A 144179-nucleotide genomic window follows, 5' to 3' on the forward strand; every position below is an offset into this window, starting at 1 on the left:
CTGCACTCCAGCCTGGGTGACAGAGTGAGATTCCATTTAAAAAAAAAAAAAAAGGACAAAGAAAAACTTATGGGTACAAGTACTAGAAAAAGTACTTCATCACCAAGGGATGTCTACCTCTCATTTAACCAGACATTACTATGTTTAACAAGTGGGCCACAGTTGAGGCCAAAATAAGTTGAGAGTATGGCTTGAATGGAACTCAAAATCATGCCCTCAACTTAAAAAGAACCTTCTCTTTTCTTTCCTTAATAATGGAGTCCCTGACTTTCGGATGGTCACAGGCTGCCCAAAATAAAGACTACATTTCCCAGTCTCCCTTGCAGCTGTGACCAGGTGCGACCCTGTGATTAAGTTCTCAGCAATGGTTGAAGAGTAGAAGCTATGCACAAAACTCCAGAATCATGCCCTTTAAGGGAATGAGCACATCCTCTGATATTTTCCACTCTATCTTTTCCACCTCCATCTGACAATGAAACCTGGAGCAGCCATCCAGTCTATGATGTTAAGAATCTGGGTACCTAATGCCATCCAGCCACCATGCTTACTTACCCTGGACATAGTCTGAACCTAGTTTAACTTTTACATGAGAAAGAAATTTAAGGTGCTTGGGTTACTTCATTTTGGCCTTTGTTACCACAGCCTGAACTGCATCACTGATATTATGACATAATAAGAAATATATATTTGGTCTCTGACCCTGCACACAACTTCTAAAACCCTTGGAATTTCTGGGGTGTTAAGAATGTTTTTTTGAGGCCAGGCATGGTGGCTCATGCCTGTAATCCAAACACTTTGGGAGGCTGAGGCGGGAGGACTGCTTGAGGTCAGGAGTTCGAGACCAGCCTGGCCAACGTGGCAAGACTTCATCTGTACAAAAAAATACAAAAATTAGCTGGGCATGGTAGTATGCACCTGTTGTTTTAGCTACTTGGGAGGCTGAGGCAAGAGGATTGCTTGAGCCCAGCAGATTGAGGATGCAATGAGCTATGATTGCACCACTGGATGAATTTAGCCTGGGCAACAGAGCAACACCCTCTCTCTCAACTCAAAAAAAAAGTGCCTTTTGTGTGCCAATGAGATGCCTGGTGGCTTAGATATCTTAGATCCCTTAGATAGCTTCAGGATGAGGGCTGGTCATCAGAAAGACTGAGCCATGATGAGAAGGCTGAACTTTCAGCCCTACCCCCAAAACTCGGGGAAGGAAAGGGGCTGAAGGTTGAGTTGATCACCCATGGCCAATACTGTAATCGGTCATGCCTACATAAAGAAGCCTCCCTAAAAACCCAAAAGAACAGGGTTCAGAGCTGAACTTGCAGAGGTTCTCAAAGGGTGGCACTTTAAGGGAAGGCATGAAGCTCCACGCCCCTTCCCACAGACCTCACCCTGTGCATCTCTTCCCTTTGGCTGCTCATCTGTATCCTTCACAATATCCTTTTTAATAAAGGACAAAAGAAAGAAAAGTGTTTCTCTGAGCTTTGTGAGCCACTCTAGCAGATTAATCAAACCTCCTTAGAGGGGGTCATGGGAACCCTGATGTATAGCCAGTCAGGCGGAAGCACAGGCCACAACCCGGGACTTGCTACTGGTATCTGAAGCTGGAGCGCGGTGGCAGGGTGGGGGAGTTGGGGCAGTCTTGTGGGACTGAGCCCGTAACCTGTGTTATCTGATGCTATCTCCAGGTAGATGTTGTCTGAATTGAGCCTCAGTGTTGTGGGACTTTTCCTTAGGTTAGCTAAAGACGGGGTCCTTGTCTCATGGCCGTGAAAGATTAGGCTCACAGACAATTTGAAGGGTGAGTAAGGCAGGGTTTTATTGGGTGAAAAGGGAAAAAAATGGCAACAGAGACCCTTCACAAAGCCAGAGTCCCTATGTGCTTCCTACCTCATGGTTTGAATCACAGGTACCACCCAGGAAAAGGAGGGCCCAGGCTCCTCCCCACTGCAAACAGCAGAAACTTCTGTGGCTCCACCCCAGTGCACTCCTCCCAGCACACAGGCTGACTGGAGTTTCTCTAGGGACACTTCCCACCTGGTTGTCTCACCAGCTGGTGTTCACTGGCGAATCAGCTGTTGGTGGGGAGAGGCTCCTGTGCATCCAGCATCAGACATGACTGTTGAGTGGTACATGAGAATACAGAGAAATAAGCAGTGCTTTTCTTTTCTTCAGAGCATCCTAGCTAATACACCACCATTTAGCCTATTGTCTTTTAGATACAAATTAAGGCAGAACCTCAATTTCCTCATCTATAAAATGGGATTAATTTACCTTATGCGATTGTTAGAAAAACTAGAAATTCATGTGCATTTCCTCGCTATTGCTATAGCTCATAACTGACCATTAATGGATATTATGTCCTGTTGTAACTTTTTTTTTTTTTTTTTTTTTTTTTTTATAGTCTTGCTCTGTCACCCAGGCTAGAGTGCAGTGGCGCAATCTTGGCTCACTGCAAGCTCCACCTCCTGGGTTCATGCCATTCTCCTGCCTCAGCCTCTGGAGTAGCTGGGACTACAGGCGCCCACCAGCACGCCCAGATAATTTCTTTGTATTTTTAGTAGAGACTGGGTTTCACCCTGTTAGCCCGGACAGTCTTGATCTCCTGACCTCGTGATCCACCCGCCATGGCCTCCCAAAGTGCTGGGATTACAGGCATGAGCCACCGTGCCCGGCCCTGTTGTAACTTTTTAAAATGGGTTCTTGGAGAGGAAAAAAAAAAAAAGGTTGCTTTAAAATATTCCACCTCCCCCATCAAAAAAAAAAAAAAAAAAAAATCTGTGGAGGGGAGAGATAAAATGAAAAAAGGAAAGTTGATAATAATGCAAGCTAAATGATGTGTATGTGGGGGTTAATTATACTGTTCTCTCTGAAATATTGAGTGTATTTGAAAATGCACATAATGAAAAAGTTAACATAAATGAACAAAATAAGATCTTTCCACAGAAGAAAAAAAAGGGCCCCTGGAAATAATCCAATGTGAATCTCTTTGGGAAAAATAAAGACATAGTTAAACCATTGAAAAATTGATTTCGGTCCCAAAGAGGGAGGGAAGGATGGAAAACACAGAAAAGCATTTTTAATTCTTCCATTAAAGAACAACACACAAGGCCAGGCACAGTGGTTCATGCCTGTAATCCCAGCACTTTGGGAGGCTGAGGCAGGAAGATCACTTGAGGTCAGGAGTTTGAGACCAGCCTGGCCAACATGGTGAAGCCCCGTGTCTACTAAAAATACAAAAATTAGCCGGGCATAGTGGTGCATACCTGTAATTCCAGCTACTCTGGAGGCTGAGGCAGAAGAATTGCTTGAACCCTGGAAGCAGAGGTTGCAGTGAGCCGAGGTCATGCCACTATACTTCAGCCTGGGCAATAGAACAATACTGTCTCAAAAACAAACAAAAACCATGCAGAGAAAGCCTCATTGCCACAGAGGACACATGGTCGCCATAGAGGACACATGGTTTCTGCAGCTATTGGGCACGCTTCTGGACTTCCGTAAAACTTCCGTAACTCCCCAGGTCGCTGCAGGGCTGGCCTGCAGGGTACTCCTAGAAAGAGTGGCTGCCTGGAAGAGGAGACTGCCCTGATGCCCTGCCGACTCTGAGTCAGCTCTGTGACTTTGGTCTTCTTGGCTCTGAACCCCTAACCCCCATCTGTGAGTGGGCTCTGCTGGTCCCCCACATCCCATGGATAAGCTCTGAAGCATTGAGTGACTGCCCAAACCTTGCTTGCCAGTGTTGAATTCCATAATTCTAACAAGCATGGTGATCTGGTCCCAGCCCGCCGTGTGCAGGAAACATCAACTAGGAAGTGAAAGCAGGTTGCTGCAGGCAAATGCATTGTTAGCAGCAAGAAGAACTTCTAGATAGGAAAAAAATGCCTAGCATGTGCAAGAGCCCTCAAAACACAGGTATCTGTGGCCATTTACAGGACAGAGGCAAACAACCCTGCATACTTCATTAACTCCTATTACTTTATTAGCCAGCACAGTAGAGTATTATTGTCTATTTTGGTACATCATGAGGTATGATTTATATTACATTCTGCATGCTTTAGAGAAAAAAAAACCACAAGATATATTTCTGAAATATTCCCATCCGAAGTGTTTCCAATAAAATAATCGAGTGCTTCAATATAAATTTCAGGAACATGGAAAATCAGCTTTGTGTTGTGTTCAGTTGCCAAGTTGACTGTCTATTCCTGTACCACTCCAGTGTCTTTATAATGAATTGCAGCAATGTGTAACTTCATGTGGATGATCTAAACAAGAGGTCGAAAGCTGAAATGCCTACAGGGGCCAAGCAGGGAATGTGAGGGAAGCTGGCTGGATAGGAACTGTGGCAAATGGGAGAACAAATGTCCCTCCTACAGCGAGCAGCTGCTATTCAGCTCAAAAGTCTATTGCCATGCAGAAAAGTAAGCTTAATGAAGCCAGATCCTCCTTTTTTCAAAACGCAAAGGCAGACAGTGAACTATCTGCAAAGGAAGTTAAGAAAAAACAATTCCATTTACAATGACATCAAAAATAAGATACTTGGAAATAAACTTAACCAAGGAGGCAAAAGTCTTGCATGATGAAAACTACAAAATATTGCTGAAAGAAATAATAGAAGGCATAAGGAAATGGAAAAGACATCCTGTGTTCATGGATTGGAAGACATAATATTGCCTAGGTCACTGCCTATCGAATGAAAAATTTTCCCTCTTTTATAATAAATAGTAGAGCCACTAATGTATCTCAGGTAATCACCTTCATCACATGATTCAGGTAAATTCTGATTAGCTCAAGTCAATCATGATGGTCTTATTCCCCTTGCCAGTGATGAATTTCGAAGTGAACATGTGACCCAGTTCTGGCCAATAAGATGCGAGGGAGTATTCTGCAAGGTTTTAGGAAAGGTTTCTTAGCTCTAAAAATGAGACGCACAGGGAGAAATGGCCTTATTTCATTTCTAGACATTGGTTCACATCAGGATAAGATGCTGGAGTTGCTGCAGTCATTTTCCAACCAAAAGGAAGCCATAGGGCTGACCAGAGAGAGAGGATGAATCTGAAGTCACTGACATAACCACCAGTGGATGCCTTTTGCCTCCAGATTTCCTGGTATGTGAGATAATCCACCCCCTTATGGCTTAAATCATTTTTTGTTACATTTTATCTACATGTAGCTTAAAAGATCATAAATGATACAGATGAAAAAAAGTAAAGGTCAAATAAAAGATGTTTGCAGTCAAATATGACCCAGAGGTAGGCAGTTTGCTACCCTCAGTGTTTCCCTAGTTACTTGGGAACACTATTTCTCACAGAAGTTCTCCCTGCATTATTCAGATCAACTGAGAGCTCCCACCCTCCTTGTTTCTGTAGTTTAGGCCTCAGGAAAGGTATATCGGACTATAGTGATTTCCTCAAAGATTTACTTGGTAACTCTGATGAACAAGGTCTATTATGTCTGCAGTGCCAGGATGCCTGTTTCTGAAGATGCTGCTGCCAGCCCTGTGGCTGACTTTATTTAGCAACTGTTGTCCTTATCCCAATATTTTGTTATTTGAAATCTGCTTTGTCTGATATTAACATAGCCATACCAGTTTTCTTTTTATTAGCATTAGCGTGGTATATCTTTTTCCATCCTGTTAGTTCAATCTGTATGCTTACATTTAAAGTAAGTTCCTTGTAGCCAGCATATAGCTGAGTCTTGCCTTTTTATGTAATCTAACAATCTCTGCCTTTATTTGCAGTAGCTACTTTCTAGTTCACTGTTTCAAAAAGAAAAAAAAACAAGGCAATTTTCTCCTTTACTCTCTGTACCTGGGAATTTATTTTCTTAACAATTTAAAAAGTTATTCCTTACATAAATTTACATGGTGATGGCAAAGGGTTTGGAAATCTGGTAGTGCTTGGCAGGGCATTTGGGATGTGGGATGCAGGACTTTGAGATTATGAGAACTTTTGAGTAAGCTCTTGCAGAAGATTAGCTAGTATACACAGGACTTGAACATCAATAAGGACCTTTGAATAAGGTCTTTTCTACTGAAAGGAGAAACATAAATTGGTGACAGATTGGTTCTAGTCACCAAGATTTCTCTTTCCTGGTCTCTGGCTAAGTCTTAGTCACCCTTACCCACCCACCCCCGCCCCTGCCCCTGTCCCCCACCCCCATATGCAAAGAATAAAACAATTTCAGAGCATCTGAGTTGGTAAGAACTTGGAGCAATTAGTTTCATCTTTTCTTTTACAGTGGAGGAAAAGCAAGTTAGAAAAGTGAAATAATATGCCTCAGGTCCTGCCCCTGGGTAGTGGTGGAGCTTGGACTAGAACTAAGTCCTGTCTGGATTTCCAGAATGACTGAAGAGTCTTATTGGTTTAATGTTAACCTTTGTATTGTAGTTTAAAAGATACAGTTTCTACTCTTCCTTCTTGTTTTTGATTTGTGGCCCCATTCAGAATATGAGAAAAAAACCCCAACAAAATAAGGAAGATCAGGTAAGAACAGAATGAAACACATAGACAGCAACACATATCAATTCACAAAGCAACTGGGACACATAGATAAGAACACAATGAAAGAGAATGAGACAAGATAAGATTCTCTGCTGGGGGAGGTGAAAGGGCTATCTGGAGTGTAGCGTTGTTAGCCCCATCTTGTGGCTTTTTTGGATATTGCCTCTAAGGTTAATTTTTGAACCACTAACCATAGCTGGAGATCCAACAACTTATTGGGTGAATAGATCTAGGATAATTGCTCTCAAACTTTTTTGCACCTGAGAATCACCTAGCGTGCATGTGAAAATGAAGATTCCTGGGCCTCACTTTCCACAACAAAGATGAGTAGATTAAAGTGGGCCGAGGAAACTGCTTTTAGAAAACTCCCCAGGTAATTGCAGAAGAACTATGAACCACAGTTAAGAAACACTGAAGGCATTCAGAATTAGTGGTATTCATCCCTTGTCATTGTGAGGAAAGGACTATTCTGAGGAAAAGTGTGGAAGGAAACTGTTAAGAACTTTAAAGGTCTGAGATTTTACCCTACTTGCAAGCTAATGTGTGGGCCAAGGGAAAACGTCTCCTCGCCCCTTGAAGTTTCATGGCAAATCACTGACAAAAAGGTTAAGAAGAGGAAAGGGATAGAAATTTATTTATTTATTTATTTTTGAGACAGGGTCTGGCTCTGTCACCCAGGCTGGAGTGCAGTGGCATGATCTCGACTCACTGCCACCTCCCGGATTCAAGCGATTCTCCTACCTCAGCCTCCAGAGTAGCTGGGACTGTTAATGGTGGAGGGTGTCCAGGTTCTTGGCATCTTGAACAAAGAATTGGAAAAAACACACAAACTAAGCAGGGAAGGCATGAAGGGTTTTATAGAAAATGAAAGTACACTGCACAGTGTGGGAGCCGGCCTGAGAATAGGGGCTCAAAGGCCCCATTACAGAACTTTCGGGAGTTTAAATACCCTCTAGAGGACTCCATTGGTTACTTGGGGTACGCCCTATGTAAATGGAGAGGGTATTTCCTGTTGCAGCTGAAGTGTGAATTGCCCTTATGTTCCCTGCCTCCAGACCCTATTTTCCTGCCTCAGACTATAGGTGTACACCACCACACCTGGCTTGTTGTATTTTTTGTAGAGATGGGGTTTTGCTACGTTACCCAGGCTGCTTTTGAACTTGTGAGCTCAAGGCCTGCTTCGACCTCCCAAAGTGCTGGGGTTACAGGTATAAGCCACCACCGGCACCTGGCCTGGTCTGATCATAGTTTTATGTGACATCGGAGCCTTCAGAATGAAGATCGAAAGATACAGGGGAAATGGCTCATTTTCATGCTTAGGTTCAACAAAGTATGAGTAGCTGTGTAGAAATATGATTGGACAAAAGAGTATGAGCTAATGTTAATAAACTGAGTGGGGAACCTAGGCCTGTCTGTCTAGATTTTTCTTGGCCTCTACGAACATGCATTTCTTCCTTCCGGGTATGTTACATGTAGTTAGACAGGCATGAGCAGGGCAGGAGAGGGCTCTGCCCGCCCCCAACCCCTCAAGCAAGAATGCCAGGTGATGGTTCTGCAGTTATCACACTGCCTTTCTAAAATGGATAATTTGGCAGCTGGACCAGAGACAGACAATTCCCTGATGGTCCACAGCTGTCACACTAAAGTGTTAATTGATATTAATGCAGGTGCCAGACATAGGCAATTCCCAAACATAAAAACACTTGAGATTGGTAATCAGCTTCCAATACAATTTCAGAAATTGGGTGAGTGAGCTTGGGCATGCACATTAAGAGACAAAATAGTGGAGTATGACTTTCAGGGGGCATTCCACTGGAAAAGGGGAGAAAACCTCAGATGGACATGTGTACAAATTCCAAAGCACACGGTGCATGCTCAGCTCCCAAGCCTAAGGAGGGCACTGTGCATTCGGGCAGCTCATGCTGAGGGAAGAATGAAGGGAGAGGGCAGCAAGACCCCAGAAGTGGGCCAGCATATGAAGTCCCAGGATCAGGGTTAAATGCCACACTTGTCCCTCAAGTTGCCTGCTTGGGTCTCTTCCAAGTGTACTTTCTTTCCTGTCCTAAAACTTTTTAATAAACTTCCACTCTTGCTCTGAAAGTTGCCTCAGTTTCTTTTTCTCCCTTATGCCCTGTATTAGTTCATTTTCACATTGCTATAAAGAACTGCCTTAGACTGACTGGGTAATTTATAAAGGAAAGAGGTTTAATTGACTCACAGTTCCGCATGACTGGGGAGGCCTCAGAAAACTTACAATCACGGTGGAAGGTGAAGGGGAAGCAAGACGCCTCCTTTGCAAGGCTATAGGAAGGAGAATGAACATAGCAGGAATTACCAAACACTTGGAAAGCCATCAGATCTCGTGAGAACTCACTCACTATTAGGAGAATGGCATGGGGAAAACCACCCCCATGATTCAATTACCTCCACCTGGTCTCTCCCTTGACATGTGGGAATTATGGGGATTACAATTCAAGATGAGAGTTGGGGTGGGGACACAGCTAAACCATATCATGCCCCTCAGTCTAATTCTTTCTTTTAAGGAGGCAAAAATTGAGGTTGCTGCAGACATACAGATTCACTGCTCGTAACTCAGACACCTTCTACTCCTAACAGGTATGGGGCAGGACCCTCTCTGGAATCGGGCTCTTATAGCCTACAATCAAACAAAGTAGGTCAGATAATTTCTTTATGGACAGTTTCCACAGAAAGGCAGAGAGAAAGTTAGACTAATATTTTAAGGTTTCAAGACTGGCTTTAGGAAAAAGGGGTTCTGGTTTCTATGACCTGCCTTGGGGAAAAAGAATTCTAGTTTCTATGGCTATCCTTGGGGACTGAGAGATAGGAGGGCAGGAGGGCAGAGAAAAACTTCTGCTTTTGAGGCCATCATTTTGGGTTATTCTTATTTGAGTTTCTACACTAACAAGTTTGCATGCCAAAATTTCATGAATACTGGTAAAAGATATGAGACTCCTGGATCAGAGACAAAGGACAATACTAACAGCAATAATAGTAGTTACAATATTGTCATCGGGCCAGTTTCTGAGCCCTAATTCTTGCAAGACTATGTGATGAAGGCCACAGTAGGTTGCATTGTAGGAGAGGGGCCCCAAGTTTAGGAAACTCAAATCTCTTATAATTGGGAATAAATCTGCCAGATCTTTGGAGAGCCAAGAATTCTGCCTTCCAGGGCTATTCAATGCAGAAACATCCTTGAAAAGATAGTTGGAAAAAGGCAGTTAGTGCCTCTGCTCTCTCAAGACATGCAGGAACATGACACATGTGAATTGTCTCCCAACAGAACAGGAATGAAAGTGCATCATGTGAAAAGTATTCTGCATCCGGAGGCCGTAAAGTGATCAAACTGAAGCAGGAATGAGGATTTGAAGGAATCATCCAGGCCTATTGTACCGGGCAAGAACTGAGCATGAACTCTAGTTATCTCAGCTAAACTTTGCAGAAGTCCTCAATTTCACTGTTTTAACGGGACTTGCCCATTAAAACAGTGCTTGTCATGAGCACTTTTCACATTTATTTCACTTGAATCCTCACATTTCATGGAAACATAGATAGTACAGCTATTGTACTCATGAGTAAATGGACTTTGAAACATGATCACTTGTTCACTTTTTCAACCACAGGACAAGAATCAGGTTTTCTCGGAGCTCTTCTGCCGCCTCCCCTCTCTTGTTTCTCCTTACCGCGGCAGGCTAGAAGAAGACTGGCTAAAATAAGTAAACGACTAATGCAAGAGTGGCATAGGTCCTCAAAAAGGCGCTGTAAACCTTAAGTGGTAATTGCACTCACGGTGCTTTAAGACCCAGCCACTACTTCGGAAGCAGGAAGTTGGGATCTCTGGTTTCTCCCAGCCGCGGGCCTGAGGTTCCCGGGGATTGGTTAAGGAACGGCCTCCTTTTCCCATTTCCAGCCGGAAGTAGGTTTCCAGTGACACGGAAGACCTACCGCGCCGCCTGGGAGACCCTTCCGTGCTACCCAGGCCAGGGACCCGCCCGGACCCGAGCAGGCGGGAACTGCGGGCACAAGGCCGATCCCGCTCTCCCAGGATTTCGTGGGCACACCGGAAGTGGGTGGGGCTCCTCCGGGCGCCTCGCCTTCCCCCCCCGCCCCGCACGATTGGCCAGTGTCGTTGTCTCTCAGCGTTCTAGGGGAAAGGACTGGGCGATTCCCAGCACTCGGGCTGCGGACGCTGGCAGCGAGAAGGGTGGGAGGGGCCGGAGCAAAAGTTCCGGGAGCCCTAGCCGGCTGCTCGTGCCATGGAGCGGAGCCCCGACGTGTCTCCCGGGCCTTCCCGCTCCTTCAAGGAGGAGTTGCTCTGCGCCGTCTGCTACGACCCCTTCCGCGACGCAGTGACTCTGCGCTGCGGCCACAACTTCTGCCGCGGGTGCGTGAGCCGCTGCTGGGAAGTGCAGGTGTCGCCCACCTGCCCGGTGTGCAAAGATCGCGCGTCGCCCGCCGACCTGCGCACCAACCACACCCTCAACAACCTTGTGGAGAAGCTGCTGCGCGAGGAGGCCGAGGGCGCGCGCTGGACCAGCTACCGCTTCTCGCGTGTCTGCCGCCTGCACCGCGGCCAGCTCAGCCTCTTCTGCCTGGAGGACAAGGAGCTGCTGTGCTGCTCCTGCCAGGCCGACCCCCGACACCAGGGGCACCGCGTGCAGCCGGTGAAGGACACTGCCCACGACTTTCGGGTAAGAGCAGCGGTTTGCACGAGGCGGCCGAGCCGGGACTGGAACCCGGAACCCCTTGGCTCTGCTGCTCCCGCTTGTCCTGCCTGCCAGAGCCCAGTGTGCCCGCGTCTCGCTCCCAGCTTGCAGGACCCCACCTCTCCGACCCAGGTTCCCTACAGGGCCTGGCTGCTTCTTCAAGGTCGGCCCAGGGGTCCGTGCTAGGAGAAGAGAATGCAAACAGAAAGTGAGAGCTGAGGTTACATGATGTTCCCAAGACATTTGCCTCTGAAGGGCCCGGGCCATGCATCCCTTGTGCCAGCCGGGTGTGGCCCAGGTCCCTTTAAGCGGCACGGAAGTGGGTGTAGCCCACGAGTCCTGTAGCTTGGCACACTCAGTTTAGAAGTGGAGGAGGACCCACAGACCTGGCCAGGGATGTGGAACCTTAAGATTTCCCCCAAACCAGTCACCTACTTGCCAAGCTGATCCCACGGTTTGTATTATCTGGGGGAGAGGCCACTGACCCTGGCTGGCTGACGACTTATTCTGGTTTGTAAGCCAGCATCTCCATACCTACAGTTCTAGTGGCTATACATAAACCCAGGAGCAACTTAAAGGACAAAACTAACATGGAGAATTCTTCGGTATAGGAAGGAAAAATGAACAGAAGATAAGGGTTAGCCTAAGTCAGCATTTTCCAAAACGTTTAATCTTAGCCCATAGGAAGCAGTGCATTTTCCTTTGTGACCCAGAACATATGTATCAGTTGAAACAAAAGTTTTCTGAACATGTCCATGGCACTCTGGCATTTTCTGTTACTTCACTTTTTTTTTTTTTTTTTTTTTTTTTGAGACCTCTGTCGCCCAGGCTAGAGTGCAGTGGCGTGCTCTCAGCTCACTGCAACCTCTGCCTCCCGGGGTCAAGCTATTCTGGTGCCTCAGCCCCCTGAGTAGCTGAGATTACAGGCATGTACCAACACTTTTTTTTTTTTTTTTTTTAAATTTCTAGTAGAGACAGGGTTTCACCATGTTGGCCAGGCTGGTCTGGAACTCCTGGCCTCAAGTGATCTGCCCACCTCTGCCTCCCAAACTACTGGGATTACAGGCGTGAGCCACTCCGCCTGGCCTCTGTTACTTTACTTTTAAAAAATTACCCAGCATGTGAAATATTGAATTTATTTCATCACCTGCTAATGCATGAGTCATAGCCCCAGTTGGGAGAACACTGGGTAGCTGGCCCGAAGCTGCATGGACTGGAGAGGAGGAGCTGCCCGAGTCCCCAGTGCCTGGTCTCTGGGCCCCTCTGCAGCCCTGCCTTTTTTTTTTTTTTTTTTTTTTTGCAATACCTGTTTAAATACAGAAGTCTGTTACTGCTCCATATGCATTTGACAAAGTGAAGGGGAATGTAAGGATGCTGTCAGTACGCATGTCTCAGTGAGTAATCCTTTTACTCCTGTCACCGTTTTTGCTTAACATGGGTCCATGTCAATGCTTTTCCTGTTTCCACTGGCGGAAGTAGCAGATCCTGATTTGGTACAGCTGGAATAAGTGCTGGCCAGCCTGGGGTCTGGGGCCCAGGTCAAGCAGGGATCATGGTTCAGGTCTTGACTGATCCCTATTTGGCTGGCCAAAGTGCTGATCAGGAGATGGGCGGGGGTCAAGGCTGAGAATATCCAGGCAGAGCCCCCAGGTTGGGGCCAAGCTAGGATTAAAGAGCAGAGAGCCATGCACCAGCAGATGCCTGCTACTGCAGGGTCCCAGGGATACTGCAGGAGGCAAGATAGACAATTTCCAGCCTCAAGGAGCTTCCAGCAGAGACCCAAGGGAAGAGAAGGTGTCAGCCAGGTGAAAGAGCATATTTCAGGTAGAGGCAGCAACATTTGGAAGTGGGAAAGCCTGACTTTCCAGGCACCGAGGGAATTTCAGGGTAGTTAGAATGAGGATGGAAGTGCAGGAGGATCCAGGAGGCCTGTGGCTCACCCTTGCTGTGAACAGCAGCTGGGGGTTTTAACAGAAGAACGATGGTGTCAAGTCAGTGGACACTCAGGATGATGTCAGGGGCTGAGTAGTCTAGTCCCAAATGGATCTGAGAAGAATGAGAGCCAAGCGTGGTCAGCCTGATGCAGGGTACAAATCACTCATTTACTAGACAAATGGGTACTGATGGCTGTTGGGTGCCGTGGCCTCTTCTTAGCTTCATGGAATTCTCATTTGAGCAGGGGGCATAGACAGTCAATAGACAAGATGTAGTTCTGTGTGATTCAATGTAGGTGGTTGTGGGGGAGCAGTATGGGAAGATTCCCCCCACCACTTGGTAAGAAGGGACTAGGTAAGAAGCTGTGTGCCTCGCTGAGGGAGTTTTCAGCTGTGTGCTGTGGGGAGCCCTGAAAGATTCTAAACGGGGGCGTTTGTGATGGGATGTATGCTTTAGAAAAAGATTACTTTGCCAAAATCATCCCAGCAGACACATTTCAGTGCTCACCCTGTGCTAGATGCTTTTCAGCGTTCACACGTCAACAAATTTAATGCTTACAAAAACTTATTTTCAGGTCCTGTGTTAGTTTTCTGTTACAGTCGTAATACACAGCCACAAATGTGGTGGTTTAGAATAGCACAAGTTTGTTCTCTTATGGTTCTGGAGGTCGGAAGTCCTAAAATCGAGGTGTCTACAGGGCTACAGTCCTTTTGGAAGCTCAGGGAGAATTTCTGTCCTTGCCTTCTCCAGCTTACACAGGCCCCCTTCCTCCAGCTCTGAAGTGTGTCTTTCCATTCTGCGTCTGTTGTCACTTTGCCGCCTTTGACCAGTTCTACTACCTCCCTCTCATAAGGACTCTGTGATGACATTGGGCCCACCGAGGTAATCCAGGATAACCTCCCCACAGCAAGATCCTTAATTTAATCATCCGCACAGTCCCTTTTGCCATACAAGGTAACATATTCACAGGTTCTGGGGATTAGAATGGGGACATCTGGGGGGAATAATTATTCAGCTTGCTACAGTTAGGTGCTATTATCCTCATTTTATAGACAATGATAGAATCATAGAGAGGATAAGAAACTTGTCCAGAGTCACAGAGCAAGTAGCTCTAAAGATCACCTGGAGCCTTGTTCAGTTCACACTGATCCTGGACATTGAGAGAGGTTTCTCTCATCTCAGACTTGTGTGGGCAGCTGACTGTGTGTCAGGGGTTTGAGTGGCTGTTGACCACTGTCAGGACGGCAGAAGGTACTGGTTGTGTGCCAGTACTGCATGTCCAGTACAGGGCAGGACAGTCCTAGACCTTGCCTTCGTGGGCATGGTTGTATCATCTCACTAATAATTACATAGTTTCAGCTCAATGTTCCTGTGAAAGACAGTACAGGATGTGGTGGGAGATTGTAAGGGGGAGGCTGCTTTTGTTTCGTGGAGCGTGGGAACGAGTCTCCAAGGAAGTGATTTCGCTGAGAGGAGCTGATTGAGGGGCGGCCAGGAGTGTGTATGTCGGGGGTTGGGGAGCGGGGTACAGCGTTGGAGTGTGCAGTGACCGAGAGATGTTTCACGTGGGGATGAGGGAGTGCAGGACAGATCCCGCAGGACACAGAGGGCCGTGCTAAGGAGCTGGGATTTTTGTCGTAGGTGCAGTGGCACATGATGGAAGGACTGATGAAATTTGAGAATCTGGCATCATGCTTGCAGCAGAGCTATAGCAAGGAACAGTGCTTAGAAGAACCTTCCGAAATCCTAGTGCGGTGTTTCTCAAACTTGAACAAGTACACATTCTTCTTAAAGGAAAAAATAGTCCAGCAGTGAGAGTTAAATTATCTTTTTACTTACATGCATACAAACGCAAACCTGGTATACATAGCACTTGCTCACGCCACATATAAGCAATAAAACCAAAGGAAGTGAACAGATTGAATACAAAACTAAAATCAATAACATTCCACTTAAAATACTAATTCTAAAGTTTTATTTTGCTGGAACAAAATCTCTACTCCTGGCCAAGATACTTCTGATTCTCCCATTACTCTGTTCCAAGTGACTATTTAATCCACCCAAATTTCTCTGAAGAGCTCTGGAGCTTTCTTCTTACGAGATTGGCCTTCATTTGGGTGTGGCACATTCTTTACCTGCTATGTGTATTTCTCTTCTTTCCTTATCAGGACAAGAAAGTTGTATGGCTTGATATCAAGTAAGCTGTTAAGAAAATACGAATGGTGGACGGGCATGGTGGCTCATGCCTGTAATCCCAGCACTTTGGGAGGCCGAGGCAGGTGGATCATGAGGTCATGGGGTTCGAGACCAGCCTGGCCAGTATGATGAAACCCCGTCTCTACTAAAAATGCAAAAATTAACCCAGCATGGTGGCGGGTGCCTGTAATCCCAGCTACTTGGGAGGCTGAGGCAGGAGAATTGCTTGAACCTGGGAGGTGGAGGTTGCAGTGAGCTGAGATCGTGCCACTGCTCTCCAACCTGGGCGAAAGAGCAAGACTCTTGTCTCGAAAAAAAGAAAATACAAATGCTGGTGCTGAAGTTGTGAACTGAAAGCATGTGTCAGCGCTGTTTATTCTGTGACTTGGAGTTGGATTGTCTTAGTATTGGTTTAGGTTACCATTAAACGAAAATATCCTCAGACACAGACTGTTCGTCATTCCATTGTGACGGTTTAGGTTACCATTAAACAAAAATATCCTCAGACACAGACTGTTCGTCATTCCATTGTGACGGAATGGTTACATCTTGTGAGGAAATGGTTACATCTCAGTAGTGAGAGGTGGATCAAGGCCACTGTGTTTCATGCCTGTAATCCCAGTGCTTGGGGAGCCTGAAGCAGGAGGATTGCTTGAGGCCAGGAGTTCAAGATCCTGTACCAAAGCAGAAGAAAATTAGCTGGGTGTGGTGGCACATACCTGTAGTCCCAGGTACTCGAGGGTTTGAGATGGGAGGATTGCTTGAGGCCAGGTATTCGAGGCTGCAGTGAGCTATGACTGGGCCACTGCATTCTAGCCTGGGCAACAGTGCAAGACCCTGTCTCATACATACATACATAAAGTTCTAAGGTCAGAACTCAGGATTCCTGCCTCTCAGTCCAGTGATCTCCAGCTTACATCTTCAACAGAAGCCCTGTGCTGAGCTGCCTTGTCCAGACCCTTGTCTTATCCAGACCTTGTCTTATCCATCTCACAGGACTGGCATGATGACCGCTCTTTGCCACAGCCTCTCCCTGTCCCAGCTCCAGCCCTCTCTCCCCTTCTGGGGTCAACATCTTAGAGTCCATCTGGCTGGATCTAACCCGAGAGTCCTCTCGATACCTCTTGAGCCACATTCCAAGTCTTCCCCCTTCCAATGCTTTTCCCCATTTCCTAACCACTCACCCCATCCTGATCGCCAGCTTTTAGGCAAGGACTTACCAGCTCTTCGGTTGCACCAGAGGACGTTGCTTGCTTGTCCAGGCCTGTGCCCAGTGGTATTGGGAGATGGGGACAGTGGGGGGTGTCTCACTAGACTCTGCACACTGAGGCTCCTGAGTGATGGCCTCCAGCAGTGGGCCCCATGGCAGACACCTGCTTCGGAACGAGGTCTGAACACATAGGGGAAAGACAGATCCGGGAGACTGAGTTGGAGTTGCATAAGAAAGGAATTTGGATGAGCTCAAGTTATCCTCCATGCATTTTTTGCTGTTCATTTAAGAAACGTGGACCATATCCAGCAGGAGAGTTAGGTTACCTAGCATGTAGGTGGCACTTAAAAGCTATGCCAAATGCACAGCATGTGCCAGCCACCCTCGTGTAAGCATCTTACAGGTATTGACTTGTGGAGTCCTCACAGCAGTCCTTTGAGTTTGGTAGTATTTTTTATCCCTCTTATCCAGATGAGGAAATGGAGGTGCAGAGAAGTGAAGGAACATGTTCAAGATCACCTGCTACTAGGTGGAGGTGCTGGGATTTGAACCTGGATGGCCAGGTGCCAGAACTCTTGGCTGCTGCATCAATCTGCGTGAAAACAAATGGTGAAATTTGAGAGACTGTAGAAACTTCTCTGCCTTCATTTTTAAGGTGAGGAGCCTGATAGCTGAAGAGAGAAGGAACTTTTACCAACTCACCAGCGGGTAGCGACAAAGACAAGGCTCCTAACCAGCCCTCCTAACCTTCAGTCCAGGAGGCACGGTGGTATAGCAGAAAAAACACAGGCATTCCATGTACTCATTGACTGGGCAGGTGGTTAACTGAACATCTACTTTATGCAGGGACTTGGATATGCAGGGGACAAAACAAAGTCCCTCACTTTGCAGAGCAAGCATTCCTTCTGCAGAAGCGTTACTGAGCACCACTGTGCGAGGTAGGGAGGACCGGGAGAGTAAGACCTGCCCTCAGGAAAGAGAAGCTATTACCCTGGATAGTGAGTGCGGAGACAGAGGTGTCCAGGGTGCTGTGAGCCCCTAGAATGGAACCAGAGCTGGCAAGATCAGGGGGCTTCCTGGAGGAAATGAGGGGTACTAGAGCCGAGTTTTCAAGGTGATGTTGGGTTAGTTGGAGGAAGCAGGTAGGAACCAGGCAGAGCAACAGGCAGAGCAACAGAGTCTCACAGGACAGAAAACCTGGCTCGGACCAGACAGAGCTGGTTTCAAATGCAACTCTAACACTTTGGTAAGTACTTGCAAAAGGGCTGTGAAGACCTTGTACAATGATACTCATTCTTTCCCTTGCCCCTACCTTCCTACTTCCAGCTATACCACAGAGCACCTGCCCTGTTAATGAAAACTGTGGGTAACATGTTAATGAAAATTGTGGGTAGCATATTAAAGTATTCAATATGCAATTGAAATTTGATGCTTAAGGAATCAATTTGTCATTTTTGGGAAATCATGTAGTCTATATGATCACATTCTGGATCCTTTAGTATGAATAAAAACCTATTTTGTGTGTGTTTATAACTAAATAATCTTTAACGTAAGCCAGGCGCGGTGGCTTACGCCTGTAACCCCAGCACTTTGGGAGGTCGAGGTGGGCGGATCACCCGAGGCCAAGAGTTCGAGACCAGCCTGGCCAACCTGGTGAAACCCTGTCTCTACTAAAAATACAAAAATTAGCTGGGCGTAGCCTGTAATCCCAGCTACTCGGGAGGCTGGGGCAAGAGAATTGCTTGAATCTGGGAGACAGAGGTTGCAGTGAGCTGAGATCGCGCCATTGCACTCTAGCCTGGGCAACAAGAGCGAGACTCCATCTCAAACCAAAAAAAAAAAAAAAAAACCTTCAATGTTATAACGTGATGCTAACATCAAGGCTTGTTTGCTCTCTTGAGCTTGGGGCTGGGGGATGTTTCAGATCTGTCTTGGGCCCCTGCTACTGCCCATTCATATGCTCCTTGGGCTACAGGCAGGTCCCTTGAGTGGTAGTTCTATTTGTAATCCAAGCATATTTAGGGTTAAAATTAATACCAAAAGCAAACAAAAGAATATTGTTTAGATGCATTCAAATTCACACTTCTTACATGTCATATTTCCTAGGTTAACTACTAGATGCACAGAAGGGGAAAAGTGGAGTAAAAAAATGTGTAGTAAATTTTAAAAAAGGAAAGGAAGAAAAAGAAAAATAGAATAAGCAAGACAAATAGCTCAGAACAAGGTGGCAGATTTAAATGCAAACATATCGGTAATTGTGTGTTAAATGCTCCAGTTAAATGAAAATGTTGATATGACTGGATAAGAAAACGAAACCTAATTCTGTGTTGCTTAATATAATTATCTCAGTGAAAAAACATTTGATAAAATTTACCATCTTTTTGTGATTAGAAAAGCAGGAAACTAGGAATTGAAGGAATTTTATTAGTTTGATTAAGGATATCTAGCAAAAAAACAGCGAATATCACATTTAATGGCAAAACATTGAAAGCTTTCTTATTGACATCAAGAAAAAGACAGGAATGCCCATTATGACCAACTCTATTCAGTTTTGTGCAGGATAGCCTTGTCAAGGAACTAAGGCAAGAATTATAAATAAAAGATGTAAGGTTTGGAAAGAAGGGAAGAAAAACTGGCGTGTAGATAATATGGGTTGCGTATTTTTGCACTGAGATTTCTATGTGTAGAAAATAAAGATTCTACAGTTAAATCATGAGTATTAATAAGTTTAGGCGAATGCTGAATCCAAAATCAAGATACAAAACCAGTTGTATTTCTATGTATCACTAGCAAATAGAAAATGAAACATAGATGGAGGTTCACACCTGTAATCCCGGCACTTTGGGAGGCTGAGGCCAGAGGATTGTTTGAGCCTAGGAGTTTGAGACCAGCTTGCACAACATAGCTCTGGCTCTACAAAAAATTAAAACAAATTAGCCAGGTGTGGTGGTGCATGCTTGTGGTCCCAGCTACTTGGGAGGCTGAGGTGGTGGGAGGATCACTTGAGCACAGGAGGCTGCAGTGAGCTATGATTGCACTACTGCACTGCAACCTGGGTGACAGAGGGAGACCCTGTTTTGGTTTTTGTGTTTTTTTAAATTTAAAAATACGTTTACAATAATATAAAAAATAAGATATCTAGGAAGAAATTAACAAAAAATATGCAAAACTCTGATAGGGAAAAATATACTTCATTGAGAGATATCAAAGAACATTAAGTAACTGGTGAGATATATTATGTTCGTGGATTAGTAGAGTCAGTATTTAAGCCTTTCAGTTTTCCCCGAATTGATCTATAGAGACAATACCGTACTAATCTAAATCTCAACACGATTATTTTTGTGTAACTTCACAAACAGATTCTAAAATTTATATGACCCTCCAAGAGCCAAAAATTGCCCAGACATTCTTGAAGAGAAACCCATCAGAAATCCTCTTTGTTACAGCTACAGAAATTAAGGCTATGTAATATTGGCACAAGGATAAACAGATGGGCCACAGAAACAGATGGAGAGAACCAAGTAACAGATGTATGTTTGATTTAAGACAGAGGTGGCTCTGCAGACCAGTGAGCAGAGATGGTCTTTTTAAATAACGGTGCTGAGACAATGAGCTACCTGGGCACACCATGTACAAAAATAAACTCCAGGTATCCACATCAGACCTAAATGTGAAAGGAAAGCTATAAAGCTTTGAGAAAATAATACAGAGCTATACAATAATAATACAAAGCCATAAAGCTTTGAGAAAATAATATGATTGCTTTTGTGATCTCAGTGTAGGGAGGTGTTTCTTAAAATTAGTGTACTAATAATCCTAAAGGAAAAGACTAATACATATGGCCATATTTCAATTAAGAAAGATAAATGATGAAGTAGAAAATACCCATTACACCTCTAACTAATCAAGGACATACATTGTGTGTATATAATAAATTCCCACACATCAGTTAGGAAAATGGCAGGCAACGTAATGGAAAAATGGGCAGTACTTTACTGAGTACTTAAAAATAAACATCGAAGTGGTCAATAAACATTTTCCATTAACATTGCTCTTGCTGTAAAAATTGGTACCACTGCTTTGGAAAACAATTTGGCATTACCTACTAAAGTTGAAGACACATCTGGTGGCCCAGCAGTTTTATCCCCAGGAATATATTACAGAGAAATGAGTTCACATGTGTCCCCAGGAGGGTTATTCCTCTGGGTCTAACTTGATCCTCTGTATAGTTGGACTCACAGTGCTTACCTTACAGGGAGAATTCAAATTAAATAATTGAATTAAATAGAATGTTTGTAAAGTGCATAATTTAGTGCCTTGTGTATAGTACATGCTTAACAGTAATAGTAATATAATTGTTGGTTAGTCTCATCAACTGACATCTCAGAGAAGGGCCATTTTAGGATTGGTCTTTTCTGAAGGAAACCAGAACTCTCTTAAGTGGTTGAAAAGTTTGAGAAGATCAAGGGAGTATTCCCTTTCCATCCTTATTGTCCCATGACTTCCTAAGGGCCAGGGTTGAAGGGCAGGGGCTGGGCTGTGTTGTTTTGGGGCCTGCACACCTCTGGGTAATGCATATGGGCAGCTGCTTCACTCCTGTCACTTACACTAATTTGGCAAATCACCAAATTGTCCTTTTGGACTCTTACATGATTTTGTGTCAAAAATCTCATTCTATAAAATAAAACATTGGAATGACATTTCAGTGGTTTCGTGGGGGCATTCATGCAAACTATAGATGATATACTATAGAAAACAATGTTTAAAAATCTTAAATATTCTCACTTAAGATGAGAAGATCGAAATGAGTTGAAAATAAAACAGAACTGCAGGAAATGAAATCAGTAACCATTTTGTTTTCTGTACTGTAAAACTTAAAGGAATGGGCTACTGAGTGGGACCAATGGGCCAGTTCTCTATTTCCTAGTAAATTGCCCCAAAACTTAGCACCTTAAAACAAACATTTATTATCTTTGAGTTTCTGTGGGTCAGGAATTGGGCTTGCCTTAGCTCTGGGTGCCTCTGCCTCAAAGTGTCTCATGAGGGGCTGCAGTCAGGGTACTGTGGGCTAATTCTAGCCAATGGGCTAGTTTTCTATTTCCTAGCAAATTGCCCCAAAACTTCATGCCTTAAAACAAACATTTATTATCTTTGAGTTTCTGTGGGTCAGGAATTGGGCCTGCCTTAGCTCTGGGTGCCTCTGCCTCAAGGCCTGTCATGAGGGGCTGTAGGTACAGAGCTGTGGTCTCATCTGAAGGCTCAGCTAGGGCAGGCTCCTCATTTACACTCACATGTGTAGCTGTTGGCAGGATTCAGATCTTCACTGGCTGTTGGCCTGAGAGCATGAGTCCCTCACTGGCTGTAGGTCAGAAGCTACTCTCAGTTTCTTGCCCCAACAGTCACTCCCAGGGCAGATGACCACATGGGCAGCTGGCTGCCATCCCAGTGAGCAAGCTAGAGAGAGCAAGGCAGGGTGTGCACAGCCTTTGTCACCTAACCTCTGAGGTGACTTAGTATCACTTGCCACATTCTTTTGGTCAGAAGCAAGTCACTAGCCCACAGGGGAGGGGGTTTCACAAGGGCATGAGTACCAGGAAGTGAGGGTCACTGGGGCCACTTTAGAGGCTGCCTGCCTGAATCTGCCCTTTGCCCACAAGGAGTCATGTCCCTCCCACATGCAAAATGTACTTGCCCTCTCCCAAGCTCCCCAAACATCTCATCCCTTTACAGCATCAGCCCGAAGTCCAGATTTGTCATCTAAATCAGGTCCAGATGGGAATAAGGTTTTGGGGGACACATCTGTATAATTTATGGCTGCATAACCAGTCACCCCTTGAAACACTCATCTCACAGGAGGGAGGAATCACTGGGTGCTCACTGGGTGTCTCAGCAGCTGCCTCCACAGCTGTCCAGGTTCACGTCCTGACTCTTCCACGTACTAGCTATGTGCCCTTGGGCTGGTCATTTCCCTTCTGTGCCTCACTTTCTCATCTGTAAATGGGGCCAGTAATATAACTTATCTACTAGAGAGGAGTAATGATTAAATGACATAAATTCTCAAGTAATTGGCATAGTCCTTGGCACAGAGTTAAGTGCTGAATATATGATAACCATTTATAATTGTTTGAATTATTTTTCTTAAGAAAAAACTTCAGACGCTTTCTGAGAATGTAGATCGAAAACGATAAAGAGGGAAAGAAAATGATAGGTCTCAGATACAAGAGGCAGGAATCCAACATAAAACACTGTTGTGGTTCTTCAGGTCGTCCAAGAACATCAGAAACAATCATTAAAGTTTAAGAAACAAAAACTACTAAACGAAAAATATTTGTGCTTGCTGATTAAAGTATTCCATGCGATCCAAGCAGTGTTAGAATGTCAGGATGCGGGAGGGGTATGGAGGGCCATGTTGAGGTAAGGCCTCATGGGAGGTAACTGAACCCCATGGGAAATGACCGGCTCCACCCCCATTGTCAGTCACCGCCCATTAGAGATTGCAGACCCGTTCAGTTTAGGAAATTGCAAAGGGAACCTGTGACCACACTGTCTGCAGTTGTCTGCACAGCTCAGGGATTCAGACCCAGCATGAACCAGCTTTTGGCCCTCATGGGACACTCTTCTAGCTGGTGCTGTGACCAACATGAGAGCAGATCACTTCTCAGCCCCATCTCCCAGTCCGTATCAGGCTGGACTAGAGGATATCTGAGGGCCCTTTATCCCATAGATGTCTGATTCAGGATCAGGACTGTACTTAACCATCTGTGCCCACAGCACTTGGCATGGCTGGGGTTCGGCAAATGCATTTGAGTTACACTTGTGTTGAAGTGGAGTCCCAGTTGTAAATGTGATGTGTCTGTCCTCCCTGCCCAACCTCCAGCCCTAACCTGTCTTCCTCTCATTCCCACATCAGGCCAAGTGCAGGAACATGGAGCATGCGCTGCGGGAGAAGGCCAAGGCCTTCTGGGCCATGCGGCGCTCCTATGAGGCCATCGCCAAGCACAATCAGGTGAGTGAACAATGGGGCTGGGTGGGGAGATTGGGTCCACTCAGGGCAGTTGGGGGAGGATTGAAGTTGCGTCAGCCCTGACTTTGTCTCACATAACCCACTGGGTAGAGGTGGGCTCCCTTACCTGTGATGGTCCTGTGCAGCCACGTCGTGGATGCTGACCGTGGCTTCTCTGCCTTGGCTCCTCTAAAGACCCAGGTGTGATCATGCCATCAGCCACAGGAGTGACTTAAAAAGCTACCAACACCATCTGCCCTGTGGCACATGCATTGTACCACCGCCACCTGTGCGTTCAGTGATGACCTGGGACTCATGTAATTTCTTGTTTTCTTTCAGTTCCCACATCCACTCCATCAGCAATCCTATTCCCCCATCTCTAAAGTACATTATTTCTGCCAAACTCTCTATGTTCTGGTCCAGGTCACCATCATCTCTCACTGGGCCTCCTGCCTGTGCCTCGTGCTTTCATTCTGTTGTATTCTGCTTTCCACGGACTGGGGTGATCGTTTAGTAAAACACACCAGCAGTGCCCCTCCTCTGCTTAAAACTGCCAGTGGCTTCCAGTCACCCTCGGTACCACCCAGATTCCTCACCATGGCCTCCGAGGCCGTTGCCTGACCCTGCCTATCCTCAACCTCATTTACTTCTCTGCCTCATCTTCTTTCTGTCCCTTAAGCAAACTAAGTCTTCACCCCAGAATGTGAGCCCAGCATCTTTGCCATTAAAATCTCAGATGTCCCCTTCAAGAAACTTTTCCTGATCACCCTCCTCTGTTACTCAATGGCATACTTACCTGGTTTATTTCCTTGATGACACTTCATTACCTGTAATTACCTTTGGTTTTCTATCTGCTTTTTATCCCTTCCCATCAGCATATAATGAAAACAGGGCACACTATTGCCAATTAACTAGAGGAGTTCTTGGCACACAATAGGTGACCAATAAAAATGTTTGTTGATTGAGTGAAGTGAGTAAGTGACCAATAACTTAATCAAATGAATGAATGGGCTTCCTCTGTGCCCACTCCGGTTGTTCTGCCTGGCACCCTCTCTTCCTCCAGGTCCCGTGTGGATTGGCAGGCTTGTTTCTGACTTTTGATCTTGGCTCTGGTCTTTGGCTTTCTGAGGTGGCTGCCTCTAGTAATTACCACTCTGTTAGACTCGTGTTAGCGACTGCTGAGCCATGCCTGGTCCGGTTTGCTGGGCACTGTCCTCAGGAGCCTGTGGTCCCCTCCACTATGTGTCCAAAGCTGAGGATTAGGCCCAGGAAAGGGCCTCATTAACATCTGGCTGTGGAGTTTACCCTGAGCCACAGAGCTGGTGGAACAGAGTGGAAGAAAGGACTGTGTGACACACTGGGCGCCAGGGCAGTAACCGCAAAGCAGACCTATTTCCAAACCTAAGCCCAGTTCCCCAGTGGATCCCTCAACCCCCTCCAAGCTAATCCCCTCCTCTAAAAAGAGGGCAATTCCCTCTTACTAGGATTAAAAAAAAAATTCAGATAAAATAATGCATATAAGTGCCCAACAGAGAGAAGTCGTTAACATTTCTGATGTCTAATAGACTGACAAACTGGTGGGAGAGAGTTTTCACTTTTTCAGTGGATTATTTTGTCATCCGATGTCAGAGCTATAAATACATGTTGAAATTCCAACTCCAAATAGCAATTACGAACCTACTGTTGCTGGAGTTTGTTGAGTTGTTTTTCCAGTAGTCATCGTGGAGTCATGTAGCTTCATCATTGTTCTCTTACTTGGTTTCCTTTTGTGGCTAAAGCTATATGACTGGCTTGCCTTGTCCAGGACTGGGTTGGGGATACTTGGGGAGTGTCTGTCTGTCCATGTGGCAGTACGGCCTGCCCACCCAGGGAGTGTAGGAGTCCTGAGCTTTTTGCTGAGGCTGAGGGTAATGAGGTCACGTGGGAAGCCCCTAGGATTCCAGCCTGATTAATACTTTGTCTGTTAAATTCAGTTTATCAAGTCGATGAGAAAAGTGAAAGTTCTGGTGTTTATTCCTTTACAGTGAGGCCGTCATTGCCCACGGTGAGTGGGCAGGAGTTGACCTTGCACTTGCTGGTTTTTCCTGCCATGCTCTATTCTTGATTTTTCTGTGTGATAAGAATTATCGAGGAGAGGGAAAGCGTTAAGATAAATAGCTAATGCATGCGGGGGTTAATACCTAGGTGATGGGTTGACAGGTGCAGCAGACCATCATGGTGCACATTTACCAATGTAGCAAACCTGCACATCCTGCACATGTATCCTGGAACTTAAATGTAAAAAAAAAAGAGAATCACCCTGGATTCTACTCTCTCCAGCGCAGACATCAGTCTTTTCAGTCTGATGGGTTAGCTGTGCTGTTTGTCCTCATTTGCATTTCTTTGATTATTGGTAAGTCTGTACACGTTTTCACAAGCATAACGGCCATTTATGCTTCTTCTGTGAACGCTAATTCACATTCTTTTTTTCCCTTGGAATATTTGTCTTTTCTCTCAGTGGATTTGTAAGAGTGCTTTGTACATTAAGAATAATAGCCATTAGTCATAAATGTTGCAAATATACTTCCTGTTTGTCATTTCTTTTTCAGTGGGTCATTTTCAATTTTTTTGGCCATTTTCACTTTTTCAGTGAATCCTTTTGTTACATTTTCAGAGCTATAAACATACAAACAGTCCCTGGCTTATGATTTTTTGACTTTACCATGGTGCACAGGCAATGTGCATTCAGTAGAAACTGTACTTTGAGTACTCATACAACCATTCGTTTTTCCCCTTCAGTACAGTATTCAATAAATTACATGAGACACTCAGTGCTTTGTTATGACGTAGGCTTTGTGTTGGATGATTCTGCCCAACTGTAGGCTAATGTGAGTGTCCTGGGCACGTTTAAGGTAGGCTAGACTAGGCCGGGTGCAGTGGCTCACACCTGTAATCCCAGCAGTTTGGGAGGCTGAGGCAGGCAGATCACGAGGTCAGGAGATCGAGACCATCCTGGCTAACATGGTGAAACCCCGTCTCTACTAAAAAGGTACAAAAAATTAGCCGGGCTTGGTGGCGGGCACCTGTAGTCCCAGCTACTTGGGAGACTGATGCAGGAGAATGGCGTGAATCCAGGAGGCGGAGCTTGCAATGAGCCGAGATCGTGCCACTGCACTCCAGTCTGGGCGACAGAGCAAGACTCTGTCTCATAAATAAATAAATAAATAAATAAATAAATAAGGTAGGCTAGGCTAACCTATGATGTTTTTAGTAGTTTAGGTGTATTCATTGCTTTGACTTAACCGTTTTTCAATTTATGATGGGCTTATTGGGATGTAACCCCATCATACGTTGAGGAACATCAATATTTAACTTTCAGTCCAAAGATGAGATTACTAACCTACCATTGCCACAGCACACATTTTGAATGGTTTTTCTAACAGTTGTCATGGAATTATATTTTTGTCTTTAACTTTATGAATAGTCTCTTGCCATACACACCTCTTATTTTTCTATGTATTCAGTTATCTCATTCTTTCTTCGAGGCTTCTCAGTTTTGTACTGCGCCAAGGAATGTCTTTCTTATTCCAAGCTGAGAAATATTTATTTGCTTTTTCTTTAATTACATTTATGGTTTCCTCTTCCCTTTGAAAAAACTTTTTGTGAGGACAGGCACGGTGGCTTACGCCTGTAATCCCAGCACTTTGGGAGGCCGAGGCGGGCGGATCACCTTAAGTCAGGAGTTTGAGACCAGCCTGACCAACATGGCGAAACCCCGTCTCTGCTGAAAAATACAAAACTTTGCCAGGCGTGGTGGCACACACCTGTAGTCCCAGCTACTTGGGAGGCTGAGGCAGGGAGAATTGCTTGAACCCAGGAGGCAGAGGTTGCAGTGAGTCAAGATCATACCACTGCACTCCAGCCTAGGTGAAAGAGCGAGACTCAGTCTCAAAAAAAAAAAAAAAAGAGGAAAAAAAAAAAAACCTTTTGTGGTTATGATTAGGAGTGTGTATATTATTTTAATGATTATTTTAAAATAAATACTTCCTACTGCTCCTTTGGTAAAGCCTCTGGATCAGACAAATTTTAAGTCCTAAGATTGGAAGGCAAATACTTTAGAAAAAATCATTACTATTTGCAGCCATTCATTTCTATGATTCAGGACTTCCTTGTTATGGTGCAACCTAAAGAAGGAACTGAACATTGTATGTAGATGAGATTATAGTACTACAGTTGCAATCTATAAGCTGTGATTTTATTTTTTAAAAAAACCCTATCAAAACAACCTATTATTAGGTTGTTGGACTTTCCCATTTGAAATCTGAACTTAGAAATGTGTGCTTATAAACTATTATGTTGATGCTTATAAACTATTATGTTGATATTTTATCTATAGGAGTTCTATACATGATTTCTTTGAACATAAAGTTCCTTTGCTAAAAATGGGAAAGTTGCTGGGCTATGGAGGTTCCCTCCGTATCTAACCCCTGACTCCCACCCACTCTCTGCCGTAGGTGGAGGCTGCATGGCTGGAAGGCCGGATCCGGCAGGAGTTTGATAAGCTTCGCGAGTTCTTGAGAGTGGAGGAGCAGGCCATTCTGGATGCCATGGCCGAAGAGACAAGGCAGAAGCAGCTTCTGGCCGACGAGAAGATGAAGCAGCTCACAGAGGAGACAGAGGTGCTGGCACATGAGATTGAGCGGCTGCAGATGGAGATGAAGGAGGACGACGTTTCTTTTCTCATGGTAAGGAGCTCAGCGTCTGGATTCAGTGACAGGACCAGATGTTCCGGCACCAGCTGGGAGCCACAGCCCACCAGCCCTGGCCAACCTCATCTTCCTGGAGCTTCCTGGGTACTGGCCTGGAAGAGCTCACAAGTGACCTGCTCTGCTTGTGTCATAAAGCTAAAAAGACTTACCAGGGCGGAGTTCCTTGAAACCCTCTTATTTCTTCCTCTCTCTTCGTTTTTTTTAGAGACAGGGTCTTGCTCTGTCACCCAGGCTGGAGTACAGTGGGTGATTATAGCTCAGTGTAAGCTCAAACTCATGGGCTCAAGTGATCCTCTCTCCTTAGCCTCCTGAGTAGCTGGGACTACAGGCACGAGCCACCATGCCCAGCTAAGTTTTTCATGTATTAACAGTCATCTGGGGGTGAGGGGGTCTCACTATGTTGCCCAAGCTGGTCTTGAATCCCTGGCCTCAAGTGATGCTTTCACCTTGGCCTCCCAGGTAGTTGGACTGCTGGCGCTCCACTGTGCCCAGCTCCTGTCTCTTCTTTCCTCCTTTCTCTTGCCCTCTCTCCTACTCTCATTTTTTTCCTGTCTCTACCTTTTTGTTTTGTTTTGTTTTGTTTTTTTGTTTTTGATACAGAGTCTCGCTCTGTCGCCCAGGCTGGAGTGCAGTGGCACCATCTCGGCTCACTGCAAGCTCCGCCTCCCGGGTTCCCACCATTCCCCTGCCTCAACCTCCGAGTAGCTGGGACTACAGGCACGCACCACCACACCCAGCTAATTTTTTTTTTTTTTTGTATTTTTAGTAGAGACTGGGTTTCACCATCACCGAGGATGGTCTCGATCTCCTGACCTCGTGATCCACCCGCCTCGGCCTCCCAAAGTGCTGGGATTACAGGCGTGAGCCACCGCGCCCGGCCTGTCTCTACCTTTTAATAAAATGAATTCTTTTAAAATCATTCAATTATTTAAATTTTTTATTTAAATATGATGCCTTGGCTTTCTGTCTTCTTAAGAAAAAGATGATTCTGTTCTCTCTTTTAAAGAACAGTATTATTCATTTTTTCTTCCTTTTATTGATATATTTCCTCTCCATGAGCCATCGGTCCTTACAAATTTCCCGCAGGGAAATTTCTGGGCTTGAAAGCTGGTCTGTAAACTGGCCAGGGTGGTGAGGTGTCTCCTGTCCCCGGAAAACAGCTGACTGCTGTGGAAGGGGTGTCGCTGTAGAGCGGAGTGGGAGGTGACAGGGACGGTTATCTGTTCAGGCAGTGTCACCTCCTGGGTGGGACCTTTAGGAGTTCTCCACCTCACTCAGAGCCTCGAACCATGAAGCCTTCTGTCTCTAAAATGTCCCTGATTATGAAATCATTCTGTGTTCAGAGCTGTCTCTAAAAAGAAAAATGAAGGAGAAAAAAAAAAGATAGAAAAACCATTTCGTGGGATCTAAAAGCTGTGTGTCTCGTGGATTCTGTTTAGGGAACTGGGAGTATTGTCTTGCCCAGTACCCAGAGTGCTTTCAGGGATGATTTTGGTTTGTGACTCCTTTTTATTTTTTATTAGCAACTTTATTGAGATATAATTTACATGCTAAACAATTCACCCATTTAAAATATACCACTCAGTGATTTTTAGTATATACAGAGTTGTGCAACCATCACGACAATTTTAGAACATTTCATGCCTCCAAAAGCAGCCCTGCTTTAGCTGTCACTCCCCAGTTCCTCCTCCCACATAAAAACTGTTACCTAAATTGAGTCTAACAGAGTGGTAATTACTAGAATTAGCAGCCCCTGGCAACCACTAATCTACATACTATCTATATAGATTTACCTATTCTAGACATTTCAAATGCATGGAATTATATAACATGTAACCTTTTGTGACTGCCTTCTTTCAGTCGGCATATTTTGAAACATCATTCGTGTTGTAGCATCTATCAGTACTTCATTCCTTTTTATGGCCGAATAATATTCCATGGCATAGATATACAATCATGCATTGCTTGGTGATGGGGATATGTTCTGAGAAATGTGTTATTAGGCAATTTTTTCATTATGCAAATGTCATGGAGTGTGCTTACATAAACCTACATGGTGTAGCCTACTACACACCTAGGTTATATGGAATAGCCTTTTGCTCCTAGGTTACAAACCTGTGTAGCATGTTGCTGTACTGAATACTATAGGCAACTAGAGCCCACTGTTAAGTATTTGTGTATCTAAACATAGAAAAAGTACAGTAAAAATATGGTGATGTAATCTCATGGGACCAGAGTCATATATGTGGTTCCTTGTTGACTGAAACATCGTTATGTCGCACATGGCTATATTACATTTTATTTATTGATTTATCAGTTGGTGGTTGCTGTGGTTTAAATATGTTCCCCAAAATTTATGTGTTGCAAATTTAATCCCCAATGCAACAGTGTTGGGAGGTGGAGCCTAATAAGAAGTGATTGGGTCCTGAAAGCCCTCATGAATGGGTTAATGTTGTTCCTGGCAGAGTGGGTTAGTTATTGAGAGAGTGGGCTTGTTATAAAAGTGAATTTGGGCCCCTCTTGCTTGCTTGCTCTTGGTCTTATGTGTGGTCTCTTGCCCTTCTTCCTTCTGCCATGGGATGACACAGCGTGAGGGCTCTCATCAGAAGCCAGTGCCTTGCTCTTGGACTTCCCAGCTTCAGAACCACGAGTGAAATAAACTATTGTTTATAAATTACCCAGTCTGTGGTATTTTGTTACAGCAGCACAAAATGAACTAAGACAGTGGTCATTTGGGTTGTTTCTATTTTGGCTATTATGAATAATATGGCTGTAAACATTCAGGTAGCAACTTTTATGTGGACATATTTTCATTTTTCTTGGAAATAACGTCTGGGAGTAGATTTGCTGGATCATATGGTAACTCTAGGTTTAACTATTGGAAGAACTGCCAGGCCATTATCCAGAGCAGCTGTATCATTTTATATTCCCGTCAGGAGTGTATGTGGATTCCAGTTTCTCCACATTTTTGCCAAAATTTGTTTTTTAAAAATTATAGCTATCCTTGTAGGTGTGAAGTGGTATCTCCTTGTGTATTGCATGTCATCATTTCCCTGATGGCTAATGACCTGGAACATCTTTTCACGGGCTTTTTGATCATTAGTACATCTTCCTTGGACAAATGTCTATTCAGATCCTTTGCCCATTTTTAACGTGGGTTGTCTTTTTATTGTTGAGTTGTAAGAGTTCTTTATATAGTCTAGATGCAAGTTCTTTATCGGTTTTAACTCTACAGGTAGGTCTTTGATGCATTTTGAGTTATTTTTTGTATATGGTATAGTAAGGGTTAGTCCAACTTCTTTTTTTTCTTTTTTGTTTTGCATGTCAACATACAGTTTTCCCAGTACCGTTTGTTGGAAAGACTATTTATTCCTCCATTAAATCATCTTGGCACTCTTGTAAATGATTGATGGTAAATATGAGGGTTTATTTCTGGACTTTCAATTCTATTCCATTGATCCCAATGCCTGTTTTTATATTAGCACCACATATCTTGATTACTGTTGATTTGTAGTAAGTCTTGAAATTGGGGATTATGAGTCTTCCAATGTTCTTCTTTTTCAAGATGGTTTTGGCTGTTCTGGGTCCCTCGAAATTTTGTGTGAATTTTAGGATCAGTTTTTTAGTTTCTGCAAAGAAGCCAGCTAGGATAACGGATTACACTGAGTCAGTAGATCAACTTAAGGAGTGTCTTAGTATGTTTTCTGTTGCTATGACAAAATATCACAGACTGGGTAAATTATAAAACAGTCCAAGTTTATTCAGCTCATTGTTCTGGGTGACGCCAGGAAGTCCAGGAACATGATGGCGCTGGCATTTGGTGTGGGCCATCTCATGGCAGAAGGAGGAAATGAGTGCAAGACACAGTAGTTGCTCATTGTTTTATAGCAACGCAGTTATAACTAAACCGCTTCACAGTAATGACAGTAATCCATTTGTGAGGGCTCTGCCCTCATGACCCAGTCACCTCTTTTTAGGCCCTACCTCCCAACACAGTTGCATTGGGGATTCAGTGTTCAACACATGAACTTTCGGATAATATGTCCAAATCATAGCAGAGATGTTATTGTTAACATCTTGACAATATTAAGACTTATGATCCATGGAATGCATGACTCCTTTTGAGGTCAGAAACGTATATATTTCCTCTATATCTGTGTCTCTGTGTTGTTATTTTTTTATTTTCATTTTTTTCAGAAACACAAGAGCCGAAAACGCCGGTAAGTTGCCAAAGCGGGTGGAGGGGAGGGCAGGAGTGGGCAGAAATACCAGGGGTGCAAACTCCAGTGGCCCCGGGGCAAGCAGGTAACAGCCAGCTGGGTGCACCAGCCCACATGAGCTACTGTGCCCTGGTTTTGAGAGGGAGTGGTGGACAATGGCCAGGTGGAGAGAGCCCTCTCACAGCATCCAGTTCCAGTTGGCTCTGGGGCAGTGTTGTTCTCCTGAGCGTGGAGGGTCCCCGCCTGCCGTGCAGGGAAGGAGAACACCGTCCTGTACATGGCTCGCGTTTCTCGGGGCCAGTCAATGTCAGGCTTGTTTCTTGGCCAGCCCCCTCCCTCTGAGAGCCTTAGGCCACAGTGGTTTGTGTTGATGGTTGTTGGGTTCACAGGGATGAATGAGGAAGAGCTGTGTCCCAGTCAGAGCTATCCAAAGATGGAAGAGAGTGCTTTTGGAGGGAGTGAGTTCCCTGTGCTCACTTCCCACTGGCAGTGTGCAAGCAAAGGCTGGAGGACACCTTGGGACCGTTGGACTAGAGCATCCTTAGGGTTCCTTCCAACTCAGACATCCCGTGAGCCGGATGTGTAAGTGTGATTTCTGCCTGCAAGGATGGCAGCCATGTTAGAGAACCTCCTGTTTGTATTTCTCCTGGGGCAGGGTGAGCCCTCGGACTGAATTCTGAAGGGAGGTAGCAGCCCTGTTGGCCTTGGCCCATCTCCCATCATAGCCCAGTCTAGTCTTGTCCTGGGGAAGGTGGCCAGGAAACTTGGGCCTGAGGGAAGGGAATGAGTCCTGTTGCTGGTTTCCAGTTGGCCCAGTTTGGCCCAGGATGCATGACTCTGGCCCTGCCTGCCATACCCCATTGTACTTTTCCAGACTCTTCTGCACCATGGAGCCAGAGCCAGTCCAGCCTGGCATGCTTATTGATGTCTGCAAGTACCTGGGCTCCCTGCAGTACCGCGTCTGGAAGAAGATGCTTGCATCTGTGGAATCTGGTGAGCGGGGGTGCAGGCAGGTGTCCCAAGCATGGGTGGAAGCCCTTTATGTTAGCAAAGAGGCACCAGGGCTGGTCTCTGCCCACCTCCCACCTCCTCTCAGAGGTCCCCTCCTCTCTCAGGTGATCCCCCTGCCAGGCCCTTGCAGGCGAGTTCCCGTACCCTGGTCTTCTCCACTCTGCCCAACACCTCCAACCCTCCTCGTAGAATGCCTTCTCTCAGGACCTTGACACTTGGTCCCTTCTTCAGAGAGGGAAACTGGCTTCCTTGTCTATTCAGAACTGTATTTTGTATGATAAAAGACCTCCTCCGTCCGGGATCGCCTCTCCCAAGGCGACTGCAGCCCACACGAGCCACAGTGTCCTGGTTTTACAGGGAGGAATATCACTGACTCAGGGAATGGGCCATGCTGTCCTAACATCCCTGGGTCGTGTGAATGTTGAGTCTCTGCCTGTATGAGTTCCTGTGGCTGCCATAACAAAGGACCCAAACTGGAGATTGAGAGAAGTCGATTCTCTCACAGTTCTGGAGGCTAGAAATCCAAAATCCAGATGTCGGCAGGGCCAGGCCCCTCTGAAGCCTGAAGAGGGGAGTCTTCATTGCCTCTTCCGTCTCCTGCTGCCTCCTGGCCATTCTTGGCCTTACTGGCTCCCCCTCAGCACTTTGATCCCCACCTCTGCCATCACACAGCATTTCCCCCTGTGTGTCTGTGTCTGTCTCCTCTTTATTATAAGGACACAGGTCATATTGGATTGGGGACCCTCCTCCAGTCTTACTAACACATGTTTAACCACCCCACTCCCAAATAAGGTCACACTCTGAGGTACCAGGGGTTGGGACTGCCACATATCTTCTGGGGGATACAGCCCAACCCCTGCCACTGCTCCAGCCCTGGGCCGCTCCTTGCATGGACTTGGGGCCAGGTGGGACACAGTGGTTGGTTTGTGGGGCTAGAGATATCCACGTGTGGCCTAAGGGACCTCAGGTTTGCTGATTCCCCATTTCTGCCCCTGCTCGCAGTACCCTTCAGCTTTGACCCCAACACCGCAGCCGGCTGGCTCTCCGTGTCTGACGACCTCACCAGCGTCACCAACCACGGCTACCGCGTGCAGGTGGAGAACCCGGAACGCTTCTCCTCGGCGCCCTGCCTGCTGGGCTCCCGTGTCTTCTCTCAGGGCTCGCACGCCTGGGAGGTGGCCCTGGGGGGGCTGCAGAGCTGGCGGGTGGGCGTGGTGCGTGCGCGCCAGGACTCGGGCGCTGAGGGCCACTCACACAGCTGCTACCACGACACACGCTCGGGCTTCTGGTACGTCTGCCGCACGCAGGGCGTGGAGGGGGACCACTGCGTGACCTCGGACCCAGCCACGTCGCCCCTGGTCCTGGCCATCCCACGCCGCCTGCGTGTGGAGCTGGAGTGCGAGGAGGGCGAGCTGTCTTTCTATGACGCTGAGCGCCACTGCCACCTGTACACCTTCCACGCGCGCTTTGGGGAGGTGCGCCCCTACTTCTACCTGGGGGGTGCACGGGGAGCTGGGCCTCCAGAGCCTTTGCGCATCTGCCCCCTGCACATCAGCATCAAGGAAGAACTGGACGGCTGAGCCGGCCCGGGGCTGCCCAGGTCTTGTGCCACGGCACTGTTTTCTTTCTGCCCTCTTCCTAATGCCCACATTGCTTGGGCACTGCTGTGCCCCCACCTCCTTGCCAGGCTCTTCTTCCTGTCCCGCCTGGTCCTTTTCCGTGACTCTAGGCTGCGCCTCTCTCCATGTTTAGTCCCTTCTCTGTCCACAGTCAGGAGCTATCTGGGTGGCACCTCACTGGCCAGGCTCTCCCGAGTCGTGGCACCTCCACAATGTGAATTTTCTGAATCCCCATTCCAGGATTTCTGGGAATAATGTTTACTTCTAGAATGGGCCTGTTGTAAGCCATCTCATCCAGGTGTGGTAAAGCCATTGGATGAGGCGGGGACTGCCATGGAAAGGAGAGTTTGTTACTTATGGTTCCAAGAGGAGGGGCCGCATAGGAAAGCCCCAGGGTGGGTCAGAGGGAGGAAGGAGGGAGGGGAACAGGTGGGCAGGAGACTTCCTCTGGTTTTCTCAGGAGGAAGTGGGCAAGGCAGAGTAAGCAGGGGAGACAGGTTTAGGGGTAGCTGACTTGAGTAATTTCAGTGGCTCTCAGCGTAGGGGCTGGTCTTTTTGTCTGATACCTGGCCCCAGGATAGTCAGGACAGGTGAATGTTGGCCTGGGGTGTGACAGCCCTGGGAGAGCCATGTGAAGGAGGCAGCTGGCGCCATCCCTCCGGATTAGTTGGTTTCCGTAGGAAAAGTGTGTGCTCAGCTGGATGCTTGCTATCTCCAGCGATTGGGGGATTGGCTAGCCTGGGAGGAGCAGTCTGTCCAGGTCAGCGAGGCCCCAGATATCAGAGCATCAAGAGTACAGGAAATACAGTTAATGCAGGGCCTCTGTATACCCCGTCCCCATCAGATCAGCTCTTATTGATCTGTTCTTGCACAGTTTCTTCTGAACCCAGGGTTCCAGAGCACTTAGTAGTCGCTGTGGAGGAAATTCCTCTGGTTAATTCTCATCAGCGTCTGCAGAAAGGAAGGAAAGAGGGCACCCTTTTCGGTTGGGAAGAAAGGAGAGGGGTGGCGCCGTGGACGTGGCCCTAAACGCTGTGGGAGAGGGAAGAGGAGACTGGGCCTCGCTGCCCTCTTCAGTCTGCTGACTTCAGCCTGGTCATGCTTGCTCTACCACTTGCGATTTCATCCTGAATTGCTTCCTCCACCGTGCCTGCAGACTTTTCCCTAGGCTTGTTTTTTCTCCCACATCTCTGAAGAGAGTTTTTAATCGTCAACTCACTATGTCCCAGGAAGTGGCATCATAAAAGGAAATATTTTTTTTCCTAGGAGCAGTGTTAAAATCTGGGTCACATTCCTGACCAAGGACTCAGCATCCCACTTTCTGCCCATCCCCTCCAGTTCACAAAAACTAACATTTTAAACAAATCATGACTCATGTCTATTAGTTGGTTATAAGTATATTGTGTACACTGGTTACATAAAACTTACAGCCACAAGGAGGGCCCAGGTAGGCAATGCCAGTGTGTGAAGGGGCTGGGTTGGGTGTGGTGAGGATGTTGGCAAACCAGCGCATGCACCTGGTTGGAAGATGCTCAGCCTCACAAAAACTCCAAGCCCTTTGGGAGCCAAAGTGTCTGAGAGTGTGACACTCCTCTAAAGTATTTATCACACCCATTAATATAATTTCTATATAATAAACTTGACCTGAAATTACTTCATTCGTTATATTAAAATTTTAAAAATGTTTTTTATTTTCACTCTAGATAGGGGAAGAGTTTTTTGTTTTTTTGTTTTTTAAACAGGATAACTTGAGCAGGCTAGGCCTCTTAAAAAATGTATTTGAGCTAAAACTCATTTTTCTTTTGGCATTTTCTTTTCAACGTTCTTATAAGCAAAGTTCATCCACGTTGTAGCATGTGTTCAACTTTATTTTTTCGTCGGCCAATATTCCATTGTATGGAATGATAGTACTACATTTTATGTATCATGCATCGATTGGTGGACATTTGGGTTGTTTCTACTTCTTGACTATTATACATAGTGCTGCTAGGAACACTTGTGTACAAGTTTTTGTGTGGACATATGTTTTCATTTCTCTTTGGTATCTGCCTGGGAGCAGATTTGCTGGATCATGTGGAAACTGTTTAACCCTTGAGGGACTCCCAAGCTGTTTTCCAGTGTGGCGACACAATTTTATATCCCGTCAACAGGGCATGAGGGTTCTGATTACTCCACATGCCTCAGTGCTTTTTATTATCCATCTTTAGCCGTCCTAGTAGGGGTGATGTGGCATCTCATTGTGATTTTGGTTTGCATTTCCCTGATGGCGAATGATATTGAGCATCTTTTCATGAGCTTATTGGCCATTTGCATATGTTCTTAGGACAACTATCTTTAGATCACTTGCTCCTTTTTTAATTGGGTTATTTGTCTTTTTATTATTGAGTTGTAAGAGTCCTTTTATAGCCTAGCACAAGTTCCTTTAACTGGTATATGATTATAAAATTTTTCTCTGTGAACTGTTTCATTTCCTTGATGATGTCCTTTGAAATACTAAAGCTTTTAATTTTGATGATGTCCAGTTTTTATTTTTTCTTTTGTTGTATATGTATCCTAGAAATCTCACTTTTGATACCGTCCTCAGGTCCATGTAAGTTCTGGGTTTTGGCTCAGGGATGGGGCAGTTGTTCTGTTGGCAGGAAGCCCTAGTCCACGAGTTCATTAATTCTTCCCTGAAGTCCCTCTCCTGCCCTCGCCTTCCACTCACCCCGTCACTCTCCTTCTCATTACTGTGTCCAGGCTCAAAGCAACAGCTCCATGGGAAGGTCCCCGTTCTCCAGTTTCTCCCACTTTTGCATCCATTCCACATGCACCATCGTTCATGTTCCCATCACCCGGAGGGACCCCACTTCCAACCCGCTGCAGTGCATTTCTCCAGGGCAGCTCTCAGGGCATGTTGTCATCGTGCTCTGCCTTTTTACCTGGAGTCTTCTCAGTCTCTTCACACACCGCTGCAGCCGGGCCAGGCTCCCTTGCCCTCGCCAGGGGCCCATTGTCACTGAAATGTCCTGACCTCAGTTGCTCTGGCTCTCCTGGTCATATTGACTCTGCCACTTACATGATATCTCCTGGGGCACGCTCTGCCTGCCTGAGCTTATTTCCTCATCTGTAGAAGTGGGGCCCCTCCCCACCTCCTGAATGTCTCAGCAGCGTGAGCACCTCAGAAACCGGAGTCTCAAGAGCATGCAAGAGCCTCAGTGACCTCCAGGCTCCCAGTCACGTCCATGTCAGCCACCTAGTATCAACTGGTCAGAATTGGGTGCACAGGGACCATTTCCTTTTTCGCTTCCTCTTGTGGGGGTTGAAATTTCTCTCAACAAAATTTGATTGCTCCATATCACAATAGTGGAAGTCTTTCATGACCCTTGTGATGAGTGATGGGAAAGTGACAGGAATTTTCCCAGCTCCAGAGTGACATTCGAGACCCCTCCCTGGCTGGCTCCTGCTACTGTGGTCACCACTGTTTACACAGACCCTGCCCAGCCTTCCTGGGTGCAGGGTCCCATTGTTCCTCCTGCCTACAGCGCCTGTCACCCTCCTTTTATTGTCCCTCAGTCCCCCTTCTCAGCTTGGCGGTGCCTTCCCAGACCTGCCTGGGGCTCCCTGCGCTGCCACTGCATGCTGTCCGTTTTGCTGGAAGAGCACCTCGCTGTCTTTTCTGCTTGGAGACCTGGGAGTGCAGGAAGCATGTCATCTTCCTCTTTCAGGCCCCAAATCTGTGAATGTTGCTGGACCATAATAAATGATTGTTGAGGCCAGGCGCGGTGGCTCATGCCTGTAATCCCAGCACTTTGGGAGGCCGAGATGGGTGGATCACCTGAGGTTGGGAGTTTGAGGCCAGCCTGACCAACATGGTGAAACTCCATCTTTAGTAAATACAAAGTTAGCCATGCGTGGTGGCGCATGCCTGTAATTCCAGCTACTTGGGAGGCTGAGGAAGGAGAATCGCTTGAACCCAGGAGGCAGAGGTTGCGGTGAGCTGAGATGGTGCCATTGCACTCCAGGAGCCGAGATTGTGCTATTGCACTCCAGCCTGGGCAACGAGTGAAACTCCGCCTCAAAAAAATAATAATAAAAATAAAAAATAAATAAATGATTGTAGAGTGCATGTATGGTTAGAGATGTGCACTGCGGGGCAGGAAAGCTGCCCTTGAAAGTGCCACAGACCAACTGGTGGCATTTTGGTAAGGAGAAACTGGCATGAAGCCACAGTCCAGATTCTGGATCCAGATGCAAGCCCTGTGATTTCTGGGCTGCCTGAATCTTCTGACCCTCTGCTCCCTCACATAGAATGAAGATGACAATATCTACCTCAGGCACTTGTGGGGATTCAATGAAGAAAATGATGGTAAAAATGTGAAGTATTGTGTTCTAAACTTAGGACAGGATTAATACACATTGGCTAGTTCTTCAGAAATGGGAGATTCTGAATATAGAATTGTGATTCCCAGTGATGACAAATCCCAAATAAAAGTGAGAGATTGAGAAGCAGAAGTTACCTGTGTTGGGAGTGCTCCGATTTCTTCAGATTTTTAACAAGAATGTTTGCATAAAACTCATGTTCATGAAAAACTTTCAGTAGCATGAGAAAATGGTTATGTTGTAAGAACCAAAAAAATAGGATTCAAAGCAGTAAGTACAGGCATGCAACCACTCACAACAAGCAGGAGCCTGTCTTTAATTTGTGTTGTTTGATTAGATAATCCGTTTACATGGCTGTGAGTTCCAAAGGTACAAAATGTACTAGAACAGTGTGTCTCCTTCTGCCCCAACACTCAGCAACCCCTCTGGTAGGCAACATATATTACCAGTTTTTTTCAATCTTCCCAGAGATGTTTTATGCATAGCACATATCCTGTTGATGGGTATATTCTGTTCACCCCAATACATTATAATTTAGAGCAGACAGCTCTAGCTGTCATCCCTGAGCATCCCAACCAAGAGGCAAAAACCCCAAAGATGTTATTAAAATCCTTTTCTCTCAAGGGGGCGGTTTGTACTGATGTTTTCATGCAGTCCGTTCAGTGGATGGATTTGACTTTTTGTTTGTGTTTAAATACTTCACCTTAAGGTTTTAAAAGAAAGAGAAAAAGCAAAGCAGAAACCTTAAACCTGAGACCTCAATACACATGTCACCCAGGCTGAAGTACAGTGGTGCGATCTCAGCTCAGTGCAACCTCCACCTCCCGGGTTCAAGCAATTCTCCTGCCTCAGCCTCCTGAGTAGCTGGGATGCATGCGCCACCACACCTGGCTAATTTTTGTATTTTTAGTAGAGATGGGGTTTCTCCAGGCTGGTCTCAAATCCCTGACCTCAGGTGATCTGTCCGCCTTGGCTTCCCAAAGTGGTGAGATTGCAGGCATGAGCCACTGTGCCCGGCCTCAATGTACATTTTTAAAATCTAAATTCACTAGAACCCTTACAAAGGTTTCTGGTGGTTAAGAGGCTGGGATACCAGATTGGACAACCTGGACCTAAACTCTGACTCAACCGCTGTGTGACCTTGGGGGAGTTACTTGACCTCTCTGTGCCTTAGTTTCATCGTGAGGAAAATGAAGACAGTAAGAGTTCCTACCTCATAGGGTGGATATGAGGTTAAATGAGCAAATGTGTGAAACACTTAGAAGAGGATCTGGCACAGTTGGGAGTTTACTGTTGTCTTACCTGGCTCTGCTATTTAAATAGCTGCAAGATTGATATAGCCATTGTATTTTTCTATAAACAGGGAAATTTGGACATTTGCATGTGTTTTCCAGGTCATTCCATTCTAGCATCCTGTGATTCATAATTTATGTCACTAGCAAAAGCCTATGTCTTGTGCACAGTAGGGATTGCTGACTCAGGGTGCTGCTGCTGGCCAATATTCCAGAACCTGGGATTGGGAGCAGAAACTTTGTCTCATGTTTTGACCCTAGGGTGGAAAAAAGACTAATGAGTCATAATGTTTTAGGCATAAGAAAGGTTATTCTGGAGAGGAGTGAGATCTTTAAAAAGGTTCATAAAATTAGTAATCGATTATGCACAATGAAGTCATGTTGTTATGTTCCAGAGATGACATATGTACTTGTATGTATGAGATTAAAGATGATGACAAATACTGACTCATGTCCACTGTGAAGGTGACCTTAACTTCCAGTAGCAGTGGAGCTATTTGGACAAAAATGATTGTTAGCGATGTGAGACGCTGGGATTAGCATCTCCCTTCCAGATTTCAAAAAGAAAATGCAGCTTCTTGCACTGGCCTGTGCCACTCACTCCTTCTCCCAGCCGTGACTGGAGGACCTGACAAATGCCTTCAGGAACTACTAAACAATAAGTACTGAAGTCTGATGGCCCAGGGCATGGGGAAGCTCCCCTTCTCTGGGGCGCTGTTTGTCCTTGTTTGTGGGTGTCACCTGGGTGGAATTCTTCTGCCAGGGAATAGGCTGAGGAAGATGGGAGATTCTGGTTTCTATGGATACTGGGCTAGCTGGGATTTGCATAACAGTTCAGAGAACAGACAGTCTGGGAACAATGTGGACCCAGGAGGAACATCAAGGCACATGGAAACGAGTTGGAGGGTCTGGGCAGCCGTGTTGCATACAGCCCCCTTCTAGGGACACGAATCTGTGTCTTCCCCTGCTCTCTGGATAGGCAGCAGTGTGGAGCCCCGAGGATGGAGGGAGGCTGTGTGTGAGCAGTGCCTCAACCAGGGTATGGCACATACTTGGGGCTCAACAAATATTGGTGCTTTTTACTCTCCACCCCCTCTTAAATTGGCTATGGGCATGCGAAACCTCCCTTGTTTACTTAACAAAGCATCTCATGTAGGCTCTGTTGTAATCCCTACTACCTGAGCACCGTGTGAGATAGGCTCCAAAAAGGGGTCAGAGGGCTTGTTCAAGATCATAGGACTAATCAGTGACAGAGCTGAACCTCAGACCCTAGTCTCCTGGTGTTACTGTCCCTAGATCTCAAAAACATCTGGGTTTGCAGCAGTAAATGTGGTATAATCCAGGCAGTTCAGTTGATGAGGGGCTGAACTAAGATAGAGGGTGTGGGGGTAAGGCAGGGGATGTGGCGAGAAGTGGGCGGTTAGAAATCCTGGTGGAGGTGGGATTACCAGGCAGACCATGTACAGACTGGACCGGGTGAAGAAAGGAGGCTGCGAGGTTTCTGTCCTGAACGACTGGTGCTGGTCACTGGGACGTGGTGAGGTCAGTGCAGCGTTTGGGGACATGGGATGGAAGCGCAGGGAAGGCCATTAGAGAGCTCTGGAGTCCAGGATCTGCACGGGAGGTACGGAGTCGTGCGGCACAGGCACATTTTAGATGGGGAGCTGAGGATTCAGGTTAAAGACCTATGAGGAGTGAATAGAGGCAGAACTGCAACCAAAGGAAGGAGGTGTAACAGATGCAAATATAAACACGTTGAACAGCAGTGCCGAAAGACCCCGAATTCAAGTACAATGGGGATGGAGAGTAACACATGGACTCGTTAAAGGCAGCATACAGCCTGCAGCCCCCAGCATGGCTTTGCCCAGTACCAGGGAAGACAGAAGCAAAGACGAAAACACCGACGACCAACAAAAAGTGATGGATGGCCAACCTACTGGCAGAAATTGGGGAGGATTTCCCTTAACTATGAAGCCCATGGAGCCTGAGTTCCAGCAGCCCCCCGGACACATCGAAAGGTGCTTTGTCCCTTCCTCCCTCTCTCCTGTCTACACCGAGGATCAGACGCCATTGAGGTTCCGATGTTGGACCTTTGGGGTCTAAAGAGGTGGTCTGGGTGCTGCAGAGTCGTGCTCCCGGGTTACTCCTTGCAGCATGCCCTTTTGCTCTCTGAGAGCCTGGTCTCGGCTGTAGGAAGTAAGGGAGGACTCCCACTGTGGGGCTCCAGGGACATCTGCAGCATGTGACGGGTGGTTACTGAGCTTGACATTTGTTGAGTGAATGCCTAAACAATTGAATCAACCCCCAGGGAGAAACCGAATTTGGGAAATGTGAAAGGGAAATAAATCTTGGAGCCCCCAAATCACCAAGCTAAAGGGCAAAGTCAAGCTGGGAACTGCTTAGGGCCAACCTGCCTCCCACTCCATTCAAAGTCACTGAGATAAATGCGTATCTCTGCTCACTGAGATAAATGCATATCTCATCGCCTTCTTTGGAGAGGCTAATCAGAAACTCAAAAGCATGCAGCCGTTTGTCTCTCATCTATCTGTGACCTGGAAGCCCCCTCCCTGCTTGAGTTGTCCCGCCTTTCCAGACAGAACCAATATACACCTTACATACATTGATTGATGTCTTACATCTCCCTAAAATGGATAAAACCAAGCTGTGATGTGACCAACTTGGGCACATGTCATCAGGACCTCTTGAGGTTGTGTCACAGGCGCACATCCTCAACCTTGGCAAAATAAACTTTTAAATTAACTGACACCTGTCTCAGCTTTTCGGGGTTCACAGAAACAAAAATTGAGGCTGTGAGATCTAGCCATTCTCCTGAGCATCGGGGCATTGTTTTAATTAAGGGAGTTTCCTGACATGTCCTAACTCTACTGTTCTCCAGCTGCTTTTTGAAGTGGCCAGGAATACTGTTTTCTTCTGTCCTTCATCCTACCGTCACCCACGTCCGTGTGAACAGACCACCAAACAGGCTTTGTGTGAGCAACAAGGTTGTTTATTTCACCTGGGTGCATGCGGGCTGAGTCCGAAAAGAGAGTCAGTGAAGGGAGACAGGGGTGGGGCCGTTTTATAAGATTTGGGTAGGTAAAGGAAAATTACAGTCAAAAGGGGGTTGTTCTCTGGCGGGCAGGGGTGGGGGTCACAAGGTGCTCAATGGGGGAGCTTTTGAGCCAGGATGGGCCAGGAGAAGGAATTTCACAAGGTAGTGTCGTCAGTTAAGGCAGGGACCGGCCATTTTCACTTCTTTTGTGATTCTTCACTTGCTTCGGGCCATCTGGGTGTATATGTACAGGTCACAGGGGATACGATGGCTTAGTTTGGGGTCAGTACCCATCCTAGCAACTGCAAGCTCCAGGAAGCAACTGGGCAGAGAGGAGGGGGTACTGGCAGCAACATGGTGCATCCTGGGAGGTGGAATTCCTATAGGACAGTGCGGCAGGGATAGGAAGCACCTTTTCCAGTGAGCATGTGGGTTTGTAGTTTCTTGTTCTGTGTTTTTGTCAGTCCTCATTTTCATAGTTTCAGGAGAGCTATAGGCATAGAAGATTTCGCCTTCAGACAGCAGAGCCACTCCACTTTGATGCTGAGAGAGGCTGGGAGGGTGCTGGCAGCTGGGTCACCCCAACCACTGTTCGTTGTACCCGTCTCTCCTGTGTGGGTTTTATGTGGAGCTGAGGGAATTTAGGATTTAGATTTCACCTCCTTGGTGTTGAGTCTATTAATTAAAAACAACAGGCTCGGCGCAGTGGCTCACGCCTGTAATGCCAACACCTTTGGAGGCCAGCGAGGGAGGATCACTTGAGCCCAGGCATTCCAGACCAACCTGGGCAACAAGCGAGACCCCATCTCTCCAAAAAATTTTTTTAAAAATTAGCTGGGCATGGTGGTGTGTGTCTGTAGTCCCAGCTACACGAGAAGCTGAGGTGGGAGGATCTCTTGAGTCCAGGAGTTCGAGGCTGCAATGAACTGTGATTACACCACTGGACTCCAGCCTGGGCGACAGAGTGAGACTCTGTCTCTTAACATAAATAAATAAAATAAAAACAACATGGGGACATGACAAAATACCACAGAACAAAGGGGAGGAATTATCCTGAAGATTCTCTGGAAGAAAATAATTTCTTTAAAAGGCCATCTGCAGTACCTGGAAGGAAGCTTTGGCATCCTTAATAAGGAGTCGTCTCTTTAAGCAGCAACGGACAGAGGAAGAGGACAGGAGGCTGAGTATGAGAAGGGAGTGAGTGAGATAGAGCAAAACTGCAAGGAAACTGAGACGATCACAGCGGACTTGAAACTCATAGAAGAGACAGTCAAGAACAGAGCTGTAACCAAGACAGAAAAGTGAAGTAAGCGACATGGAAGATAAATTTGAGAAACATTGCCAGAAGACAGGGAGAGGGGAAAAAGAGGAGGGAAGGGAAGGGGAGGAGAGGGAGGGCAGAGGAAGGATTAAAGTCTAACAAAAATTATAGGAAAAAAATAAGAACAAATTAAAACTGAAATGACTGGTAGAATTGAAGATTGGAAGTGCTTGTCACATTCCAAACAAATTCATGGCAAATACTTTCAATTATAGGATACAAAATAAATTATAATAACATCCAAGACTACAAAGCAAAACAACACAACACAACAAAAACCTAGCAATTACCAAGGAATAAAAATCAGTCTGCTTTGCCAAAAGACAAATGGGAAAATATGTACAGAATTTTGAGAAAGATTGTGAATCATCTGGAATTTTGTATCCAGACAGGTTGTGCAAAGGTAAAATAAATGACATTTTCAAAATGCAAGGATTCAGAAAATATGCCATAAGTGAACCCCACTTGGAATAATTTGATTGAATATGTGTTATATTGCAAATGTCAAAAGTTCTTGGAAGAGATGATATATAATGTTAAATAGAATTTGACAACAGTGATCATATTATATAACTCCAGATTATAGTAACCAAACCCAGAAAATTTGGAGGCAAGGGAAGTAAAGTTTCTTAAATCCCCATATGGAGGAAAAGAGGTGGGAAGGAACAGAATTCTTTTGTAAAGTATTGTTTTATTATGTATTTCTGATATTGAAACAAGTATATGTTGAAAGGTTGCTTTCAGGGACCACTGAAACTAGGAGACTTTTAAAACAGCGTGCATTTCTTCCAAAACATGAAAAAACAGAGAAGGAAAAAGATAGTCTATGCAGAAAGAATGACAACAAATGAAATAGTAATAAAAGAAAATGTCATCATTGCTATGCCGGCAGATACACATTATCTAAATATTCTTATTAAAAACTAAGATTCTCAAATTTTAAAAACCCTGTAATCGGCTTCTGATAAAAAATATCTCAAACTAAATGACCAACTGAATCACAGTACCAAGGAGTCTCGTTTCTAACAAAACAGATCCAAACAAAACAGGATGGTGATCATTTCAGGCAGGAATTCAAAGGAAAAGGGCAAAATGAGATATAAAGAGATTTTTTTTTTTTCCTGGAAAATAAAAAAGCCATCAAATACCTGAGGCAAGTTCTTTGATATACACTGAAAGTTTGGTGGTGTAATGATTACCTAGAAACTCAATAGAATCAACTGATAATAAAAGACTTGGTGAAGTGAATTCAAATGACATTAGTTTATAAATATGAACACTTGATATCAGCAATATTCAGGAAGAAAATATGCTGGAAATAAGACTCCATAATAGCAACCGAAATATAAAACTACCTTGAATTAAATTTTAAAACAGAACTATAAAACTTTACTGAAATCTAAAAAACTAATTAGAATAAGCAGTCATAACTCGAAATACCTAGAGGTCTGGTTTTAAATTAGACAAAGTGATTTTTATTTAATTTGGAATAAGCAAAAAAAGCAAAATATTTTTAGGAAAACAATAATTTCACTAAGATGTATCTTTTTTTTTTTTTTTTGAGATGGAGTCTCGCTCTGTCGCCAAGGCTGGAGCGCAGTGGCATGATCTCGGCTCACTGTAAGATTTATCTTAAGGAAATATTCAGATATTAGGACAAGAAAATCTGTACAAATGATCCGTCGTTCATCATGGAATTATTTAAAATAGAAAATAGTTGAACGTAATCTAAATATCCAACAGTAGGGGAAGAGTTCGGTGCATTATTCCATATGCTGGAATGCTACGAAGCCACTTAAAAAACAAAATTAAAAAAACAAGAATATTTAAAGACATGAGGAAATGCTTACTTGGCTAAAGCCAAACCCAAACTATAGTCAATGCGATGCCAAATTTGTAAATCTATCATATTTTAGATACTGTTAGCCATGGATATCTCTGGATGCTGTTTACACGTTTGTTGACCCCTATCCCCCCCTCCCACTCCTCCTCCTCCTCTGTTTTCTAGAATGAGAAGCGTGACATTTATAGTGAGAAAGGGTCGCGGTATGAAGACGCCAGTCGGTTAGGTTTGGTTTAGTACGTGCTTCTTGGTGCCCTGGACACAGGGTTTTGTTTTAAGAGCTGCGAGGCTATGAGGAAGCCTCCCCACAAGCGAAAGCGGGCGTAACCCCTGGGCTGGGTCCCAAGAGAGAGGAAGACAAAAATATGGGGACAAGGGAAGTCGCCGCCTTGACTCATTAGCAGGACGGAGTCACCTGCTGAGAAACAAGCGGCGAAGTTCCCCGGAGAGAAACCGGTGACGCCCTGGAAGAGAGGGGCTGGCGGAGGAACTAGAGTGGGAAGAGCCCTCGCTAGGCACAGCCTAGAAGGTCCGGGTATGCAGGGCGGGCGCCCACGGAGCCCAGCCGGCCGCGTACAGAACGGCAACTACTACTACTACCCAGTGGGTGCAGGAGGCTCATTAAGGCATCCGGGGCTTAAGAAACTTCGTCGGCAGGGGCGCTGCTATTGGCTCCCGCGACTGGCATGATGTCACTGTCATCCAATCTGAACTCAGTTGCTCCTCCCAGTCTAATGAGTTAATTAGGAGTTAATTAACTCTTCCTAAGCCATAGGGGCAACAAAAACAACCCTCCTCAACTCTTCGCTGTATTTTGCCAGATAGAGGAGTAAGAAGGTGGAAATGGAAATCAACTGAATAAGAGCAGACGGGCAGGTTTTATAGATAGAAGGTGTGTGTATACGTGCACATATATACATATATACACCTTAAATCTATATAAATATATATGGTGTATATAAATATATTTACATATATACCATACATAAATTTATATAAATATATATTTACATATGGCATATAAATTTATATATAATTTATATAAATATATTTAACTATATAAGTATAGTTAAATACACATACTATATAAACCATATATAAAATATACCATATACCATATGTACATTATAATATATACCATATATTTATACATAAAGTAATGTATGTTCACTCAGAAATATGTATAAGGAATCACCCAGAATTCCACCATCCAGAGTTAATACTATTAAACATTTTTATGCAGTTTCTTTTTATATGTTTAAACTCAAAAGCGTGAGATTTCTACAGAAATTAGATCACACTATATTTTTGTAGCCCTTTTATTCACTTACTGTTTTCTTTGCTATTTAATATCTTCAAATGTGTAGGATTTAGTGGCTGTAAACCTTTTCAACTAAATAGATATTCCATAAGTGTACCATTTTCCTTTATGGAAATCTATGGCATCAGTTTTACTGGCTCCAATGATTTGTACTGGGTATATCATAATTGACTTCTAAAATTTCCAGGACAAGTCTGCATACCGTGGCTCACACCTGTAATCCCAGCATTTTGGGAGACTGAGGCAGGTGGATCACTTGAGGGCAGGAGTTTGAGACCAGCCTGGCCAACATGGTGAAATTCCATCTCTACTAAAAATACAAAAATTAGCTGGGCATGGTGACACGTGCCTGTAATCCCAGCTCCTCGGGAGGCTGAGGCAGGAGAATCACTTGAACCTGGGAGGTGGAGGTTGCAGTGAGCTGAGATCATGCTACTGCACTCCAGCCAGGGTGACAAAGCAATACCCCATCTCAAAAAAAAAAAAAAAAAAAAAAAAAAAATCCCCAAGTCACCGTTATAAGCCGTACTGCAACTGACACACTTACACATTTGCATACACATTGTATTTTAGGAGTCCTGTTCAATTAGGATAAATTCCTAGAAAGAAAACTCCTGTGTCAAAGATGAAAATAAATGTTAGGCCCTTCTGTCCAAGATGGTAGACTGGACCCAGGTTTCCCTCCTCTTTCTGAGACACCATAACAAAGTTAGTAAAGTTACAAACCCACAACAACAAAGTCAATGGACCATGATGGGGAAGAAATTTGACAATGCCTTTTTCTGATTTTGGTCAATTTTCATAATCTCCCTAAGAAACAGAGACCCAACATGAAATAGGTCCTCAGCACTGTAGGCTCCTCCTCTACAGAATCCCGTGTAACCTCCCTCAGAGTCCATGAAGGTGGATCTTAAATTACAGTGGTCTGGGTCCTAACAGCTCATCTGGGGGATAGGTGTTCAAAACTTGAAATGCATTACCCAGGAGATAGTGAGTTTGCTTCTATATTACTGCGGAATAACTCCATCTACAGCTTTTGTCCCCAAGAGTACTCTTCCTTGTTTCCTTCTTCCTGGGATGTTTCCTACATTCTGGGCTCAGAACCCTGCTGGATGAATCCCCGATACCTGCACTGCCCATGGGTTTCTGTTGAAATGCTCCACCCAGTCCAAGGAAAAAAAGGAAGCAGACAGAGACAATGCACTGTCTTCCTTCTTTCTTCTCTTTGGACTTTTGAAGAGCTGTGGCGATCGTCCTTGAAAGGGGCCTTTGATAGGATCAGCCCCTTCATCTTACAGTCTGGGAGCATGAAACCCACTTCCTTTCTCCATCCCAGACAACACCTAGGACCTCAAGTTCTGCAGCCAAATCCTCAGGCCCAGGTTGGGATAGTCAAGGGCAGTCTGTTTCCTGTTTATTTATTTGTTTGTTTATGTTTTTTTCTTTTTTCATGACTTCCCAAATTTCACTGTGTTTGAGCCTCTGCCAGGCACTGAGATACATGCAGAGGATAAGAGGATAACAGGACATGGTCCTCGAACTTGAGAAGCTCATAGTCTAATGGGAGTAAAAGATATTGTGCAAGTGCGGGGACAACATTCGGTTCAAGAACTGAAAGGAACAGTGGAGTGGGGAGGGGAAGGCAGGGCTTCCTGTGAGGAGGAAGGCAGGATGAGTAGAAGAGAAGGAGCATGAGGTAACGTCTGCCCCATCTAGGCTGTACACTCCGTGAAGGCTGACACACAACCATGAATTTTACTTTCATAATATCAACCGACATAAAGTATTTACTCCTGGGTCCAGTGCAACATAGAGTCTTGCAGTCAGAAAACTCCAGTTCATCATTTGCCCCCACCATATAGCCATGTGACCTTGGCCAAATTAATTAACCTCCCTGAGGCTCAGCTTCCTCATGTGGAAACTGGTAATAGTCATTCCCACCAGACAGGTTTATTGTGGAAAATCTATGTCAAGAACTTAGCAGAGGACCTGGCCTGTGCAAGAATCGGTGTCTAACAGCTATTGTTGTTATTGTTTCAGGCTAAGATTCCAAGAAAACAGGATGCACCCCTACCACAGTCTAAAGTGAGGAGTGGGACCCCAAATCAGGGTATCCAAGGAAGGCTGACAGCCTGTTTTGCAAATCTCAGTGGACTTCCCTCTTCAGCCTATAAAAAGTTAGAAAATCAAAGGCAGAGCTGAGGTTAGAAGGTGGATTTCTTTTCTTTCCTTTTTTCTTTTTTTTTTTTCTTTCCTTTTTTTTTTTTTTTTTTGTTTTTGTTTTTGTTTTTTGAGATGGAGTCTCACTCTGTCTCCCAGGCGGGAGTACAATAGCGTGATCTTGACTCACTGCAACCTCCGCCTACGGCGTTCAAGCGATTCTCCTACCTCAGCCTCCCGAGTAGGTAGGATTACAGGTGTGCACCACCACACCCAGCTATTTTTTGTATTTGTAGTAGAGATGGGGTTTCACCACGTTGGCCAGGCTGGTCTCGAACTCCTGACCTCAGGTGATCCACCTGCTTCAGCCTCCCAAAGTGCTGGGATTATAGGCGTGAGCCACCGCGCCCAGCGAGGGTGTTGTTGGTATGCTGTGATCTCATCCTTCCTCCCAATCCCACCATTCCAATTCCTTCCCACCCCAAGTCCAAGCTTCCACAACCATGAAGAATGAAGGATGTGTCTTTCTCTTCCTCCAACATGAATGCACTACCGGAATACTTGCTATGTGACGCCTGGAGCTGGGAGGTCACAGTGGGCCACCATCTAACCATTGCTCAAGCAATTCAACAGAGAGTGTCCACGCTTGGCTGACTGCTCTGATGGCAGATGAAAGGGAGGCTGCTGCTTCAGGGACAGTCTGCTAGCTTTGTCAGAACAAAGGGCATGTGACAATGCCCTGAGGAGCAGATGTGGCTTGTGTGTAATCCCATCACTTTGGGAGGTTGAGGTGGGAGGATCACTTGAGCCCAGGAGTTCGAGGCTACAGTGAGCAATGGTCACACCACTGCACTCCAGCCTGCATGATAGTGCGAGACCCTGTCTCTAAAAAATATTTTTTTAAGTAAATAAAAATAAGAAATGGGTGGCAGGGGGAGGGAGGCTCTTTGAAGAACTCTCCAAAGTGCTACAAGGGGAAAAGTAAGCTCTAAACACCTACAAGGTGCAGAGAATGCCAAGGTCATCATCATGACCATCACAGCCTTGGACGACCTTTCTTTCCCTCACTCTCCTTCCTATTCCCTGTATCACATTCTGGCAGATGGGGCAAGAGGGGCAGAAAAGGAGCTGACGCCACCCACAAACATGCCCAGGCTGGAGGGGGGCCAGAGTGGTAACGTCAGAGTCAGAAGTTTCCATGGGATATATTGATCATTGAACTGAAGCTGCTTTGGGGACTGAAAAGATGATATTCCATTATCTGATTGAAACAAGAAGAATCAGGCAGGCCAGGCACAGTGGCTCACCCCTATAGTCCCAACATTCTGGGAGGCCGAGGCAGGGGGATTGCTTTAACCCAGAGTTGAAGACTAGCCTAGGCAACTAAGTAGGACCCTGTCTCTACAAAAAATACAAAAATTAGCTGGGTATAGTGGTGTGCACTTGTAGTCCCAGCTACTTGGGAGACTGAGGCAGGAGGCTTGCTTGAGCCCAGGAGGTCGAGGCTGCAATGAGCGTGATCCTGCCACTGTACTCCAGCCTGGGCGACAGAGCAAGAGACCCTGTCTCAAAAAAAAAAAAAAAAAATTGCTGTGCTTGCTTGAATTTGGTGTATGTATATCTGAAACTGGTTTTGAACCCATTGAGCAGAACGAGGCCGACCCTAAACTACAAAGGAAGAGGCATGAGAGTCACAGCAGTGTTTTGTTAGCAGTCACAGCAGACTGTATGCATTTCTTCCTATTCCACCCCTTTTTAAAACCTACTTTATGATTTTCCAAGTCCCTACTGTCCTTAAATCTAAATCCTAGGGGACTGGGGAGGGTGGACCAGTCCGGCCCCTTCCTCGTCAAGTGCTCCTGAGTGCGGCAGGGAGGGAATGTGCTGGGTGACTCCAGAGCTGATTCCAGATCCCTGCTTCCAGCACCTTCAGCACATAAAAGCATGCAGCAGATAGAACTGGACAGCTGAGGAAGAGGTCGCCCTCTTTCCTTCCCTCCCAGTCTCAGGCCCTTTTGACAACCCATGTTAAAAGACTCATTTGTGCACACCCTGCTCTGACATCTCTAGGGGTGTTCAGCCCCTGGGGATTCTGCAATGGGGAGAGGCAGCTGTAGTGCTAGAGGTCAGGATACTCATAAGGCAAATCGTTTTCCCATCCCCAGCTTGCCTAACCCAATTAAAATGTTCCACCACTGGCAATGAACTTAGGTTCAGGCATTTTTGTAATGAGCACAATATTACCATTTGCTTTTTAGTTGCTGACCCTGATGGAGCACACATGTGGGGTGTCTGCTGGGCTCTCCGTTACCCTCCCCCCAGAACAGGACCCCTACCCCATACAGATTTGCACAATGCAGGCCACCCCCTGGTCAAAATCCTTGGCACCAGACACACACACCTGACCTAAAGTGAGCCAGACGGATTCTCTTGCCTGGACATTCTGAAATCAGGATGGAGAGAGGGCTAGTCTGTCTCTCTGTCACCCCAAGAAATGTGGGCTGGCCACTGCTTGGAAGCAGAGAGGGGATCTGTCTTGGAGATGGAAGATGCAGATGCAGAATAAGGTGGGGGTGAGAGAAAGGAGAGGGAGGGAGAGAGAGAGAGAGAGAGAGAGAGAGAGAGCTGCTGCTGATTCCTGATTCCAGCCAGCTGTCCTTTTTGTGTTGGTTTCTTTGTGATATCTTTCTTGAATGAATTTCCTGTTTTTGCTTATGGTAATTTGGAGTAGATTCCTGTTAATTTGCAGCCAAATAAACTCTAAATAAGATGCAACCTGGTACTAGGAAATGAAGCTGCACATAACCACATAACTGACCTGTTTCAGGGCGCGGAGACAATAGGATCCCATCATTCTGCGATGGGGGAAGCTGGCTGCCTGTCAGTGATATACAAACAGAAACAGCTGGTGAAATCAGTGTTGCTGGTTTTTGGAACTTGGACAGTTTTTCTACTGAGACGGAGGCTTTAGGGGATTGTAAGGCCATGTTGAAGGATGTCAGGCCGTGCTGGTGACTGGGATTTCAGTAAAGTGCATGGGGTCAAGTCTGAGGCTGTTGGGCTTAAAGTGGATGGGGAAAACCAGGAAAACTAGTTCAGTTATGCAAACTCTGCTCCTGAAGTCCTTTCTGCTCATAGTATAGGATCTGAGACCACTTAGGGTCAATTCTCGAAGTTAATCACAGGACTCACAGAGCTGCAGCAGTAACACTCGGCAGCAACCTACATCGAGAACTAAATTTGGTGCACCAATTATGAAACAGTGAGGTTCTGGCACTTGGAATAAGGACATTCAGGAAAGGCCAGGGGAGCTGGGAAACCCTGAATCTTCCAAACTTCTTCCGATCCATTTTTCTGCACCCTCTTGCTGGACAAGATGGGGGGTGCCTCCCACTGTGAAGCACCCTTTGGAACCAGGTTTGGGATGATCTACAAGCTAACAAGGTGAAGGTGGGCTTTCTCAACTGCCCTTCGCACCCTAAGGCGAAATCCATGAAGCGGAGAACCCGGGCCCTCCGCCTTCCTTCTAAGAAACTGCAACCCCACAGGCAGGGCCCAGCTCGGCTGCTCAGCTTCGCAAGCTGTCTAGAAACAGCTTTCAACAAATGGAATCTCCCTAAATTAAATTGACGGGCTGCCAGTTAAGGTTTTATAGGTGCTGTGCTGCCAAAAAAAACCTCAAGCCCAGAGAACAGGGTCTTCAGATCAACACAAATCAGCCACACACAGGGCGCCTTCATCCCTCAGGCAAGCTGCAGGCCAAGGCTGAAGGCTGCCAGCTGCCTTCAGAAGGCATCACATGACCACAGTCAGTTTCTTGTCAGTCTCCTTCCGAGGTGGGCCCGGAGGACCCTGGACAAGGGCAGTATCCCTGTGGGCAGAGCCTATAGTGGTTTACTGGCTCACCAAGGAACTCTGTTGGGTGTCAGCTGGAGTCACCATGCAGGGGGCCACAAGCTTCATTGTGTGTCCCGTGGGAGGCAGTTCACACTTGACACTGTAACTGCCTGATGAGCTCTTCCTGCCCAATGCACAGACAAAAGCAATTCCTGGAGACCATGGTGTTTCATTGGCCTGAGGCCTGTCACGTCATGGGGGAGGCAGAGTTCTTACTCAAGTCAATCTTCCTGAGCATTTAGAGGCTAGGGTTTATCAAAGGCAGTTTGAAGGAAGGGGTGGAGGTAGTGAGGCAACGGGTGGTTGCTGCTGATTGGTTGGGGGCGCAATCATGGGGCATGGGAAGTGTTCCTCCTGCACACTGAGTTGCTTCCGGGTGGGGCCGCAGGAGCAGTTGGAGGGCCCAGGTGGGTCATCAGATGCGCAAAAAACCTGAAGAGATACCTCAAACAGCCCATCTTAGGTTCTCCAATAGTGATGTTAACTGTAGGAGAGACAGAGGATGTTGCATATTGTGTGACCTCCGAAATAATGGCTGGCAGTCGTTTCTGTCTGCACCTTAGCCAAATTCAGCCTCCTCCTAGCCTGGCGATCTCTCATTAACTTTACAATGGCTAAAGTTTTGGGGAAGGGCTGTTATTATTTCAACTTTATTATTTATTGATTATTATTTGAACTGTAAATTAAATCTCTCCTAAAGTTAGCTTGTCCTAAGCCCGGAAATAATTAAGGGCAGCTTGAAGGCCAAAGGCAAGATGGGTTTTGGCTAGATCCGATCTCTCCCACTGCCATAATTTTCTCACTGATAATAATTTTTGGAAAGGTGGTTTCAACACCAGTAGCCTGCCCAGGGGCTTCTGTCTTGAGGGTCCTTCCTTCTTTGTGTTTAAGTGGGAAAGCTTTATGGCTACTGGCCAGCCTTTCTCCCAGTGTTCTGTATCAGGTTATAGATGGTGGGCTTTTGTCATTTGCTTTATAGACCCATCCATCTGGGACTGATCTGGAGGAGAAAGGGGCGTTACCTGGGATCAGGACCTCACCTCTGTGTAGAAAGGAGGAAGTGACCATATTCCCGGAGGCAGTTACATCTGTACTGTGCGACCCCACTGCCATGGGAAGAGGCATGGACTCCAGGCTCAGGCAGGGTTAGTGGATTTTGTTTTTCTGAGAGCTTTGAACTGAATCTAAGAGAAGGCTAATGAGTTTCTCTGTGTGGCCCAACTACAACAAACGCAGTACCACCAAAAAGCACTGGCATCCTTCATGGCTGTGAGGCAGCCACATGCAGGAGCAGCACAGAAGGTGGTCTGCAAAGATGAATGACGCAGCTTTGCAGAGAGAGGAGATGCAGAGAAATACAGAAGGAGAGAGAGAGAAAGAGAGAGGGAGAAAGAGGGGGAAAGAGAAAGAAAGGGAGATAAAGAAAAAGGAAGAGAGAGAGGGAGAAAGAAAGAAAGGGAGAGAGAGAGAAAGGGAGAGAGAGAAAGAGGGAGAGAGAAAGAAGAAGATAGAGAAAGAGGGAGAGGAAGAAAGGGAGAGAGAAACAGGGAGAGAGAGAGAAAGAGGGAGACAGAAAGAGAGGGAGACAGAAGGAGAGAGAGAAAGAGAAAGAGCAAGAGAGAAGGAGAGAGAGAAAGAAAGGGAGAGAGAGAAACAGGGAAAGAGAAAGAAAGGGAGAGAGAGAAACAGGGAAAGAGAAAGAAAGGGAGAGAGAGAAAGAGGGAGAAAGGGTGAGAGAGAAAGAAAGGGAGGGAGAGAGAAAGAGTGAGAGAGAGAACAAAAGAGGGAGAGAGAGAGAAAGAAATGACTGACTCATGATTGCTTTCCTGACTCTTCTTTTTTGGAAGGAACCCTCTGTTTTGGGTTCCATAAATTATTCCCAACTCCCCTTTTCTCCCCTTTTCTTTTCTGGTAACTATTTATTTTGAAATAATTACAGATTCAGAAGAAGTTGCAAACATAGTATAGAGAGGTCCCACCTACCCTCTACTCAGTTCCTCCCATGGTTACATTTTACAAAACTGTGGTACAATGTCAAACCAAGAAATGGGTGCAATGTGTTTCTATAGTTCTACGTCATTTTATCCCATGTGTAGACTGGTGTAACTACCACCACAATCAAGACACACAACTGTTCCATCCCACAAAGATTTTCTTTTTGCTACCCCTTTTAGAGTCATCCTTCCTTCTTTCCACCACTCCTAGCTCCTGGCAACTACCAGTCTGTTCTCCACCTCTATAATCTTGTCCTTTTGTGAATATTCTACCAATGGAATCATACACTTTGTGACCTTTTGAGACTGGCTTTTTTTTTTTTTTTTCCTCAGTTTGATTCCCTTGAGATCCACTCAAGTTGCTGTGTGTATCAGTAGTTCATCCCTTTTTGTTACCAAATAGCATTCCATGGTATGGATAAACAACAGTTTGTTTATCCGTTCACCTATTGAGGGGCACGTTGGTTATTTCCAGTTTGGGGCTTTTATGAATAAAACTGTGATGAATATTTGTGTACAGATTTTTGTGTGAATATATTTTCATTTCTCTTGGAATCATGCCCAGGAGTGCAATTGCTTGGTGATCAGGCAAGTATATGTTTAGTTAAGAAACCCCCAAACAACTTTCCAGAATGGTTGTACCATTTTCCGTTGCCACCAGCAATGCATGAACTACCTAGTTTCTGTGCATTCTCACCAGCATTTGGTATTGTCACTATTTTTTTTTCTTTTAATGAATAGAGACAGGAGTCTCACTATGTTGCCCAGGCTGGTCTTGAACTCCTGAGATAAAATGTCTAGGCCTCCCAAAGTGCCGGGATGACAGGTGTGAACCACTATGCCTGGCCTACTGGTTTTTTTTTTTTTTTGGTTTTTTTTTTTTTTGAGACTGAGTCCTGTCTGTCTCTAAGGCTGGAGTGCAGTGGCACAATGTCGGCTCACTGCAACCTCTGCCTCCTGGCTTCAAGTGATTCTCCTGCCTCAGCCTCCCAATTAGCTGAGGTTACAGGCACGTGCCACTGCACCTGGTTAATTTTTGTATTTTTATTAGAGATGGGGTTTTGCCATGTTGGCCAGGCTGGTCTCCTACTCCTGACCTCAAGTGAGGCCTTATCATGGTCTTAAATTGCACTTGCCTTATGGTAGTAATGTTGAATATTTTGTCATGCATATGTTTGCTATCTATATATCCTCATTGGTGAAACATCTCTTCATATCTTTTGCCCCTTTTCTAATTGGATTGAATGGGTTTTGTTTGTTTTTGTTTCTCAAATTTTTTTGTTGTTGTTGAGATGGGGTCTCGCTATGTTGCCCAGGCTGGTCTTGAACTCCTGCGCTCAGCAGTCCTTCTGCTTTGGCCTCCCAAAGTGCTTGGATTATAGATGAGAGCCACCATGCCTAGTGAATATTTAAAATTTGTTTTACTGTTAGATTTTAATATAAATTATCTTTTTTTTTTTTTTTTTTTAAATAAACAGCCTTGGAATGTGCTTCTGTTACTTGCAAACCTAAGATTCATTTACAGTCTGCTCTTGTATTTAATGACATCATAATAATAGCTAACATTTACTGAGCCCATACTGTGTGCCAGGCACTGTTCTAAGTGATTTACAGGTTTTAGCTCACTTGATAAATATTGCTTTTATAAACATCATATGTTGTGGTTATAAATATTAACCGCCATTACAATTTAGTTAACAAATCTAACCATGGGCATAAACAAACAGCTCTAGCAATCCAGCTTTGCTTGGCTTCAAATCGGTTGAGTTGATTTGTGTTTTAATTGGTTGAAGGAAAATCTAAGCCACTAGTGTCTCCAGAGCATATGAGTCAGGAGAGCCACTCTTCAGGTGACATAACATAACAGAGTTCACATTTTTAAAATTAGACAGTGCAAACGTGTTTTTACTTGTTTCAAGTCAATAACTGATAATGTTCAACTCAACAAATTCTACAGAAGAAAATCCCACAAACTGCAATTTCCCATTGATAAATTCCCGTTGATGTTCTATAGTTTTTACAAACCACATCGGTGTGAGTGGAAGAGAGACGCATGTATGGATTAGATACTATGAATTCCCATGTGAGACTAGGTCCGCCTTTTCTGAGGGTTGGGAAGAAATCCCAGGCTCCATGAGGGTCTTCAGGGTGACTTCCCAGCTGGTCCTATGGTAGAACTACCTCCGAGAAGGGCAGGGGCCCCTTCCTTTGTGCCTGAGAGGCTGTGAGTGTGAGTTATTGTATGGTGAAGTCAAGTCACCGAGCAGTGGCTGCCCTGGGATTCCTGGGCAGAGCTATAGGAATCGGGTCCCCATGGTGCAGCCAGGCAATGCGTGGGGATTCAGGGAATGGCCGCACACACCCCATCCAAGTATTGGTGCTATAGTGCAACTTGGGCTGTGAGAGGTGGTGTCTGCAGAGGTGATGTTGCTGATCTGTGCGGTGTGGGACCTATGCTCCTTTGATTGAAGTCCAGCATTTGAGTAGATTGATCACAAGCAACAGGTCTAACCTGAAGTTGACTTGGCAGGTCCAGGGCCAGCCCACCTTTCTCAACGGCGCTCACAGGGGCCTTCCATATAGACGTGTGAGGAGCACAGCGCCCACCTTGCCTTCCCCTCCACCTGCTCCCTGATCGCCATCCCATCCTTCTGAGTCTCCTAGTTTTGACCTTGCTGATTTCTTTTCTGATTTTGGTCTCTCCTCACCCTTGGTTCTATGGACTTGATTCTTCGTACATTTTCTTACCATCACTGTGTTTCTTGTTTTAGCAACATATTGCTTTATGCCATCTCAGGGAAGTCCCAGGAACTCTCCCACCCAGTAGGTCTTTGGGGCCGCGGCTCTACCCTGCTTTCCTTACTCACTCTCTCACCAGTGTCTCCCGCATCCCATTCCCCAGAGTTCAAATCTAGGCCTCGCTACATGACAGGCAGGCTGTTTGAGGTTACTTTTCCCATCAGAGTCTTTTTTTTTTTTTTTTTTTTTTAAATAAATGGGGTGGGTAATCCCTTTCTCACAGGGCAGTTGTGAGATGTACTGAGTGTGTGTGGTGTGTGCGTGTGTGTGTAACCATCACAACCTAGTACCAAATGGAAACTATGTAATCCTAGAAATAAAGCAGCCCTCCCCATGACTCCTCTCCCCCACCTTGGTCTCTGCTGTTAGGCAGTGATGTCCCATCTCTTTCTCCCTCATCCCCCATTCCAGCCCCACCCTCCTTCACAGTTAGTGAGGGGGACTCAGACTGAACTTGCTCCTCCCCTAGCAGCAGAGGATCTCTGATTGGCTGCCGTCACCATGGCAACCCACTGCCTTCTCTCCCCATCCCTCACTTTCCAGAGCCAGCAGATTTGTGGAGTTCCAGACTTCTCAGGGCTGGGAGGGAAGATACTGGGGGAGGACAGAGAGGCCCCCTTCACAGCCAGGACAACCATGCATCTGGGGTTTGCTTGGACTCCAAATTCCAGCCTCGTATGCAGTGTGGCCTCTCCTGTCTCCACATGTTGAGGGAATGACTTTCTGATATCCTTAGTTGTCCTGATTCCCTCTGAAATGGCTCAGCTTGGTGGCTGAGGGTCCTGGGTTAGTGGCATGTGGCATGAATGATAAGTGTGTTGTTCAATGACACTCACTGAATGTCAAACAGCACAGTGTTCGTCCTGCCGTCCTTGCAGCCCTGCTGAGGGGATTACGCCATAGATTCAGCCCTGGTGTGCTTTGAAAACCTCAAAGGCTGTAAGGGCTCATTCCTCATGCTGGCCACCCCTTGGCCAGGAGCTGGCAGCCTAACTGGGGCCCTCCCCTCCTGATGTGAAGTGGGGGCTTGGAGATGTGTGTCTACATGAGGCCTCCTGGAGAATCACACGGGGTGCTGCGGTGAGATGCCAGCCTGCAGATCCTGGCAGTGGGGTGCAGGTCAGGGGTTCGTGCCAGAGCTTGAGAATCTACTTACTCCCCAGCACAGTCTGCAGGGTGAACACGTGACATCCATGCATTAACTATGATTTTCAAATGCTCATTGATGCTGTTGTAGTTTAAAAATAATAACTTCAAAGCATGGACTGAATTCAAGGCAACTTTTGTTATTATTCGTGTTCTCAGTCAATAGGGGCATGGTGGTAGAAGGTTAACAAACCCTCCTAAAATAGGGTGAGGTGCCAGGCGTGGTGGTTCATGCCTATAATCCCAGCACTTTGGGAGGCCAAGGCAGGTGGGATCCCAGAAGTTTGAGACCAGCCTGACCAACCTGGCGAAAACCTGATTCTACAAAAAATTAGCTGGGTGTGGTGGTGCATGCCTGTAGTCCCAGCTACTGGGGAGGCTGAGGTGGGAGTATCACTTGAGCCTGGGAGGCAGAGGTTGCAGTGAGCCATGATCACGTCCCTGCACTACAGCCTCAGTGACAAAGCAAGACTTGGTTAAAAAAACAAGGAGTGGGGGGAGCAAGGTGATGGAGTTCTCACACATGCCACAACATGGATGCTCCTTGAAGACATGCCAAGTGAATGAAGCCAGATACAAAAGGACAATACTGTTCGATTTCACTCATATGAGGTGCCTAGAATAGGCAAATTCATAGAGACAGAAAGCAGATTGGGGTTAGCTGGAAAGGGGAGTTATTGCTTACTGGTTACATATGAATATTGGAGAAGATGCAAAAGTTCTGGAGATGCAAAGCTGTGATGGCTACACAACAATGTGTGTGCACATGAGGCCAGTGAGCTGTACACTTTAAAACAGTGAAAATGGTGAGTGTTATGTTGTACATGTTTGGCCACAATAAAATTACCCTTCCCTGGCCAGGCGCGGTGGCTCATGCCTGCAATTCCAGCACTTTGGGAGGCTGAGGCGGGCAGATCATGAGGTCAGGAGTTCAAGACCAGCCTGACCAATATGGTGAAACCCTGTCTCTACTAAAAATACAAAAATTAGCCAGGCGTGGTAGTGGGCACCAGCTACGTGGGAGACTGAGGTAGGAGAATCGCTTGAACCCTGGAGGTGGAAGTTGCAGTGAGCCGAGATCGCACCATTGCACTCAGCCCTGGGTGACAGAGTGAGACTCTGTCTCAAAAAAAAAAAAAAAAAAAAAAAACCAACAAAAAAACCCCAAAAACATTACCCCTGCCCTCCAAGAAGAACACATGAGGCCAGGCTGGATGGTGGAATGTGGGGATGATGGACACATCTTGGGGCGCTTTAATCTTTAGAGGTGTTCTGGAGGAGAGGGTCTCGCTCCACAGCTGCCTGGCTCCTCTCCTGCCTCACCCTGCCCTCTCCAGCTCACTGGCTGAGGGCAGCAGCCCGTGAAGGTTATGTTAGTGGCCCCCCCATTCCCTGAGGGAACTACAGAAGCCACCATCACTGACCTGTCATCTCCGCTCAAGAGTTCACCATATGGAAATGTAAACTAGTACAACCACTATGGAAAACAGTGTGAAAAATTTTTAAAGAACTAAAAGTAAATCTACCATTTGATCCAGCAATCCCACTCCTGGATATCTACCCAGAGGAAAAGAAGTTATTGTACAAAAAAGATACTTGCACATGCATGCTTATGGCAGCACAATTTACAATTGCAAAAATATAGAACCAGCCCAAATGCCCACCAATTAACAAGTGGATAAAGGAAATGTTTTTTATATATATAAATATATATTATATTATGTATTTTATATATTATATATAAATATATATTATATTATATATTATATTTTTATATATTATATTATATATTATATGTATATATAATATAATATATATTTTATATATATATATACACACCATTCCATGGTGTGTATATATATACCATGGAATACTACTCAGTCATAAAAAGGAATGAAATAATGGCATTTGCAGCAATCTGGGTGGAATTGGAGACCATTATTCTAAGTGAAGTGACTCAGGAATGGAAAACCAGACATCACACGTTCTCATTCATAAGTGGGAGCTAAGATATGAGGGCGCAAAGGCATAAGAATGATACAATGGACACTTAGGAGACTTGGGGGAAAGAGTGGCAGGAGAGTGAGGGATAAAAGACTACACACTGGGGACAGTGTACACTGCTTGGGTGGTGGGTGCACCAAAATCTCAGAAATCACCACTAAAGAACTTATTCATGTAACCAAACACCACCTGTTTCCCAAAAACCTATTGAAGTTTTTAAAAAATCCACCATATTTAGGAATCACCAGTGTAATGACCAATCCACCTTCCTACCTGTGGCTCCCTCTGGAAGGCCCAGGAGGGCTGGATGGGAGGGGCAGTGAGGACCCACTAGTGTCAGCAGAGATGTGGCTGATACCTTTGCAAAGGTGGCCAGAGGGAAGCCTTACTCTCCAGAGACTCCAGTGCAGGGCCCTCATCAGCTCCCAATCCTAGGGTTTTTGCAGTCCCTGCAACCCCCCGCCTTCTGAGTCATCGTTCAAACCCACCAGCCCTTCTGACAGAGCTGGAAACAGGCACCAAGCCCTCCAGGAAGCTATTTTTAGGGTTCATCTGTTCTTTTTTATTTCTTCTCTGGATTCCATATTCTCTCACCCCCAGATTTAAAGGACCTAAAGATTCTGGAAATCATTCATTATCCCCTCAGCTCACAAGCTGTGGCTTCCCCCCAACCTTCCCTGTACCACTCCCTCTTTCTTTCTTCCTCTCTGCCCTCACCCCTCTGGTTCTCCAGCTCCACAGGCAGCAGAGAAAGCAGGCTCTTTGTCTGACATCATCTTCCACTCCCTGGCCTGCTAAGAGTTACTCACTCAGGCAATCCCTGCTCCACCAGAGGAGACTGTCCAATTGCCAAGCAACCCACTGCTGGCCAATCACAGAGCTTGGAGGTGATGTCATGGCGAGAGCGAGCAGTGGTGCTGATGTTGAGAGAAGCCCAGGGTACCACTAATTGAGGGAGTGAGGAAGAGAGCAGCTCGCTTCTAACTGGACTGCACGTAAGTAGAAATAAAATGCAACTAATTTGAGGCTTTTCAGGCAAAAGAAAAAACAAGACAGCAGCTACAGTGGGGAGAAGCGAGGGGCCTAGCACCTATTGTGTCACCTTTGGTTTTACTCAATCATTTAAACTTTGTCAGATCTTGGGGGAAAGGGGGTGAGGCAAAAAGAATGGCCCTCGGCCAAGGGGTGAGGGTAGGCTCCAGGTGCCACTTTTATTCCAGAGCTCAGGAGAGGCAGGATGGGTGGGAATTGTCAGATGCTATGGTGAGTTATTTCTGCATAAAAATGTTTTGTTGCTTAGAGAGAAAGGTTTTGTGCCAAGTCTGACTGCCCCTGCAGCTGGCTGTGACCTGAAGATCCGTTTCAAGTGGGAAGCTCTCCTGTGTTTTTACCTTTTCTTCCTCAGACACAGCTTTTCTTGTCTCCCATTCCCATTTTTATCACCCATCTTTTCCTTCAGCTCTATGCACGGGTTACTTATTTCTCTTGGTTCTCAGGATGCAATGAGATCATCACCTCCTCCTGGCCCCGCCCCACCCTGAGGTCAGCCTAATCCTACCTGGCCAGAGGTGGCTGGCTCCAAAGCTGAAAACTGCAGACACCCAGAACTGCCACGCCCTGGCCACTGACTGGGACCCTGGCCAGCGCCCCCCTCCTTATGCAGCCCACCACCCTCGCCAGGAGTTTAGGCATCATTAATTTCTCATCCTGGGACCCAGGGTTTTGATGTCCAGCGGCCAGCCTTCCCCACGTGGTGGTGCTGTCTTTGTTTTATTTCTCCCAGGAAGACACAATCAGGTGTGGTGGAGTCTTGTTGTCCTGAACATGGGCAGGTCTCCAGAATGCTCTGTGTGTGTGTGTGTGTGTGTGTGTGTGTGTGTGTGTGTGTGTATGGGGGTGGGAGGGAGAGGTTAGGAATGTTCATGCGCCCTTGTCTGAATACCCCAGGAAGGGATACCCCTGGTCTCAAGACCAAGAGAATACAAGGTGGGAATGGCCAGAGGTGGCCTGCTGAGGCTTGAGGGATGGGTGGGAGGTTGAGAGGGAATATGAGGGAATCTGTCTCAACCTGAGGCTGAGCCCCCCACCTCCCAGGGGGAGGAAACCTCTCCCACAGGCGGGTGCTAGGGGAATGAGATCATCCTTCAGATGAGGAAATAATCATAGTGCTGGAGCAGTGAGAAGGCAGAGGGGAAAAGGTCTGATCGGCAGCTCCACGGAAGGAAGCCACAGTTTCCCAGCAATGCTGCCCTAGTCTCCGGCTCACCCCAACCCTCCACTTTGCTGCTAGAAGCTGTACTTTCACCCCACTTGGAAACCACTGAGCACCTGTCAGCTGGTCCCAGCCCTCCTGGCATTCTCAGCTCCACCCAGGCCACTCCTGGAACAGCTCTGGAGTGAGCAGGATCTGAAAATGCTAGATGGATCTACCATAGAGCACGCTGCCCTGTAGGGAGTGAGTTCCCTAACACTGGAGGCATTCAAGCAGAAGTTGGATGGCCACCCACCAGGGAGGCTTTGGAGGAGGTTTTTGCATTATATTAGGGATTGGTCTAGGTTAGTGTTTTAACTGCAGGCTGAGACCCATTAGTACACTATGAAATCAATCTATGGATTGTAAATGGTTTTTTGTTTTAATAAAATGAAATAAGATAAAGTAAAAAATAATTAGAGCACATCTCACGTAATAGGATAAATAATGCTTCCTATGCTGTCTTCAGTTACATATCAGTTATGTGATATTTGTCTGTACAAATGTACATATATGTCTGTATCCATAATCATACATATGTGTATATGTCCGTATCATGACATATACATACTGGATCATAATATACAATGTAGCACTTTTTGTGAGTTTCAGTCAAAAAAGTTTGAGAAACATTAGGCTAAGTGACCTCTAATTACCTCTCCTAACCCTGAGACTACAAGCCTATGAAAAACTCCCAATAGATAGTCAACCTTTTTTTTTTTTTTAATTTTTAACTGTGGTAAATACACATAACATAAAATTTGCCATTCTAACTATTTTTAAGTGTAAATATCAGTAGTATTAAGGTTTACGTTGTTGTGCATCCAATCTTCAGAACTCTTTTCATCTTGCAAAACGGAAACTCCATACCCATTAAACACTAACTCCCCATTCTCCTATGCCCCAGGCCCTGGAAAATCCCATCCTACATTCTTTCTCTATAAATTTAACTCCTCTAGGTACCTCAGATAAGTGGAATCAGTACTTGTCTTTTTGTGATTGGCTTATTTCACTGAGCCTAATGTCCTCAAGGCTTATCCATGTTGTACACTGTGTGTCCCTATTCCCAGGCCAAAAATAAGTGCCTTTAAGTTGCAATTAAATACAAATACTGTTTTTTATGGGAAGCTGTCCTTCTTTAGTGAGTTACTTCATTCTAAAAGACCTATCAAAGATGGAGAAGTTTGGTCTCATATTGTCCATACTGGCCAGGTTGTCGACTGGAGGTGGAGGGACAGTGGAAGTGTCCTGCATTTTTGGTTGGATGGCTGCTTAATAGCTAGATTTCACTTTAGTTCAATCAAAGAAACACAAGGGCCAAGGGACTGTCTTCTTTCACTGGACTAGGCCATTTTAACCACATTTTTCCTGTAGGGGGATGTGGGCTGATTGATGACTTTTAAAATAGAGCAACAAAGATTGACAAATTGAGGTTCAGAGAATAGGGTACTTGAGCAGGGAAAAGGAACATGGGACAAAGAAATTAGGAACGTAAGAGAGAGATAAAGAAAGGAGGAGAATAGTGTCTATATTAAACCAACTGTGTAGAAGGAATGGAAAAATTCAGATCTTTTGTGCTCGTGCTTTTAAATAATAAGATATTTAATTATCAAGATCATAATCAAAGAAAGACTTAATTTTTCAAGAACCCCTACGATTATCTCCCCTGCTCCCTCTGATATCTTTATATTATTTCATACTTACCTGGAGATTCTCATTTGGAAACAGAATTCCCAGAGATTTTGAAGACACGGATGGGGAGAAATGAAACTGCTTTTGTGGGAGGAGGGATAGAAATTTTGGGGAATTATACAACATGTAAAGTGTAACTTTTGTAATGCCACTTAGGAAACCAATCAATTTTTTTAAGCTTGAGAAATAAACATGCATCATGTATAATTTGGTTTGCTTATTAAATTAGCATTTGCTGTATTTAGAGATGTGACAGCCTGGGAAAGGTTGCTTTTTCTGTTTTTCTTTAGGGATGGATGGATACCAAAAATTCTTCCCTGCCATTTGAAAATTGTTTTTTTTTTTTTTTTTTTTCAGAGTTTTACATCTCTAGTCCCTCTAGGAAGACAAATGAATACATGCACACTTGCCCCCTTCCCACCTACATATGCATGCACACACGAACCCCCACATCTGAACACTCCCACCCCATCCCTACACACACATATGAGTGCTCCCACCCCATCCCTACACACACATGTGAGTGCTCCCACTCCATCCCCTACACACACATTTGAGTGCTCCCACTCCATCCCCTACACACACACAGGCATACCTATCCCTCCCCACTGAAGCCCAAAGCTTGCTGGCCTTTCCATCAAGTAAAACTGAGAGCTGCGTGTCCACTCCCCTAGGGTCCTGCTGTCAGAGGCTGGTGGTGGGAGGCAGGAGAACAGAACAGATCAGAAAAGGTGGGAGCCTGGGGCTGGTTGGCCTGATTCATGGTGGGCTTTAGGCAACTCGAGAGTTTGGATAACAAACTGCAGAGTATGAATCCAGAGAAAGGAGCTGAGCTCAGATCCAGGATGAAAGACCCAGTAGGGGAGGATGAGCAGAGTGTCAGTGGACCATGTGGGTCTGTGCCTAGACAGCCAGACTAGAGAGAGAAAAGTTCACACTGAGTATGCAGAAAGAGTTGGATAGAGGGTAGCACCTTTCAGGAAGGCTCTGTCTGCCCACAACACAAACACAATTCAGCTATTGATCCTGGACAGGGTTGTCTAGCATTTGCACCTGCCATCAAACCAGATGCATAAGGACTTAAGAAACAAACCATGGGCTGGGCATGCTGGCTTACACCTGTAATCCCAACACTTTGTGAGGCTGAGGTGGGCGAATCACTTGAGGTCAGGAGTTCAAGACCAGCCTGGCCAATATGGTGAAATTTCATCTCTACTGCAAATGCAAAAATTAGCCGGGCATGCCGGTGGCGCATGCCTGTAATTCCAGCTCCTCGGGAGGCTGAGGCAGTAGAATCGCTTGAACCAGGGAGACAGAGGTTGCAGTGAGCTGAGATTGCACCACTGAACTCCACCCTGGGTGACAGAGGGAGACTCCATCTCAAAAACAAAAACAAAAACAAAACATGATCCCTTTCTGAAAAACAATTACTCCAACAAGTACTCTAGCTAATAAAAAAATTATCAAATGAAAGAAATAAAATAAAACAAAAAACCCTACATGGTGTCAATGATGGTCATAAGCAAAGAAAACACCAGAATTTAGAGCCATTGCCTAGTTAAAATTGGTATATTTATAAAGCTCAATGCAAATGTCAAACATCTTGAGGCTAGGGGATGTGTCTGTAAGATCATCACTGTATCCCTAGTGCTTTATATAGTGCACACAGTAGATCCTCAATCAATATTTGTTGGATGAATAATGTAAGAAAGAACTTAATAATGATAATCCAGAACTGAAAATCCAGATCTTTCTGACAAAACCAGGTTTGTACAGAGAGGTTTGTTGCTAAACCTTTCATCTCACACAAATAAAATCATTAGATACTCTTTCATTCTTAATGTAGTGAAATATAGACATAAAAGATTTTAACATAAAGCTAAAATTAAAAGTAATACATAAAATTTACAAAGCATTGGAGAATGAAAGAATAAAGAAAACAAGAGCAATATTGCAAAAGATAAGGAATTTCTGTCAGTGTAGTTGAATGTGGGCCAGAAGCTTGGCTCTGTTCTCTCTGGAACCTCAGGCAAGGCACTTCTTGGGCTCCCTGTCTCCTCCTCTGAAAAGAGGGAGGAATGGAAACTCCAGAGAGCTCCATGGCTCCTACTAACTCTGGGACTGCAGAATGGGCAGAGAGCTGGACCTCTGGGAATTTCTACAAGTTTCATTGCTTGTCCTCTGCTGATATGAAGATGAGTTAATTTAGTACACTTGATAGGTCAGGTGTGTGCATTTTAACAGGGACTCTCTGAGGCAATGCCTGAGCTGAAGGATAGATAGAATGGTGAGAATTTTAAGCATGGAATGCACCCATAGAAGGCAGGCTGATATGGGGTATTCGCTTGCCCTTCAATCACATGCCATCAGCAATCATCCATTGCACTTACATCTAGGATGGCCTTGGATATGAGGACATAGCATGGAGCTTTCTCAGAAATTGCATGGGCTTTGATATAAGAAGATTTCAATTCAAATCCCATTTTTACCACTTTCTACTCGTATGACTTTGGGCAAATCAAGTCACTTACCTAAATTGATGATCTATTAAGTGTGTATAGGATTTGGTGTGGGGAATAAAATGATAAAATGTATATGCCCTGGCCAGACACGGTGGCTCACGCCTGTCATCCTAGCACTTTGGGAGACTGAGGCCAGAGGATCACTTGAGCACAGGAGCTTGAGGCCAGCATGGGTAACACAGTGAGACCCCATCTCTATCTTTAAAACATTTTTAGTGTAGATTCCCTTACTTCTGTAAAAGCCCTGGTTCCTTGCTTATGTAAAAATAGTAGACAGAGGGGAAAACAACCTAGAAGAAATGCCAATAGCATAAAGTAGCAAGACAACAGGGATTTATTTTCTTTTTTTCTGTCACATAGAATTTCTAAAATATAATGTGAATATGTTTGTAGTTAAAGCATTACTTATAAGATGCACATATGCCTATAGATGTAATCATAAAGCATTATTCAATTGCATTGTTGTTATTGGGAGTAAGATTAAAAGGGCTTGCCCTATATATTGATGCCTTCATGTGCTTTTAACCCAGGACCTCACACGGCGCTTGGATCACATGCCTCGCACACTCTCCAGCAGCCCAGAATGGAAGTCTGTGCCCCTGAACTTATCTTCTGTCACACTAATTCTTCTGCATATACATATATACACACACATATATGTGTGTATATACATCTATACACATCTGAACACTCCCACTCCATCCCCGACACACACACGTGAGTGCTCCCACCCCATCCCTAACACACGTGAGTGCTCCCACTCCATCCCCTACACACACATTTGAGTGCTCCCACTCCATCCCCTACACACACATAGGCATACCTATCCCTCCCCACTGAAGCCCAAAGCTTGCTGGCCTTTCCATCAATTAAAACTGAGAGCTGCGTGTCCACTCCCCTAGGGTCCTGCTGTCAGAGGCTGGTGGTGGGAGGCAGGAGAACAGAACAGATCAGAAAAGGCGGGAGCCTGGGACTGGTTGGCCTGATTCATGATGGGCTTTAGGCAACTTGAGAGTTTGGATAACAAACTGCAGAATATGAATCCAGAGAAAGGAGCTGAGCGCAGATCTGGGGTGATCTGGGACTGCAGAATGAGCAGAGAGCTTGACCTCTGGGACACCCATCATCTCTTCCTCTTGATGCTCTTTGAAGCAAGAGCCTAAGAGGTGATTAAACAATGCCAATTTCCCCAGACCCAGTGAATCACACACTGTTCTGTTTTGCCCAGTTTCCCTCCGTATGTCTCACTGGTTCCTTCTTCGTCTGTGCTCTAATTCCCACTCCTTCTCCCTTTATGGCATGGTCCACATTATCGCGGCAGACCATGCTGAGGCCTGCAGAGCATCTGCAGAGCTTCCAAAGGCTCCAATGGCTCTAGATACCCACCCAGGGACCTGTTTTACTTTCCCACCAACAAAAACTCCTGTGGTTATTTTAGGATCTGGCAGAGGGCTTGGCACAGAATTAAATACTCAATAAATATTGTAGAAAGAATGAAAACCACATTCATGAAAAAATAATTTATCTCCTTTTGATTTTAAACCCAAAGAAGACACATGGCTGCCAATCAGAGCCTTTTAATCAGCATGAAATAACCAGGGGCACTGTTCTGAGCTGACATGATTCTATCCCAAAGCAAATAAAGTGGCATTTAGATAGCTTATGCAGCTAACTTCAGGTAAATATATAACCTCAACTGGATTTTGAAGAAGATTGGCAATAGGGCACAGACTTAAAGAACCACCTTCCTGTACTGCTTGTAGCTAGAGGACCTTAGTCAGAATTCATTGCCCCCACAACCATGAAGTATTCATCCTGATTCTTGGCCAGAGTTTCTAGATTTGTCTTCTGAAACCCTTTCCAGGTACAACTCTATTCAAGCCACTGGGACATGCACTATCTGCTTATCCCTCAAAAATAGACGACATCCTGCAAGCATTCTTGGGGTATTTCTTCCAGTGACCAATAAAATGCTTGTTTACTCTGTCCTATGGGCAGTCAGAGGCACTAAGAGGTCAGGCATACACCCAGCAGGTGGCCACGTGTCATCTGAGAGCTTGGTGCTTATCTGTCTGCCCCTGGACATCAGCTGAATTACCTGGACATCAGCTGAAAGCCTTGGAGTGTGGGTTGCAAGCAAGTGCCCTGCTGGGGCCTCCCTTCTGCATATCCACTTTCTTATTCAGAGCTGCTCTGGTGACCATGTGGGCTATCCCCTCTCATCCAGGATGGTATTTAGGGGCAGAGAAGGAACAAGTATAAAGGAGAAGGGCATTGACACTGGAATCCATCCCATCTCTGCCAGGAGTTCTCTGCGTGACCTCAGAATCTTTGGTCACCAGGAAGGAGGCTATTGGCATTTTGGAAGGGACAGTTGTTTATTGTGTGGAACTGATGTGTACAATGCAAGACATTTAGACTCCACAGCCCCTGCCCACTAAATGCCTGTAGCATCCTCAGTCTCATGACCGTTGAAAGGTCCCATGTAGTTTCTGGGAGTGAGACTGCACTGAATTGAGAACCACGGGCTTGTGATTGCCTTTTCTCTCCATCTCTGACATTCAAATGTTCTGAGTGAAATCGAGGACTCTGATCTCGTCATTTTAAGCACCTTTTTCTCCCCACTATCCCACTGTGAGATCCCTCCTCAGTCAACAGCCTACAACTTCACTCTTAGCCATGTCTGCCTCCAATCAAAACTTACTCATTCCGTGTTTCCTTATGGCTGGCTCTCTGCTTGGTGGGATTATCACCCACTAATTTATTTCTTAACAATTATGCTAATGGTTCAAGCCATCAACAAAAAGCTCTGGTTCCTTGCTTTTCTGTACAGACTCTTAGATGCTGGTGCTGGGGGAAATGTATGGATCAGTTTGTAAATGGAAAAATAGTGCTGGGTGAGATGTGAAAACTTCAGAGTGGAACTCAATCCAGCAGGTCCGACCCACACTTTGTACCCATACTGCTATTTGGCTGCCAGCCTTTCCCTCCTAAATTTTTCCCCAAACGAATGCTGCCAGATGAATATTTTTACACTAGAAGCAGAACCTAAAGAGACAGAGACAAGCTTTCCAGTGAAACACATGAGGACCTAAATCCCAGCTCTGCCCCTACCTACCTGTGTGATGGTGTAATTTACTTAACTGCTGAGATTCAATGTCCTCATTCTCAAAGAACCTAATAGAAAAATGAGATAACAGTTGTGCTTTTCCTGCCCAAGAATGGTAGTTGTTATTATTGCTATTATTATCAGCATCACTGTTCCCTTCTCCCCTCATTCAAAAGATATCGGTGGTTTCCTACTGGGTGGGAGATAAAGCACAAAGTCCTTCACTGGTCTGGAGGGCTTTGTGATCTTCCAGTTCCTATTCTAGCATTCTGTCCCACTGCACCCTGCATGCAGCCCAGTGGGCCTCCTGCGTTCCTGAGTAAACCGGGTCCACATCCCCGGCACACAGTCAGGTTCAGAGTCATTGCAAAGTGATAGGCACTGCAGAACCTCAATTGCATAGTAACCTCATCACAGCCTGGGATGAGGCCACACTCGAATCTTTGCCATCTGAAGATCTAGCAGAGGGCTTGGCACAGAATTTACTAAACAAATGAATACGTAAATAAATTGAGTCCTCTCTCTACCTGCTCTGCTGGATCAATCCCTGCCAGCACAGGGGCTCAGCCGCACAGGGAGACCTTGGCTCTTGACCAACCAGTCTGTGTCCATCAGACGTGCTTGAGAGTGAGCCCCAGGCAGGAGCTGGAGGGCCTGCCATCCTGAGCTCTAGCTCTCGTTCTGGATATTGACTGAATGACTGCCACATTGACCTTCCAGAGGGGGCTCCTTTGATCTTTGTTGCCGCTGGGTGCAGTGAATTTCCTGGCCTTCTTCAGGGGCAATCGAAGGGCTAGGATTGGCTTTCACCTAACAGAAAACACATAAGGAGCCTCTGAGGGGTGGGGATGGAGGTTTGCCTCTGCACTGGGTTTTGCCTTACATTGCTTTGCTGGCTGACATCTTGGCTAGAATCTCCCATCGAGGACTTGCATTCTTGGCCTCATGCCTCCTATGGCCTCTATTGTCTCTTCATTTTCATCATGCCCACCTGAATCCCTGGCACTCTGTGTGCTCTGACCTTGGGCATAACAACCTTACTGTCCTTCTTTGACAGTTACAGGAGAGGTTTGGTGGCCCTTGCTCCATTGTAGGCTGTATTTTGCTGTGGCATAGTAACACGACCGTGGCCATTTAACAAACCCCACAAGACAACCTAACATCACACAACCAGGCCAGGTGTTGGGGAGGCACATGTGACCGGCCCCACTGGGCACAGATGCTGCAGGTTATTAAGAATAAAGTTGGGTCTCCTGCCATGGCTGGTGCCCCCCAGTGGCAAAGACTCCTTGCATCTCTGTGCTCTCTGCTTCCCACCTTTTTATCTTCTGTGTCCTTTCTCAGAATGTCCCCCGGGCATATCTTTTGGGTCTTGAGTGCAAAAGAAATGATGTGACTGTTGGCATGAGGATTTGTAAGGGCCCCATGAACCCACAGGCACAAGTATATAGATCACTCTTTTTTTTTTTTTTGAGATGAAGTCTCGCTCTCTCTCCCGGGCTGGAGTTCAGTGGCGCAATCTTGGCTCACTGCAACCTTCGACTGCTAGGCTCAAGCAAGTGATTCTGCTGCCTCAGCTTCCCTAGTAGCTGAGACTACAGGCACGTGCCACCATGCCTGGCTAATTTTTGTATTTTTAATAGAGATGGGGTTTCACCATGTTGGTGAGGCTGGTCTCAAACTCCTGACCTCAAAGAGATTCACCCACCTCAGCCTCCCAAAGTGCTGGGACTACAGGCATGAGCCACCGCGCCCAGCCACACAGATCATCTTGAGGAACAAGTCAGCCCATGAATGAATGCTAGTACCTGAGGTGAAAAAAACCATGGGGTTGAGCCCTGGCTTAGGTACTTCCTGAGGGCATTAGTTTCCCGGGGCTACTGTATCACATTACCACTAACTGGGAGGCTGGAAGTTCAAAGCTGAGATGTCAATGGACTGAACTCTGTTGAAGACTCCAGGGGAGGATCTGTCCTTGCCTCTTGCAGGTTTTGGCGACCCCAAACATTCCTTGGCTTGTGGCTGCCTTGCTCCCATCTCTGCCTCTGTCTGCACATGGCCTTCTCTTTTCTCTCTGTCTCGCTTATAAGGACACTTGCCACTGGGTTTAAGGCTTTCTCAGGCAAGCAGGAATGATCTCTTCTTGAGATCCTTCATTAAGCCCTTTTTCCAAATAAGCTCATATTCACAGGTTGTGGGGGTTAGGATGAGGATGTGTGTATGTAGGGGACATTATTTAACCGACTGTACTGAATGGCCTTGAAAAGGCACGTAGCTTCTCTGAGCCTCAATTTCATTCTCTATAAAATGGGGATAGTAATTCCTACCTTATGAGGCTATTATGAAAATTGAAGTGAGTTTATCACATAGCAGCTGCTCGGTAAACACACATTTTTAACATGCAGTCCGTACCCTGTAACACTGAGAGGTCTCCATTGCAAATCCCTTGACCATGACCATGCATACCTCTGCCCACCTCTACAACATCTCTTGTTTCCTGCCCTGGTTGTCTTTCTCTGGCTTTCCGACCTTCTCTGTGTTCCTAAAACTCCTAGCCCATGTCCTTCCATGTAGAAAGCACTTACTACATATTTTAAAGTTAACTCATATCCCCAGGCCAGGCTGGCTTTCTGTGAGTCCTCAGGACCACAAGAGAAAGCGTTAGTGAGTATCTAGTTCTTCCACTGGTTACAGTGGAAGAGCTTACAAGTTGAGAGACCTGGAGACTAGACTCAGCTCTGTACCCTTAGAGCTGTGTGACCTCAGGCAAGCATCTTAACTTCTCTGAACCCCAGATTCTTCATCTGAAAGCAAAGCTGTGATGCCTGTCTTGTCAGCTTAAGCCAGCTTCATGCAAAGTTTCACTAGGATAATGTGGTGGGTATAGAGTGCTCCCTGAGCACAGGGTCCTATCATCATTTCTAGCTTGGGCTGGGGGCACATTCCATGACTCCAACTGCCTGCTCCTACTCAGTCTGCCTTCTTTCTCAGGCATCCCTCTCTACCTCCCCTCCACCTATCTGCGCTTCCACTTCTGATCCTTTCCCCAGGTAGAAGTCCAAGGCCACTGCCTCTCTGGCAAGGGCTTACTCACTGTGACTTGTCAGTCAGCCTGGCCATGAGCAGAGACTGTGGGATGGGGTGTCATGACCAGGGAAGTCGCATGCAGGCACCAGGCTTGCCTCTCTGTTCAGGGACTCACTGGTACCGTCAGGACCAGTTTAGTTCTGCAGAAAGAAGACCCATTGTGCTGCAATGACAGGGGCCTCTGGCTCCAAAGCACAGCAACGAGAACAAGGAGAACAAAGCACTTTAAGTCCAGCTGGACCTCGGTTCAAATGGGCACTCTAACTTGCTAGCTGCATCATCCCGAGCAGGCACATAAACCCTCCGAGCCTCAGTTTCCCCATCTGCACATGGAAACAACAGTCCTTACTTGCGGGGCCAGAGGTAATGGCTCTGAAGTGGGCGTGTGGCACCTGGTAGCAGCTCTGATGCAAAATACAGGGCAAAGAGACTAACATTTATTCAGCGCTTCCTGTCTGCTGGATGCTATGCATGGGCTTTTCTCATTTAATTTGTACAGCTCTGTGCACAGTTAAGATGGAGAAAAAGACTAGCGAGAGCTGGTAAGAGAGGTGATGTTTGTGTTTAACCGCACACTGGTCTAGCCCTAAAGCCAGAGTTGAGTTCACTGCCCCATTGCCGCCTCCTGCCAGTCCCCAGCCAGCACAGAAAGGCAAGGGGCTTTAAGTGGGTCTCAGAGTCTCTTTGGCTGGCGAGGATGCAGGCAGTGAGCTTGCTGGCTCTCGCCACCCTCCCCTGGCACAGTGACCACAGAGGGTGACCGAGGATCAAATGGTCCTGAGGATGGCCACTCACTGCTGGCCGTTCCTCACTCTCTTGGTAGTAGCCTTTGTGGGTTCCAATCACCTCCACTCTTCTGATCCTCCCAGATCTGCTCCTTCCCTGCCTCTCCTCTTTCGTCTCCTGCCCCGCCCCCTCCTCTTCCCACTTTCTGGTCTAGTGTCAACCAGCTCGACCTGATCCCATGGACACTGAGCGGTGTTCTCACCCTGACCCTTGGCCATGATGTTCCCTTGTAGAATGCCCTCCTACTAGCTCCTGTCTGATTCTAACTCATCCTCAAGGCACCGCTCAGGTGCTACCGACACCAGGGACCCCTCCCAGGCTTCTGGGGGTGTGGAGCCCTATCTCTGTGCCCCACAGCAATTCCTCATGCTGATTTCTGGCAGTGTGCTGGCCCCATAGTGACGACTGGACTCCTTAATGTTTTTCTTTCCTGTGTCCCGGATTGTCTTAAATAGGGTCAAACACAGCTTAGGTCAGTCATCTCAGGAAAGGGAAGGTGAGAGGTATCTGAAGAGGCCTGCTAACATCCTATGTCCAATTCCTTCTCATCCCATATCAGAATTGGCCCAAAGAGTTCTGGGGCATATGCAGGGAGAAGTTCAGGACACAGTTATTTTATGAATGCCTCCCAGCTGATTCTGCCAGAGGATTTGCCTCTCACTCTAACCCTTGAATTGCGCCAGGTTCTTGAGCTACGGAAGGAGACAGATGAGCACCCCGTGATCCATACGTTTTCGGGAAACTCATGCTTGCGTGTGCTGGGGGGCTTGAGATTGGAAAGCCAATTATGAAGTATCATTAGTGCATGGAATCTGAGCTTGTTTAGTGTCATGTGGGAGGGAGGTGGGGTGGGGGACCCCCAGGAAGAGTTGGTGGGGAGAGGGCCTGGAGGAAGAGCAAATGAGGTACCCCTGAGATTCCCTCCCCAGTGTATAAAGACCTTTCTTATGAGAATAACCTGTCTAATCCATCGATGGTAAAATCCTGTCCTCCCCTTTTCTCAGGTTGGCAACAGCGTCCTAAGCTGGTGACAGACCCACTCTGTGACTTTCAGCTAGATTCAGCCACCAGATCCCAGAAACATGACCCTTGCTGGTAGGTACAAAAACCATGTGTGATGGGGCATAGGTTATTCCCTCTGCCTTCACCCAACATGTACTCACAGAAGCAGGGAAGTACACAGCTGGCAGGAAGCACACGGGGTGGGGGGGGGCGGTGCAGGTAGTGATGGGAGGCATGGGAACATGCAGGCAGTGGCAGAAGGCACGCCACTGCTTGTCACCATAAGCGACAAGTTGAGCAAGTGGTGGGGGATGTGTCACAGCTAAGATTTTCTTCCTTTTGCTCATCTGTATATGTGGTGTTTTTTTTTAGACTTTATGATGCCTATATATTATTTTTGCAGTTACATGTATTTTCAAATTTGTAAAAGGAAGCCAGGTGTAGTGGCATATGCCTATAGTCCCTGATATCAGGAGTCTGAGGCATGAGGATCACTTGAGCCCAGGAGTTTGAGTCCAGCCTGGGCAACATATTGAGACTCTCATCTCAACAAAAAATTGTACAAGGAAATGAGGATGGGGGAACACCTGCGCTGTGCTAGGTAGGGGTCAGCTAAGGGCTGTAGTGGGAGCAGCCAGACACACGGGCCCCAGGGCAGTAGGGGGAGGGACTTTTAGGAGCCAGGGCAGCTCTGGCCCCTGACATCCCAAACACAGATAGACTAGAAGGTGGGGGGATATGTTCCAACTTTTGGGGACACCAGCGACCCCCAGGCTCTGTGCACTGTGTTGGAAAGGTCAGAGAAGGCTCACAGCCTGACCTCATGAGGGGCAGACTAGAGGGATGGTGGTGAGGACGGCCCCCTCCTATCTAGCTCCTTAACCCCGCAGGCCAGCGCTGCCAAGTGTTTGGAGTAGAATGGAGTGTGGGTCTCTTGTGTCCTGGAGAAAAAGAATCCGAATGTCCTGGAGCAGATGTTGGGGGATAGAGAGCTGAGGCACTGCTGCTTGGGACCTTTCCATGAGTGCATTTTGCTTTCTGGTCTGGAAGGGGAGGAGACATCCTGTGGAGAAGGATCTGATGCTCTGGAAGGCTCAGGTTTCGCTAGGAGACAGGAGTGGGTTCGAATCCCACACAGGGATCCTGAACAGCACGGCTCAGGACAAAAGGCCTGGATCCCCAGCCTCGGCATGGGTCTGCGTGGTTTGAGTGCCTTTGTGGAACCCTGGGCTGCTCAGAGCCCCAGACCCGCGGGGACGCTGGCTTCTGAGGCTAGGAGAGGCGTCATCCTCACCTGACTTGATGTTTCCGCAGCCTACAAAGAGAAGATGAAGGAGCTTCCGCTGGTTTCCTTGTTCTGCTCCTGCTTCCTGGCCGATCCCCTGAATAAGTCTTCCTACAAATATGAAGGTCAGTGAAGGCTCAGCCAGGAAAGTGAGGGGCGGGGGGCCCTGTGTCCTGTCCTCATGGATCCTGCACCCCGACCCCAGTTCAGTGAAACTCTCATCCCCAGACACAGTTTCCTTCCCAGTGCCGATGAAATCACAGCGGGTGAGCCTGAGGGTCTGAGCTGCAGTGGTGCAGCCTGGGCACTAGGGGGAGGCCACGAAGGTCTGCATCAGGCGCCCCCAGAGTGCACTGGATCTTGTCACCTCTGTGCATTCGTCCAGCAAATCGGGACTGGGGGGTATGCAAAGCTGAGCCAGACAGAGATTCTGCCTGTGGGGAACATCTAGACCAGAAGAGAAGATGAGACGATGTGAGTCAGTTTCCAGGTCAATAGGTCTCCTCTGGGAAGGGTAGAGAATGCTCTGGGAGAGTCCAGAGGTGGGAAGAGGAAGTTCTGTGACAGCCATGCTGTGTGGGGCCTGTAGTCCAGACAGCCCCAAGACACCAGCAAGGAGCACTGGGTGGCCACGTCCTCACCAGGGGTGCTCGGGGACCAGGTCACCTCCTAATGACCTGGTTAGAAGCAGGGATGGGTTTGGTTTGGTCTGGCACCGAGGAACAGGCATGCTCGGATGACCTGAGGTTGTTTTTTCTGTCTAGGCTGGTGTGGGAGACAGTGTAGGAGGAAGGATGAAAGCCAGCGGAAAGACAGTGCTGACTGGAGAGAAAGAAGAGCGCAGGGTAGGAGGGAGGCAGCGGAGGGGTTCCGCAGGCCGAGCGTCAGATGGGCAGTGGCCGGGGGTGGGCGGGGCTGAAATGCACCCCTGCCTGTCACCACAGATGATAAATTGAGCAGCTCAGCAGTCAGAGGAGGCTGGTGGGGGAAGCAAAGGCAAAAGCAGCCAGCGTCTTAGGAAATCACATTGCCTGGGGCCCCCTACTCTTGGGGGCTGAAGCCTCACTGTGGCTACAAACTCCTTCAGCCCCGTCAGAGGCCATCGCCCTTAGGTACTAGGGTGCAGGACTGAGCCAGACCCCAGTCTCCAGCTTGCTTGGGGCCCCAGCTCTCCCACTTCCGTGCGCATGCGCTGCGTGCTGGCTGGGTGCCTGTGCATTCTTCAGGACATGAGCAACCCCTTCTCTACCCTCTGTAGCAGACACGGTGGACCTGAATTGGTGCGTCATTTCCGACATGGAAGTCATCGAGCTGAACAAATGCACCTCGGGCCAGTCCTTCGAAGTCATCCTGAAGCCACCCTCCTTTGATGGGGTGCCCGAGTTCAACGCCTCCCTGCCCAGGAGGCGAGACCCATCCCTGGAAGAGATCCAGAAGAAACTAGAAGCGGCTGAGGAGCGAAGGAAGGTACATGCTGCCCTTTCCTTGTTTCCTCCCTCTCAGCATAAAGGGGAGGGAGGTGGAGAAGACAGGTGGTGGAACTGAGCTGGGGTAAGCTCATCACCAATCTGCAGTATTTAGGGAGCATCTCCCGAGTGCGCGGTGGAGAATGAGGCACCATTGAGGGAAACAAAGAACTAAACGCCCTTGACCTCTCGGCGCTCACAGTTTGGTTAGGGGGATAGGACATTGCACCACCTTCCTCCAAGAGGTGGCCCTATATGCATGGTGGCAAAAATAAGACTTTGACAAATAGTAAGGATTTAGGGAAAGGCTAGGGAATTAAGGAAAGAGCTTCTTCATTGGAGGAGGGAGAGTAGATCATGGTGTAGTGCATCTCCAGGCCCAGGATGCCTTCTGTGTCTTCTACGGATTCTCATGGCTTGATTCTGATGCCATATTCTACGTGTAACTTTTCTTCATCTTTCAATCAGAAAATAATCCCCTATCGTGAATTCCTTCAGTGCATCCTGTCTACACCCTAAGGCATATGTCTACACTAGTCTGGGTTTTAGTGATTTATATATGTTTTATCTCTATGAGACTTTTTTTACCCCAAGCTGTTAGACCAGTGCCTGGCACATAGTATAAGATCATTTAGGGTTTGCGAATGAATGAATGAAAGAAAGAATGAATGAATGAATGAATGATGGCAATGAGCAAAAGGGCCGTGAAGGTATTTAGGAAAAGGCTGGGGGAAAAAAAAATCAAAGAATATGGAAGGCTCTGAAAGTGGCGGGGAGAATTTAGGAAATGTCCTTGCTTCCTGCTAATGGGCTGGGGACCAGGCCCAGGGAGGCCAGTGTTCCGGGTGTGCAGCTTTTCAGCCATGACGGTGAAAACAAACCCCGGCGCACTCACTGTGAAGGGCCCCCTTCTGCCTTTATGCTTCCCCAGTACCAGGAAGCGGAGCTCCTGAAACACCTAGCAGAGAAACGGGAACATGAGAGAGAGGTGATCCAAAAAGCCATTGAGGAAAACAACAACTTCATCAAGATGGCTAAGGAAAAACTGGCCCAGAAGATGGAATCCAATAAGGAGAACCGGGAGGCCCACCTGGCTGCCATGTTGGAACGGCTGCAAGAGAAGGTGAGGGGTCCCTGGCTAGAGAGGAGGTTCCTGGGACACGCTGTTTTCCTTCTGCAGCAAGTACACAGGGACCTACTGATCATCTCAGGCAGGAAGCAGCCTCGGGCAAAAATTGGGATCTTTCTCTTAGGCAGGATCCTTAGAGAGTTCCGAAGGATGATCCGGGAAGTCAGAGGCAAGAAACAGGAACCAGACTTAAGGTTTCCTTGGGGGATATTCTGCACAGTTACACAATTAAAATCCTTCATTGCCTTAGGGAGAGTATATGTCTGATTCTCTAGAAGAAGCCTATCTAATACAAAGGAGTAGAGATAGACAAGCAGGTGTGCATTCCTAGCTTCATCCCTGAATGGACTAATTCAATGGAAGGAAAGATGCTTTCTTGAGCTCTCGGCTCTAAGTCATGGGTATGATGAGCTGAGATTCCCACTGAGCAGGAAACATGATTCTCTCTAAACCTCTTGACACAGACCCAGTGAGTCAAAGGTCCTTCCAATGTTGCCTTTTGTCAATAAATGGAACGGTGTCACCTAAATATGAGAAACGTGAGACCGGGGTTGGTTCTGTGTGTCAGCAGAATATCAGCCCGTTCTGCTGAGAACACGTTGGCCTCATTTCCTGAGTCTCAAGGCCGCCCCAGTTTCTCCTGCAGCTCCTGGGAGAGCTCCAGCTCTGTGTTTTATTTCCAGGAACCGCCTGCTGCGCGGTGACTCCCGGGACCTGATCGGTGGCCTCGTCCCATGGTGAGCAGCGTGGTCCCCGCTCCTTCCTGCCCATCCACTTAGAGTCTCAGTCCCTTGGCAACAGGTCCTAGAAGGATCTGGTTTCTTCACGAGGGGTCTGAATGTTGCATAGGCCCTGGAACTGGCCAGCACGAGGCAGCCCCTGTGCTCTGATGCACCAGTCTGCGAAACTTGGCAAGGCCTCCACCAAGTGCCACATGGGAGGGAGGTGATCTGGGTCGGCCCTCAGGCTTCCCCAGTTATGGAGGGATGACCTGGAGCAAACTCTTAACAAAAACCTGGGGTTGAGCTAAGATGGGCATGGCCCTGAGACCAGACCCAAAACAAATCTCTGAGGCTCCACCTGACCCAGGATATAGCACGTGAGAGACTCTGCAAAACACTTTCATTTCCTCTCGCCAGTATCCTCACAACAAGTCCCTGAGGCAAGCTGGACAGGTGTTATCCTTATTTTGCAGATGAGAAAAACATGTCAACAAAGGTCAAATGACTTGCCCAGGGTCACGAAACTAATAAGCAGTGAAGCTAGGACTAGCACTCAGCTCTTTGGCTCCAAGTCCAAGTGGTTCAGGGAGACCAGCCCATGATTGTCCTGCCAGCCTTTTGTCATCAAGAGATACTTTGGAGGCCAAGGAAAGGGAGTGCAGAACCTAGGGCTCTGCCCAGTGAGCTCACCCAAGAATGGAGGTAGATTCAGAGGCAGAGAGATCAGCAGATTCAGAGGCAGAGAGGTTGGAAAGGTCCATATTGTAGAGTGATAGCTGTGGAGGTAGGGTAGACTCAAGGAGGTGTGATGTCAGAGCAGACCTTTGAGGGAGCAGCATCCCTCTGGGACCTCGGCCCCCTTTCTCCCCTTTACCCACTGGTGGAGGCAGGAGGTTGGGTGAGAGTTGGGTGTATGTTTTCTGCCCTGTCCACCTGTGCACCAGGCCACAGACACCTTCAACAAAGCCTGCTATGCCAGTGTTTGTGTGGGTCACTTACCCCATGTACCAGACTCGCTTGGTATGAAATTTAAAAATACAGATACTTGGATCCTTCCCCAGAATACTAACCCTGGCTGTCTAGGGATGGTGCTTTCTGGGTCATGCTGATACGTACCAAAGTTTGGGAACCCCTGCCCTGTGCACACCACTCCTCACTCCTAGGCCACGGAAGGTTCTAGGGTGTCTGCAGGGACAGATTTGTAGTTTATAGTTTTTCCTGAAAACCTGGGCTGTCTCAGTGGGTCTACTTCAGGCTGATTCTGTCATCTGGATGTGATAGTGCCAGGCTCTGGGAGGAACAACATTTGTTGAGCGCTTGCCATCTGTAAGGGGCCATAGTAGAAACTGGGAAATACCAAGAAGAGAAAGATGTGGTCCCTGCCCACAGGAAAGTCACCGTCTAATAGAGAACCCAGCAATCTGCACAGTGAGCAGGTGAACACTAAACATCACAGAACTTGAGGGGTGAAAGAGCCTCCTGTCTGTGCCCTTCTCTTTAAAGATCAGAGAACTGAGGCCTGGTTGGAGAAGTGAGCCAGCCAAGATCCTCCTGCAGACGGGCCTTGGAAGGCAGATACCATCCTTTGGCTGCTCTACCCTGTGAAATAAAAGAAGGTTCTCTTAAGATAGGTGTAAGAAAGTCCACTGTTTGGAGTTGGGCAACATTTTCAAAATTCTTCTGTCGATTTGTACTTTAAGAGTCCACACCTGGGCATAGTGGCTTACACCTGTAATCCCAGCACTTTGGGAGACAGAGGTGGGAGGATCATTTGAGGCCAGGAGTGAGAGAACAGCCTGGGCAACGTAGCCAGATCCCATCTCTATTTTTGTTTAAATAATAACAAAGTAAAATCAAAGAGTCCTCATCTTTCACCAGGAGGGATAAGACAATTCTCGCAAAGGAGATGGATGAGAACTAGAAGCAGCAGGCAAGTGCATGTGACTTGTAGGAGATGCTTGCAGTGAGGCCTGTCTGTTCTGCCTGCTCCTCTGGCACAAACTACCCCCAGCAGCTCCTTATATTAAGTCAAGCTATACAATCTAATCCAAACCACAGAATGGCCAGGTGAGGGAGGGAGAGGCTGGGGGGGTGCCCAGGGTCACTGTAAGGTGGGCCCCTGCCGCAGTTTGACACCCACAGGCCCCTGAGCTCCCTGGGGCAGCACCAGTAGGCTCACCCCCTGCCTCCTGCCAGCCTCACCTGCCACCTTCTGCCCCTCTCAGGATGCATTTGCAGACACAGCTCTTCACTGCCTGTGGTGGCCACTCTTTGCCTTTGGTTCTCTTGCCCCTTGGCCTCCCTTTTTGTCCCCGGGGCAGCCTTGTGTGACCTGCCCTTTTCCCTCCCTTCCTTTCCAGGACAAGCATGCCGAGGAGGTGAGGAAAAACAAGGAGCTGAAGGAAGAGGCCTCCAGGTAAAGCCTAGAGGCCAAAGAACTTTCCAGGTCAGCCGGACAGCTCCAGCAGCTCCACGTTCCAGGCAGCCTCGCCCGCCGGCTGCACTCCCAGCACTGGGGTTTGGGGGGAGGGGGGTGGCCAAGGGGCGTTTCCTCTGCTTTTGGTGTTTGTACATGTTAAGAATTGACCAGTGAAGCCATCCTATTTGTTTCTGGGGAACAATGATGGGGTGGGAGAGGGGAGAGGAGAGAGTTTGGGAAAGGGAGATGGAGAAGAGCTCAAGGACGTTGCAACCCTGCCCAGCACAGATCTGATTTTCACATCTCTACCTGGACATTGAGCCTCCAGGTACCATGGTGAGGGGAGATGAAAACCAGGGCAGTAGAACTTCAGGGTGAAGGACAGAGTCTTGGGTGGGGCAGCGGCTGCAGGGCGCACCGGAGAGCCCAGCCAGAGGGTGTGTGAGGACCAGAGGTGTCGCTTCCGCCCTGCAGCAGGTGGGATGAGGTCTGTGTGTGTGTGTGTGAACCATCATTTTTTGATCATCATGACCAATGAAACATTGACTCCAAGTGTCCAGTGCTTTATTTCCCAAATGTGTCCTTTGGGTAATTGTTAAAAAGTTCTCGAAATCTGGCTTTCATCCATCTGATGGCAGATGCCCCTTTGCTTCCTTAATTTTGCCATTCGAGCGTCTGGAGCCGGGGGGAGGTGGGTTGAATCATGCCAGGCTTTGGCATAATTGAAAGGTTTTCTCTTTTGTTTTTTAAAATCCCCCCTGTGGGCTAATCTTGATTGGATAGCATGCACTAAATTGACTAGAAAAGAAACTCAATCTTCCTTTCAATGAACTCACATCCTAATATGGTCCCCAAGATGCATTGTAAGAAGGAAGTTGTCTTAGTCACAACCATTCAGACTGCTATACAAAATACCTTAGACTAGGTCATTGATAGCAGAAATTGATTGCTCACAGTTTTGGAGGCTGGAAAGTCCAATATCAAGGCACCAGTAGATTCAGTGTCTGGTGAGGGCTTGCCATCTGCTTTAAAGATGATACTTTTTGCTGCGTCCTCACATGGTATAAGGAAAGGGCAAAAGGGCTTCCTCAAGCCTCTTTAAGGCACTAATCCCATTCATGAGGGTGGAGTCCTCATGATTTCACGTCTTAAGGCCCTATCTCTTAAGTCTGTAGTGTCGGGATTAGGGTTCAACCTGTGAATTGGGGGAGCCAGCAACATTCAGACCATAGCAGAAGTTCCTCCATGCTTGTTTGGGGGTTTGAGATTCTAGGTAGATTAGAAAATGCGAGCAAGGAAATAAACTGTTTGCTAGTAGAAGGCAAAGGAGGCATCCAGACCCAGCAGTCTTGGTCTCCAGGACACTGAACCATGGCTGGAAAAGAAGCTCCTCTCCTCCCTTCCCTGGCAAACATGAGTGCAGGGGCTGCCTGTGTTAACCGGATTGCAGGGCCTCTTCCTACTCTGCTCTGCACACTATGTAGTTTTGTACAGCTTTGCAAATAAACCCTTTGGTATAGCCTTTTTTTTTTTCCTTCTCACCAGTGGTACTATTATTTAGCTTTATTTTAAAATAAGATAACAGGAGGATCAAAGATGATGATGATGATGATGATGATGATGGCAGCAGCTAACTTAAGCAGCACTTACTAGATGCCCTGCACTTTTCTGGACTTTTACATCTATATTATCTCACTTATCTTCACACCACCTGTAGGAGGTAGGTACTCTTATCATCCCATTTTGCAGACAAAAAAAATTGAGGTCTAGAAAGGGTAAGTAACTTGGCAAGGTCACACAGGCAGTAAACGGGAGAACAGGGACTTGAATTGGGTGGTTTTTTCCCAGAGTCCATATTCTTAGCCATTGGAGTGTGCTGCTTCTTGACACCTCCAAACTAGGATTTGAGTCCCAGAATAGGATTTCTCAAGCTGTGAGTGGTGACTCACTGGATCTTGATATCAACTTAGTGGATCCCACCCAACCTTTCTTTTTTTTTTTTTTTAAGTGGATTAGAATAGAAAAACACAATATCAAAATGGATGACAGGTGATAATGGAGGCATTATTTCATGGAAATTGTGTTTCAATTTTACATTCTGTGTATGTATGTGTCGGTCACAGCATAAAGTTCATTTCTTATCCGGGGATGGCCGTCAAAACCCTTTGAAGGTTACTGCCTTAGAATCAACGTGGAGACAGAGCCAGGATCCAGGCTGCAGCCCAGGAGGCTTTAGGAAGCTGCTGTGGTTGAGAAAGCAAGAGAGGCTGTGGCCTTTCCATCAAGAATCAACTTTTTCTGAGCAAACAGAGACAAGCACATGGATGGCCTCAAGAGTCTATTTTCACAAATTTACCCATAGCATCTCCATTTCCCCACTGGAATACTCTGGGCCAAGAGGAAGCCTTGTTCCCAGCACTCTGTCTCATCCATCTCCTGCCCTTGGCCATTCATTCTCTGATAAACCATATTGACTGACACTCCCATTCTTTGCCCTTGCAGTTCCCTTGCTTGGCTTGCTCTTCGCTGCCTGGTTGAATTAATTACTACTCCTTTTAAACTCAGCCCAGATATTAAGTTTCCCGACTCTGCCAGTGTTTCTGTATTTCTTATATACTTAGGTTATGGTGTAATTATTTATGTACCTATCCCTCCCATCTCTTAGACATGATGTCCCTTGAAAACAGAAATCAGGTTTATTAATCTTCATGTTCAGGCAGTGACTACTCCAGAATGACCATATAGGATGGGATTAAGAGCAGCATTTCTGCGGAAAGAGAGGTTGGGGTCTTATCTGAAAGCTTCATTTGTGAGGACTTTACTGCAGCACTGAATGTAAGACTCAGAATGGAGATGGCTGATGAAGATTATACAGGAGACTAAAACCCACATCCGAGGCAGCCCCAGAACTGGAATAATCCCCAGCTCCTGACACTAAAAACTGAAAACTCTAATTATGTGCTCAGCATGGGGCTAGCTTCCAAGCATTAAAAAGCAATTCTTGCACTGAAAGAGTTTACAAATCAGTTGAGACACACATGAAACTACCAAAGCCATGGCTCTTAAAATTTCAATTTACATCAGAATCCCTCTGAGAGCTTGTTAAAGTGTAGATTTCTTTGCTTCGGGTGTTTGGGAAAGGAAATAATCACCCAGAGTTATAGTATCTTTTGAGGGTGTTGCCCTGGACCCTACAAGTAATTCCCTAGGCCCTGGACCCTACATTTTAGCAAATCATTCCCCAGGTGTTTTTTTTTTTTTTTAAGATTTAATAAGCTTTAACCTCATTTTCAATTATTTTTGGTCATTGGCAGAATTTATGTCAAGTTGGTATATGCCAGGGTGGGCAAACTAGTGGTTTACAGCTATTGTCAGTCTTGATTCATCCAGTGTCCTTCTGCTTGGCTGATGACCTTGCCATTCCAGCTATGCAGCCCCTCCCCTGGGAGTCTCTGTGCCTCCCCACAATCCAGAAAGACTACAGGATTCAAACTTGGTGCCACAGGGGCCCCCAAACCCTCACTTCATGGTTGCTGTAGCACAGTGGGTTCTTCTTGCCTGCTGCACAGATAAAGTCAGTACACTGAGACGGCAGGCATGTTGCAAAAGAGAAAACACTTAATTATCGCAAGGCAGCCCAGAAGGAGGATGGGAGATATTTCTCAAATTCAGCTCCCCAGGAGCTTGGAGTCTAGGGTTTTTGAAGGATAATTTGGTGGGCAGGGGGCTAGAGAAGGGATGCTGCAAACTGGATGGGGGATGAAATCATAGGAGTGTTGGAATTGTCTTCACGCACTGAGTCAGTTTCTGAGTGGGGGTCATAGGCCCTGTGGAGTCAGCTGTTTGGCATGAGTCTCAGGTTCAGGTCTAGCTGGTCTCAGTTGGTCTGCCTGAATGCAAAAGTCGGGAAAATGTTTCAAAGACCAGTCTTAGGTTTTCCAATAGTGATGTTATCTATAGGAGCAAGTGGGGAAGTCACAAATCCTGTGACCTCCAGCTACTTGAGCAGTAAGCAAGCCAGGGAACAATGGCTGGTTATCACTTAACTATGCAGAGTCCAGGCTTCTATCATGATTCTAACTTTGTGGCCCTTCATTAGTTTCACAAAAGCAGTTTTGGTCCTGAACAAGGAAGGGGTTAGTTTCAGGAAGGAACTATTATCATTCTTGCTTTAAAAGTTAAACTATAAAATGAATCCCTCCCATAGTTAGTTTGGCCTACACCAAGGGCAGTTAGCTTATGAAGTTGAAGCAAAATGGACTTAGTGATGGTAGATTTCTCTCACTGCCATAATCTTTGGGAATGCAGTTTCACTATGGCTGGCATCCATTCCAACTGGTTGTTAAACATCTTATTTATTTATTAACATTGGCAGATTAAATTATACATATGTATTGTGTATGACATGATGTTTGGACGTAGATATACATTGTGGAATGACTAAATCTAATCACAGGTTTTCGGAGGCCCATCATGACCACAGTTTGATGAGTTCTGTACAGTTAAGAACTAAGCCTTAGGCAGTGTCTCCAAGGGCAAGAGGAGGGACAGGTCACTGTCAGCTGAAATGCTTGGAGGAGCCTTAGGGGAGCAGGCAGAATCTGAGCTGGGCCTTGGAGGATGAGCAGACTTTGAATAGGCACAAAGGGAGAGGCAGGGCTGGAGACGTAGGGGTGGGCATCGGAATGGGCATTAAGGCCGTGGCTGCAGCCACAGGAGTGGTTGGACTCATCATCCAGGAAGAGTGTATACAGAAAAGGGCCCTTGGATTTCCCTGATGATGCAGCAGGATGAGGAAATGGGGACAATAAAGGGCAAAATAAGCGAGGCATATTTTAAATCCTTTGATCCTACACCAGTGGCTTTCAGTGGGGATGTAATGCTTCCCACAGGGGGCACTTTGGAAATGCGTGGCAATAATTTCGGTGGACACAAGGAGCAGGCAGCCACAGTGCTTCCAGTGAGTGGGTGGGGACCAAGAATGCTAGATGTGCAACAAGAGAATGTTTCATGTCACTCTTCACTTCTGAATGTAAATGAGAAACCTGTTCATGATGAGCTAATCCGAGAACCTAGCTCAGTTTTACATATAAACACAAAGCTTTTCTGCAGTTTAAATACACACTGGCTTTTCCAGGAATGCAAGTCTTCAGCTTTGCTAGTCTCTGATCTTTGCTCTGATTTGGTTTACTGCTTTGTGCCCTCTCCATGGCTTGAGACCTGTTTCTCTTGGTTTACTTTCTGTCCTTGGATTTAACTCTATTCTCCTACTCAGTGCCTTCCCCCAGCAAAAAGCTACTTTGGAGTCACCCCAACAAAGCTTAAAAGTGAGCCTTGAAAGAATCAAAGTGTGTGATGGTTGATTTGGGGTGTCAACTTGACTGGATTAAGGAATGCCCAGATAGCTGGTAAAATATCATTTATTCTCAATTATTGCACTAATTACTCTCAAAGCTTCAGTAGGCACTGAACCCATCCTCCTCCTCCTGTTGAAAGAAAAACCCAGGTGTTTTTGCTTCTGATTAGAATGATTGGGCTGCCCTGGGTGTATCTGTGGGCTGTTTCTAAAGGAGGTTGTGTGTGAATCGGTGGACTGGGTGGGGAAGATCCACCCTGAGCATGGGTGGGCACCATTCAATTGACTGGGTGCCTGGATAGAGCAAAAGGGTGTAGGAAGGATAACTTCTTATTCTCTCTCTTTTGGAGCCTGGACACCTTTCTTTTGCCCTGGGACATCAAAATTCGAGGTTTCCTATTCTTTAGACTTCAGGATACACACCAGCGGGCACCTCTGCTTGCCCTACTGCCTCTCTGGCCTTTCCTATTGTACCAAGAGTTACACCATCAATTTCCTTGGTCCTAAGGCCTTTGGACTTGGACCAAGCCATGCTACAGGGATCCCTGGGTCTCCAGCTTGCAGATGGATTATCTTGGGACTTAGCCTCCATAATTGAGTCAATTCTCCTAATAAATCCCTTATCTTTCTGCCTATATATATATCTCTCTTTGATGAGTTTTGTCTCTCTGGAGACAAAGTCCAAATCAATTTAAAATAATCTAACAAAACCCAATACCCAACAACGTAAATATCAAAATACCTGGCATCCAGTAAACATCTATTACACATACAAAGAAGCAGAACAATGTTACATATAGTTAGGAGAAAAATCTAGGGAAACAGATATAGAAATTACAGATAAAATGGAGTTTGCAGGCAAGGATTCTAAAACAGCCCTTAAAAACATGATACAAGTGTTCAAGGAAGTACTGGAAAACATAAAAGAAATGGAAGACATAAAAAAGAGCCATCTGGAACTTCTAGAATAAGAAATACAATATTTGAAAGAAAGTGTACCGGATGAGATTTACAACAGGTTAGCTACCACAAAAGAACACTTGAAGACAAAACAATAGCAATGACCCAAACAAAGCAGAGAGGGAAAAGGACTAAAGAAATGAAGAAGGCATTGTAGCTGCCCAATGGGTTTACCTTACCTACTGCACAGACAGAGCCAATTTATAAAGAGAGGGGAACTGCAATAGAGAAAGAGTAATTCATGCAGAGTCGGCTGTGTGGGAGATGGGAGTTTTATTATTACTCAAATCAGTTTCCCCAGGCATTCGGGGATCAGAGCTTTTACAGACAATTCGGTGGGTAGGGGAAAAGTCAGAGAGCCAGGATTGCTGATTGGTTAGTTAGAAGATGAAGTCATGGGAAATTGAAGCTATCCTCTTGTGCTGGTCTGGGTGGTGTCAGCTGATCCATCAAGTGCAGGGTCTGCAAAATATCTTAAGCACTGATCTCAGGAGCAGTTTTGGGAGGGTCAGAATCTTGTAGCCTCCCACTGCATGACCCCTAAACCAAAGTTTTTAATCTTGTGGCTACTTTGTTAATCCTACAAAGGCAATCTAGTCCCTAGGCAAGAAGGAGGCTTGTTTTGGGAAAGGGCTGTTATTGTCTTTGTTTTAAACTATAAACTATAAGCTAAGTTCCTTCCAAAGTTAATTCAGCCTACACTCAGGAAGGAACAAGGACAGCTTGGAGGTTAAAAGCAAGATGGAATTGGTTAGGTTAGATCTTTCACTGTCTCAGTCATAATTTTGCAAAGGCGGTTTCAGCATTGGTGACCTGTGGAATAAGACAGAGTGCTTTAACTTATGTGAAATTTGAGTTCCAGAGGTGAGAACCCTGGGGGAGGGGTCAGAAAAATATTGGAAGTAATGGCTTATTCAAAATATTCAAAATTTAAATGGCTTATTCAAATATTCAAATTTTGAAAAAAATATAAAGCATCTGATTTTAAAATTCCAACAAAAAGAATAAACACAGAAAAGAAAAACACACATACAAAGAATACTAAAGAACATCCCAACCAAACTGTTGAAAAACAGTGATAAAGAGAATTCCAAAAGCAGCTAGAGAAAAAAGACATTACTACAGAGGAGTAAAGCTAAGAGTCACAGCACATTTTTATCAGAAATAAATTGTTATAGGTTGACTGCATATCCCCAAAATGCATATGCTTAAGCCTTAACTTCTGGTACCTCACAATGTGACTATATTTGGAGATAGGGTATGTTAGTCCCTTCTCATGCTGCTAATAAAGACATAACCGAGACCGGGTAATTTATAAAGAAAGAGGTTTAATTGACTCACAGTTGCACGTAGCTGAGGAGGCCTCAGGAAACTTACAGTCATGGTAGAAGGCACCTCTCCACAGGGTGGCAGGAGACAGAATGAGTGCCAGCAGGGGAAATGCCAGATGCTTATAAAACCATCAGATCTTCTGAGACTCATTCATTATCACGAGAACAGCATGGGACAAACCATTGCCACGATTCAGTTACCTCCACCTGGTCCTGTCCTTGACACATGGGGATTATTACAATTAAAGGTGAGATTTGGGTGGAAGCACAGTGCCAAACCATATCATAGGAGTTTTAAAGGGGTGATTAAGTTAAAATGAGGTCATTAGGGTGGGCCCTAATCCCATATAGTTGGAGTTCTTAAAAGCAGTGGAAATTAGGACATAGACACACAGATTGAAGACCGTGTGAAGACACAGGGAAAAGATGATCATCCATAAGCCAAAGAGAGAGGCCTTACAAAGAAACAACTCTGCCAGCACCTTGATCTTGGATTTGCAGCCTCCAGAACTGTTAGCTAATAGATTTCTGTTGTTTAAATCACCCAGTCTATGAAAACCCTAGCAAATTTATACAGTCATGAAGCCAATATTTAAAATACTGAAAGAAAAGAACTGGACAATTTAAAATTCTATCTCCAACAAAAATATTTTTCAAGAATAAATGTAAAGACTTTTTTTAAGACCATTTATTTATTTACTTACTTACTTACTTACTTATTTATTTATTTTCTGAGATGGAGTTTCACTCTGTCTCCCAGTCTGGAGTGCAGTGGCACTATCTCAGCTCACTGCAAACTCCACTTCCCAGGTTCACACCATTCTCCTGCCTCAGCCTCCCAAGTGGCTGGGAGTACAGGCGCCTACCACCATTTTTAAGTTTTTAATGAAACTGCCTTTGCAAAATTTATGACAGTAAGTGAAATCTGACATAGCTGATCCATCTTATTTCCAGCCTCATAAGCTAACTGTCTTTGCTCATTCTTGGGCATAGGCCAAACTAACTGTGGGAGGAATTTAGTTTATAGTTTAAAACAAAAATGACAACAGTCCCTTACTGAAACTAACCCCCTTCTCTGCTCAAGGACTGAAACCGTCTTTGTAAAACTAGTCAATTAGCCACAGGGTTGGAATTATGGCTCAGTAATTATGTAGCTGGAAGTCACAAGATTTGTAACCTCTCCAATTGCTCCTATGGATAACATCACTATTTTAAAACCTAAGACTGGTGTTTGAGGTGTCTTGCAGACTTTGCATTCTGATGAGCTAGCTAGCATCACTCCAACTGGTGGTCCATACCAAGAAACTGGCTCACCTGGTCTTGTGATCCCCACCTAGGAACCAACTCAGTGCAAGAAGACAGCTTTATCCCCCTATGATTTCATCCCTGACCTAACCGATCAGCATTCCCCATTCCGTAGCCCCCTCCCCACCAAACTATCCTGGAAAAACTCTAGCCTCCAAATTATCAGGGAGGTGGATTTGAGAATTATCTCTCATCCTTTTGCTGGGCTGGTCCTATGATTACAAAACTCTTTCTTTGCTACAAAACATACTGTTCTCAGGGCATTGGCTCTTCTGGACAGTGGGTCAGAAGAACCCATCAAGCACTTATATCAATATCTGAAAGAATTCATTGCTAGCAGACTTAAACTGCAAGATGGTAATAAAAGTTCTTCAGGCAGAAGAAAAATGCTATCAGATTTATATAAAGAGCTAAAAAGTATCAGAAATCATAAATATTCAGGTAGATATAGACATTTTTTCTTGTTTTTTTAAATGTTTAAAGTAAAGTTAATGACAATGCACTGTGGGGTTTAAAATGTACTATATTAAGGGGCAAAAGGAGAGAAGGAACATATAATGTATAACTTGTGTACATATATACATATAGCATATAACTTCCACATATTGTTGTAAAGTCTCTCACTATAGGTGAAGTGGTGCAATGTTCAAAGATAGACTGAAATAAGTTGAAGATGTATATTGTAAACTTTGGAGCAACAATGAAAACAACAGTAACACCAATAAGCAAGATGAAAACAAAAACAAAAAGTTATAGCTGATAAGCCAAGACTGGAGATAAAGTGGACTACTAAAAAAACCAAAACAAGGCAGGAGAGAAACAGTGAAATAAAAGGAAACAAAGAACAACTGGAACAAATAGAAAATTGCAAGATGGTATATTTAAATCTAATCATATTGATAATTACATTAAGTTTAAGTTGTCTAAACACTCCAGTGAAAAAGGCATAGACTATCACACTGGAAAAAAGCAAGACTCAGCTATCTGATGGACAAGAGTTACCCGTGTTACATATAAATACAAAGATCAGTTAAAAGTAAAAGAATGAATAAAGATGTATTCTTTATATTCACCAATAAAAAAAAGTTGCAGTGGCTGTATCCACATAAGGCAAAGTAGAGTTCAGAACATGGATTTTTACCAGAGATAACAAGGGACAATTTATAATGATAAAGGAATTGATTCATAAAGATATCATGACAATTCTAAGAGTATGTGCATCTAGTAACAGAGTTTCCAAATATTGTACATGACGCAAAACCCGATAGAACTGAAAGGAGAAACAATTGACCAACTTGACCCACTAGAACACCACACTCTACAACAGCAGAATATACTTTTTTTTTTTTTTTTTTAAGACAGAGTCTCGCTCTGTCACTGGAGTGCGATGGCGTGATCTCAGCTCACTACAACCTCCATCTCCTGGGTTCAAGCGATTCTCCTATCTCAGCCTTGCAAGTAGCTGGGATTACAGGCACGCACCACCACACCCAGCTAATTTTTTGTATCTTTAGTAGAGACGGGGTTTCAGCATGTTGGCCAGGCTGGTCTCGAACTCCGACCTTGTGATCCGCCCGCCTCAGCCTCCCAAAGTGCTGAGATTACTTTACAGGAGTGGCCCAATATATGTTCTGTTTTAAGTGCACATGGAACATGTGCATGGAACATCATCAAGATAGATCATATTCAGGCCTATACAATAAATATCAAAGAAATTAAGAAGGTAGAATGCACACACATTGGGTTCTCAGACCATGATGGAATTCGTAACAGAAAGAATTCGTAGAATTCGTAACAGAAAGATACCTGGAAAATCCCAGACATTTGGGAATTAAGCAACATACTCTAAATAACTCATGGGTGAAAGCATGTATCACAAGGAAAATTAGAAATATTCTAAACTAAATGGAAACAAAAATAAAATACATCAAAATTTATAGGACGCAATTAAAGAAATGCTTAGAGGGTAATTTAGATCTTTAAATGCCAAATTAGAAGAGAAGGAAGATTTTAAATCAATAATCTGAGTTTCCACCTTAAGAATTTAGAAAAGGAACCGCAAGGCTGGGCGCAGTGGCTCAGGCCTGTAATCCCAGCACTTTGGGACGTCGAGGCAGGCGGATCACGTGAGGTCAGGAGTTCGAGACCAGCCTGACCAATATGGTGAAACCCCCGTCTCAACTAAAAATACAAAAATTACCCAGGTGTGGTGGTGTGCGCCTATAGTCCTAGCTACTTGGGAGGCTGAGACAGGAGAACTGATTGAATCCGGGAGGTGGATGTTGCAGTAAGCCAAGATCACGCCACTGCACTCCAGCCTGGGCGACAGAGTGAAACTCCGTCAAAAAAAAAAAAAAAGAAAGAAAAAAAAAAGGAAAAGGAACAGCAAGTTAAACCCAAAGTAGAAAGAAGGAAATCATAAACAGCAGAAATCTATGAAATTAAAAACAGAAAGACAATAGAAAAAAATCAATGGAAACAAAAATTGTTTCATTGAGAAGATTAATAAAATTGAGAGAATTCTGGTAAGTTGATTATGTTAACAACAGTGAAGACACAAATGACCAGTATCAGAAATGAAAGAGGAAATATGACCATGGACATATTAAAAAGACAATAAGGGAATATTACGATGAACTTGATGCCAATACATAATAGATGAAATAGACACATTCCTTGGAAAGACACAAACTACAAAAATTCTTTCAAAATAGCAAGTTCATATAGAAAAATGGAATATACTTGTTGAATTCTTTTGGATTTTCAATAAGGTCATCCATAAATAGTATTAACATTTTGTCCTTTCCAAATTTTTATTTCTCACCTTTAATTTCTTTTAGTACAAAATAGTACTAATTTGGAGAAAAGAAGATGGGCAGACATGATATGCTTTAATTATAAGCTGTGTTGATCCTGGAAAACAAAATTCCTTTGAAAAGAAGCACTCTAAGCCAAAATAAAATCAGAATATCAAGCTTTTTTCTTCTCATTGGAGAATCTGAACTCTGAAAAATGTCCTTGGACTATAATTTTTAATAAGAATTCTGAGAACCTGAGAAACTTTTCAGTAGCATGTGTATTAAGAATGAAGAAATATAGCCTCAGCTTGACTATGAGAATAGTAGGTCTCAGGAGAGATAGAGAATGAGGAATCTACCAAACTGGTGTACAAATGCATGCATGCACACACTTGAGGGCACACACACATGCACCCTGTTCAGCTACAGGCAATCATCTCTCTTTAAATCAAAGTCTCACTCTAGTTTCAAACATAAAAGTAACTTGCTGATGGGAGGCTTGTTCCAAGCTGAAATCATGCTGATGCCTGATCAAGTAGTTCCTGGGTATTCTGGTTTCTCATCTTGCTTTTAGCTATAAGAGTCCATTAAAAATCTGAGGGACAATGTCCTTGACAGCCATAGCAAAGAATTTTGGGTCAAGAGCATATAGCTCAATAAATTATCCTTAAAATATACAAATCCATTATTAGGGTCACCAGGCAGCCTGCAGAAAGTTGGTAGAGGGCATTCGTCTTCCTACTTCCTATACAGATAGAATGTATTCTACTATCAATTATTTGATTTATCTTGGTTAGTTGCAAGCAAATACAAGCATTTTAACTATATGAACTTACATATCTGGAGACTCAAAACTATGCCATGCTAAGAATGCTAAATATTCAAAACATAAGGAGAAATACAACATAAGTGGAAGTGCTAAAGCATAAAATATTTCATAGGGTGATTTCTCTCTTGCTCTCTTTTTAGTACCATTAAGGCACAGGTCTTGAAAGATACCCATCGGACTCCTGGGGTCTTCTGGAAAACCCTCCTGTCCTATTTTCTACTACTCTTTCCTTACAGAGTGTATACCCATTAGTGGGACTGCTGGATCCTATGGTAATTCTACTTTTAATTTTTTGAGGAACTGTCGTATTGTTTTCCATAGCGACTGTAAAAATGCACATAGATTAAAAGCAAAATGAAGCTTCTAGGAATTCCCTTGCTTATAGACGGCTAGCTTCATCTGTACCCCACCTACCCTAAGGATCTGCTTTCACTATTTTTTACCATTAAATTCACCTTGATGGGAAAGTTTGGGAAGTCCTGGTGTGGTGATTAAGACACAAGTTTTAGAACCAGTGCAAGCTGGATTTATGAATACCAGAGCTGCTACTAGTGACCTCTGTGACTAGGTAAGTGATGACAGCTTTTGAAGTCTTAGTTATCTATCTGTGAAATGAAGATTCAAAAACTCATAACACAATGTCTGGCACACAGTAAACACTCAGGACCTAGTAGTAAGTTACTCTATCATTATTCTCAAAATCTGCTTCCTCTTCCTCATGACGGTGTTTCAAATATTTGAAAAGATCTGCCTCAGACTCCCAGGATACCAGCTGGATTACAGGCATCCAGCTCAACGCCTGGCTAATTTTTTTATTTTTAGTAGAGACGGGGTTTTACCACATTAGCTAGGATGGTCTTGAACTCCTGACCTCAAGTGATCCACCTACCTCAGCTTCCCAAAGTGCTGGGATTACAGGTGTAAACCACTGCACCCAGCCCCGTGTACCTTCAATGACTGATTGTATGTTACGCTTTACCAATTCCTCAAATTCTTTTCATTCTGTGGTAGATGCTTTCTGGTTGGCCTAAACCTCTTTCAAAATGAGATGCTTGCTCTTATATACTGCCTGTGTGAATCCAAATGGGTTTGGTCATTTTACTAGCTTGGTGCAGAAATAATTAAGGTTTTTGCCGTTACCTTTGGACCCGCCTAATAAAACAAGCCTCAAAAAGGGTCCATATCCATTGACTTACTTTTTGTCTTTCTAGAAATTATGCTTCCTAACAATCTATTCTAAATAAAATATTCTGAAACACAAATATTTATGAACAATAAAGTTCATCAAAGTATTAAATACAATATCAAAAAATGCAACAAATGCAAATGTACTTCAATAGCGAAAATATTCTAAAAATATATGACAGTTATACAATAAATGTTGATTAAAAAATTTTAAGACTATAGGGAGAGCTTGACTCACTAGCCTGTATAAAAATTTAAAAAGATTATTATATAATTTTCATTGGAAAAAACAGAATATCAAATTATACATTCAGTTATTCTCAGCCATATAAAAGTATGCACACCAGAATGATAATTTGTTTGTTTTTGCATTTTATTGAGACCTTATGTGTTAGGAATTGGCAAGAGGCCTGGCACTGTGGCTTATACCTCCAATCCTAGTACTTTGGGAGGCCACGACAGGAGGATTGCTTGAGGCCAGGAGTTTGAGACCAGCCTGGGCAACATAGCAAGATGCTCTCTCAACAAAAAATTTTTAAAAACTAGCTGAGCATGGTGGTATGTGCCTGTATCCCTAGCTACTCTGGAGGCTGAGGCAGCTGGATCTCTTGAGCCCAGGAGTTTGAGGCTGCTGTGAGCCAGGATTGTGCCACTGCACTTCAGCCTGGGCAGCAGAGCAAGACCCTATCTTAAAAAAAAAAAGGAATTGTGCAAGGATCTGAGGATGCAAATAGAAACAAGGAAAATTTCTTGTTTTCAAATATCTTGCAATCGATAAGATAATTTAATAGAGTTTTAAAATAATGTGATAAGTCATATAATAAAAGCATATGTTTTATGTGAGTGGACTGGAGGAAAGGCCTTGTTTTACAGGGGGGTGGGAGGCGGGGAGGCAGAGGAAGTTTCACAGAGGAATGATGTCTAACTGAGCTGACTTTTGAAGGATAACTAGGGGAGATCAGGCAGGCAAAGAAAGAGACGGAAGGAATTAGGGGAAGGGAGTGAAGAGTCTTCCAGATGGAGAGGGATCAGCACTTGCAAAGTGAAAGTGACAACGGTTTCTCAAAGGACAGTGTAAGGCATCAAGGGGACGTGCCAGGAATTGGAGCTGAAAGGATTGGCAGGATCCAGGATTTTCACTTGGCCAGCAGAGGTGGGAGTTAGGAGCATGAGTATAGAATTAGTCAGGATTCGCTAGAGGAACAGAACTAATATGATAGATGATAGATGTATATATATAAAGCGGAGTTATTAAGGGTTCTTGACTCACACGATCACAAGGTGAAGTCCCACAATAGTCCGTCTGCAAGCTGAGGAGAAAGGAAGCCAGTTCCACTCCCAAAACCTCAAAAGTAGGGAAGCCAGCAGTGCAGCCTTCAGTCTGTGGTCGAAGGTCAAAGGTCCAAGAGTCCAAAAGCTGAAGAACTTGGAGTCCAATATTTGAAGGCAGGAAGCATCGAGCACGAGAGAAAGATGCAGGCTGGAAGACTAAGCGAGTCTAGTCCTTCTTTGTTCCTTTGCCTGCTTTTATCCCAGCCTCGCTGGCAGCTGATTAGATGGTGCCCACCCAGATGGAGGGTGTGTCTGCCTTTCCCAGTCCACTGAATCAAATGTTAATCTCCTTTGCCAACACACTCACAGACACACCCAGGAACAATACTTTCCATCCTTCAATCCGATATTAACCATCACAGGCATGATCCTGTGTGTGTTAGGGAGGATTGAAAGCAGGGCAGCAGCACACTTGTAACTGGTGGGCATTCCGACAGCAGTGAGGAGGGGCTGTGACCAGAAGCAGAAAGCCCAGACAGGGAAGATGTAGCAGACCAGGTAGGCGAGGACTGAACAAACACTCTGATAATGATGGAGCAACCGAAAGGATTGGAACAGGAAGAATCAACAGAATTTGGTGATTGAATGGAGAGATTTCCAGGTTTCTGACTTGACCTGCTGGGCAAATGATGACGCTACCTCAGGATGAGAATATGGGAGGAGGGTAAAGTTCTGGAGGAAAGTATTCAGTTGAGGGCATGGTGAATTTAAGATGTGATTTCCTTAGGTAATATAACTAGGTCAAGTTCTTGATACAATTAAGTTATATAACTCACTCATGAGTTGTTTTTCATTAACACCATCAGGGGAGTAATGGAGCTCTATGTTTAACAACCAAAGCTGGGGAGAACAATCTGCTAAAAGTAGACATATGCAATCTCAGAAGCAGTGACTGCAGTAATATCCTAACACATGATCCAGTTAAATTTATGTCCTAGCTATAAATATGTATGAAAGTATATGCTTGAAGATGAAGTAACTAATGAATGCTAAACGTATTGCACCTTAACTTGCCTTCAGCATAACTTCAAATGATTGCAAGTCTTGGTGGCTGGAGGAAGTCTGGTTCATGAACCTGTGTTTAATTAGCATAATGAAACTGTAAAGATTAAAGACTCTACATTTCCCAGCCTCCGCTCCTGCGAGGTATTGTCATTTTACCAATTTCTGAGCCAGAAGTGGAAATGGTATATACAACTTCCAGGAGTGTTTTTAATGTAATCTTTTTCTCTTCCCTCTCATCTGCTGGATTGAATGTTGATGTGATGGAATCACAGTCTTGGATCCAGAGGTGAAGATGGGAGAAGAGGCCTGCATGGAGGTGCCAGGTGGAGGAAGCCTGGATCTCTAACCCCAGGGAATCCAAATTCACTCCAGACTTGCAACCTCAGCTTTTGTAACAGAGAAAGAAACTTTTCTTGCCCTTCCCACATCCTGAGATTGTAACAATGCATCAAAAGCTCTGGGATGATGGATATGGGGGAAAAAAAAAAAGACCCTGCCATCATGAAGCGTACACGGGCATGACTTGCTTTATTGGGCTTCCCAGATACTGCTTTTTTTTTTTTTTGAGACGGAGTCTCGCTCTGTCGCCCAGGCTGGAGTGCAGTGGCCGGATATCAGCTCACTGCAAGCTCCGCCTCCCGGGTTCACGCCATTCTCCTGCCTCAGCCTCCCGAGTAGCTGGGACTACAGGCGCCTGCCACCTTGCCCGGCTAGTTTTTTGTATTTTTTGACGGGGTTTCACCGTGTTAGCCAGGATGGTCTCGATCTCCTGACCTCTTGATCCGCCCATCTCGGCCTCCCAAAGTGCTGGGATTACAGGCTTGAGCCACCGCGCCCGGCCCATACTGCATTTTTTACAGATTGAAGGTTTGTGGCAACTCCGTGTCGAGCAAGTCTATTGGTACCATTTTTTTCCAACAGCATGTACTCACTTTGTGCCTCTGTGTCACATTTTGGTAATTCCCTCAATATTGCAAACATTTCCCTTATTATAATATCTGTTATGGTAATCTGTGATCAGTGATTTTTAAATGTCACCATTGTGATTGTTAAGGAGTGCCACAAACTGCGTCCATATGAGATGGTGAACTTATGGATGAACGTTACGTGTCCTGACTGCGCCAACCACTGGCCTTTCCCCTGTCTGTTTCCCTCTCCTTGGACCTCCCTATTCCTTGAGACATAACAATTTGAAATTAGGCCAATTGATAACCCTACAATGGCCTCTAAGTGTTCAAGGGGAAGAAAGAATTGCATGTCTCTCACTTTAAATCAAAAGCTAGAAATAAGTAAGCTTAGTGAAGAAGGCATGTTGAAAGCTGAGACAGGCCAAAAGCTGGGCCTCTTTTGCCAGTTAGCCAAATTGTAAATGCAAATAAAAGTTCTTGAATGAAGTGAAAAGGGCTACTCCAGTGAACAGAAAAATCATAAGAATGTGAAACGGCCTTATTGTTAGTATTCACCATAGAAGGATCCACCATTCTAAATGCTATGAAGAACATTTGTGATTCATGGGAGGAGGTCAAAATATATATATTTTAAATTTTAATATTTTTTGCCAGTTGGGCAGCCTCTTGAACCAGAATAGGTTCAGAGAGACTCCCTAAGGAGGTCAAGATATTAACATTAACAGGAGTTTGGAAGAAGTTGATTCCAACCCTCAGGAATGACTTTGAGGGATTCAAGACTTCAGTGAACAAAGGAACTACAGATATGGTAGAAATAGCAAGAGAATTAGAATTGGAAGTGGAGCCTGAAGATATGACTGACTCGCCCCAACCTCATGATAAAACTTGAATGAATGAGTAGTTGCTTCTTATGAATGAGCAAATAAAGTGGTTCCTTGAGATGGAATGTACTCCTGGTGAAGGTGCTGTGAGTTGTTGAAATGGCAGCAAAGGATTTACGATATTCCGTAAACTTAGTTGATAAAGCAGCACCAGGGTTTGAGAGGATTGACTCCAATTTTGAAAGAAGTCAAGCATTTTTCTGTGGGTAAAATGCTATAAAAAAACATCACACGCTACAAACAAATCTTTCACGGAAGAGTCAATCAATGTGTCAAACTTCATTTTTGTCTTATTTTAAGAAATAGGCCACAGCAATTTCTTAAATGCCTCAACCTTCAGCAATCACCACTCTGATCGGTCAGCAGCCGTCCATATCAAGGCAAGACCACTTACCAGAAAAACGATTGCAACTCACTGAAGGCTCAGATGATCATTAGCATTTTTATAAGCAATGAAGTATTTTATTTTATTATTTTTTAGCAATAAAATATTTTATATTTTATTAGCAATAAAGTATTTTTCAGTTAAGATATGCACATTGCTTTTTTAAACATAATGCTACTGCACACTTACTAGACTCAGTGTAGTGCAAGCATAACTTCTATAGGCACTGGGAAACCAAACATTCATGTGACTCACTTTATTGTGACATTTGCTTTATTGTGGTCATCAGGAATTAAACCTGCAATATCACTGAGGTCTGCCTGTGTTCTACTGGAGAAGACTCGCATTTCACCAACCAAAACAATGGGTGATAGGCTCCATTACTTGTTGTTTTCAAGGGGCACAAAAGAGGGAATGCTTAGCCTCGCCTGTGTGAGGGTGACATTGAAAATTAATCCTCAGTATTTTTATGCTATCATCGGGTAAAGAAGTGGGGTGGGTGAAGGCATCTCAAGGAGCTTATGTATGGGTAAATGCAATGGTATGCACAATTTCCAGGCAACATTCCCTGAAAGGCTGTTGTGTTCAGGGAACGGTACATTATCCAGAGTGGCCAGAAGACTATGTACAATGGGGTTGGTAGAAGATAAGCCTGGAATGAATGGACAATTAGGAAGGACACTGAATGTCAGACTGAGAAATCTGGACTTAATCTACAGGTAATTAAAATGATTTGCAAATGATTTGCAAAGACAAGAAATCTGTTCACAGCCTGTCTTGAAATGATCACACATTCTCATATTCAGAACTTCACAGTTTGTTGCCAGCAAAGTAGTGAAGGGCGTCTTTACAGAATTACATTATAATTACTTTTTTTTTTCCCAAGGGACTAAAAGTATTTTATGGGCGGGATGCAGGGGGAAGGGAGAGAGAGACAAAAACAGAAAGAAACAGAGACAGAAGGACAGAGAGACAGAGAGAATGTGTACATTGTGCATGTTTAATAGACGCTCCAGATGGCAGATAAGGGAGAGAAGAAAGCCTGAAGACTAATATCAGATAAGATTTCAAAGGAATAGAAGGGAAAATCAAAACAAATTTTGAAAAGTGTAATTAAGGCTGTGGAACATTTTTGCCTTAGGGAAGGAGAAAACTGTCTCTAAATTTATTTGTAATGAGACCTTCACACTTTCTCCCTTGGTCTGTTACGTGGCTTCTCTATGGGTTAATGGTAATATATATTAAATGTCTTTTTGGTTGAATTCCTAGTGGTATTATTTGAGTGGAATTACTTTAATTTGAGATTCATTCTTTATAAATACCAAAGGAAAATTTTATAATCTTAAGATTGTATTTCATACTGGAAACTGGAGAAGAAAACAAACACGAAGTTCCCACTATGTGCCTATTCTATGGCTGGCATATAGCTTATATTACCTCATTCAGTTTAATCATCATGAAACTCTAGGAGGTCGGCATTATTGAACCCATTTTAAAGAGCAGCTGAAGATCTCAGAGACTGAGTATAGATTTTTCTAAGTGGCAGAACCAGGATTTAAATTCTAATCAGCTTGACTCTAGAATCCAAGATCTTTCCAAAACACCAAGAACTTTCTGGCTGTGCCTCCCACAGGCTGAGAGAACTTGGGTATGTTGTGCATACTCAATGAGGTAAACTAAGATGTGCTTCAAATACCCAAAGGAGATGCTTCTAGGAACTTTAAGATTAAGTATATGAGTCATTGCAGGCTAAGTTTCTCATGGGAAGGAAGTATAGCCTTCATGTGTCTCTTCTTCTTGGTAATTTTATTTGGATTCCTTGAATCTATAAAGAAGGGAGTCTTCTGAAGCCACTTGAAATGCCCTGTGTTCAATGATACAGAAAGAATAACTGAGCAATGCTAAGCCTCTTTAAAAGTCACTACATCTCTTCACATATATACCACGTGCTTCAGTGAAAGGGCAGGAGTGAAATACCCTTACCCACATGGAAAGCTTTAAGAACATAGGTATACCTTGCTATCAGGCTACTTTTAGTTAGTTTCAGAAGTCTTGAATATCTCAAATAAAATGGGATATTAATCTTTTTAAATTTCTAATATTCAAGAAAAGTATTTGAACACTCATGGTAATGTGCACTTAATTTTCTTACCTTCTTTTTTCCTTGGTTATTTCAGGGGATTGTTATGTACTTGGAGGTAGAAAGACAGTCTTATGAGCATAAATCTTAGTTGTCAGGTTATGGGACTCTAGAGAATAGAGATAGAAATGGATTGGAATAGAAAATGATTGGAAAATGGAACATCCTGTATTGCCCTACAGTCTAGATTCAAGAGTTCACACATTCCTGCATTTATCTCACCAATCCTAACTTAATATTCCTTTTTGCAAAGCTCTTTTTCCTACAGAGTAATCTACTTACAATCTGTCTCTTGCGAAATACATATTCCCAATTTTTTGTCTGTCCTCGTGCTTGGAGTGTGCTCCTCTTTCATCTACCTGCCTATTCCCTGCTTTTGTTTCATAGAACAGCTCAAATCTCATCTCCACTGTGAAGCCTTTGTAGTTTTAAAGTCTGCCCTTCCCTTGGAATTTACAATTCTGCTACTTCGTGTTGTTTTTAATCTCTTAATTTATTTGCCTCTAATTAAACTATTTGAGAACAATATTTGTGGTTTCTTCTTTGTATTCTTAGCATCCAGTATTTATTGAGTGCTGAATAAATGACTGTTGATGAATGACAGGTCCTGGGACAGCTTAGATAATGCCCCTGGGAAAGATTCTTTTTTCAGCTGCATAGAAGGTAAAAGGAAGTGGAGTAGAACCACTCAAGACCTCTACCTCTTCTCTTTAATGATCTCCTTCTAATCCAGCTCTCTTCTCAATCTTCTTATTTCTGATCTCTCCTATCCTAATTCCCGGCAGTCATCTGTTTGCTCACATATTGCCAACCATCGTCTTTCTCCTGATGCTGATCTTTCAGATCCCAGTGACTCTTGACACTGGATTTCTACTGTATCCTTGCCTTCCAACCTGGTATATCATGGACTTAATCTTTGAAATACCTGCACATGCAGCTTCTCTGGTTCTCAAAAGGATGAACAATTTTAATGCCTGCATCTTTTCTGTAAAATGCAGATACTAATACTTCATAGGGGCATGAGAAATTACTGATGCCGCCTGGAATGCTTTATTATAGTACAAGAAACATAGTAACCACTTAAGATGTTAGTGTTAGATATTACTATTAGCTTCCTTCATATTCCTATGCTGCCTCACACCTGGGATTACTGAGGCTAAACCTCATAGTTTATTTCTGGCCTCTTTTTTCTTTACTCAGTCTAGATCTAAAGAAGGAAGTATTGTGGTACTTTAAAAATCTCTCTCCATTGTCTTCTCTTCTGCATATTTCCTAATGCGAAGTCTGCTGTTAGTCTTACTCTGTTTCTTTGTATGCAATGTGTCTTTCTCCTCTGGCTGCCTTCCAAAGTTTTCCTTTATGTTTGGTTTTTGGCAGATGTGTCAAAGTGTGTGGTGAGTTTTTGGAGAGAGGAATTATTTATCAGCTTTGGGTTCTCTGAACTTCCTGAATCTGCAGTTTGAGGTTTTCCATTATTTTTCAAAAAACTTCAGGTATTGCCTCTTCACTATGAATACCGCCTACAAGAAACACTCTTTAAATATAAAGATACAAAAAGGTTTAAAGTAAAAGGGTGAAAAAGACGTATCATGTTAGTGCAAATCTAAATAAAGCTGAACTGGCTTTCTTATAGGTAGCACATAGCTGAGTCTGACATTTTTTACCCAATCTGATTATCTGTCTTTTAATTGGGAGTGTTTAGATGATTTATGTTTTAAATACAGTTTTATTGAATATAATTGGCCCACAATAAAACTGTACATATCTAAAGTGTATAATTTGATAAGTTTTGACATAAATGTACAAGTATAAATTTATATCCACAATTTTCCAAAGTTTCCCATGGCCCTTTTTATTCCTTTCTTCCCACCAATCTCCTCCTCCTCACGCCCAGGCAAGCACTGATCTTCTTTCTGTAACTACAGATTAGCTTGAATTTTCTAGACTTAATAGGAATCATATAGTATGTACTCTTTATTTTGTCTGGCTTCTTTCATTAAGCATAATTATTTTGTTTCATATATGTTGTTTCCTATGTCAATGGTTCATTGCTTTATTTTACTGTATTTGTTTGTCTATTTATTACTAAGTAATATTTAATTAAATGGATTTACCAAAGTTTATTTGTTTACTGGTTAATGAATATGTGGGTTGCTTCCAGTTTTGGGAAATAAAAATAAACTGCTATGAGCATTCATGGACAAGTCTTTGTGTGGACATACGCTTCCTTGTCTCTTGGTTTTATACCCAGGAATGGCACAGCTAGGCCATATGGTTAGGCATATGTTTAACTTCTTAAGAAACTGTTCGACTGTTTTCCAAAGTTGTTATAACATTTTACATCACTATTAGCAATGTATGAGAGTTCCAGTTCATCCACATCCTCACTGGCACTTGGTATGGAAAGTAATAGGTATGCAATGGTATCTTATTGTTGCTTTTAATTTGCATTCTCCTTATCATTAATAACGTTGAGCATCTTTCCATGTGCTTACTTCTCAGTTGTATATCTTCTTTGGTGAAGTCTCTGTTTACATCTTTTGCCCATTTTTTAAATTGGATTGCTTCTTTTCTTATTGTTGAATTTTTAGCATTCTCAGTATATTCTGGATACAAGTCAATTAGCACATTTTTTGCACATATTTTCTCTCAGTCTGTGACTTGTTTTTCTACTTTCTTAATGGTTTCTTTAAAAGTTTTTAATGTCGATGAAGTCCATTCAATGAGTTTTTTTTCTCTCATAGATTGTGCTTTTAGTGTCATAGCTACAAAATTTTCATCTAATTGGAGGTCACAAATATTTTTTTCCAATGTTGTCTTCTACACATTTTATAGTGTTAGGTTTAAATTGAGGTCTATGGTCAATTTTGAGTTAATGTTTTTGTATAGCATCTGAGTATACATTGATGTTCATTTTTTGCCTATATATATTCAATTGTTCCAGCAACTTTTGGTGAAAAGACTATCATTTCTCCACTTACATTTATACTTTTTGTAATTGTCTCACAATTCCTGGATATTCTATTCTGTGTTTTTAATATATATTTTTTAATCTTTGCATTCAGTTTTAGAAGCTTCTATTGAACTTTCTTCAGACTCACTGATGTTTTCCCTTTGAAGTGTTTAGTCAATTTATGAGCTCGTCAAAGGCATTCTTAATTTCTGTTACCATGTTTTTTATCTCTAGCATTTCCTTGTGATTATTTGTTAGATTTTTCCATTTCTCTGATTACATTGCCCATATTTTCTTGTATCTTTCCACTTTCTCCATTGGACAACTTAGTATATTAGTCACAGCTGTTTTAAATTCCTGGTCTAACATGCACACGTATGTTTATTGCAGCACTATTCACAATAGCAAAGACTTGGAATCAACCCAAATGTCCATCAGTGACAGACTGGATTAAGAAAATGTGGCACATATACACCATGGAATACTATGCAGCCATAAAAAAGGATGAATTTGTGTCCTTTGTAGGGACATGGATGCAGCTGGAAACCATCATTCTCAGCAAACTATTGCAAGAACAGAAAACCAAACACCGCATATTCTCACTCATAGGTGGGAACTGAACAATGAGATCACTTGGACACAGGAAGGGGAACATCACACACTGGGGCCTATTGTGGGGAAGGGACAAGGGGGAGGGATAGCATTAGGAGATATACCTAATGTAAATGACGAGTTAATGGGTACAGCACACCAACATGGCACATGTATACATATGTAACAAACCTGCACGTTGTGCACATGTACCCTAGAACTCAAAGTATAATAATAAAAATAAAATTAAAAAAATAAAACAAAATAAATTCCTGGTCTAACAATTCCAATATATCTGCCACATTTGAATCTGGTTATGGTGATTGCTCTGTCTTCAGAATGTGTTTTTGGGTTGTAGTATACTTTGTAATGATACTTTGTCATGATTGTAGTACTTTGCTTGATAGGATTTATTGGGTAAAAGAAACTGTGGTAAACAGGCTTTTAATGTGAGAGTTTATCTATCGAGGAGTTATACTGTGTTTACTGTTTGTTATAGTTGTAGGTGTCAGAGGCTAAATTTCTTCTGGCATCCTTGTTTTCTCTCCCCTGCTGTCTTTAGGTTTCCCTGGAGACTTTTTCTTAAATAAGGTCTGAGATATGCATTTCTTCCATGTGTATCCCCCTGTTGTTAAACAGGAGCTCTATTGACGTATTGGTGAGGTGTGGAGGAAAGGGGAGTGCTTGTTGTCTTACGATTAGAATTCAGTCATGTAGTGAGCCTGTACCCTGGGCTGGGACCTATACAAGTGCTTCTCATTCCTCTCCTCCTTAGGTGAGACAGGAAGGATAGAGGGGTCTAGACTTTGGTATTTCCCTTTCCCCAGATTGGTTAGGCTTTAGTAAAACCCCAGTCAGTTAGGATCTGGTAAAATAGCTTATTTTGAGAGTAGGATTTGTTATGAAGAACAGAATTCTCTGGGCATACTTCAAAATTGCTATTTTACCTCCCTGCTGGAAGCAAGAGGGGATTTTTCTCTGACTTTCACTATGAGAAGCTGATAGAGATCCTGGAGGAAAAATTCACAAAACACGGGAGCTCTACTAAGACTAGCCTCCCTTGGAGTTTTAAACCCTATGACTTGTTCTTGCTGAGTCCCCAGCAATCTTTCAGCTACAGTTTAGATTTTGCTACTCCAGTACTGGTTCCTATAGAGGTTTCTGCTCTGGTAAGTTGTGATTCTCTGTATCAGTCTGTTTCTTTAATTTTGGGGGCAGTGGTTTGCCCCATGACCTCAATTCTCTGATGGATCTATGAAGAGTTGCCGATTTTCAGTGTGTTCAGTGTTTTTTTTTTTGTTATGAGCATAGCCAACAACTTCCAGTTCTTTATACACTGAACCAGAAACTGGGAGTCTGTCCTGACTAGCTGTTTGGCAATTGCATTGTGGCTTAATATAATCAATATTTCAGTTTGTTTGAGTTCAATAGGCTCTGGCTATAAAAATATCCTGCTTGGCTTTCATAACAAAGAGAGCCAGGCTATTTTAATTTCCATACTTTATGGAGTTGTATGTGGGCATCAGATAAATAATTTGTTTAAAAGTATTTTCTAAGATTTTTTTCTAAGTATTTTTCTAAGATATTTTCTAAGTATTTTAAAATATTTTTGTTTTATTTTCCAGAATTACTTTTTTCCTTTTTCTTTCCTTTCCCTCCCTCCTTGCCTTCCCTTCCCTCCCTTTGTCCCTTCCCTTCCTCCCTCCCTTCCCTCCTTCCTTCCTTCCTTCCTTCCTTCCTTCCTTCCTTCCTTCCTTCCTTCCTTCCTTCCTTCCTTCCTTCCTTCCTTCCTTCCTCTTTTCTTCATTACATCAATCTGACACTAAAGTTACTTCTCTGTGATAAGAATAATGGATGTTATTGCCAACATTTTATGAATATGTGAATCTACCTTTCAAATGACTTGCCTCAGGCCATCTCACGGGTCCCTGGCTGAGAGAAGAGTGGAAAAGTTAACTTCCTTCTTCAGCTCTCTTTAAACTTTTTTCAGGATGAGCCCAGAACCTATTGTGGGGAGAAAGAGCTCAGAGATATTTTAAAGGACACGTTGCTCGTTCACATTTTTATCCCATGCCCTCACCATGTCTCCAAAGTAGGTGCTAAATATAATATTTTAAGTAATAATAGCTATGATTTATAGCAGAACAGGTATTTCTTTTTTTTTTCTTTATGGAAATTATTTTTATTCCCCCCATTCTAGGAATGTTGGGTTCAAAATGCACATTCAATTAACTTTAAATATCCATATAATCATCACAAGGCTAATAATAATAAACTACCTGTTTTAAGATATTTTTGTTTTTCAAAACTGAATACTTTCAGATGATTGGTTATTTAAAAATAATACCTTATTTAATACCAAATACCAAATAAAACAATAAGATGGTCCAGAATTCTTGGTATGAAAAGTAAATATTTTCAAATTTAACCTTATGAAATACAAAACAGATACTGAACTAGGATTTTAAATTAATGTCTATCTTTTTACCTAAAACAACGATTTTTCAAATTTAAAAATTGCCTATAACACAATTCAAAATGTCATTTTCCCCAGTTTAAAAGTAATAGAAAAAGAGCTAATTTTGTCTACTAATTTTATGTAATACATAATGTAAAACACATCTATAATGTTTTTATTTTATTTATTTATTTATTTTATTTTACTTTAAGTTCTGGGATACATGTGCAGAATGTGCAGGTTTGTTACATAGGTATACATGTGTCATGGTGGCTTGCTGCACTCATCAACACAACATCTTGGTTTTAAGCCCTGCATGCATTAGCTATTTGTCCTAATGCTCTTCCTCCCCTTGCTTCCCACCCCCCGACAGGCCCCAGTGTGTGATGTTTCCCTCCCTGTGTCCATGTGCAGAACAGGTATTTCAAATATATAATTTGTGTTAATCCTCCCAAAAATAAAAGGAGGTAGACATATTTCCACTTTATTACTAGTGAGAAAACTAGGGGTAACTCCCTCAGGGGTGTGCGGAAGTATACAGGATGGCCATTCATTAAGTGCTCATCAGATTCTAACGTTGTTCTTCTTTGAGCCGTACAAAACTGCCAAGCTCTGGGGTCATTGCCATACAGTGGGCTCTACTTATTTCCCTGCTCACTGAAGGGAAAATAGAAAACTAAAACTCAGATCCCCATCTAGAAACAAGAAGCATACATGCAGTCTACTTGGGAGGTAGCCCCAATCCCTGAATTCTATGAATACTGCAACTGGATGTTTGAGAGAAATGTTTCTTGCGTCCTTGTTACAAGTACATATCCAATATAAGCCATTTTTTCTTCAGGCAAATCTGATATGTGAAAATCCCCGTTTGCAGAAAAGATAAATTAGAGGATATTTGCTTTGCCCAAGAATTTCTTTGAATCGCAGATCCCGTTGCCTTAAAATGTAACACAATGGAAACAAATCATTCCATAGTTCATTTAGCAGCACCAGGACTCTTGCTCACAGCAATTCTCCAAAATATTTTACTCTCTGTTGATATGCCAACAAAAACGTTCTGACTTCAGTGAGGATAAAGCAGCATTTTTACACTGAGTTACTGTATTAAGGCACGGTACTGGGTATCAGCAGGAACTCTCACAAGAAATATGAGTGCAGTATGATAGTTCTCATTTTACAGATGAGCAAACCAGGACTCAGGGAATTTTAAGTAATTCACCCAAAATTATACAGTCAAGTGTATGAAGAACAGGCATCCCTCAGTATCCATGGGGGATTGACTCTGGGATCCCTGAAGATACCAAAACCCAAGGATGCTCAAGTCCCTGATAGAAAATGGCACAGTATTAGAATGTAAACTGTGCAAGACCAGCACAGTGGCTCATGCCTGTAATCCCAGCACTTTGGGAGGCTGAGGCGAGCGGATCACTTGAGGTCAGGAGTTTAAGCCCAGCCCGGCCAACATGGCAAAACTCCATTTCTATTAAAAATATAAAAATGAGCCAGGCCTGGTGGCACGCACCTGTAATCCCAGCTATTTGGGAGACTGAGGCAGGAGAATCACTTGAACCTGGGAGGTGAAAGTTGCAGTGAGCTGAGATCTTGCTGTTGCATTCCAGCCTGGGCGACAGAGGCTCTGTCTCAAAAAAAAAAAAAAAAAAAGAAACATATAAAAACCCCCAAAACAAAAAGCTGCACATTCTCCGATATACTTTAAATCATTTCTAGATTACTTTATGATACCTAATACCACATAAATGTTATGTAAGTAGTTGTTAGACTGTATTGTTTAGGGAATAATGACAAGAGAAAAATCTGTACATGTTCAATGCAACCATCCTTTTTTTAGAATATATTTTTGATCTACAGTTGAATTCATGGATACAGAATCTGTGGATGCGGAGGGTTGACTGTAATTGCTAGCTTTAAGGAGCAGCTACTCTACCCCAGGCATTATCCTAAGCACATTATATGTTAACTCATGAAAGCCTCAGAACAGCTCTTCTGGTAAATACCAGTAATAGCCTCACTTTACAGAAAAGGGAACCAAGGTAGAGTGTTTAGTAACTTTCCTTAGATCCCAGCAGTAGTAAGTGGTGGATGTGAGTTTTAAATTTAGGCGATGTGGTCAAAGTACATTCTCATATTGTTTCCTGAATGGATGTGTTAAATAAGAACACAGTGCAACCACTAATTTTAAAGCATATTTACTTTAATAGACCCCCAAATTTTGTTGGTCTGCACAACACTGAGAGGAAATCCAAACAACCAACAAAGGCCCTATGTATTTTGATAGCAAGAGGTAAACCAGCTGGAGTGAATGTACCCTATGCTAGAAAGGCGGGCTATAAGCATCTCAGATACAGAATTCACAGTTGGTTTTGTTTTTCTCATTCGGAGGAAGGTAGTTCTAAACGTGGTTTGAAGGGCTTAATAAGATCATTAAAAATCTGTATTAAAAAAAAAATTCTGTTCTGCCTTCCTTACCGCATTGGCTTCCATTTGGGTTGGTTACCTCATGGTCACAAAGTGGCTGCTGTTGTTGCTTTGAGAATTATATCCTCACACAACTGCATCCACAAGCAGGAAGAAGTTTCTCCTGCCCACCTCTTCTTCTTTGGGAAGAAAACTTCTCTTCAGGTCTTTTGGCCTCATGCGGTCATGTTCTATGTTCAGGTTGCCAGGCTGGTAGAGGGTAGGGAAGACTTCCTCCAAAAGGGCCAGGCTGCAGTGGCAGGCTGCAGGTGTGTCACATCTGTTCTAACACTGCTGCTCACCCCTTGACATTCTGTGCTGATTACAACACATGGCAGACGTGGAGCTTAAACTGGAAAAGGACTTTGCAATGTCTCCAAAGGGCTGTTGTCACTGGATAGAAGATCTCTTAGATTTGTGGCATTCCAGGTCAAAGGTTTGGGTAGGTGGCTAAACCAGAAGACCAAAGAGGTATTTAGCAGGTTGGGGAAAAGAAGGCGGAGATGGGTCGAGAAAAATAGGTGGTGGATTTTTATCTGACATGAGTTAGGCTAGAGATGGCAAAATATTTTCATTTCTTATGCCAACTTCAATCACTGGAGCTATCTGTAGGCTCTGGGGACCCTGTTTTGGGAAGAATTCTGCTGGCAGAGGGAACATTGGCACTTCTAGTCTCTATATTGAGAATGAAGTAGGAGATCAGGCTGTCAGTAAGGAAGATGCATGAAACAGCTATTGAGTAGGAAGCCAGTATAATGCCTCCCCCACTAACAAAGCTTCCAGGTCTCATATTCAGGACTAGACTGTGACTGAACCTATCCCTGCAAATTGGCAATTCTGAAGCAGTTATTATTCCAGATATTGCTGATTAAATGGGGAGCCCAGAATGTTCATCATTCTCCAATCAAAACTATAGTGGGCCAGGCACGGTGGCTCACGCCTGTAATCCCAGGACTTTGGAAGGCTAGGCAGGTGGATCACCTGAGGTCAGGAGTTCGAGACCAGCCTGGCCAACATGGAGAAGCCCCATCTTCACTAAAATACAAAAATTAACCAGGCATAGTGGTGCTTGCCTGTAGTCCCACCTACTCAGGAGGCTGAGGCAGGAGTATTGCTTGAACCCAGGAGGTGGAGGTTGCAGGGAGCCAAGATCATGCCACTGTACTCCAGCCTGGGTGACAGAGCGAGGCTCCATTATAAACAAACAAACGAACAAACTATAGTGGCATAATATCCTGACATGTTCTTGACAAATCTATTGACTTAATGTTTCCTTCATTTAATCACAGACTTTTGGGCTAGACAATCCCTTAGAGACCATTAGTCCTTACCCCTCATTTGTCAGATGAGGAAATTAATGCCTAGAGAGAGAACGTGACTCTTCCAAGATCATACAGATCACACAGTGGTACAGGCAACATTTCAGTTAAAATCTCTTAATTCAAAAGTTATTTCAGATTGCCCAGACTGCATCTTCAAAGAGCAAAGCAGGCAACTTAAACCACGAAGAAATACATTAGAGATGGTAGATCAATAGGATGGAAGGATCACAGGGTCTGGTAACTGTAGCCTCCGACATCCTCCCCTCTTCAACAGAGGCACTCAGGTGCAGCCTCTGCAACTTGTTCTTCCACTGCTTCCCCTCCCATAATTGGTGCTATGTAACCTTTAATAATTCAGGTGTCTGACTGATGACATATTGATGAAAAGCCAAAGATGTCCAGCAAAGCCTAGATCCTTCTGTGCTTATGCAAACGGTATCACTGAACGCCACAAGCTCACTAGGGAAAAATTGCATGGCGGGTGGGAGAGTATCTCAGAATACAGGGAAACCAAACAGCATTTTGAGTGCTGTTCTAGACATTGTGCTAGGTGCTGAGAGACAATGCTGGGTAAATACAGTTGTGGCCTTTGTTCATGGAGCAAAGACACTGGAGGGGAAGACAGAAAAAATACCTGAAAATTAGGCTGGAATAAAAGTGATAAGTTCTCTGTAGGGAAGGACATGGTGCTAAGAGGATGTGCACCTGGGAGACCTGACCTAGTCTGGGAGGGTAGGAAAAGCTTCCTCCAAAAAGGTCAGGCTGCAGTGGTAGGCTGATGTGTCACATCTGTTCTAACACTGCTGCTCACCCCTTGTCATTCTGTGCTGAATGCAACACATAGCAGAGGCAGAGCTTAAACTGGCAAAGGACTTTGATATGTCTCCAAAGGGCTGTTGTTGCTGGATAGAAGGTCTTTTAGATTTGTGGCGTTCCAGGTCAAAGGTTTGGGTAAGTGGTTAAAAGAGAAGACCGAAGAGGTGTTTAGCGAACTGGGGAAGGAAAGGAGGAGATGGGTAGAGAAAAACAAGTGGTGGATTTTTATCTGATGTGGATTAGTCTGGAGATGGGAAAATATTTTCATTTCTTATACCAGCTTCAATCACTGGAGCTAACTGTAGGTTTTGGGACCCTGTTTTGGGAAGAATTCTGAGACTTCATCTGGACTCAGTGCAAAAGAACCCTGTGATTGATGGGAGCCGTCTGACGTGAGTACAGGAGGAGAAGGAAGTGGTGAAACACCTGCCATGTATTTGACATTTCTGATATGGGCAAAACCATATCATCAAAACTTAGTACTGTTGAAAAAAGATGAGTTTTGGACTTGCATTAAATCTTAGCTCTAAAAATGTGTAGCTGTGTGATATTGTGCAAATTAATATCTCCAAGTTTTACCCTTCTGTAACATGGGAATACCATCTCAAAGCATTTTTGCTACATCTCGTGCTGATAGAACCAGATTGAAGGCAGGCACTGAGGGTTGACTTGAAGCTCCCTTCCCAAGAAAAGCTGCACAACCTCAACTCAAGAGAGCAGAGGGGATTCTAGAAGCAGCCCACGAATACATCCTGTATTCATTTTCTCTTGCCGCTGTAACTCAGCAACTTAAAGCTCTACCCATTTAGCAGCTGTGGTTCTGTGGTTTAGGATTCTAGCCTGGGTTCTGCTGGATCTCTCAGGGTCTCATGACATTGAAACCAAGGGGTTGGCTAGGCTAGACTCCTATCTGGAAGTTATGGGAAAGGTCCAGTTCCAAGCTCATTCATGTTGGCAGCTTCCGGTTCCTCCTGGTCGTAGGTCTGAGGTCCTTGGTTCCTTGCAGGCTGCAGCTGGGACCTGCTCTGTGCAGCTGGAGGTCACTCTCATTCCTGCTTATGTGGGATCTGCATTTTCAAGCCAGCAAGGACCCATCTAATCCTTATGCTTCAAATTTTCTGCCCCTCCCTTCTGCTTTAAAGGACTCCTGTCCTTAAATCAGCTACACCGGGATAATCTCTGTGGTGCCGTTCTAAGGATAGCTTCGGGTCAACTGATTTGGGAGTTCAATGACACCTGCAAAATCTCTTCACAGCAGCAGCTAGACTGGTGGTTGGTTTAAGAACCCCGTTTCCATTGGATGGGCATCTTGGGAGGCCATCTTTGGGGTTTTGCACACCACACACCCTAACTTGGAGAAAGGTGGTGGCAGGTTCAGGAACACAAGGAAACACATGCTTCTTGAAATTCCTCCTGCCAGTGAGGAGCAACCTAATCTGAAAGCAGCAGGAGGAACTGGAGGCTGGGGTCTTGCAGGGCTTTTTCAGGCAGAAAGCCAGAGCGGCCCTAGGGGCTCTCCCTCCACTGTCCTAGGAAAACAGTGGTTCCAGAAACAAAGCCAGGGAAAAAGCCAGGCACAGCCGCCTGGGAACCTTGTAGTGAGGTCAAACCATAGACAGGATTTGATAGGGAAAACTTCAGTAAAATATGCAAAAGAGACTGCACAGGGGTAGATTTTGCCTCCTGGGGCTCCCCAAGGATTTTTTCTTTTCAGTCACCTCCAGCCACTGTGTCACTGAATGGTAATGTAGATGATTACCAGCCAGTCCTTTAGCTTATGTTCTGTCATAAGGACTCCACAGAAACAAGAGAGACGCAAAATGGCCCCAAAGAGACTCACCGATGCCAGTGTCATGTAGAATTGTCCTTGTTCAAGGACGTGTCAACAGGGAAAATGCAATCTGAGACTGAAAAGAGACAAAAGCACAAAACAAGGCTTTCATAGCACTAAATCGCATAGGAATGGTTGGTATTGCTTTGAGAAATGTTCATTAGCATAGAAAAGAGAAATATATTTTAAATAGCATCTGCTTTGTCTCAATAAAATTCCAGAAGCTATGGACCAAATTAATGATAAAAGGTAAGAAAATAGATTTATGTGAAATGGGCTGAGAAGAGAAAAAAAATATAAGAAGATCCCTATGATATTGGGAAGTATTTCAGGAAAATAAATATGTATCAGAATTGAGACATGCATTAGAATTGGTTATACATATATATACACACATTTTTATTTATAAGTGAGTAAATAAGTAAACTCACCATGAATAAAATAGTCAAACCAAGGTGGAAAATTCTGCCAGAATCCAGAGGAAAAAGACAAATGGAAACTTTAAAAGTGAACAAGACATGAACAAAATGTATGATGTATTAATAAGTATTCTTTTGGTATAGATGCTAGAAACTCATCTATCAAATCAAATGAATTTAAATATTAAAGGGACTTTATGGGGTCACAGAACCAGGCGGGCTCAGAGTGCTTTGACTTCAAGGGTATTGCTGGACTGCTGTTTCATAATTGGCTATCTTAAACTATTTTTATGTTTATATTGATCAACTTTTATCCCTTGCGGCATGGGGCGAAACATTCATTTTAAAGGTTATATTTATCTACTTATTTCCTCACTATTCATTGAGTACTAAAGTAGATAAAGTGGATCTCATTAAAGAGTTCATGAGGGATATTTATTTTCCAGATCAAATGCATTTCTTTTTTTAAAAAAATTTATTTTATTTTATTTTAAGTTCTGGGATACATGTACAGGACGTGTAGATTTGTTACATAGATAAACGTGTGACTTGTTGCACCTCTTAACCCCTCACCTAGGTATGAAGTCCCACATGCATTAGCTATTTACCCTGATGCTTTTCCTCCCCTCTCCCTCAAATCCATTTCCTGAAGACCAAATTTATGCTTCTATTTCTACTTTCTCCTTCCTACTTTTCCATCTTGGTTTTCTATCATGTATCGAGAATTTCCCACTAGGCTTGGGAATTGTTTTCCATTGAGATAAGGATGGAGGTTTATTTCTGTGCCAATTCTTTATAGTCACGCTATTTCTGAGAATGGGGAGGATCTATCTGTGCAGCAAGGAAGTCTTGGTATTCTGAGCGCTAGGCATTGCCCCTCAAAGGGGTCTGGGAGCTTGCAGGAGAGAGTTATGCCCACCAGGTGGTGCTCTGGCTGTTTTCTTTCCTGGAGCTTGAGCAACAGTTCTGCAAAAGTGTATACTTTCACAAGAAAGGCTGTTACCGTTGGTAATTGGGATAGGGTTGCTATAGTGATGAGAGGCTGTTGGGATGTTTATGGCTTTGGAAGAGCCGATGCCTGTGAGCTATCAGATTATATCCTTTGATAATAATGGCTGGCATAGCAAGGTCATGAAAATCCGCCAAGATTGTGCAAACTGCAGTGGTCGCTATTCTTTGCATGTTCTTCTGTGATTTATAAGCTGTAACTGGAGTGTTGAGAGTGACAGAAAATACTTCTTTTAACATGCTTATCTTATTCCATAGTGGATTTTTGCCATTTTCTGTTCATGTTTTATCTCCACCACCAACATTTCTCAGTGTGGTTTTCATAAAAATGCTCCACGAAGAAAGGTTCCATTGGTCCAACAAGCATGGGAAAGATTGCCTGTTAATGCTCTTGGAGATTGATCACACACAACAGCATATTAAAATATATGAGAATCCTGTTTCATCCCCCAGATTCACATGACAATCAAACCCTTCCAATGGAATAGTCACTAACACATAGGGAATCTATCTTCATTTTCTTCCTTTAAGGTTAATAAATATTATGTTAAATACAGGTTCAATTGTAATTTAATACGTTTATATAGGTCTCCCCAACAAGGTGTTGAGTTCTTTTTTCTTTTTTCTTTTTTTCAGAGTCTTGCTCTGTCACCCAGGCTGGTGTGCAGTGGCACGATCTCAGCTCACCGCAACCTCCACCTCCTGGGTTCAAGCAATTCATCTGCCTTAGCCTCCGGAGTAGCTGAGATTACAGGCGCCCGCCATGATGCCTGGCTAATTTTTGTATTTTTAGTAGAGATGAAGTTTCGCCATGTTGGCCAGGCTGGTCTTGAACTCCTGATCGCAGGTGATCCGCCTGCCTCAGTCTCCCAAAGTGCTGGGATTACAGGCGTGAGCCATAGCGCCTGGCCAAGTTCTTTTTCTTTGGCACTAACCTTGCAAAGGCTTAGTGCATGAGGGAGGCTCAATAAATATTAATTGTTGTTTTGGGGCGTCTAAGAAATATTTTCCAATTGGATTATCTATTCATGAATACTACTGATTGCAATTATTCCTATAAATGATCTTTAATGATAAATTTTAATGGATAAATCCATCCAGCATCCAAGACATGGCTAACAACATTAGTAATAAGTCATTTGTACCTTAGCCCAGGATTATTACCATATTCTCAAAAGATTGAAACACTTTCACTTCTCTACTCTCCATTAATTTTCTATATCATCACATTTTCCCCGATGTTTTAGGATCAATATGTTGCTAGCCATTTTTCAGAAAAACACATTTCTTCTTGTGAATAATCAATTTTTGATTGATGATAAAATGTAACCCATTAAAATCCCACCAAAATGCAAGAACACTGAGTGTTTGCTTGTATATGTTTTGTCTCCCCAGGGAGTCATCCTCACTAACGGTTTATTGTGTGTATGTTGCCATGTCTCCTGCATTTTTTGGGAAAGGGTCACATATGTCTGAACCTCCTCCTGATAGCCAAAGAAGAACAATAGCATGGCACACGAAGGGGATGCCCTGTCACAGTCAAAGCCTGTGACAGGGCACGACATGGAAGGTATCTGACTCCATTCCTCTGGGTAACATTATGCTATTTCCATTCATGGGCGTCTTCAAATTTGGCAGCCCCTGTTTGATTTTGGATTTAAACAGATCTAGGCTCAAAAATGTTTCCCTACAACTTACAAGTTGCATGAGATGAGCGAAGATACATCTGAGTCTTTGTTTTCTCATTTCTGAAATGGGGATGATAAAACTCACCGAATGGGGTACTTTGAGAATCAAGTGTAATAATGTATTTAATAAAACAGCAAAGTGCCTGATATGCAGCTAGGTGCTCAATAAATGTTACTTCTCCGTTTACTTTCTTTTTCCATTGTTTGCCTTTCTCCCAATGTCACTGCAACAAACAACAGTGGAATTCTGGGGTGCAGGGTGGGAAGAAAATAACAGGGAAAGACACCAATATCTAGAGTGGGATTTAAACATCCTCACTTTTAAATTTCTACTCTTTCCAAGCTCCACTTGATGAATCTGGAGCTGACAAATCCTCCCACCTCTCCCTCTCTGCTTTATATTCTTTTATTTCCAGCACACACAAGTACTGGTATTTTAGGCTCACAAACCATATAAATCTAGCAAAGGTGTTTTGGCTGGCAGTGCTCCTAGGGTCATAGGTGGAAGCTTACTTCGTTATAAAATAGAAGCTTTCACAATTTTACCTTGTTCATGCTCAATGGCCACTTTTTGTTAGGTGATTAAGGTTCGCGTTCACCTGTTTTTCTGAGCTCATTTATCTTATCCAATTTGGCTCAGCTACCATCTTGTCTTGCTCCCATAACATGGGCTGACTTTTTCCTTGGTGCTTATCTATCCATATATATATATATATATATATATATATATATATATATATATATATATTTTTTTTTTTTTTTTTTTTTTTTTTAAGACGGAGTCTCGCTCTGTTGCCCAGGCTGGAGTGCAGTGGCCGGATCTCAGCTCACTGCAAGCTCCGCCTCCCGGGTTCACGCCATTCTCCTGCCTCGGCCTCCTGAGTAGCTGGCACTACAGGCGCCGGCCACCTCGCCTGGCTAGTTTTTTGTATTTTTTAGTAGAGACGGGGTTTCACCGGTTTAGCTAGGATGGTCTCAATCTCCTGACCTCATGATCCGTCCGTCTCGGCCTCCCAAAGTGCTGGGATTACAGGCTTGAGCCACCGCGCCCGGCCTCCATATTTTTTTTAACTCTCCAGTTGATGCTAAATTGACAGATTCCTTTTGATCAAGCCTACAAGTTATTTTACCCAAAGGTGGACAATTGACTTCTACTTAGGATATTTTAGTTACAAATTAATATTTGTCCTAGATTTCATTGGTAATCAATGCATTATTCCTTTTCAAACCTAGTGGATCAGCTTAATGACTTTAATTATCAGCCTAAATAAGAATCAATGAGCCACACATTTACTTATGCCAATAGAGTATTTGACTGGAGGGAGGGCTGCATAATTATAATTTTTTTTCCCAAAATCATTAATTCTTAGTTTTACAGTACACAATCTTATAGACATATATTTTGGTTTTTATACTAATAATCCTCATTATAAATCAGGCAGAAATATATCTGAGATCTTTTTCAGTTAGCTGTTTCAAGTTCACAAATTTACTGCAGTTTGAAAGAATTTGAGGATAAATATTACAAAGAAGTTTCATGTATACAGATTGATAGTATTCAGTTGTGAGTTACCTTAAATATTTCTTTGTGAATTTTAGGCCTATTTTATTTCATTTCCCAATTGGGTGGGTTATGGGAACCATATCTCATTTAGTAACACGGCGCCCAGCCCATGTTGCTGCACTTCCAGGGAATAGTAAATGAATGAACTGGGTGTCCATCTGTTACCTGTTCAAGTTTGCTTTCACTTTCCAGTCTAAGACTGGGGATCTTCTGGTTCCTTTGGTCCCTGGGGAAGAAAAGGCCTTTCTTTCTAAATGTAGCTTATTACTTCATTGTGCTTCAAAACAGTGACCCATTCCCAAACTCAGTGGTACTCAGGGTCTGCTGACTGACTCTGAGGGCACATCTCTGGTCCTTGTGTACCCAGTGCCCATTCAGTTACTATCAGTTGTGGCTTCTCTTCACTCTTCTTCCCCTGAAATCTCCCAGGTCCTCCAAATTTTAAGATCTTTCATGTCTTTCTTCCCAGGGTTTACCAACTAACCATCATTGCTGAATGACCACATGCCTTATCAGGGAGTAATTTATTCATACACCACCTTCTGGTCATTATCAGGCCTTGAACAAACATTACCTTGGCATCAACAAAATTATCTTCTTTGTCTGAGACACAGTTGCTTTCTCTATAACATGGCGATAATAGAAAATACTTCTTTTTAAGAGTGTAATGAGCATTAATCACATAACCTATGCGAAGTTCCTAGCACATTTTGGGAAACGTTATGGGCATTCCAAGAATGTTAGTTTCCTGTTCCATCCTTATTTTCTTTCTTCCTCTTTCATTATTTTCTTCCATTATTTTCTTTCTCCCTCCTTCCCTTTCTGTCTCTCTTTTTTCTTCCCTTCCTTCTTTCTTTTCTGTTTTTCTCCCTTTGAACTATACATGAATCTTTTTGGTATCTCTGAAGACTATGTGTCTCTTGTTCCTCTTTCCATTCACTCAGAAGAAGAGAAAGAGGAGAAAGGAAGAAGTTACACAAAGATTTTCTTTTATCAGAAAAAGTCCAATAAAATGATTGCCTTAAGTCGCATTAGGGGGAGCTCCAGGCTTTCTCCTGGGTTCCACCCTCCTTTTCGTTCTGGGAGCTGTGCCCCTGCATCAGGCACACAGGGACACATTTAGGACTTTGGGTTAGGAGTTGGTGCTCTCAAGGGAGAAAAATCAAGAAATCAAAAATTACTCCCACTTGGGATTGCCTCCTTGTTTTTCTTGAGTCAATTCCCCTTTCGGACTGTTTCTCTTTGTAATTCTTTTCTAATTTGGCCAATGTAGGATGGTGTGGTACTTTCTCTTACTTTCAAGAAGGCAGCACTCCATAGTGCCCTCCATCTCTTAGAAGACAAAGTGGTAACCAAGTTGGAGCCCAGAAAGAAGGGTCCTGAGGCAGACAATTTAGGCCTGTCTATAAACTGGATGAAAAAGAACTCTCCCCAGTAAAAGTAGCCCAAGTTATCTCAGCAGAGTATAGAAGTAGAAAAAGTAGCTTAGCCAAAGTCCCAGCATGGATTATACTGTTCCTTTTAATCAAATATCCCCAAGAAAAAGAATATATGTATGTATGTGTGTGTCTATATCTATATCTATTTGCCTTAGGGTGCTAGTGGGTGAATATAGTTTTGAAGGATGCTGATTCAGAGCTGGGTTCAGGGTTCTCTTCTGCCGGATACAAGAGGAACTGTTATTTGAGAAAGGACTTTAGCAGATTGGAGGGCCTGCTATGAAAATAGAAGGCTGATCATTTGGAAGAAGAATCACATAGGTGACTGAAACTGTGTAAATAACTACAAATCAAGTGCACAAAATCCCAAATGAGCAAACATGGCTCATGCATTAAGGGAGTTTCTCAAGCTGTTATCTGATACTGGTGGGAAAAAGATACATTTAATTCTCCTACTCAGCTGGTCTCTAGCTGTGGGACTGTGTTGGGAAAATTTTATTTTTTGCCATAGTCTTGTTTCTGCAAACTTCACTCACCATAGCTTTATGCCTCCCCCTCACTACTTACCAATTGTGACAGCTGATTTTAGATTTCTTAAACATGTTGGTAAGTTTTCTGCTGTACAAGTTTTGCTCACGCTATTCTGTTAACTTGTATCCAGAAGTGATATTCAAACATTTCAGTATGGCAGAGGCCCTCCAATTTGGCATGATCTCCAGCCAATCATAATGGACATCTGGCAGCATAAGAGGAGGACTAGGCATGCATTGGCCAACAGCAGCCCAGCCTGGACCCTCTGCATGCCCTCATCACAGATTATATTCTTTCTCGTCCTTTGGGTCCCAGTTGAGATGCTGCCTCCTCGGAGAGGCAAGCCTTCTTTTTCTATTTAAATAAATATCTTTTTTCACTTTTGCCCCATCACTATATTAGCTATGTTGGCATTTATCACAATGTTTAAGAATTTGTTCATTCATTTGATATCTCCTTCAATGGAGTATACACTCTGCAAAAGAGAAACCCCATTGGCTTTCTTTCACAATTTCTACCTAGTGCCTAATGTAGTGTCCAGGAGAAAGTAAGTGCTCAATAGATATTTATTGAATGAATAAGTGATCGAATGGCCAGGACAGGCTCACTCAAGGTGCAAACATAACTGTGGATCTGGAGTAGATCATCACAGGAGAAGGATGTAGGATGCAGTATGGTTGATCCTTTTCTAACTTGATGGTGGAGTCACCCCTAAATATACAGAATTTTGAACTGGAGAGCTTTGATTTTAAGGGGTTGATACTTTCTCTAAATTATGCAGATTTAAGGGAAATCAAGTCATACTCCACTGTAGCTGGATAAAAGGGTCTTAGAGGATATCTGTGCTGTAATTAGTGCAGGTAAGGTGTCTAAAGTTCTGGGGATTACTGGAAGGTTGCAACTTGGAACACTTGGCAGAGGAAACACTGTTCTTATGAATCTCAGAAGCATCAACAGTAGCTACATGGGGACAGAGGGAGCCTTGGGGTGGAGAGCTATTTTAAAAATGAGCTTTGAAGAGTGGGAATGTATGCTCACTAATTTCCTTGGAATGCTAACTTTTAAAAGTGGATGTCAGAGTCACAAGACAGAATTGTGAACAAACTCATATTCAGTTTATGCTTGGAACATGCAACCCAAGGAAAACCTAAAGGAAAACCATGAGTTTAAAATATAGGAGTTGGGGGTGGAAGTTGCACAAAAATGACCTGGAGACTGGGAGTCCCATTTTTTTTAAATGTCCTCCTAGGATTTTGTCACCTAGGTTTTCCCATGGGACACAAATGTAAATTCCATATGCTAAGAGAAATCAGTTTGGACAAATGATGGACTTTGCCTCTCTCCCTTCCTGCTCGGATGCTGTTATTGTCACCGATAGTATCTATAGGAAAGACATTTTTCAAGTGAATTAAAATTTTTAATGTAACTTTTACTGACTTTTTAGAAAAGCAACACATTTATTACACGAAATTTGGCGAGTATAGATAAGCAAAAAGAAAAAACTAAAAATAATCCTACCTCTTAGGTAAAAACAGTTAGCATTTTATTTGATAGCTTTCCAATCTTTATTCTATGCATGCATAACTATCTTTGCATATATATTCTAAAGTATTTCTAAAATTGAATCATTTGGCATACACATTTTGTTATCTGCTTTTTCCATTTGAAATTGTGTCATTAACATTTTTTCATGTTATTAATTTTCCTCTTATAACAGTATATTTTAATGGCTGTATTAATATTCGTTTGTAAGCACATATCATAACTAACCAAATTAATTTTTTGGGGCAATGAGTATTTTGACTGTTTCTTTCTCAAAATGTGTGTACTGACTTACAAAAACAGTGAAGGGATGTTTACCCATAAGGACAAGTTTTTTGCATACTTTCATGATTAATCCCCTAGGATACATTCCAAGAATTGTTAGCTCAAAAAAGATAGAAAATCTAAGACTTTTGAAATATACTGCCAAACTACCTCGCATAAAGTTAACCCACTTCACACTTTACACCAACGCTATACCATTTTCTCTACCCTCACCATTCCAGGATAGCATCATCTTTTCAAACATAGATTCCAATAATTGGATTTCATTGGTTTTATTTGTATTTCTTTCATTATTAGTAAGATTAAACACATTAAAAATATTTTTTTGCCTCTATATTTCTTACTTTGTGAATTATCTGCTAATGTCCCTTACTTATTTGTTCTATTGGAATGTGTACATTTTTCTTATTAATTTACACTTGCTCTTCATATCAGGAGGCTATTTAACTTTTGAAATAGTTTGGGACATATTTCCCCAATTAGTTGTATTTATTTATTTTTGTTTTGTTGTTTTCTAATACAGAGATATTTTAAAATTTTATTTAGTTAAATCTAGTATTTTTTTCCTTTAAGGCCTCTGCTTTTGGTTTAATGTTTGGAAAAATTTCCCCTACCACACAGTTCTATAAATAATTTTCTATTATTTCTTCTGATACTCTTGGATTTTATTTCCTGCCCTAAGTTTAACTATTCCATCTGGAATTCATTTGGATGTATGGATTGAGGTAAGATTCTGATTTTAAATTATTACAAACCAGTTATTTGTTACTATTTTTGCATAATCCATCTTTTGTCCATATTGAATGTTCTAAACTGCTTTAACACATAATACATCCTTGTGCATATATTACAGTTCTGTGATTTTATTTTCTGTCCCATTAATCCATATTTTCATACCTGTTCCAGTATTATTTTAATAAATATACTTTTATGCTTTAAAATCAAATAGAATGACTCTTCTAAAATAATTTTTATTTTGGCTCAAATGTATCATGGCCAACCATGAAGTTATCAATCTAGAACAAAAGAAAAACTTTAGAAACAATTTTCTAGGTTGTTTCCAAATTCTATTGGATATTTTATTGGAATTGAGGGGGACTGAAATTTTGACTCATTGAATATTTTCATGTAGGAATAGAATGGCGTTTTTCTACAATTATTCAACTCTCCTTTATGTTCCTCAAGTGGTAGGCTCTAAATCCACTAGCGTCCAAGCTGAGGCCAGGCTTCCCCCGGCTGCTCCCAGCCATGACAGAGCAAAGCAGGGATTCTAAAGCAGTCCAGGTTCTGAGATGCCTGGGGCTCCTCTGGTGAGTGCTCTCCTTCCCTTGAGGACTCCCATCAGCCTTGCCCAGACTATCTCATAACTGCATTACAGTCTAAGGCTCATTCTGTTCCAGTTTCCTTCCTCCCTCCCTACCTCCCTCCTTCCCTCCCTCCCTCCCTTCCTTCCTCCCTCCCTCCCTTCCTCCCTTCCTCCCTTCTTTCCTTCCTTCTTTTCTCCCTCCCTCCCTTCCTCCCTTCTTTCCTTCCTTCTTTTCTCCCTCCCTCCCTTCCCTCCTTCCTTCTTTCTTTCCTTCCTTCCTCCCTCCCTCCCTTCCTCCCTTCCTTCCTTCCTTCCTCTCTCCATTCCTCCCTTCTTTCCTTCCTTCTTTTCTCCCTCCCTCCCTTCCCTCCTTCCTTCCCCTTCTTCCTTCCTTCCTTCCTTCCTTCCTTCCTTCCTTCCTTCCTTCCTTCCTTCCTTCCTTCCTTCCTTCTTTCTCTCCCTCCCTCCCTCCCTCCCTCCCTCCCTCCCTCCATTTCTCCTCCACAGGAGTCAACTCTGCCCCTCCATGTGATGACTTTCCTGGACTTTTTCAACACTCTTTCATTAGCCTCTCACAGGTGTTCTCCCTCAATAAATCCCTTGTATATTTAATCCCACCTGCAATGTCACTGGGCTTTTGAAAAACAAATGAGAAGACAGTTGTCTGCTGATAGAAAGTCTTCAGTAAATGTTAACACATGAAAGCAGTGAGTATTATATTTTATTGTAACATTTAATTTTTCTATATAGATATATCCACTTTCCCTTTCCTTCTTTATATAACTATGGACTTTGTGCTTTTACTTTTTCTCTTGAGTAGACTAGCCAGAAATTTTTCCACGTTATTTTCTTTTTCAAAGAACTAACACTTGTATATATTTATAAATATATTTATTTCAACTCATTAATATAATAATTTTAAAAATATTTAAATATTAAAAAATTAAAATTTATCAATATCATCCCACTTTGTTGAAGTTTGTTTTGGGGTTCACTTTCTAACTTCCTCAACTGAATGTTTAGTTCATTTACTTCATTTTTACGATTTAGGAATGAAAATGTTAAGGCATTCAATTTTCCTATGAGTATATCTTTGGTGGATAGTCACCCATTTTGATATATCATGTTCTCATGTCTTCATTTTGTAAATAATTGGTAATTGCAGTTTTGATGTACTCTTTGATCCAGTAATTATTTGGGAAAGGTTATTTCTACTTCTCCATTAGTTATTAATTTCCATTTTTATTACAATAATTTTACAAACACATCCTGTACAAACTCTCCTTGAAAAACACATTGAAATTATTTTGTGGCCTAATATATGACAAGTTAATGTAAATGTTCCATGTTTGCTTAAAAATACACATGTATGATTTAAAGTTTGATACATAGTATAGCTATTGAGTCAACCTTAATTATATTACTTGGCCTCTGTAATCCTTTCAAGTTTTTGTTATTTTGCTATTTTAAATTCCTCCTTACTACTGTTTTCTATAAATTTCTCTTTCTATTTCTAATACAATATAACTTATTCATTCCACCATTCAAGACTCTTTATTGAGTACCCAATATGGGCTAGGAACTCTACTAGTTCTTAGTCTAGTAATAGAATAGATAAATAATTCCTGGGACTTTTCATTCCACTGGAGGCAGACAGACAATAAATAACATAAATAAGTAAAACAACTTGTATGCTAGGTGGAGATAAGGATTATAAGGAAAAATAAGACAGGGAAGGAGGACAGGTTGTTGTCAGAGGAAGGGAGTAGAAACCTTAAGTTGGGCGGTCAGTGAAGACCGCACTATCAGACAATTGCTGAGCAAAGATCTGAGGAGGTGAAGGTGTCAGCCTGCAGCTCTCTGAGGCTAGAGCAATCCATGCAACAGGAACAGCAAGTGCTAAGGCCCTGAGGCAGGAGCACTCCCGGTGTGTTCACACAAGAAGTAAACCAGTGTGCTTGGAGCAGAGGCAGCTAGAAAAAGAGCAGCAGGAGATGAGAGATCCAGCACATAATATTCATAATACGTGTTCATTGTGAATTATACCTTTTACCAGTGTAAAGTGGCCTTCCTGGCTTATTTCACATTGTTTGCATTAAACTCAGCTATGATATTAATAATATAACCTCCATTTTTTTAGCTTATCTTGCACAAATGACATATGATCCATAACTGTTAAATATTTGATGTCACTATCTTTTAAATATACCTCTTAAAAACATGATAGGTACATTTTATTTTTGGTAGAATTTAGCTGTTTACTTTTAATTTCCCCCAATGTTTTGTTAATTGGCAGAGGTGAGTAAAATGGTATCTTTTGGGCACCACGCCCCTTCAAAACAAGGAATTAAGTTCAGCTATATTCTCATTTCTCTCCTAATAACATAAATAAGCATATAAATAGGGGTTTTATATTTAGATGATATTGCGTATGAGTATCTGTATATCTTATAATTTTAGTTGTTGTTAGATCAGAAATGACTTTCACTTTTGTCCCACCCTAGGCTCTTGTATCTTGACAGTGCCTGTAACTGTTTCCAGCGTGGCCCAGTCTCGGTGATATACACAATACACTCCCCTTCTTCTCTCCCCTTTCACTCCTCTGATGCCTCTGTCCTCAGTGATATTCCCCCAACCACTTTCTCTAACATGTCAAATTAGAATCAGGATGTATTGGCTCAATTTATCAAATACTTTATTATGCATTCCCCAAATTAGTAGGTTTCCAGAAGTTTCAAAGTCAGACCTATCTGACTTTGTGGTCTAGTTTGAATAGCTTTTTCCAGTCTCGAGGTATTTGCCTAATCTCACGTTTTAAAACTCGTTATACGGGATGAATGCTGATCAGGCAGCCCTTGTACAGCCTTGCTGCAATTATTAATTTTCCAAAACTATCTGGTTTACTCATCATTCTATACATGCACTATTCCCTAGTTATATAGACAGGAAGGAATATGTATATGTGTGTGTGTGTATATATATATCATATACATGTTATATATATACACACACATATATGTATACCTGTTGTTCTCACACACACACACAAAATACATATATAATATAGGCTTGATAGAAAAAACATTGCCAGGCACAGAGGCTCATGCCTGTAATCCCAACAATTTGGGAGGCTGAGGCAGAAGGATTGCTTGAGCCCAAGAGTTTGAGACCAACCTGGGCAACATAGTGAGACCCTGTCTCTACAAAAAGTTAAAAAAAAATGGCTGGGCGTTGTTATGCACCTGTAGTCCCAGGGAGGCTAAGGTGGGAAGATCACTTGAGAGCAGAAGTTCAAGGCTGCAGTGAGTCATGATCACACCATTGCGCTACAGCCCAGGTGACAGAGCAAGAAACTGTCTCAAAAAAAAAACAAAAACAAAAACAGAAAAAAAACCAGTATTAATGTCCATCTACAGAGAAGTGTATGGCTATACTCTACAGACAGTTTGAACTTGATAGACCTAAACAACTGTATATTTAAAATGCCATCTCATGGAGCTTATAATTTAGTTGGGGAAATAAGATATAAAAAATTAAAAACGTTAGGAGCTACCAGATGAAGTTTAAAACAATAATAAGGCAGACAACACAAGGCAATGCCTAGTATAAAGAGCATAAAATTTGGTGTGAAACAGACGTGAGTTTGAGCCTTGGCTCTGTCATTAACTGTGTAATCTTAGATGTGTTATTTAATATTTCTAAAATTTAATGTCCTCAAATTATTGTGACGGTAATAGTAATATTCCGTTACAGAGCTGCTATGAGGATGAAATTTAATGGAGTAGGCATCGTATACTGCTGACATTGCAGTTTTTGACTGTGGTGGTGCACTTTGTAAAAGCCCATCTTTTTGCCCTTGTTGGGTAACATAGTGACAAAACTTGAGAATGGAAATAGATTGTAGATGGATTTCTTAGTCTAGGGTCTAATATGATTTGGGGGTTAATTTAAGTGAAATGATAATTACAATCTTAAAAGAGCTTCTGGGAAATGATCAAAAAATGTCAACAGACACTTCACAGAAGAGGAAATGAACATGGTGTTTAACATATGGCCAAAAAATGCTCAGCTTTGTTCATTGGCAAGCGTGGGAAATGGACAGTCTAACACATTGCTGACGGGAAGTCAGAATGGTGTAACATTTGCAGAGATGAATTTGGCAGTATCATAGCATCAAAGTATCATAGTCACTGATCATTTGACTCTGCAATTCCAGTTCTAAGACTCTATCCCAAAGACATTACGGGAAAAGCTATCAAATAGCTAATATTCAAGGTTGTACACTTGAACAATTGCAACACCACAAAAATATAGCATAAAGGACTTGATGATGGATGGCACATTCATAAAGTGGAAAAGTATCCAGTCATAGGTGAAAACGAAAAATGCATGGGGTAGATTTGGAGGCGAAATGTCTCTGAATATGCATTTTGTTATGTAATTTTGGCTTCCAAAACCTATATATGTATTACATACTTAAAAACTATATCTAAAAATGAAAAACAACCTAAAGTGAACACTAACAACTAGTTTTTAAATAAACCACAGATAGAAAAAAGTTATTTCTGTCTTAATATTTAAAACAGTATTTTGACTGTACATTTTTAGTGAAATATATAGTAAGGAAACATAAAAAAGCAAAATTATATTAAGTTCCATTCCATAGTTTGTTAGGGGTAACATTGGAATTATTATTTTGAATATCTTTTATGCATAATATATTATAAATAATTATATTAGGATTATTTGAAAGCCAAATTTTCAGTGTAAAAAGGGAAGTATAAGGGAAAAATTAGAGACTGTAAGTAAAGCTCTATAACACCCGAATAGGAAATATTAGTATGAACCTTTGAAATTTTTATTTCAAAATTACAATATTTTCTACATTTGTCCATTGAAAAGACTAAAAAGAAATGACAGCCCATAATCAGTGGGTACATTCCATTGACTGAGACTGTGATCTTAAATACTGCTGCTATTGAAGAACACCAAGAACCCTGGAGAATAACTGAATGCAGTTGTGAGAAAGGAAATATACATTAAGACCCTGGAATGTTCCACTGGGCCTAAAAGTAAGCTATAAAAGATGCACAGTACATGTTCAAAACACACAGGGACCAAAAAGAAGGGGCTCCCATTGGCCAAAGATGAGATATCTGAATATTAAAAAGAATAATGAATGCAACTGGTTGAAACATACTTACTGTATAAAAAGCCAGGGGTTCAAAATGATACTTATAAAAAACTCATTGAACACCACTGGAAGCAACAAAAGTAAAAGTAACTTGTCTCAAAAGCCAGGAGCTAAAAGTAAAGAATTAGACATTTATTCCATCTTTTCTTATGACCTGTATTTCAGAGTTATCACAAAGCCCTAGATGATGAGATAAAGAGTCCATTATTAGAGAAGAGCTCCAGCTAAAGCAGTGAAGGCAATCATGAAATGAAGACTCACCATTTTGCAACAGTTAATGATCACCAATAGATGAAGCACTAGGTGAAAGGTTGGTGGGAAGCTTTGTAATGGGGGAGGAGAGGAGATCAGACTGCCACCTTCTGAATTCATTGATCCATCATACATCACTAACTGTGGAATGTCTAGAGATTGTATACCTCCTGGTGTGATGTGATATGAAGCTCACAGCACTACTGATGAAGGATTCCTACAAAAAAAATAATTGAACCTAAATCTAGTAAAGCTTGCAGGGTTAAGTACCATTTACAGGAAACACAAAGAAGATGGAGAAACAAGCAAACACCACAAGGATACAAATACAGAGTTTGAAACATTTTGTATGCTGTTAACAGTTTCTGCAACATGTCAATGACTGGCATAGGAAAAACTAAGAAAGAAAAACTCTAGATTAAAAGAGAACTCAGACATAACAATCAAAGGTAATGAGTGGACCTTGTTTGGATTCTGATTTGAATCAATTAAATGTAATTGACATTTTTGAGACAACTGGGAACATTTTTTATGGACTGGGTATCACAGGAAACAAAGGAATGACTGTTAACTTTATTACATGTGATAATGGCATCATGGTTACATAAGTAATGTTAGAAATGCCTTTTGAATCATGTACAGTGAAACGACTTGATGTCTGGAATTTGCTTTAACATTCTTCAATGAAGAAGAAAAAAGAAAGCAAAAAAGAAATAACTGAAGCAAATGTGGACAAAATTTTAATAATTGTTGATCTAGGTAAAGACTATATGGAGGTTCTTTATTTTCTTAACTTCTGTTAAAAGAGAAACTTAGGCACATTAAAATCTCAGTGAGTTTATTTGGGCATTCAGTGATTCATGAATCAGGCAGCACCAGACCCCAAGTGGTTCAGTGCTCCTCTGTAGGAGTGTGAAGGGGGAACTTTTATAGGATGTTCCTGGAAGCAAGATGAAGGACTTTGGGAGGCCAAGGCAGGCAGATCACAAGATCAGGAGATCGAGACCATCCTGGCTAACACAGTGAAACCCCATCTCTACTAAAAATACAAAAAAATTAGCCGGGCGTAGTGGTGGGCACCTGTAGTCCCAGCTACTCGGGAGGCTGAGGCAGGAGAATGGCGTGAACCTGGGAGGCGGAGCTTGCGGTGAGCCGAGATTGCGCCACTGCACTCCAGCCTGGGTGACAGAGCAAGACTCCGTCTCAAAAAAAAAAAAAAGAAAAAAAGAAAAAGAAAAAAAAAGAAAAAAAAAAAGAAATAAAGGAAATATTTGATTGGTTAAAGTGGAAAATGCCTAATTAGAGGTTAGTTGGAGGTTCCTGATTGGTAAAGTCTCCAGTTAGAGGTGAGTTGGAAGTTTCTGATTGGTTAAGCTCAAGTTTCCCTTCACTGTTTACCTTCAGTTGGGTTTTGGTGTGCTTATGTGGGAACCCACGGTGCTGGAGCTGTCTTAGCCTAATGCCTCACCCCCCACCCCCCCAATTAATCATTTTAATCCTTCTAAGTATGTTTGAAAATATGCCTAATACAATTTTAAAACCAAAAGTTACTTTGGAAAATAAAATATTTAAACAGCTTCTGGGGAAAGCATCAAAGAGTCATTTGAAAACCATCTTGAGAACAAAGGGAAAATATTGGAAACAGTTTCACTTAGCTGCAGGTTAAAAATTTTTTTTTTTTTTAATTTTGCTGATTACTTCCTGAATGGAAGTACCAGCACCTTTGGTAGACTTTGGATCTCACTCCTTATATTAAGAATAAATGCATTTTTTATGCAGGGAATGAAATTTTCATGCTATAGCTGTTGGGAGGCGGGGGGTGCTTAAAATTTCTCTGTCTATTACTCTTGTACTAGGAAGGATTTGGTTGTACCAGTCAGCAGTCTAGAAACACCTGCTTATTATGGGCTTTCTGGGAGAGGAGTCAAGTGGTTAAGTGTTCCTTCTTCTATATGGCTTGCTTTCTTGGTTCTTAGAATCTCTTTGCCCATTTAGATAGCTATTTCTTATTTTGGTATTTGTTTCATGTGACTAGGGAATAGGAAAGCATTTCATTTCCTCTATTTAAGCCACATAGGGAATCAAGGTGAGATACAGGTGGAGGGGCATGGGGCAGCCCTTAGACCAGCCTTTCATATAAACCAGTGCTTTTCCAAGTGTAGTCCACAGAACCTTGTTGGCAGGGGTACTTACCGGAACCCTTTCAGAAGGATCTGTTAAATAAAACTATTTTCAGTATATACCATGAAATTTTTTATCTTTTCCAATGTGTTGACATATGTATGCACTGAATGGATTTGTTGCCAATTATGCAATTCAAACTATCAAGAGAATATTTAGACATTAGAAAAATGGAATTTTGAAAACCTTACATCCATCACTGTTAACTTGACAGCTGCTCAACATTAAACACATTTCTGATGAGACCAGAAGTGATAATAACAAATATGATTTTTTGTTACTGTAATAGGGAAATGTGTCAACATTTGGAAGACATGAATAACTTAGTGAATCAATATTTTCCAAACAACTACTGTGTGATGCTCTGAAATCAAGCATGAGTAAAAGATCCATGCAAAATGCAAAATAGACCATGGATGTTAAGCCACATTAATGAACAAAAAGTTAATTGACACAATTTTATATCTTTTTTTGCCTTAAGAAATTACTATTTTTTGAACTTTTGTGGAGCAGTAATAATGTCCAGAATTATCTAAAAAAGATATTTACAGACTTCTTTATTTTGCAATTAAATATATGAGTTTTTTCATATAGCTTAACTAAAACAACATATTGCAACAGATTGAATGCAGAAGCAAATATGAGATCCTAGGTGTCTTCCAGCCAGATATTAAAAAGATTTGCAAAAATGTAAAACAATGCCATTGTTCTCACTAATTTTGTTTTAGAATCTGTTCTCATATTTGATAAAAATGTGTTATGTATGTTTATATATGTGATGGGTTTATTGTTATTTTTAAATGAATCACTACATATTTAAGAATTTTATTAGTTCTAATTTCTAGTATGGTAAATATTGACAAATACAGCTCTCATAAACAAAAGTTTTTTGGGGGCTGTGAATCAATTTTTAAGAATACAGAGAGATCCTGAGGCCAAAAAGTTTTATAAGCCACTGATCTAGTTATGGATTCTGGTTCACCATGGCTTGGGCCTGACCCTTGGGTTTGGACCCAAAGCTCTAACTAAGAATGGAGGATTTCTTTGCTTGTAACGTCCCCTGTGTGGGTAAACATGTGTCAATAAATACCAATCAGGACACCGAAATAGTTCATGACCTTTCAGAACCATCTGTTGGTTCAAGGGACATGGCCTTGAATTCAGAAGCATCTGTTTAGAAGCACCAGGTAAATCAAAACTTGCCTCAATTGTGCAGGAGTTTAGCTGGGGCTCAATCTCTTGCTTTTTCTTTTTCTTTTTTTCTTTTTTTTTATAACCAGGGTTTTGGTTAATTTCCTCATGGGCTCCTGAACCAAAGGACCTGCAATGAAATATATTTGCAGGCTGAAGATGGTTTCTTCTCATGAAGAGCTGGAATTAGGACTAAATTTGATATGTGAAATTGGGTTGAAACATTTAATTACTGCCTCTAATTGTTTTAACAGATTTAACAAAGGGTAACCTTTGTTCCTATGCAAGTGCCTTTCAAAAGTCAGATGGTAAGTTCCGAATTTAGACTTGACCCCTTATCTTGGCTTGACAATCTGTCCAGGGTTCATGAAATCCACTCCCTTGAAATCCAGAGGCCGCTTAAACTTCCAAAGCACAATATCCACAGGCACTTGCTGACATGCTTTTCCATAGTCTCCTTCATTGGGGTGAAGTTTGCAAAACAACTATTTTCAGTTTGCCCTGTTAGATGATAGCCCCCAAAGGGAATCATAATGTATCTTCAGAGGGCTGGAAAAAAGCAGTCATCCCTGCCCTGCCATGGATCATATGAAGGGGAACTCCTTGCTGGGAAGGACTGAGGCACTCTCGGCATAGGGTGGGGGCTCTCTGAAGGCTGTGCTGGTTTAAATTTAAACTGCCCCCTCTTTTGGGTGGTTTCTCCTTTGACTTGCATCATCTCCCTTGCTTGCAGTTGCTGAAGCTTTCCTGAGAACGTGCATGATGGCATTTTCTGGGTTTACCCTTAGTCCAGAGAGGCACTTGTGTCTCCAAACTCACATCTTGAGCAAGAGGCTCTGTGGAGTCCTCCTGAGTTCTTCAGATCTCCAAGTGACAGCTGGGCCATTCCTGGAGATCTCGGGATGATGCAGAGGGAGCTCGAGGGATGAATTGCCCAGGCTTTTGACAGATCCTATGAGCACCACACACCCAGCCCCCTAGCTTGGTGCCACTGTGCCTCCATGTGGAAGGCTGAATCATTCAGATCTAGCCCCAAATCATGGTGAAATAGAAAAAAATATTAAAGTAAGTGGCGAGGGTCTATGCTTACTTTTGCTGTAACAGCTGAGTGACTATGGGCAACTCATACCACCTCTCTGAGCACATTGTCTCCTCTGCAAATGGATGAATCAGGCTCACATCCCTAAAATTTCTTCTGGCTTTGGCATTCATGAGACCGTTTCCCAGTTATAATGGGGAATGGCCCTCAAGAGAATAAATAAGCACAAGAAATCACTATTTTGGCTTCTTCCAATAGCCCTAGTCCTGGTGTGTTTTCCTATGAGGAAGGAAAAGCCATCACTCCCAGCAGCCCCAACATGGATATCTAGTGGGCAGTGTATTGGAGTACATATGGAGAGCAGCTAGTAGCAGATTTTCCTGGTGGAATATTAAAGCTCCAGGGATTTCTGTGCACTTGACACCCTTCGACGTGCTTTGGGTGAGTAACTCAATAAAGCCTCACATTAAGCCTTTGAAGCAGAAACTACCTACCATCCCCATTTTACAGACGGAAAAAGTGAGGCGCAGACAGGTTAAGTGGCTTCTCCGGCATTACACAATGAGTGATGGGCAGAGCTAAAATTCAAAGCCAACCAGTCTAGCTTCTGAGTCTAGACTCTTAACCACAACTACCCCAATCTCCTGTTTCTCATCTGTCTTCTCAAATCACTCCTGCTTTGGCTGCATGTTTAGAATCTTCTGGGCCTGACCCTTATGCATGTGGGTGCCATTTGAATGTCTTCCCAAATTGGAATCCCATCACTGGTCTTTGCCTTCCCCATGTCACAGCCCATGGGTGACAAATGTTCTGCCAACACATGTATCTATACATCATGTACTGCTCAGGTCTGTCATCATTTAGGATAAGAATTAGCCACTGGCCTACATGTAGGGATAGGTTTGACTCCACCCTTAGCCCCACCCGACTTACAGCATTCAATTTTGGACGGAATGGGGTTATCTCCTTCAAATAAAACATTTTTTGTTTGTGTTTGATGAAAAAAATGTAACTCCAAAGCCTACGAGAGGATGGTAATCAGCATGTACAGAGATTAAAGGGCTGTGATTAATATATTAAGTCCTATGAGCTGGCTGTCATTCCAACCAGTATAATAACAGTCATACTCAGGTAGTTTCTGGCTCTCACTCACTAAGTAATCACATAATTCATTGGTCTGACTTTTCTTATTCCACGTTTGACCTCTTTTTGTTACATAAGCATTGATGATGTTGAGCTGAGATCATTCCTTCTAATCCTTCACTCCATATTCACCCTCTCCTCTGCCTGTATGATTGTCAATATATTTTCTCTCAATTAGATTGCTCTTTACTGAAGAGCTGTGGAAGCACCGCGTCACAGACACTCTTACAGGCTGTCAGAAATCATTTCCTATCTAGATTATGGGTTTGAAAACACCCCCATTTCGGAGATTAAAATGTTTGGCTATTTTGGAAATGAAAGTAGCCTCAGAAAAAATAATATGAGATTGTCCCCAATGTCACAATGCCAGTGCATTGAAAAATGCATTTTGAAAGAAAATGAATTTTGAAAATGTCACAATGCATTTTTGAAAGAAACATGTAGGATGGTTTAAAGGAAGATTCATTTTATTTTTCCTGATTTTAGACTCTCCTGTAGTTTATAGAACAAACAGTGAAGGAGACTTTTGTTTTCGTTGTTGCATGAGTACCTGATAGCAAGAGCCCTGGGCATCCCCAATGTGCTCGTTCATCACCTCATTCAGTATTATTATTATTTTTATTTCGTTTTTGTTTGTTTGTTTGTTTTGTTTTTTGAGACAGAGCCTCACTCTGTCACCCAGGCTGGAGTACAGTGGCACAATCTCAGTTCACTACAACCTCCACCTCCCAGGTTCAAGCGATTCTCCTGCCGCAGCTTCCCAAGTATCTGGGACTACAGGCACCTGCCACCACGCCTGGCTAATTTTTGTATTTTTAGTAAAGATGGGGTTTCACCATGTTGGCCAGGCTGGTCTAGAACTTCTGGCCTCAGGTGATCCACCCACTTCGGCCTCCCAAAATGCTGAGATTACAGGTATGAGCCACCGCACCTGGCCTCAGCATTATTCTTTTCCAGTGATTCTCAATAAGGGGGAAATGTGTTCCCTCCATCAGGGGGAATTTGGAAATTTCTGTGGTGTTTTAGTGGTTTGTCACAACTATGGAAGAAGTGCCACTGGCATTTAGAGCTGGGGTGGGTGCTTGTGGGATCAGTTCTATAATGTCTCAGGAAGTCTTTTTTTTTTTTTTAAAGGCTTTATTGAGATACAATTCACATACCATTCAATTCACACACTTAAAGTATACAATTCAAGGCTTTTAGTTGTGCAGCCAATCAATCAATTTTAGAACATTTTTAGTATTACAAGAATAACAACCATTATTATGCCCCACTTCCCCCCCTTATTCCCAGCTCTAAGCAACCACAAATCTACTGTATTTTTCTATAGATTTGTCTTTTTGTACATTTCACATAAATGGAGTCATACAATAAGTGGTCTTTTGTGACTGGCTTCTTTCACTTAGTGTAATGTTTTCAAAGTTCATCCATGTTGTAGCATATATCAGCATTGTATTTCTTTTTATTGCAGAATAATATTCTATTGCATGGATATACCCCATATGTTGTTTAATACAATCTTCAGTTAATGGACTTTGGGATAGTTTCCATTTTTTGACTCTCTTGAATGCTATGTATGTTATGAGCATGCATTGAAGTTTTTGTGTAGACACATGGTTTCATTTCTCTGGGATATGTTCCTAGGAGGAGAATTGCTAGGTCATGTGGTAACTCTATGTTTAACATTTTGAGGAACTGCGAGGCTGTAGAAAAAGCAGCTACACTGTTTTACATGCCTACCAGCAGTCTCTGAGGGTTCTGATTTCTCCATATTCTCACTGACACTTGTTATTGTGTTTCTTTTACTATTGCCATCCTAGTGGATGTAAAGTGGTATCTCATTGTGGTTTTGACTTGCATTTCCCAGATGGCTCATGATGTTGAATGTCTTTTCATATGAAAATTGGCCATTTGTGTATATTCTTCAAAGAAAAATCTATTTACGTCCTTTGTCCATTTCTGAATTTGGGTTATTTGCCTTTTTGTTATTAAATAGTAAGACACCTTTATACATTCTAGATACAAGCCCCTTATCAGATACATAGTTTATAAAATTTTTCTGTCATTCTTTTATTTTTGTTTTTACTTTCTTGATGGTATCTTTTAAAGTATAAAAGATTTTAATTTTGATGATAGAAAGGCAGTCTGAACAATAAATTATCCCCCCAGAATGCCAATAGCACAAGCACTATTAAAGGTCAGGCTAAAGGTAGATGATTTATGTTAGTTTCAAACTAATGCTTTTGATGCTTATTGAATTCTCTATATCCACAAAAGTCTATTTTGCCTTTTCCTTTTTAAAAATATAGCTCATATTTGCAGTGAGACTTTTCTACTAAAATATTTTGTTTATATTACTCAGCAGAGAACAGCTCAGATTTAAGTGAACTATTTTTTGCCCCCCCCTGCCATATTTTATTTCTTACTAAACCTCAGGCTTGAAATGGATGAGATTGATGTTTAGCTGGGAGGTATTACATTATGATTATGTCCTAACATTTTTGGAACATGTGGTGTGCTTATCTATGTATGTGCCAAAGTCCAGAGACATGAAAAAAACATGGTATTTAGAGAAAATAACAAGAAATTCAACATTCATAGGTATTGCCCATTTGAGCAGTGGGGGCAGGTAGTAAAACAGAGGTCTGAGTAGGGGAGGAGAGGAAAAGCTATGAGAAGAGAAAAGGGAAAGTAAAAGAGAATGAATAAATATGGAGAAGAAGAAAAGAAAGAAGGAAGTGGGAGGAAGAAGAAATGGTAGCATAGGAAGAAACAGAAAAATAGAAAAGACAGAAAGACCTCTCCAGCATGGTCTAGGGGCATCTTGGGCACCTTCCTCAATCTCTACTCAGTGCCTACCTTCCCATCGCTGCACCCTCTGTAAATCTCTAACCGGTATTTACCATCCAGCATGATATAGCGAAGATGCTGTATTAGTCCATTTTCACACTGCAGATAAAGACATACCTGAGACTGAGTAATTTATAAAGAAAAAGAGGTTTAATGGACCAACAGTTCCACGTGGCTTGGGAGGCCTCACAATCATGGCAGAAGGTGGAAGTCACGTCATACATGGTGGCAGACAGGAGAGAATGAGAGCCAAGTGAAAGGGGTTTCCCCTTACAAAACCATCAGATATGGTGAGACTTATTCACTACCACGAGAACAATATAGGGGAAACTGCCCCCGTGATTCAATTACCTCCCACCAGGTTCCTCCCAAACACGTGGGAATTATGGGAGCTGCAATTCCAGATGAGATTTGGGTGGGGACACAGCCAAACCGTATCAGATGCCTCTCTTCTCCCTTTAATGTGTATTGGAAGGCACAGAGTGTGGCTTTTATATCTATCCTCAGCCCTAATATAGTGCATGGGCATAGTAGACCTGAGGCATTATAGGTGTAAGAGCTACTGCAGTCCCTGAGCTGTGGTATGACTTGTAACTGCCCCTAAGGGATCTGGATCCTGTGTGAGGCATGGCTGGCTTCTGAGAGCTGAGCTTATCACTCAGGACCCAACCACATCCTGACACGGATTTGTTTTCTCCCAGTATGGTTGCACTTTAAATGGGAAGTGTTAGAGTAGAATTTTAAAAATTGGAGCTTAATTGAAAGTCAAGAGTCTGTTAAATGTGTTTAAAGGAAGGGTAAAAGATAGGCAGGTGGGTGAAATAGAAAACCATTTACTATTTCGTTGTGTGTGACCCAATCGTGCAAGAGTGCAATCATACCATAAGTTAGTGATCTCTGGTCAACACAACCAACTAATTAAAAAATAAAAAGAAAAGAATGAGAGGACTTGTTCCTTAACACCTTTACCTGCGTCCCAAGTTTTAAGCCACTATTACAGGCCACCTGACACTCCTGATGGGTTTGTAATTATCTCATGAAGTCTACAAAGTCTTTCTTTAGACACTTCTTTAGACACTTCTTTCTTTAGACACTTCTTATTGTGAAATGATGATGTGAAAATAAATCCAGCAACCATAATCCCTCAGGAACAGAGTCCTGGGAAAGATGCTGACATCTCCATTTCAAAGAAAGTAAGAATGTGGGAAGTCCATCCGTGGAAATGTTCCCACAAGAGATTAGTCACTGGATATGCTTTTCTTATTTTGTTATTTGCACTAATATTTCCCATCAACACAAAATGTAACTGCTTCTGGTTATTGTTGCTACTTTCAGATATCATTTCCTACAAAGGAGCCTAATTTAGATAAAGCCAGGCAAGGCACGAATGCCTGTGTTCAGGCAGGCCAGCATGGAGGATGTGGGAAGTGACAGCCCAGCTGTCATCTAGTGGAGCTTAATTATTGCCATTTATGCACATGCTGTGTGAGCAGCCCAACCAGCTTTGGGCATGGACTTGTCACAACTCTCTGTCCAGATTCTTCTCCATCTATGCAGCAAGAAGCTATTATCAACCCTCACAGGACAGCCTCTTACTGGTTGCTCGTGTCCTTGCTTCATTGCTCTGCTGATTGTAAGACTGTGGATCAGTGTTTGGAATCACCGCTGCATTCAACAGAGCTGCTTAGAAGTCAATCAAGAGCAGATTTTTAATTTAATTACACCTGCCCTTGCCCAATGTGAAAAAAGCATGGTGGATTAGTTCTTTCCTCTTAAGTAAAGAATTTTTTCATAAAAATGACACCAGTATCATGGTATGTATGTGTGTGTGTGTGTATAAATGTATATGTGTGTGTGTGTGTCAGTGTTTTCCAGAGAAACAGAACCGTCTCTCTCTCTCTAGAGAGAGAGAAGTGTTATAGGAATTTGCTCATGTAATTTTGGAGGCTGCGAAGTCCCAAGATCTGCCACCTGCAAGCAGGTGAACAAGGAAGCTGGTGGTGTAATTCAGACTGAGTCTGAAGGCCCAGGACCAGGAAGCCCTTGGTCAATGGTGGATATCTCATTGTCCCAGTGCAAGGCCTGAGGCCTGAACAAGAGGGAGGAGAAGCAGAGGAGGAGGTTTGCGATGTTGCAAGCCTCTGTAGGGCTGGGAAACAGGATCTCAGATGTCGGAGGGCAGGAGAAGATGGATGCCCCAGCTCAAGGAGAGACAGGACAAATTTTTAACTCACGCTGCCTCCACCTTTTTGTTCTATTTGGGTCCTCATGAGACTGGGTGATGTCCACCCACATTGGTGGGGATGATCTTCTTTACTTAGTTTACCAATTCCAATGCTAATCTCTTCCAGAAACACCATCCAGAAATTATGTTTTACCTGGGTTATCTGGGTATCCCTTAGCCCAGTCACACTGACACAAAAAAGTAATCACATATATAATACATATATATGTGTGTATATGTGTGTATTTACACATATGTAAAATATGTATTTATGTAATTGGGTAATATGTATATATATTTACATAATATAATTATGTAAATATGTAATTACATATATGTAAAATATGTATTTACATATATGTGTATACATGTACATAAACAGATATGTGTATATATACACATAAACATATATTTGTGTGTATATATATACGTGTGTATGTGTATATATATATTTGATCTCAGCCAGCAAGTCATACTTCCATTGTTATTGCAACTTATTACTTTGCTTATTTAAGCCCAAGTGGAGGGAAAACATAACAGAGAGCTCAGAACAACTAGGATCCCTCAACTCATGGCATTTGACAGCTTTCCAGCATGTGGGAAATGTGGTCAGTGAGTTGAGCAGTCTTAGATGAAGAGAGTAGGTCCCCATGAATGGGCTGGGCTCCCTCTTAGATCTATTTCTGCATCAGTAAAAGCACTTCAATTGTCAAAACAGTATAAGTGTGATACCTCACACTAACAGAGGCACATGATATGCGATCTCTCTTTTATCTTTTTTTTTTTTTTTTTTTTTTTTGAGACGGAGTCTTGCTCTGTCGCCCAGGCTGGAGTACAGTGGCGCCATCTCGGCTCACTGCAAGCTCCGCCTCCCGGGTTCACTCTATTCTCCTGCCTCAGCCTCCTGAGTAGCTGGGACTACAGGCGCCCGCCACCTCGCCCAGCTAGTTTTTTGTATTTTTTAATAGAGACGGGGTTTCACTGTGTTAGCCAGGATGGTCTTGATCTTGTGATCTCGTGGTCCGCCTGTCTCGGCCTCCCAAAGTGCTGGGATTACAGGCTTGAGCCACCGCGCCCGGCCTCTGTTTTATCTTTTACAGGATTTTTATGTTAAACTCCAAGTTCTTTTCCTGTCACTTGAGAAACAGTGGCACAGCTACGAATTTCAGTGCCCTGGCTAATTTAATTTGTATTCCATAACTTGTAGCTCTTACCTTTGAGTCTTTTACTCCCTTCACCCATAATCTGTCTCAGTAAAAAGCACAGAATATATACACTTAACTCATGGGAATTTAATTGCACACTTGTGGAAGGAAACCAGCATTGGTAATTTCCATTGTCATGCTCCTCAGTGAACTGATGCCCACCACACCTCCCTTGCCATATGTACACTGAGAGGTGTAATCTACTCTTCCCTAAATGGTCTCAGTTCCTATTTGTCTCTTGTAGCATCAATGTGATTTTAGTGTTTAGATGTGCATTTAAAAATATAATATTACCTCTAAAGACAGGTGTGGTGGCTCATTCCTATAATCCTAGCACTTGGAGAGACTGTGGTGGGAAAATAGCTTGAGCCCAGGAATTTGAGACCAGCTTAGGCAACATGACAAAACCCTATCTCTACAAAAACTTCAAAAAGTT

The 144179-nt window shown here is 43.4% G+C and overlaps 2 protein-coding genes and 1 long non-coding RNA gene across 8 annotated transcripts; 2 read left to right on the top strand and 1 right to left on the bottom strand.

The window, feature by feature from the left end:
- Positions 1–1533: 1533 nt before the first annotated feature.
- On the bottom strand, positions 1534–10445 carry LOC139355887 (uncharacterized). 2 transcript variants are annotated; one of them, XR_011607144.1, is made up of 3 exons: positions 10302–10445; positions 8713–8795; positions 1534–2113 (listed from the first exon to the last, which is right to left on the bottom strand). It is a non-coding gene; the product is annotated as an uncharacterized lncRNA (long non-coding RNA). The 2 variants fall into 2 exon arrangements; XR_011607143.1 differs by lacking the exon at positions 1534–2113 and adding an exon at positions 6173–7293.
- Positions 10446–10476: 31 nt separating this feature from the next.
- LOC105482016 (tripartite motif containing 35) lies at positions 10477–37672 on the top strand. Of its 2 annotated transcripts, XM_011741859.2 has the most exons (6): positions 10479–11203; positions 23470–23565; positions 28056–28286; positions 32508–32530; positions 33405–33523; positions 34544–37672. In XM_011741859.2, the coding sequence occupies exons 1-6, from the start codon at positions 10769–10771 to the stop codon at positions 35119–35121; spliced, it is 1482 nt and encodes a 493-aa protein (XP_011740161.2). In that variant the 5' UTR covers positions 10479–10768; the 3' UTR covers positions 35122–37672. The 2 variants fall into 2 exon arrangements, 1 of the variants encoding a protein (XP_011740161.2); XR_011607142.1 differs by lacking the exon at positions 32508–32530 and having other exon boundaries at positions 10477–11203; positions 34544–34677.
- Positions 37673–63204: 25532 nt separating this feature from the next.
- LOC105482019 (stathmin 4) lies at positions 63205–84367 on the top strand. 4 transcript variants are annotated; one of them, XM_011741876.3, is made up of 8 exons: positions 63205–63346; positions 76803–76893; positions 78115–78210; positions 78850–78930; positions 79344–79552; positions 80483–80674; positions 81364–81417; positions 83763–84367. In XM_011741876.3, the coding sequence occupies exons 2-7, from the start codon at positions 76881–76883 to the stop codon at positions 81382–81384; spliced, it is 612 nt and encodes a 203-aa protein (XP_011740178.1). In that variant the 5' UTR covers positions 63205–63346; positions 76803–76880; the 3' UTR covers positions 81385–81417; positions 83763–84367. The 4 variants fall into 4 exon arrangements, with proteins under 4 accessions (XP_011740178.1, XP_011740177.1, XP_011740180.1 ...); XM_011741875.3 differs by lacking the exon at positions 81364–81417; XM_011741878.3 differs by lacking the exon at positions 78850–78930.
- Positions 84368–144179: the final 59812 nt, after the last annotated feature.

The sequence above is a fragment of the Macaca nemestrina genome, chromosome 8, assembly GCF_043159975.1.
Source record: "Macaca nemestrina isolate mMacNem1 chromosome 8, mMacNem.hap1, whole genome shotgun sequence".
Lineage (NCBI taxonomy): Eukaryota > Metazoa > Chordata > Mammalia > Primates > Cercopithecidae > Macaca > Macaca nemestrina.

Excerpts from the sequence above, each read along its gene's own strand:
- LOC105482016 (XM_011741859.2), top strand. The coding sequence starts at position 10,769 with ATGGAGCGGAGCCCCGACGTGTCTCCCGGGCCTTCCCGCTCCTTCAAG. Across the intron at positions 11,204-23,469 it reads ACACTGCCCACGACTTTCGG|GCCAAGTGCAGGAACATGGA; the intron begins GTAAGAGCAGCG and ends TTCCCACATCAG. Across the intron at positions 33,524-34,543 it reads GCTTGCATCTGTGGAATCTG|TACCCTTCAGCTTTGACCCC; the intron begins GTGAGCGGGGGT and ends CCCTGCTCGCAG.
- LOC105482019 (XM_011741875.3), top strand. Across the intron at positions 78,931-79,343 it reads GAGAGAAAGAAGAGCGCAGG|CAGACACGGTGGACCTGAAT; the intron begins GTAGGAGGGAGG and ends TACCCTCTGTAG. Across the intron at positions 80,675-83,762 it reads TGGAACGGCTGCAAGAGAAG|GACAAGCATGCCGAGGAGGT; the intron begins GTGAGGGGTCCC and ends CTTCCTTTCCAG.